Consider the following 144,179-nt stretch of genomic DNA (forward strand, 5'->3'; position numbering starts at 1 on the left):
TAGCGAAAAAAGGATGGAATAGTACGAAATGAAATGTCTAACCAGGACTTCAGGCAGAAGAGGCAATTGAAATTAAAAGTGCTTTGGGTTTAATGTAAGATTAGGCACCGATTGGAAATAAACGTCTGCGTGACATGGCAAACATATACATTATATTTTTTAATTTGTGGACCAGTTTCAATAAATAAACTTATACAATACTTGTTTTTCTTTGTCGGGTTTTTATGAGAAGAAAAAAAAACTGAATTTGAGAGGCTGGTGGTCAAAGTTAAGCGTTTGTTTAGCTAATTGAAAAATATGCTTTCAGACATATTACCTCTCTGTCTCTCCATTCATGCCCGTGAGGTCACTGTTAAGTCAACCGCCTCTCAGTTCAAAGAGGAGAACATTTGTCCTTGAGCTTCTTCAAGAATATTTATTTGACTTTCTTGCCTTTTTAGACGAAAGCTGTACACTAAACTTTGTGTCTTAGTCATGTTTTTACAAGAAAAAATATTAGGCCTGTGTGTTTATTGTCAATGTGCTCTTGAATGTCATATTATCATGTTGCGCTCATTTAGCACTTGTTCACGTCTATGAATATCACTCACCGCAGCACTAAGGAAGTTAAAAGAAGGGTTTGTGTTCTGTCTCCAAGAAGCTGTAGTGGGAAGAAGCTGAGCCTAATCGAAAGGTGTTTGCCTTTTTTTTGAGCCTTTTAATTTGAATGATGAAGTAAATGCTCACTTCATGCTGCGAAGGGGCACGCATCTTTATACACAATTATAGAAATGATAGATTTTGAGATTCGAGATGTCTTTTTGTTTCCTTTTTTCTTTTCTTTTGAGAGCAGTGGACATTTATGCTGTCAAACCAAACCAAAATGTCACTATAAAACCTGCCTTGTCATTAGATGTACCCATGGAAAAGAAAAAAAAATCCCCTGTATTTCTGTGCAATACCAAGGACTTTTGTTGACCCGTAAAGAAATATATTTGACTTGAGTGTTAAAGATGTGTGAACTGCAATGGGATAGTGTGTTACACGATATTAGCCTTTGCATTGAGTACTTCAAATTTCCCGCTATGAGAAGGTGAGCTTAGCCTCTCCTGGTTGTACTGAGAGATTGAAACAGTATGGAGGGTGGTGTTTTGCCAAGCTTTTGAGTGTTTTTAATCAATATTTAAAATGTGGTATTGACGTGAATTTCTACGGTGGCGCTGAGCATACACCAAATAAAAAAAAGTTTCACAGCTAATGTAGCCGTTAGCACACTCAGTATCTCGTAATTACGAGAAAATATCTCGTAATTACGATTGGATGAGGCAACACAGTACGGTGGCTCCGGTGGCTCATAATGAACAAACTGCATATAATTTAACCAAATGCTAAGTAGTCGTTAGCACACTCAGGATCTCGTAATTACGAGATCCTTATCTCGTAATTACGAGATACTTATCTCGTAATTACATTATTTATATCAAAGCCAAACTAGTAACTCGCTCTTATTTATAAAAAATGTAGCAAACCTCAAAGCTAATCTACAAAAAAAAATATTCAAATGTTGTTTTTGCAAACCATTATAGAATGTGCTTATGGACTGGTAGCTCGCAGTGTTTTTTAAAGTAGTGCACCGAGTTTGATATGCATTATGGGTTTGTCCATAAGTATACCTTTATCAGGGTGCATACATACATTTCTTCGGTTTTGTTAGTTATTTGAGTCAAAGCGTAAAATGTGTGCAGATTATTTGATCTGCTGGCCTTCAGGAGGGTCAACCAATATAAAATTCAACAGTCAGGAGATGGCTTGTCTTGAGCATTTCTCTCTTTCAATGTGTACTTTTCAGGATATTTATGTCCTTTAGTCAACTGTTGTAATTAAGTAGTTTTACCTTAAGCTTCCTTTTTGTTCTTAAGTAAGAGAACAAGGCTTAAGATTGTGAGTTGACAGCTACATTCTCAGCAATATATTTTTTGTGGTACATTCATTCTAACCCACGTCCAAAGTATTGTTCCTCTACTATCCCAACTTCCAATAAAAATCATTATTATATATCATAAGAACGTTTATTTAACAGGACTTTTGAGAGAGAAAAATCACACCACAAAATCATTTATTTTTATTATTTTTATTATCTAGTCCATGTTTTAAACAGCAGTTAATAGAGGTACATTTCACTACACTTTGATTTAAAACAGTATCCAATCAGAATCATCGGTAACACTCTACGAAAAGGTTATTCAGATACTATTGACACTCAATTCAGCAGTTTATCAGCTGAACAGACAGTGTGGAGTCAATGGGAAACTCAAAGAGTGATGGACTCAATCAGATGATTTGGTCACACTTCATAATAAGGGTACATTATTAACTGTTAGTTAATGCTATTAACGGTAAGTAGGTGCATAGTTTTATTTTTTTTATTATTTTGCTTTATTAGACGGGTTTGTAGAGTTGCATAGTTAGTGGTTATTAATTATTGTTGACTAACCGTTAATAATGGCTTAGTTAATGCTTATAACTAAGCATTAGTTAACTGGGGTCTGTATAGGTAATTGCATTAACTATGCTTGATTAACTAATACGTGGCTATAAGCATTGATTAACTGTTAATAACTACTCAGCATACTACAAATTAATATTACCTAAAACCTAAATATCCATTCAACTGCACGCTAAACTGAGAACTGTTTCCACAGATCTAGGTTTCTGCCTGACAGCATTTTATTTTGGTATCATTCCACCAATGAGCTGCTAGACAACTGAGCTACTGTGGACTATTAAAGAGACACTAGAAAACCAAATTTTAATGGCTGTCAACTAAAGCTGTGGTAAGAAATCTCAGTTAAGCATAGAAAATAAATTATATTTTGGTTTTAGGTTCTCATTTATATGTGGAGACATTATTTTTTTATTTTGGCGTGTCTGCCACAGTACAAGGCTGGCTTCTGCTACAGCAACATCTCCCCTAAACTCCTTCGTCATCTCCATAACGTAACACACTAACTCTGCCTAAGTAACCCATACTACCCTACTTCAGAAATACTGAACTATCCCTTTAACTTTCAACTAACCTTTAATAGCGTTAACTAAGCATTAACCAACAGTTCATTAATGTAGCCTATATGTTATAGTGTAACCAAATCATCTGAAGGAGTCCATCACTCTTTTAGTGTCCCATTGAGCCCACACTCTGTCTCTGAAGCTGATAAACTGGTGAATGAGTGTTTTAAATATCTGATTTCAGTCATCCCATCACCTTGAACGTTAAGAACGTTCAGGTTCACGTTACTGTTAACCGAGGTGGACTGACTACTGGTCGGGTGTCCCCTTTAGCGTAGCAGAGCCTCTTGTATTTGATCTGGAGGGCGCTGTGAGATTTGAACAGCTCACCATAGTCACTGTTATTGTCACTGTGCCTCTACCTTAGATCAGTGTATTCCCGCTGTAGGTGGTGGAGAGCCCGTTGTTGTTTCTGAAGCACGTAGAACCGGTCCTCGGCTTTCTGCAGAGCCACGGACAGTTTTCGCCTTTCCTCCGATTCCTCTATCTGCCTGGTCACAGATTGCTGTAGCTCAAGTTTGTGCTTAAAACACGTGGTCCTTTCTTTTTCAAGAGCAGAGGCGATTTGTTCAGCTCTCTCCTGCAACTTGGAGCTTCTGGTTTTCTCTCTTTTTAGGGCATATTCCAGCTCGGTCTCTCTTTCCTGGTCTTCTGACTGTAATGCTTTCAGCTTATATACCATTCGTTGGAGTTTATTAATTTCAGACTCATTCTCAAAGATGATGTTATCTTTCCACAAAATCATTTCTTCGTGGTGGCGCTCGGAGGAAGAACTTTGTCGAGACAGTATTCTACCATGTTCTCTCTCTGCAGACTGAAGTTGGGCCTTGAGATCAGCATTCTCCCTCCTTATTGCCGTCAAGTCGTACCTCAGACGCTCTGAGGAAGCATTTGAATGTGAAGCATGTAAAGACCTGAAGCGTTTCTCAGCAGCCAGGCTCTTTTCCAAAGCCAGAGTCTTCTTAGAGAGCTCTTTTTCTTGGATCTGTATCTTCAGATGTGCTTTTGAGAGACTATCCTCCTTCTCAATGGCCTCATTGCTTTGAAGAGACAAATTGATCTGCATGTTTCCAATTGTCTCGTCTCTTTTCAGAATTTCCTCCCGCTGCTGAGTGAGGCACTCCCTCAACTCTTTTATTTCAGCGTCTCCGTCCATCTGGAGCCGCAGCGATGACACAATGTCATCCTTGGCTTCAGAATCTCTTTGAAGAGTCTGAATATTTAGGTGCAGGGCTTGCATTGTATTGTCTTTTTCCAGACATTCTTGATGCTCTTTTATGAGAAGCTCCTTTAGCGCCTTGTTTTCAGCTTCTACCTCCTTCTGGAGCCGCATCTGATTGAGCCGCTGCACGTTTAAAGCAGCCTCAAATTCATCAAGTTGACTGTTGGTAAAAGTGTGAGTCTGGTTATTGGATTCTTCTGGTTGCTTCTGCTGCTGGGAGACAGCGGCCTCGTAGTCCCTCTGGAGTTGACCGTTTTTTGTTTGTTCCTCTTGGAGATCTGAGGCACACTGGTTCAATTCCTCCTGCAGCGATGACACAATGGTATCCTTGGCTTCAGAATCTCTTTGAAGAGTCTGAATATTAAAATGCAGGGCTTGCATTGCATTGTCTACTTCCAGACATTCTTCCTGCTGCTCAGTGAGGCGCTCCTTTAGTGCCTTGTTTTCAGCACAATTCAGTCTTTCCCGCTGACTAGACGTCTTCAGGTCATTGTTGAGCTTTTCAATGACCTTCTCGTCCTCTTCAAGAGCAGCTGTCATTTCAGCGATTGTGCATTTCAGCGTGGCTTTTTTCCGCTGGTGCTCAATCTGTGACTTCTTCAGACCTGTCACTTGCAACTCCATGTTCTCCATTTGAACACGAAGGCTGACTTTTTCAGCTCGCTCGTTCTTCAGAGCCTTTGCAAGAGCGTATTTTTCTTTTTGCACCTGCTGCAGAGCTCCTTTGTATTGAACTTCAAAGGCCTTTTCAAGATCGGCTCTGGTTCTACTCTCCTCCTCCAGGGCTTCTTGAAGAACCGCTCTGGCTCTTCTCTCCTCCTCGAGCTCTTCTTGAAGAGCAGCAGATCTGTCTGACTCCAAAGCACTTTTAATTTGCTCATGCTCCTCAGCTTTCTCAGATCGCTCTGATCGTTCAGACGCCTCTGTCTGTGAAACATATAACAATTATTAATTTGTTTTCCATCGGCAGTGTTTTAAATGTACAGTTGAACATTGTATGAAACATGTAAATTATGAGATTCATCCATAAACATTTATTTTTCTCTGATTTTTCTGCATCAGTTCAAAACTCAAATTGTGGTATAAAACTCATAAACAGCTCAGAATCCTTTAAATGCACTTAATAATATATGGTTACCACCACCAATGATCAAATGCATTAGGGTAGAAACCTTGATAACTTAACAAGTGTAGACTGGGTCACACTCTTTAACAATATTTTTTAGTGAAAATACATTCAGTATAAAGTAATAGTGGGTAAGTATAAAGGAAAGTAATATATCACTAGTGTGCTCTTGTTTGGACGATGTGGTTGGAGATGACTATGACTAAATGTCATTTAAATCAGATTATCACCTGCATTCATATTTCTTACTGTTCTTATTTGTGAGCACACATGTGCCTCTAATCTTACCTCATCGCAGGGAGTGTGGCGGTTTTCTCTGCCTGACAAAGGGCGCTGCTCCTGAACGCCCTCAAGAGACTCCATCACATCCTCTTCAAAGGGAGTGTAGCAGTCTTCTCTGATGGAGGGAGAGTTCTGCTCCTGAAAGTCCTCAACAAACCCTTCCTCATCCTCTTCAAAGGGAGTGTAGCAGTCTTCTCTTGTAGATTCAGGGCTCTGCTCCAGAGCATCATCAACAAAATGTTCCTCCTCTGAAATCTTCTCAACAACTTGAATCATGTCAACATCTATTGAGAAGGCAATATCCTGCTGTCCCAGTGTGACATTTTGCTCATTCTCCTCTCTAATCTCCTCTCCAGTCTCCTCTCCAATCTCCTCTTCAATCTCCTCTTCAATCTCCCCTTCTTCAGAAATGTCCTCAGCAAGTTGCTGCTTTGAGGACCATGGAGATTGGTACTGGAGTTCACTTTCCACTTTCATGGCGAAGGAGAAATCCTGCTGCCCCTGTAAAGGTTTCTCCTCAATCTTCTCTTCAACAGAGAAGTTCTCAGGGGTTTTGCACTTTGGGGACAATGGAGCTAGTAGTCTGTCCATTTCCAAGTCGAAGTCAAAATCCTGCCGCCCCTGTACGGTTTCATCCTGAATCTTTGTTTTCTTTTCTTTCTTCTTTTTCTTTTTCAAGATGATTGCCTCCTCAATTTTCTCTTCAACAACAATGCACCCAGGGGGTACCCACTTTGAGTTCCACCTGTCCATGTTCCTATCCTGAAGAGACAACTGTAGTTTACTGGAACAAACCTGGCTATTGATTTTCCAACAGTAACTGTAACACGTTCACTCTGTTAATGCCAACACAACTATGATGCCCCAAGTGTGTCCTTTCATGGTTCCAACAAGTGCCCTGTGACAACATCAAAGCACCATGATGCAGTGTTCTGATTCTATTCACCTCATGTAGCCCCGCCCCCTAAGATCCTCTGATGATTCTACGTTCCACCTCAAAAGGAGCAGTTCACCAATTTGTGTTTTATCACAATACATCATTACAGACAATCGGAATGTCTGAATAATAAATTAAAACTTTTAGAAGGTGTATTTTTGCGTGAATGTTTCCTTTAAGTTACTGCTTTACTCTGATTCCTTGAATGCTTTCCCACAGTGCCACTCTTTCACAGATTCCAGGTTTTATATGAGATCATTATATTAATATAAGACATAACAAATGAAAAGATCAATTGAACCAATAAGTAGGCACATTTTCAAAAATAAACAAACAGTTGATTCAGTACATTAAGTCAACAAAACAGATATTTAAATGAAATTAGGGCTGTCACTTTTTCAATGTGTTTTATTCTATTCAAAAGGGATTTTTTATTTACCAAGTACAAATTTTATTGTCATTTAGTAGGCAATTTGTCTTAAAATAATGATTTCTTATGGAATACTTGCAGTTGCTTTATAACTAAAATGTTATTAGAATCTCAATAATCTACATTTTTATTTGTGTAACCGTTGAAAGGCTTAATATCTTAAGAAAGACTGGGATGTGTAGTGATAACTGCAAGAAAAAACAAAATAGTTATTCATCAAAATTCTTCATACATGAATATATTCTATTGAAATTAGACAACTGTTTAAAAAGTGATCATAATACATCGGAGGCCTGGTGTTCTTACATTTATTACAGTCTGGTTCCCTACAAAAGTTTCGCCAGGCCAAACTTAAATTTAAATTTTCAGCTTTGTAATGTTGTTTTAGTGAAATACTTTTTTCATGTGCTCATTAGAATACCAAAATCTATTTTGACTGCATACAGAGTTGACAGACAGTCATGCTGATTTACAAAATCGCCTAAATGCTTTAAATTATTATACCACATTCCACCACTAGATGACATGGTCGGTCAAGTCTAGTGGTTACAACAAGTGAAGATGAATCGAACACAAGGAAATTCTTTAAAAACAAACAAGCAAATTCAGAAATTGAGCCAAGGGCAGTATTTAGGATTACAAAACTTTATTTGCCACATACACATGCATTCAAGGAAATGAGAAGTGTCAATGTATACAGAGTTGACCAGTGAAACCATATACAAATAATGTAGGTACAAAGAAACATATAACAGTATCACATAAAGTTCAAAAATAAATGTCTCTTACTTTATTTACTGTCATTCCTTTGTACCACCATGAAAGCATTCCCATGTAGAAAATAGAATAAAATAAATGTGATCAGCATTCAAAAAAATGTATGACAATCTCAAGTGTTGCAATTAGATGTAGTACTTGGCAGTTTGGCGCTATTGTAAGCACATTATACTTCTGGGTTTGTACCCTCATGGTTGAACACAGATACATGAACTGTAAGTGTCATGTGTGTATTTGATCAGCGTTTACATTTTGAAAGAACGTTTTAAATGCAACAAATTAATGTAATATATCTGTACTACTAAGTAGGAGAATGAGTTACTGTCGGTGTGTTATTATTACCAGCATTACAGTCTGGAAGGCAATCACGCATGCGCAGTCGTTGTCTTTCCTAACGCTGGGAAGATAATTATATTTCTTTGGGCAGAGCGCGAATACACCACCGGGTTTCGCTGCACAGCCCGAACCACTGGGATATGTGTTTATGTCTTTTGTTAACTAACATGAAGCCGCTAGTACAGTGGTAGATTTTTCCTCTGTACGTCGTGTTTCTTCATTGGAGAAGAGTCCTCCCTTTTTTCCTGACTGGCGTTGGTTTCATCTGAAAGACTGCCGTGGAGCGGTTGTCACGCAGGCCGCGAATCGGGTCTCGTTGCTGGGAGGAGACCATTCAACACTCCTTGCCTCCTTGCTAGCATTATTAGCTGGCTACGATGCGTCGCTGCTGCTGGTGTATATACCACACTGCAGGCCACTGTAAAGCGAGGCAGGTCCTTGGTTAGTTAGTTCGTTGTTTACCCCGACGGAGCTGAAGGCTGACTTGGGGAAAAACACCACACCTTTCAAGGTAATGTCTTGCCAGCGAGCTAACGTCATTCACGGGACCGATGAATGCAGAGCTAACGGTTAGCCTGGTAGTTAGCTGCTTTAAATTTGCATGCATAGCCGCTTAGCTGACCCAATGTTAGGCAAATGTGAAGCATGTCACTTAACGGTGACTATCCCCCTTTGCTGAGATTTGTGGTAAGCATAACATCAGGATACGAACACCATAAGAGTAGCTAAATGTATTTAATTAGCAATTACCTAGCTCGTGCAACAAGCCAGCATTGGGGCGTATATAGTAAAGTAACGTTGAGTTAATGCTAGATGGAATATAACATTAACTTCACCAAGGTTTACTTATGTATTCTGATTAGATAAAACACACACTAGGATCATAGTAGGCTACATGTGCCCAGGCAGGTGAATGTCTTTTTCAAAATAACGCCTAGTTATAAATGAATTTGAAATGTTGTGATGTGAATGTAAATTATAATAAGAAATTATGTCCAGCATGGTGAAAACTATCGAAAAAAGGATAGAAAAGTAAGATGGAAATGTCTAACCAGGACTTCAGGCTGAGGAGGCAATTGAAAGTGAAAGTGCTTTGGGTTTAATGTAAGGTTAGGCACTGATTGGAAACAAACGTCTGCATGACATAGCCTACTGCAGCAGACGCTTTCTAATCGCAAGCATACACAGAATATTTTTTAAATTGTGGACCACTTTCAATAATTAAACTTACAAAATACTTAAAAAGAGAATCTACAAAAATAACAATTCAGATGAAGATGAACCAATAAATCTGAAGAGTTAGTTGTCAGAAACAATGCTCTAAAGATTAGTGTAGCCTTTATGCTTGCCACAATGTACATTATGACTAGTATGTTTCCTGATTTTTTTTTTTTTACTGTTTCATACTTGTATTCAACACTTTAGTTACCGGCGCCTCACTCAACTCTGTTATAAAGCATTTGTGTACTAATGAATGTGATCATTCTGTGATGAAGATACTTTGGTACTAACTGCATGTCTAAGCCACAGACGTAAGCATTATTGACCACTAAAGGGACGATTAACAGCTGCACCCTAAACACTGTTTTCCATAACAATCAAAAATCACCAGAAGAGGATTTTATGAAATAATTTATTCAAGAATCACTCAAACAAAAAAGTTTCCAGTTACTCACACAAGACATGCCGGTGATGACATCTGCACTTCTGGCAACTTGTGGTTATTTGTCCAGGACATATTGTGACTGTAACATTATTTTTTTATTTTTAAAGATGGATGTTGATTTGTGTGCTGGCGGGGACAGTACCAGGAGAAGAGTGGATTTAACCGGGGTTGCAGAAGGGCCAATGGACGTCGTACCACTGGAAATGTATGACTCCGCCAGAGCAAAAATAGCTGCCAACCTGCGGTGGCTGTTTGCCAAAGCCTATGGCATTGGTAAGGCACTTAATTCACATTCACACTACACAAAAGCTAGCACATACTTTTTTTTTAGATTGATTTACTTACCTATAATGTCCATTTCCTACTTTTACTGACTTAATGGGTAAAAAATGTCACCACAGTGAGTTTATTAGCACCTTTAAATATTGCTATCTTTGGCATAATAACCAAATATTCAAATATCAAATGCTATTGTTGGAACAATGTGCTTGGTCTTATCCACATACTGACGGTCAGCAGATTGTCTAGAGTGTAAGTGGTGAAACATTGACAGCAAAAGGTAAAGAGAGAGAAATATTTGTGTTATGTGTGCACTCAAGCCAACACTAATTCCCTCATGACACTTGGCAACTGAAGCCGCCCTCACTGACTCACCAGATCCTTCCATTCTTGTAGAGTGAGATTTAACCCAAATGAGACTGAGTGAGGATCAGGCATATACTGTATGTTAGACTGTACTAAGAGCTTGGAAAACACTGATCTGCACTGCAGTGCCACTCATTCTCTCCCTGTTGAGATGGTATCAGCACAAATCAGTGAGCCTTAAGCAACATTTTCCTGTATCATCTGTGCTATTAACAGCCAAGAGTTGAAAACATTTCTGGACTGAGTTGAGTTTTATGAACCCTAGGCCAACCTATTTATTATGATCCATTTCCTTGTGGATATTCACTAGGTGCTCAGCTGTGAGAGAGCTTTTAATATTTTTTAAAAAAATTCTAAAGTGTAGATAATTTACTGTTGGGGAGTATTTAAAAGGCATGTCCTCTCAGTTGTAGCTAAATGTACTGAATAAACTGGCTACTAAATAAGGAAAATATTCACACTTTTTCAAACCTTCTCTCTCAAACAGTAAACGATGATGGAGATCTTGATTGCTGTAGTCATTCTACCTGTTCATAGGGGCCATTTAAAATATCTCTTCTTAGTTCTTAATGTGTTATCGGTAGAACGATAAGCCAAAGTCCTCGCTCTGGGCAAAAAGTATAGATAAGTTTATCTGAAGCTTTAATGATGATTCATTAGTCTGGGGTTAGCCAAATCAATATCCTCCAAGGTTTGTGTGTTCTGTGTTGTTAATGTAAATCTTGAAACATATCCTGTAAGATTAATATAGCACCCTTACAATATCATCCTGAATGGTCAATATGTTTGTTTCTTATTAAATTGCTTTAGAGAGATATTGGAATTGTATTGTGTTATATTGAGAGCTGTGCCTCAAATTGAGTCTACCCTGATTTGACATGGGGTGGACAACATATAGCTTTTTACCACGCAGTTGCCGAACACTGCCAATTCATTGTATAAAGAATGTCCTGTGGCAAATGGCTGCAACACAGTAAGTGCAGCGATCTCTATCTGGCTGGCACATAATGGTTCTTCCCATTATTAAAGAAAATAAAAATAAATATGGAGAAAGGTATTGGTACTGGTGGAAGTTGCCTGTTGTGTTGTTCTAGCCAGTGAGACAACATTTTACCCTTTTATCAGCAGTTGGTAGTAAATTGCAATTAACAGTCAAATGTGGAGGATATTCTTTCTCTTGCAAACACATGTCCTTGTTTGTGTAGCAGGTGGCCAGACATAATTAGGAGTTCCAGTTGACAATAATATGCATTCCTCTGTAATATTATGAGTGTGGCTGGCGAAAACAGTTGAGACTCCCGCCCTTCATATCTCCAACCAGTAAACTCTTGGCATGTCTCCACATTAGATACAATATGCATATTTATGGCCGTGCAGTCTAGTGTTTGTTTGTGCATGCATACCTATAAAGTAACCATGAGTCAAAAGGTTAACCTAATTTTCTTGGAGTGCCATCTCGTTATACATTTTTAGCCTCTAAATCATAGCAACCGAGGACAACCTAACTGATTGGCAAGTTTTTAATCATGGTGTTGCAGGATTAACATCACATCATGCTTCCACTGTTTTACTGCATTGCTTTGCTGCTGTTTACCTTTCTATTTGCTTCACAGCGTCTCCTTATCGTAGCTGTTTAGCTTAGTCAGCGTCAGCTATCTTGGTAAACAAGTCCCATCATTCACTGCTTTGCATGTCTGTTACAGCAGTGTAGTCTCTGGTCAAATCACCCATCATTATTTCAGAGGCTCATACAAGCTTTGCTCCATATTCCGCCGTCTCTGATATATCTGTGGTCATTACAAAGATTTCCTAATGCCACTGAAGCCTTCAGTTAAACAAATGACAGTGAGATTGAAGTTTGGTAATCTAGTTTGTGGATGGAGCGCTATTGTCTCTTTTGGCTCCCTGTGTTTAGCTCTAAACCCATTTGCTCTTAAGGTTCATTACTTGGGCTTTATATTTTCTAAGAGGTTATTCCAAGGCTTGTAGACATATACTTGTTCAGTTTGCAGCCTGTCATTATAGGCCTGGATTATAGGCCCTGACTAACGATACATGCTGAAACTTGGAGCATAACCAAGATCTCTGCACAAACAAAAACAATGCATCACAGACGAGCTTGGGCGGAGTCGCAGTTCAGTTATAATATAAACCACACAGTTGCTCAGCTGTCTGTTTGGCTCATGAATTGACTGACAGACACCAACCGTGCCGTGTAAACAGTGATGTGTTGTTGATTTTAAACGTGTGTGGCCATGTCACTGTCAGGGATTCAGGTGAATCTGCTGCGTATTAATCGGTGTGGCTCCACTGTTAACCACTAACTATACTAGGCTATAGTGTATGACTTCTGTTGCCCCCATGAGGAATTCTGAGTAATTTCAATAACTCTGTCTGCACATCTACACGAGGCTAATCGGTGATCGCGCATTGAATTGACTACTTCTGCTGTACGTCCAGGTTATTTGTTTTAGCAGTAGAATCAACAACCGAAACATTCCGGGGGAGCTTTTTGAGCTCCTGCACCAGTGTCGAGGGGTGACACCAGTATGTAAACACTGCCATACTGAGAAAAACAGAGAGAGTTTTGTGGAGCTGATAGGCTTAATCAACTTTGTCAACTCATTTGGCAATTGCTTGAATGTAACTAACATTAATTCATATGAAAACACTAAGTCTTTCTTCATATTTGTCTCTGTTTGTTTACATGCCCTTTTGCATGTGCCACAGCTGCTCCCAGGCAGAGCGTCAGACACAACGCCGGCCAGAGTGAGCACTTGTCATGGTTACAGACTGATTGCAGGTCCTAACCCCACTCTCTCCTGCTTGTGTTGTTCCCTGTGTGGCGCTGATCATGGTTGGCTGACTATGATGTCACATGTCCTGGGTCTCTCTCTGCCAGAGCCTCTCCTCATGCTCCATCCCATCCCAGTTAGTTAATGTTTCAGCCAGGAGGGGGGGGGGGGGGGCAGCTGCCACACAACATCAGTGTCTTTGGAATGAATTCAAACGTGAAGTCTCACCCCAGCCAGACCCCTTTTGTTTTCATACACAATCATCCCCACTGTTCTAAAGCCTTAATAGACTCAGACACAGCTCTCCAGTAATGACCCGCACTGCTGGGTGTTGTTATGGGTAATAGGTTACTGCTGTTGGACAATGACATCCTCATTTGCACTTTATGTATTGTAGCAGACAGAGAGAGACAGAGTTCAACCTTTAATCATATCAATAACTGAAGATTTGGAACAAGGACCTCTATCATTTGGATGAAGTACCTTCTAAAAAAAAACATATTTTTTAAGATTTAATTGTCCATAGCTGTTGGTTTTAATGTTTTTAGGTGAGATGCATATTTAATGAACAAAATTAGGTCAATATACAGTAAATATTGCATAGGACTCTGTATCCACAGATACCAAATATTTATTAAAGGACATCGATGGAGAGCAGGGCCAAAAAAAGATTTGTTCGGGACTTCCCTATTTCCTTAGTTGCATCAGCAAATGAAAAGGCAGAAGGAGATTTCAGGCGAGAAGCTCCCTTTATTCTGTCAGTCAGAGCAGACACTAAGAACACATCACATACACACACACATACGGCTTATGCTGTGTTACTGGAACTCTGGCACAATTCAAAACAGATTGAACAGAACAGTGTTATTTCTATCATTTCTATAAATGTAGTGCAGGGTGTTTTGTGCATCATTCAAGACCTATTTTAAGCCTCAATGTGGGGTTTATTATACAGTATATATTTGGTTTGTGCATACCAGAAGTCAAGAGCTTCATCCCTTGTCCTTATATGGCTTTGGTTTTGAGTTTTCAGTGTGACTTCAAATCCAAAACGGCAGAATTTCATGTGCAGGTCATTGTTATCGTTTTATTTTTTTATTTTTTTTTGTAGCTGAAGTATTGTTGAATGAGTGCTGGCAAGGCCCACCGTGTCAGCTGAGAAGCCTGTTCTCACCAAGGACCCGGGCTTAACACGGACCTGCTCCCCGGTGTATAAGCAGTGACTTACATTTACAAATAGCCATGTTTGCTCTGAGTAAACTGAAGCAGACATAGAGCAAATATTACATGGCAAGTGCTGTGCTTTGTCACATTCCTTTTAGCTTCTTGACGCTATTTAGGTTTGAGGTGTGTAAACTTATACGGATGGGAATGTTGGCGGTAATGGTGCTTGCCCCAGGCACTATCATTTATCATTATTTCTTGCTACATCATACACTATATTACTATGTTGTTATTTTAGGTATATTACCCATCTGTCAGTCTTCAAACCAGGTCACAATATGAAAGCTAAACCACACATGCTACTTTAAGAGCATATGGCAATGCAACATGGTTCACCTAACCTAACCACTGTCTTCATTGTGTGCAGATCATATTCCAGAGGACTTGAGGGACCCGTTCTACACAGACCAGTACGACCAGGAACACATCAAGCCGCCTGTCATCCACCTGCTGCTGTCCTGTGAACTCTACTGTCGCGTCTGTGCCCTCATCCTCAAGACGGAGCAGGCCGCGTCTCTTCAGTCACACCAGTCTGTCATCCAGGCCATGTCCAGAAAGGGAATATATGTTGTTGAAAGTGACGACACACCCGTCACAGATGGGGACCTGGCCAGTATGCCCATCAAAATGGTGAGTGGGTTACACTTACACTTTGGTAAGATATGTTGTTCCCCTGGAAAAAAAAACATAAATTATATTTTTTTATCCCCCTCAGTATACGGTGTAAAACTGTTTTCAACTTCAGCTTCTTTTGGAAAAAACTCAATAATAGTGATATGTTTATTCTCTTATAAACTTCCACATGCATCAAGCTTCAGACAGGCCATGATTTTGCGGTAGCTTTTGCAAAATGTAACTTGTAGCACGGATTGCCTGTCAGAGAAGCAGGAAACTAGGCCAGAAACTAGAACAACTTTGCAGATTCCCTGTAACATTCCCCAACGCTTCCTGCTTCTGATGTCTTATCTCACCACAGTGAAATCAGTGGAAGAGAGTATTGCTTTAACCCTTATCTAACAGTGCAATCAACCCAAGCCACAGGCATTTGAAACACTGGGTAGTGTATATCTACTGTTTGGAGTGACTTTAAGACCGTGTCAATTGGCATGACATTTCTGTTGTTTTACATCATAGGTATAAGTGAGTTTCAGACATGTTTTGCAGATTGACACAGAGGAACAATTTCCACTTGATTTGATGAACATGCACCCTTATCGTTTTTTTATTCAAATTAAGAAGTGGAATTTGACTGTTACTCATACCGGTAGTGTGAAGCGTTTCATGCAAGATAGGACTGTGATGAGAGTTTGTGGGCAGTTTGTATTTTGCTATGGCAATGTTGTTCAGTACTATTTTTACTCCTGAAAATAATGTGTAGTTTTCCACTTCTGTTCTCTCTCCTGACAGTTTTAGTTAACCTGGTTTAACAGTTAACCCTTGTTTTACACTATTCTTTGCATTGTCAAACATTTATGTTCATTTCTTTGTTTTTATCATGGTGTAATAAGCATCTTCTCTGTTGAGGTTTTCACATGTGAAACTGTGATAACAGCTAAAACCTTGTTGAAGAAAACAACTTTTCTAGTTTATGAGCAAAGGAATGTACAAATCCTAAAAGAAAATGAGGCATGTGCTTTCCACAGGCAGTTTAATCTGTTGCATCAGTGTTAAGAGGGTTACCATCGTGTTAATACATGTGAGAATGGATTTTATTGTTGGTGATTATTTTTTCACCTACAATTTGCCAATCTTTTAAGAGCATTTTCTGGATCCTGCTACTTGGAAACGTTCCCCCTTTGTCCCTGAATGCCCAGATTAAATGCTTTTTTACAAGTGCATTTGTCTACCTGACTGAAATAAAATATTCATGTGTTGACCAAAGTTACACCAGTTTATTAGGAAAATGGTGGCTTGGAGTCATTCTACAAGTGCAAAGCTCATACTGTTTTCACAGAGCAGCTTTTCACCAGGTTAAATGTCATCTGTGTGTAGGACATCACCTGAATCAACAGCAAGACGTCACAGCATAGTAAAGAGCAAGTGTGAGATCTAATCTCTCACACTCCACACAGGTTACAATGAACTCCAACTAGCTGACTTGCTCTCAGCCATCTTCCTACCATTTTAATAACCATAGAAAAGCAGTAGCGGTGTGTTGAGCTTGCCGGCTAGGGATGATGTGTGTCGTCTGCTTTCCCTGCTCGTGGCCTGACAGAATAATCCACGCAGCCAGACACAAAGCCTGCTGCTGAGGAGAGGGAAAATCCTGGGCAGGACGCCGCTTATCTCTAATAGACTGTTGGAACCCTCCTCCCAGCTTGCTGACTTGACACTGCGTTTCTATAGCAACACACATTTTTCTACCTTTTGTGTGAATGAAACAAATTCTGTAGCCGCAGACGGTCCCTTTGCACCTTGTCTGACTCTTGTTGGGGCAACAGCTGGGGGGGCTTGTATAACCTTGAGAAGCTAACCCACCCTCTGGAGTCCACTTAATTGTGTGTGTGTGTGTGTGTGTGTGTGTGTGTGTGTGTGTGTGTGTGTGTGTGTGTGTGTGTGTGTGTGTGTGTGTGTGTGTGTGTGTGTGTGTGTGTGTGTGTGTGTGTGTGTGTGTGTGTGTGTGTGTGTGTGTGTGTGTGTGTGTGTGTGTGTGTGCGACTGTCTGTTGGGGCACACACATTTATATTATAGCTCAGGGCAACCTGCTCCTCATGGGGCTCCACGCTGCTGTGATGATGAAGGGCAGATGATGTTTGAGGAGAACAAAAGATTGAAGAGCACATCTTGCTGTTGTATTTGCCCCCTTGTTTATTTATTGATATCACCTATTGACATTGTGTGGATAAAGCAGTGCCTTTCTTCTTGAATATATGTCATTCAATATTTTCTATTTCTGGATGATCAGTATTTGGCCAAACATTGGGCTTGTTGTGACTATTTTGATCATTTGAATTATCAAGTTTCATGTCCTTTTGGATAAGCAATGTCACAATGTTCCCCTTTGACGAGTATAGTTCACACAAACAGATAGAAACAATGGCCTGAACTTAAAAATCAGTGTTTTAATTAACTAGATTTATGCATTAAATGTAATAAGCCTTTAGCCTCCTTTATGCACACAGTCTCCATCCTGTCTTTATATTTAGTTTTCCCGGTCCAACATGAGATTGTAGGTATGTCAGGGAGTAGATTCTCTGTTGTTGTGTAGGTGCTGCTGTGGTGACGCTCTGATTAGCTCTCATTCTTCATGTAAACAAGGCTAATTTCTGTGCACTTCCATCAGCAATTGGATTAGGCTAGCCTGTAGTACAGTATACAGAGCACCGACTGAAACAGTGGCAAAGATACAGTACTAGTTGTGTAAGGTATTGAGTTGCTGCATTATTGGCGGTGAGGTTTAGAACAAGGAATCGCCCTTAGTAACAGACTTTAACATTGTGCTGAATGAGAGGTGTCACCACAAATTAAACCTTTGTAAGTTATTTAAAGCAACACAATAGTTTAGGAACCTTAGGAATGTCCCACTTGAGCTCTGGAATAGAAAGTACCATTCTCCATTAATCTAATCCATTTATCCACACCCCAAAGTGGCTGTTACCTCCCAAAAACCACAGACTCACTCTTTGCATACCTGAATATGTCCTTCAAATTAATAAGTTTTGTTGTAACATGTTTGAATGATGTTCATAACAAGCTGTTTGAAGGTCTTGGGGAGTGCTATTGTATACATGGAACATGTTGCAGGGAGCCTTTCTTAGGCTGCAGAGGGATCAGTGTGAAATATATGTGATAAATGATCTCAAGTGACATCTGTGATCATTTCAAACTTTTCATAAAATGGTATACACAATGAGTACTTATTCAAATTAGTATGTACTATACTATATTTAGCATTGTTCTTGTTGCTTTTTGGAATTACAAAGTAAACTTATAAATATGCATTAGTTTGCCTCCAGCTTTGATCTTAATTGCGCTGGGAAAGTGAAGGAAAATCCAATGAAATTGAGTTGTCCTCTGTGTGTCCGCCTCCCTCACCCAGAGTGCTCACATGCCCATGATCGATGCCCTGATGATGGCTTACACAGTGGAGATGATCAGCATCGAAAAGGTGGTGGCTTCTGTCAAGCGCTTCTCCACCTTCAGTGCCTCCAAGGAGCTGCCCTTTGACATGGAGGACGCCATGGTCTTCTGGATCAACAAGGTACACACGCACACAACAGACGCACACACAGGCACATACAGACAGTATGGACATAAGCAGAGCAGAGCAAAGCAAGAAAAGCAACACAGTAGCACGTCTTCCATACATCTTGCACATCTTGAGTCCAGCCTTTTATTCCCTTAATGACTGCCTAAGTAGGATTCTAAACTGCCACTCAGCACTATGTGGGAGGAATAATCTGAAAGCAGAGTGTGGATCTGGTGCAAGAGGCTCAGGCTCATGTTGCACTCATCTTTCAGTGTGTTGGAGGCCCTGAGGCACAGAGCCTTGACTCTGTGTTTCCATTCATCATTATATTGTCCCAATTATTGCTTTCATCTTGGTTAAGGGTAAACGTTTGGTTAAAGATGGTTTGCTCTGTTGGACCAACACTTTAAAGCTCAAATATATTCATTTCTCAGATTATAATATAAATCTGAGAAAGGCAGCACATTGGAAATAGAATCAACAAATGTTTGTGATCTTTGATTGATAAATGAGGGATTTGTACGTTTTCAAACTTGTTCTCACAGCCAAATAGTTGACTAGACACAAACACATTTGTGTTATGAGGAAGAGCTGTGCTGTCTCTCTATCAGTCCTTTACTCAGTTGTCAGTCTGCCAACACACACACACACACACACACACACACACCAAAGGAAAATGGTTTAAACAAGTATGCCAATCTTTCAAAATAAGGTTGAGCGTAAGGGAGAACTCCAATTACTGACCAGATGCGTATATGCAGATAATACAAAAATGGGGTCACTCACTACAGAGCATGTAAACACATTCCTAAATTATCTGCATAACCCGGCCTCTCTGGGTGACCTGGTTTCTCTCGTGCATGTATCTATAACCCCTTTTACACAGCCAGTGAAAGCCGGGAATATGCCGGAATTTCGGCCCTCCGCCCTGCTGTATAAATGCGACCGTTGCGGAACGAGGGAAGAAAGGTGCGAGAGATTGTACTGGGAATTTTACTACCTCGGGGGGTAGTAAGCTTGCCGACACAATCAGTTCCGCCTCTCTGTATAAATGCGGCCAGCTTGTTGTTGCGGAACAGGGGGGCGTTTGACGTTCCATAGCCTACGTTCTAAACATGCGACCATGTTAGCAGTTGAAGGACATGTGTTAAACAATAACGACGGCGGCCTGATGTCCAGTAAAAATCACCAAATAAAAGGAACGGTGTATAAGTGTATGAGTCTATTTCTGCCCGGGGGAAGTTGTACAGTGAATGGGAAAGCTAGGCTAGGCTAAGCTAGGCTGCGACCGGATCGCCACCGCTATTATTATCCTAAATCTGAGCGTATATCCACACTATATTTCTGTCTACAGTAACGTGACTTCACACACTGTGTGTATGTGTATGTCTGAATGGCAGAGCATTGCTCTCAAAGAGACTTGCTCACAGCCAACCTGTCACACAGACACACACACACACACACACACACACACACACACACACACAGGTGACGCAGTGAGCAGAGTGATGTTGTCAGTTTGGTTAACTGTCCCAGAGATGTTGGACTCAGCGCGTAGCGAGATCAACCGGCATATCACGGGGACAGTAAAATACGGCCCTCTTAGTGCAAGCCCCAGCACTTCAGCTCTCAATTCACCGGCCAGTGTTGTTGTTGTAAAGCAGCTGACCGGCGCGGCGCTAAATGTTTACGTCACACCTGACGCTGCTTACAAGCACCTCTTTCATTCCGGAACGCTGTGTAAAAGGGGCTACTGATGCGCCAATATGCCGGCGTTGCTTGGTTCTGTGTAAATAACACCTAACCAAGCAGAGCCGGCAAATTGCCGCTCTTCGTTCCGTCAATATGCCGCAATCTCTGTGTAAAAGGGGCTTATACTGACTGTTTCCATTCCTCCTGCAGGTAAACATGAAGATGAGGGAGATAGCAGAAATGGAGCACAAGGTGAAGCACCACCCTCTGGAGTCGCCCAGCCACCAAAAGGTAAAAAAAAAACATTTAAGTTTATTCCAGCTGCTTCTTTTACAGGAGAGGAATCAAATCTACACCTTAAAACGACACATTTCTTGGTATCGAACAAGTTTCTGCCAGTAGCTCCAGACAAGATACAGCAGGATGTATCCCGTTGGTTTGATAAGGAATGTTTCTCCCCAATGGCATTTTGGACTTGTTCTGACCCTGCTCTTCTTTTCCTTTTCTAACCGGAAGCAGATCCAAATCCTTCTGTCTGTGACCTCTGACCTGTTAATCTCTCTCCTCTTGCTCCTCTTCCTCATCTGTCCCTTCTCTTGTCCCTGCAAACTGGATAGTCTCCCTCCAAATGGTATTGGAAGCTAGTCCCTGTAAGTTGGATGCCAGTTCCTCCCACCCTCCCATGACCCCATTTATTACCCCGCTCGCACGTATAGTTCTGTGTTGACTCCACCATGGCTCATTCAAGCTCATGCTCGGCTGCTTATTGTAGCCAGTGTGTCAGCAAGGGAAGCTAACAATTGTATTTTTATATGTGGCAAACATGTCACCCAGGTGTAAGGTATTTCTGACCTTTTGTGAATTGATCAAAGGATTTTCTTCCAGCTGCGTAATGTGTGCTATCTCATTTCAAGCTCAAGTAGGCCATGTGGATCCGCTTTGTGTGTGCGTGTGGTATTTGCTTGTCCAGTGGTAATAAAAAGCAAATCCATGCCTACACCTCCTCTTTGCTTTGCTGTCCCACCCCTTGGCTCTCACTCCTCTCCCTGATCTGCTTTGTCATTCCCCCTCTGGTCTCTCTCTTCTGCTCTCTCACACACACTCTCACACACACACACACACACACACTGTTTCCCTCACAGTCTCCTCCGATCCGACAGTAAATCTCTGCTCTCTCTGTGTGTGTGTCAGCCTGATGTCATGCACGAGCTGGCCCACTGCATGCTGGAGCCAGAGGAGCTGTCCAACGCGGTACAGTCAGTGTTCCCTCTCAGTGAGGAAATCCCCGTATGTAGATAGAACTCCTTTTGTAGTGGAGCTCCCTAAGTTTGTTTTGGTAGTTTCACCTGTGTCTTATGACAAAAGCAACCTCAGTGAAGTAGGTTCATTTTTTGGAATGGCCACTGAATGCACTGCATAGATGTATATGTGTTAGATGTATGTTGTTCATGTAGCAAGTGATTAATATACATAGATTTTGTGCTGTGCTTTGTATGAACCTTTTTAAATGTGTGTGGATTATCTCATAGGGTCTCTAAACTTGTGCCAGGGTTTGGTCAGTTTGAGTTTAATATAAAGCTTTGATCTTTTTTATTTGGGTTTATTTTGATTCCTATGAATACGTTTTCTTGTTTGTCTGTAGCCCGAACAATACTGACATTTTTAGCCTGACAGACATATGAAAGTTTAAATTATCAATGATATATTGACTGATGTTTTTTTTTACATTGATGCAATGCATGCCCACACCTGCATTGGATTAGAGATGTGTCTTTTTTAACGAATAGTGACATAGATACTTACTCAGTTTTACATTTTGACATTTGTTTTGCTCTCTGGCGTTTGAATCATAAAACCTAATATTGGCTTTATTAGTTATTTCCGTGTTTGCATCTTGCGATGCAAACATCTTGTATAGAGTGCTTATCTAAAACTAATGCACATTGGGTGAGTGAGTTTCTCATGTCCCATTAGTAGGCCAGTGATTACCCCAGTTTCTCTGTCCGTCTGCTGGCTCTTGGTGCCTAGTTTGACTGGGCTCCACTGCTAGCTGCCTTCCTACGAAGGTCTGAGGAAGGCTGACCATCCGCTTTGTGTTGTTCATAACACCTCCATATCCATCTCCTCATACTAAACCAGGTCTGGAGGGTTCTCCCTTACCTGCGTCATCATGGTGCCACAATATTTTGGCATCATTTTATTCCAAACCTTTTACACCAAAAGCTGCTGTTAATCAGTTGAAGAAGAGTAGCATTTCATTTATGAAATAAAAAAACAACTTGAGGGAATAAGCGTGATGTGATGCTCAAATCGATGGCCTTCATCATTACCTGGAGCCAAAACATTGGTGATTTATACATGACATGAAAGGCATTTTAACCTATTTAGGATGTGTTATGGTATAAATACCATGTTCTTGTGTGCTAGTTCTATGGCTTTTCCTCGCATATAAACCTTACCCTATCTCCCTGGTTGTTAGGTACGGTATCGTCGGGAGCACGCTTCAGGCCGACAGCTGCCCTTCTTCCCACTGCTTGAAGACCTGATGAGGGATGTTTGTGACGGGGCTGCACTGCTCACCCTGGTGCACTACTACTGCCCCGACACCATGAAGCTGGAGGGTAGGCTGCTGTGCTAGTATACATGCACTTTCACCAACTTGCACGCCCACGTTCAATAGCTACATCCCACTCATTATCAGATGACCTCAAAGAATGTTTCCATAAAGAGCATCGAGGCTCCTATGCTAACACATTGAATTTAATAGCCAAGTGTGATACTATGTTTAGCACTTGCACATAGCTTACTGTTCCAAGTCTAGTCGGTGTGACATTTATAGCCTTCAGGTCATAGAGTTGTCTCCTGACCTGATCTGCTCGCTGCCTGTCTGATCAGATGTTTGCCTGAAGGAAGTTCCCTCCATCGCTGATAGCCTGTACAACATCCAGTTACTCAGAGAGTTCGCCAACGAGTATCTGAACAAGAGTTTCTATCTGACCATGGAGGACATGCTCTACTCACCGCTTGTGCTGAAGGTACAAAAACTGTTGAACTGTTTTCATAAATATTTCCAATAAAAATCAAAAACTTAAGAAGCCAACAATTATATTAGGCAGCAACAGACACTGACACTGCTGATATTTTACCTTCTAAACGGATTATAATTAAATTATTTTTTCAAACCAAACCAAACTTGTAAAATTTGCAGTTAACCATGATATTTTTTTTGTACGCTTTATGATATTCATCAGTCTATATTTACATGTTTCTTGTTCTCTCTATGTAGCACAATGTGATGGTGTTCATTGCTGAACTCTTCTGGTGGTTTGAAACCGTCAAGCCAGAGTTTGTCCAGCCGAGAGATCTCCAAGAGTTCAAAGATGGTAAGCACCACAGTGAGATTACAACTCACCTCATCTACCCCCCTCCCCCCCACTCTCTGATCACTAGTTCGGTCCTGACAGTGCAGAAACAATATAATTTTTATTTTTTTAATTTACTTTATTCATAAGCAAGATTTTTGGCCAATATATTATGTACAGTACATCATAATAAGTTTTATCTCTAATATCAACCACTGTTTTATGTCTTATGTTTTTATTTATTTAATAATAATTATCCATTTTATTTATAGGTACAAATAATAAAAACAAATACACAACAAGAAAAACAGACCAAGCATAAATACAGCACAAGAAAGAGTAAATCTCAGCCCTCCCCATGACAGCCAGCATCAGTCACTAAATCTATTCACCTGATCAACACCTCTTTCCTCAGCTCGATCTCTAGCTCAGCCCAAGAGTGCCCGCCCCTCAGTGCCTATCTCCAACGCCACCAAGCGCAGCTTCCTGGCCAGCCCTGGTGCTGCCGATAACCAGAGCAGCCCTGAAGTCTGTAACAGGTACTTCCTGCACCCTGAAGACACTGACCCCCTGTAAGTCTTCTCTCACTTTCCTTCTCTTTCCTCCCCATCATGACCCTGTCTCCTAACCCATTACAGTAGCCCGACAAGGACGGGTAGATACCAGCTATGTCTGAGCTTCATCTTCACGTGCCCTACGCCTCTAAACCTAAGCTTTCTCCCTCACAAATTGAATAATGACGCACAGAGTTAAGGCCTTTGCACACCGGGCGTGACGCGAATAAACGCAACGTAAAAGCGAATGTTTTGAAATGTGAATTTTGTCGCGTCTCACTTTAGAAGCGACGTCCCAGAAAAATCGAACTCAGTTCGAAAAAATAAAAAACGCAAATTCGCGATGCGAAATGACGGCGCTGGTGTGAAAGCTTGTATTGACTCTGTATACGTTTGTTAATTAACGGATTAATCGCACGAATAAAACGCGCCCGGTGTGCAAAGGCCTTTAAGCTGATTATTGCATTGTGTTTCAATCTACGTGTGAATTGTAATTGCTTGTGGGAGAATTTTAGATTGGCTATCTTTTTAAGAAAAATGTTTCTTACCACTTGCTCGTCTGGTGTATGGAAATAATTGGCTTTCACTGTCGGTGCTGGAAGATAACTGAATGCGTTTGTTTGGGGAGAAATGTCTTGGGCATGGCGTGTGTGGCTATCTTTTTTTTAGGGAAGAATTTCTGCTTATTTGCTCTGCCAGTAGTGTTTGACTGACGGTTATGATTTTGCAAACTTGCTTGAAAAAATTAATTCTTGTCTTTTAGTAAAGGGGGTCCGACCTTCAGTCCTTCCCACCCGCTCCTGCCCCTCAGACAGAGGCAACAGAAGCAAGGAGATGACGGTGCAGGTAAGAACAACAGTCTTCACACCCATAAATCCCAATGAATGAGAGAGTTTATGTTTGACTTCTCATTATATGATGGTGACCAGCAGCTGTTTTTATGCTTATTCTTTACTTTTGTTTGTTTCTGGTTAGGTCTCAGAAACCGCTCAAACTCGCTGACTCAGATGGACGGACAACCCCGAGGCTCTGTTGTAGCATGGCCCGACAAGAGGCAGAGGTATTAAATGTATTAAAAAGCCTGGACACAGTTTGTCTTAGTATTCTGGTTCTGTACCTGTATCCGGTTGGATTTCGATGCGATTCACCTACTTTGCGTCACAGTTCTTTTCTTTCAGGGAATACTGAACAAATTGATACACAAAAGAAAGGTTTTTCATTGACCCTGTTTGATCAGTATGCTTAAGAATAGAAATACTGCAGAAGTTAAAGTTATGTTTATGAAAGTGTAGAAATTGTATATATTATAAGCTGTATAATGCACTGACTTTGCAAGTGAGACTTTCCTCTGCTCTCTCTCTGCAGACCAATGTCAACTCTGGGCCCCTACATGTTTCATTCGGCCACAGACAGCGATGCAGACGTTGCTTCTGGCGACAGTGTGAGTCTGGCTCGCTCCATCAGTAAGGACAGCCTGGCGTCCAACGTCCTCAACACACCCAAACACCAGACCGCTGCCCACCTGCCTTCACAGGCTGCAATGCGCAGAGTCAACGGCCACAGCCTCCTGGCCAATGTCAACCTGCAGGGAGAGGGAGAGGAAGAAACTCTAGTGGCAGTGTCCAGGACAGATGGTCCCGTCATCCCAACACGGGTCGATGGGACGCAAGCAACTGCCCCGGTCGGACCCAAACCTTCCACTGAGTCCAAACCGACACCAGACGATAGCTTTTACCTAGAACCACTGATGCCTGCCAAGCTCAAAACAGCTAAAGAGAAGTCTGTTTGCCTAAACAAGGAGGAGGAGTATGGAGAGGGGCCGCGCTCTTTAGGACGGGGCTCCATACGCAAAGGAGATGGATCTACAGCGGCCGTTCGTAGGAAAAGTCCCCGCAGCCTGAACCAAACCTTTACTCCATCGGGTGAGGAGGAAGACCTGACAGAGGAACCTCCACAAGGTCAAAGACCTTCAAGAACCTTTGTAACCAGCAGTGTGGACTCCTCTTCCAGCCAACCAGCCGGGGTGTTTTACCTGCATTCAGACTCTGAAGAACCAAAGCCTGCCCCAGTCCCAGACGCTGAGCTGGAAGACCTAGACGAAGAGGAAGAGGACCTGGATGAAGCCATCACCACTAAAGACCCCAACTGGCCCAGGAAAGCCTTTAATGGAGACGACAATGACGAAGAAGAAGAATCAGCCAAACTCAAAGAAGACATGAATGTGAAAGAGCATGAAGACAAAGACTTGAATGGTGGTAGCGGTCGCTCCAGCCCGTGTCTGAGCGGCCACTCCCAGGCTAGCAGCTTGGCTAGTGGCAGTGTACGCATGACCTCCTTCGCTGAGCGCAAAGCCCAGCAGCAGCGCTTTGGCAGCAACCACGACCTCCGCTCCAGTGCCTCCAGCTCCCAGAGAACCACTCCAGACGGGTCAGAGAGCAGCGGGCCCCTGCCCTCCTCCTGGAGGCTGAAGAGAGACCAGAGCCCCTCTTCTCCCATGGGAGGAAGCAGTCGTACAGGCGATGGCGGCGGTGTCAATGTTCTAAATTCTGAACTGGTCCAGCTTCATATGCAGCTGGAGGAGAAGAGACGCGCCATCGAGCACCAGAAGAAGAAGATGGAGGTTCTGTCTGCGCGGCAGAGGCAGAAACTGGGAAAGGCCGCATTCCTGCACATAGTCAAGAAAGGTGGAGGCAAGAGTGACACACTACCCAACCCAGTTAAAGCTGATATCTCTAAAGACGAGCTCAGTGTGGACAAAACACCGAGTAGAGACGATATGTTTGTGGATACCCTGAGGGGGGCCAAAGAGACGGCGGTTACCACCCCACCAGGTGCCTTAGACGCAGACAAGAAAGGAACCAGCGGAAGCTTCTACCCAGAGGAGGAGCTGGACCTGAACGAGTGCAGCCGCTCCATCGAGCTGTTGAACGACGCCATCGGCAGCATCCAGCAACAGATGATGCAGCTGTCGGTGCAGCAGGATATGTTGATGAAACAGAATGTACAAACCCCGCCCGGTGCTTCTCCGCCTCAACCCACCAGTGATAAAAACAATGACTCTAAGAATGGGACAAGCTTCCACTTTGTTGAGCACCTCCCAGGCGCTGCCACCACCCCCACCAGGAAACCCCCCAAGCTGAGTTCAGGCCGCAGCTCCAGATCCAAACCATCGGAGCTAAAGATAGCCAAGACCTCCAGGACTCTCACCCCCTCCCAGAGCAGCTCAGAGACCTTACCCAGCCCGAGGCAGTTAGCAGGGGGCCGGTCCCCCAGGGCAGAGCAGCCCAGCAGCCCCAGGAACCCCACAGCAGCAGAGACAATGGACAGGCCGGGCTTGGGCCACGTTAGGAGCGCCACCTTCCGGCTCCGCGACGAGGCCAACCTGCGCCTTCCCACCCGAGTGGACCTGTCGACGCTGCCAGAAGTCTCCTCTGACGAGTGCCCAATGAGAGGGTCTGAGCTAAACTCTTCAGACGGTTCTGGGAAAGAGAATATTCCATCAGACGAACTGCAGCGCAACAAATCCATCCTGATCGAGGTGGATCTGTCCGATCTGAAAGACCCAGATGAGGCTGAAGAGAACAAAACAATAGACGGATCGGATGGAGAGCAGAAGTCAGGCTTAGGCTTTTTCTTCAAGGTAATGTCTGTTTAATCTATGAAGTTTTTTTTTAGTCGAGCTGATTTCACTTATTGCAGTGGCGCATTTTGTGGTAACTAATGTTGACATACTGATTATTTTCATCATGATATTGATGATAACTTATGACCATTTCTTTGATGAATTTAATTTTTCATTTTTTTTTTTCATTCTTTCATTCCGCATGGCTAGACAAAATAAATATAAAGCCATCTTTGGAAAATTGTAATTCATTCTGTTTTGTGATGATGAACCTCCGCCATTATTCCTTTTGTAGGATGAGCAGAAGGCAGAGGACGAGCTCGCTAAGAAGAGAGCTGCGTTCCTGCTGAAGCAACAGAAGAAAGCCGAAGAGGCTCGTCTTCGTAAACAGCAACTAGAAGTAGAATCTGAGCTCAAACGAGATGAAGTCAGGTAACTAGTTTTTACCAACAGTAGTGTCAGATGTTGTTATTCCAGAAAAACAGCAACAAATGAACTTAAAAATGTAATTTGGTCTCTTTAGACGGAAGGCCGAGGAGGATCGCTTGCGTAAAGAAGAGGAGAAGACGCGGCGGGAGCTGATCAAGCAGGAGTATCTGCGCAGGAAGCAGCAGGAGGCTTTGGAGGAACAAGGCATGGTGAAGCCCAAAACACCCAAACCCAAACAGAAGCACAGGCCCAAGGCTGTGTTCAGAGAGGAATCCTCCAGTGAAAGCTTCTCAAAGTGCTCTTCCACACGTAAGATTGTTAGAAAATTAGTTTGACATTTAGCTCTTACATTTTTCTTGACGTGTCTCATCACATCATTTCGCTGACTGCCAGTTATGTCTTACAGTTATTAATCCCACATTAATACTTACATTGGATTCATGTCTGTCTTTTGCACTGCTTTGAAAATAGAGTTTAAATTTAAAATTGGGTTCCTGTCGATGTTGAGCTGCTTTGAAGTGGCATTTATATAGTCTCTTTTTGTGCTCGTGTTTTGTGGATAAAGTCTTGACTGTGTATTTAGCAGATGCTTCTTAACGAAACACTGTTACTTCCACACAAATGACTTAAAGGTGTCCCCTTTGTTTCAAACAGCAGACAACCTGAGCAACGCCCAGTCAGGCTCCAGTCTGTCCCTGGCCTCTGCGGCCACCAATGAGGCTGACAGCGTCAACTCCGGAGGGGCTGGCTCCCAGCGGTAAATTAGTTTTATATGTTTAATATGTGTGTGTCAAAGTGTGCGTAAGGATATTTAGTTAATTGTTTATATTATAAGTTGTATCATCCCTATTGTTCAACCTGTCCTTCCTTTCATTAAATCTCCCAGCTGTGACTCTGTGGAGTCGTTCGGCAGTCGGAACAACAGTCGAACTGCAGAAAGAGACTGGGACAACGGCTCCACTGCATCCTCCATCAATTCCATGGCTGAATATACCGGTAAGGACATATAGTTCAGAAAAGTTTATTCAGATGTATAACTATAACAGACCTGCGCTTGTTTATAAGTTATCCATTGAAAACTGACAATAAGATCCAATGCATCACTTACACTGTTTTACTGTCATATTTTCAGGAGTCTTTACCCCTGCCAAAATCGCTGTTGCATGACTTAAACTCATTAACCACATCTATCATCATCTGACAGTCTGATTGTTTTCTCTCCTGTGACGTGTTACACAATTGTCATGTGGTCTAACTGGCTTTTCTCCTTCAGGTCCTAAACTATTCAAGGAGCCCAGCTCCAAGTCAAATAAACCAATCATCCACAACGCAATCTCCCACTGCTGTCTGGCTGGTAAAGTCAACGAGCCGCAGAAGAACCAGATGCTAGAGGTCAGTTCTCTGCCAGACCTACACCATCTTATTATCTGCTTAGTGGGTTTTACAGAGAAGTTAGATTGGCCTGTTTATATAAAGTTACTGTTGTCAAAAATCTGTGTAAATGAGCTCTTGAAGAGTCTTTGAGATCTGCTTTTGTGAACATGTAAATGTCTTGTCTTCAAATATAAGAAGAGAAAGCCAAAAAGGGTCTTATTTTCTTTCTTCCCTTCTTCCAGGATTTAAAACAGCAGCCTTGCACCGATACGTTACTACAGTAATATAATTCACTGTTAATGTCATATCTTTCTTCTGACACCTAGGAGTTGGAGAAGTGCGAGTCCAACCACATGATGATCCTGTTCCGTGACGGCGGTTGTCAGTTCCGGGCGCTCTACACGTACTTCCCCGACACGGAGGAGATCCTGAAGCTGACGGGAACCGGCCCCAAGGCAATAAGCAAGAAGATGATCGACAAGCTGTACAAGTACAGCTCGGACCGCAAGCAGTTCACCGTCATCCCCGCTAAGACTGTGTCTGTCAGTGTGGACGCCATCACCATCCACAACACCCTGTGGCAGACCAAGAGAGGCGTTGTGCCAAAGAAGAGCGGGAAATAGCAGGGCCGGCTTTGTCACCTTCCTATTATCCAAATCATCTTATCCCCATCTAGCTTGTTTCCTGAATAGACTGCATTGATGCCCACAGCGCCGCGCCCAGTCTAGAAACCTGCTACGAACATGTGGTCACCCGTAGGTGGCCCAAAGGCAGAAACAAGGGAAAACGTGCGTGAGAGAGTGTGTGTGTGTGTGTGTGCGTGTGTCTAAAGGTGGTCCAAGGGAGTGGTGCTTGCAACGAAAAGAGGAATGCCGGCTGAATTTGCTTCGTCTGCCTGTGATGTCAGCGCAATCTGTTTCGGGTTTCTTTTGGTCCGGTTTCGTTTTTCTACGACGACCACGACTCGATCATGTGGCATTATTTTTCTCTCTCCGTGTCTCTCATGTGGTGGATGTTCATTTTTACATGAAGTATTTATTAGTTCATCACTGTCATGGTGGAGAGCTCAGCTGCAGCACTAAAGTCTCACCTCTCCTATGGAGGAATTTGTACTAAAAGGAGCTCTCTTCTGAAAGATCCAAATGCAATGGACCTTTGTATGATCTTTTAGGACTTTTGGACTGCTCTGCTGTCCCAACAAAAACAATCTCTTCCTGCGGGGACAGTCCAATCAGTAGAATCAGGCTGGCATTGCCGAGTTTGCCTCACCAGGGATCTCCAAAAAAAAAAAAAAGACTGCTGCTCTGAACTGTCCTCTTCTTTTTGTCCCGGGGGAGACTCTCCCTCAGACATCTGTTGGCCTTTCACGCATCGTGGTACTATCGTCTATTTATTCAACCGCTTTTTAAACTAGACGCTGATCGTGTAGCACTGGATATGTGTAAAGCAAAAAAATTAAATGTTCACGGTCATTTTAAGTACTCTTATCTGTTGAGACATCCTTTTTCTTAAGGGTGTCAGAAGAGGTGGAATGATAGGTTTTGGTACAAAAACGATGCTTTCTTTCTTTTAGCTTTTTTTTTTTTTAATCATTATTAAAGCAATGTGGTATAGAGTTTGAGCTAATCAGTTATGTCTTTTTATCATAACGGGAATTCTCTGATGTTTAGAGCTTTAGTTGTGTTTTCTCTTTCCACTGGGCACTTCTTGAATTGTCCTGTATAAAGGTGCACTCATGAACACACGTCGACGGCTTCTGTCATGCAATGTAACCCCCCCCCCACCCCACCCTTTTAATCTCCCCCTCCCTGAGTGTGTTTGTCGGCCTGTCCCATCTTTAACCACAAGAGTGGTACACACACACACACACACACACACACACACACACACACACACACTCTTGTTGTGAAGAGTGTTTGGGTGCTGCTGCGTAACCGTTTCAAAATGACAGTATTTGATATATTCACAAAGGGGTGTCTGTCTGTCTGTTTGTCTGTCTGTGTGGGCGGGTTGGGGACTGTGGTTCTGTACCAACATTAAAGAACATTCCTCCAAGGTGTTGACAAACACTACCACGTCGTCTCTCTCTTCTCTCTGACTTTTCAGAGGAATCAAAGTGCTTTTTTTCTTTTCTTTATGAAACCGTTTGTTGGCCTCGAGAACAACCAGAAGTGTTGCACGAGCACTTTATTTTCTGTTTGTTGTGGGATATTAGTTTATTGAATGGGCATAATAACTAAGAACTTATTAATAATTAATACTGCTGTTGTGCGTCCATACATTGTGTAATCTAAACCAAACACTAAGATTCAATACTGACATGTTAAAAGGGCCTCAGCTGATATACTACTGCTGTCTCCAAAAAACAACAGAATACTTGATTTCTCATTTGCTGCATTTGATTTGTTTGTTATTTTGGGGCGGGGAAGGTGGTAGATCTTTAAGTGTATGTAAGTGTACTTTTTATGTTAACTAAAAAGATTGTATTGGCATTTGGTCACCATTTTTGTTACACTACTTTTCATCCTTGTTGATTTTATCTTTGATCCCATGCCATCTATTTATTTTAAAAAATGGAAGCACTGAAACCGAATAAATTTTCAAGTCAATAAAAGTCACAATTCTTTCATTTTTATTCTTTTCTCATTGCTTGTTCATTCGTGAGCCTCACTTTTTACTTTCTTTTGCAAGTTTTAGAGCACCACACTGATTTTAATCTTTACACAACAACTCACCAACTAAAATCATTTACTTTTCTTCTTTTTCACAAGAGGCAATGCTGCATATTTTCACTGGAAATACTTTTTGTTCTACTTCCCACTTGGGAGTCTCATTTTTTGGGGGGATCTTAATTCAAAGAAACAAAAATGTGTCATAACGTAACACTGGGTTTTCAATTGAAGCTGTCCAAACATCTTCAGGCCTCCCCTGCTGCTAACTGCCTCACACTCTACCAGCCAACCAGAACAGCGGCTCTACTGCCTTTTAATAACCATGGAAAATTCTGATCTGCTATGGCAACAGTGTTTCCTTTTCACACCTGTTAGTTCAGGTCATCACAACTCAGTAAACCGTCACTCCAGGTAAAGTCCGAGTGGTACTCCTGCATCCTGCGTCCATAATGAAGGGTGAGTTCACCTCATTTTCGCTTAAAACAATTTATGGGAAATTATTAACCATTGGAGTCGAAGTTAAACTGATTAATTTTAATATATTTATCTCAACAGTTGTTGCTGGTCTCGCTTTGTTGTTTGTAAATGTTCGTATGAGCCAGTCTTGTCTCGGAGATGGACCAGTTTTATTCTGCCCTGATATACCACCAGGTAAGGTCATGAAACACTGTAAAATTGTTAATAATCCACTATAAAAAGACAGAATATTGAGTTGGTGTTGGCCTTTAATTAAACCTCAAATCCGATATAACTGTCCTTAGCAAAGCTGTAAATGAAGTCGTTTTTTTTTTGCATTTCCCAGGACATACAGTTATGTGTGGTCATACAGCTGTGTCAGGGTGCAATTTATGCCATATAAATAGCATTTTTCTCACTTCTGTTTAAAAATACTTCCAGTAAGAGTTGGAGAATTTACATAAAAGCATAGTTGTTTTCAGCTGTAAAGTGCTGTTAACCAGTCCAAGGAGAATGTCATAATTATTGTGATCTGCTGATGATCCACATTCTGGGTATAATACCATTGAACACAAACTCTTAGGTCAGAAAAACGTTGTCATATTGACCTCCATTGATTTGAAGTTGGTTGATGATCTGAACACAATAGGTTTGGTCCGGGGATGTTGCATTGCACAGAACTACCGATAGCACAGACTGGACTTTGAATTTGCCCAGAAATTGAATAAATAAAGCGGCAAACATTTTTTTACTGTTCATTTAGGTCACTCAATTACAGTGAGAAATCGAGGTTCATCGTAATTGTGATATCATACTGTGCTTTTAGCTTTCAGCCCGGGGTTTTCGTCCTTGGTGATGGGTCTGAAGGATGTGGGGGAGATAAACTCCACCGTGTTCCTCAGCGACAGCCTAGCTTCTGTAACCAGGCTCAAGATGGAGAACGCTGGTGTGACGGTCATCGCTGAAGGGGCCTTCAGTTCTTTCCTGAACCTCGCAAATCTCATTTTGAACCAGAACCTCCTCACTGAGATCAACCCAAACTGGTTCAGTCGGCCTGATGTCCTCCGTGAGCTCAGCCTCACAGGAAACCAGATTGAAGTTGTGAGCGAGTCCACGCTTAACGGACTCGTCAACCTCACCAGGCTCAGTCTGAATAAGAACAGGATCAGAACCATTGATCCCAATAGCTTCAGCTCCCAAACCATCTTGGCTGAGTTGGACTTGTCTGAGAATAACATGGCTAGAGTCTCACCTCAGGCCTTCAGCTATCTCCGGTCCACCAGGATCAGACTAGGTGGGAACCCCTGGGACTGTTCTTGTGGGGCTGAAGACTTTGTTGACTTCCTGAAAGGTTTGTCAATGATTAGACAAATAGCAAAAAAGTCATGTGTTTTTGGAGAGCTTTTCATAACTTGAAGCTGCTTCCTTCTTCTCAGATCTCCAGAGCAGATCTCTGCTGGACAAACCGACGGAGGTGACCTGTGAGAGTCCTCCGTCCCTGAGAGGTCAACCCGTGTGGAATGTGTCTGTGTGTGGGGCGTCACCTCCAACTACACCGCCGTCAGTGACTCAATCTGTCCACCCCAAACCCACTGATGTCCTCACAACATCTACTGGTATATGTGGTTCTCTTTCTAAGTTTGTTTCTGACCATTGAAGTTCTTCACCATCACAGTTAGGGTTGGCATAAATATGATTTTAAATAGTTTTTTATGGCAGGATCACATTCTCGAATTTATCACAATTCTTTCGTTTTTCATATTGGTTACAGTAGCAATGGAGAGCTTTCAGTTTTTGTTGATTCACCTAGTAAATGTGCTCTCAATTCAGACTATGCCGTAATCAGAATCATTGGTGCCTAGTACCTCTGTTGTTTCCTCTAGCAGGAGTTGTGACAACACCTCCACCATATACAGAGACCTCTGTCCAGTCCAAACCCACTGATAAACCCATGATGTTCTCCTCACACTCCGGTACATGTGGTTCTTCTTGTCCCAGCTTCTGTTTTAATTTCCAAAATTATTTACTATTAGAGTTATATCTGATTTGTGCTCAGTATCTCGTGGTTTCGTTGTCTCTAGCAGTGCCGTCAACACAACCGACATCAGAGACAAAAACCTCTGTCCCACCTACTGACGTCCTCACTTCGCACACTAATCCTACTTTGAATGCTGGTACAATTGGTTAGTTTTGGTCACATTTGAATTTCCTAAGAGAATCAGACTTTTATGAGGGAAAAAAGTATTGTCTTATGCTCACATATGATGTAATTGATTTAATTTTAATAACAAGTTGCTTGTTTATGAATCGTAAGTTCATCAACATCCCATTCCCCATTGGACACAACAAAAACTGATAGACTAATCTCACCTGTTCACCTCCGTAGTCATAAATTAAACATAATAGCATGACTATTCCTTTAAAATCTATTTTTCCTTCCTAAAACTATCTTATTTGATAACTGATTACTTAGTTAATGTAGTTTTAATTTCCTGTCTCACAGAAAGCAGGCTATGAACAAAAGGTTACACATTGTATGTTGGTGTATAGCACCACCATGTGGTCAAGAATAGGCTGTGTTATATTTGCACAAACCATTTCTGAACTTTGGCCCAGAAGCCACATTTAGTGTTTATTTTGAATTCCTTTCTTTAAAAAAAATCCATTATTATAAACCCTGCACATTTCCGCATTTCCACTGTTTAAAACTCTGTGCAAAACCCAATTTATTTATGTAATTTTACAACTCCCATATATTTAATTTAGTCTTCATAAAAACAAAACATCTAGTAAAAGACCCAGTGTTTCATAAAACATGTTGTTTCTGATCATAGAAGTTCTTCACCATCACAGTTAGGGGTGGCATAAATATGATTTAAATTGTTTTTTATGGCAGGATCACAATCTTGATTTTATCACAATTCTTTTGTTTTTCATATTGGTTACAGTAGCAATGGAGAGCTTTCAGTTTTTGTTGATTCACCTAGTAAATGTGCTCTCAATTCAGACTATGCCGTAATCAGAATCATTGGTGCCTAGTACCTCTGTTGTTTCCTCTAGCAGGAGTTGTGACAACACCTCCACCATATACAGAGACCTCTGTCCAGTCCAAACCCACTGATAAACCCATGATGTTCTCCTCACACTCCGGTACATGTGGTTCTTCTTGTCCCAGCTTCTGTTTTAATTTCCAAAATTATTTACTATTAGAGTTATATCTGATTTGTGCTCAGTATCTCGTGGTTTCGTTGTCTCTAGCAGTGCCGTCAACACAACCGACATCAGAGACAAAAACCTCTGTCCCACCTACTGACGTCCTCACTTCGCACACTAATCCTACTTTGAATGCTGGTACAATTGGTTAGTTTTGGTCACATTTGAATTTCCTAAGAGAATCAGACTTTTATGAGGGAAAAAAGTATTGTCTTATGCTCACATATGATGTAATTGATTTAATTTTAATAACAAATTGCTTGTTTATGAATCGTAAGTTCATCAACATCCCATTCCCCATTGGACACAACAAAAACTGATAGACTAATCTCACCTGTTCACCTCCGTAGAGTCATAAGTTAAACAGAATAGCATGACTATTCCTTTAAAATCTATTTTTCCTTCCTAAAACTATCTTATTTGATAACTGATTACTTAGTTAATGTAGTTTTAATTTCCTGTCTCACAGAAAGCAGGCTATGAACAAAAGGGTACACATTGTATGTTGGTGTATAGCACCACCATGTGGTCAAGAATAGGCTGTGTTATATTTGCACAAACCATTTCTGAACTTTGGCCCAGAAGCCACATTTAGTGTTTATTTTGAATTCCTTTCTTTAAAAAAAATACATTATTATAAACCCTGCTCATTTCCGCATTTCCACTGTTTAAAACTCTGTGCAAAACCCAATTTATTTATGTACTTTTACAACTCCCATATATTTAATTTAGTCTTCATAAAAACAAAACATCTAGTAAAAGACCCAGTGTTTCATAAAACATGTTGTTTCTGATCATAGAAGTTCTTCACCATCCAGTTCTTCACCAGTGTTTCATAAAACATAAGTACATTCCTGTCTTTTTTGTTTACACATTTGTACTTAGGCAATACATCTGGAAAAGCTTGTGCTTGGAAAATAATAGTTTTAGAAGAAATGTAGCAAAAGATCTAACATATTTCTTTCTTTCTAGAGATGACGTCTTTGTTCTGGTTCTGGACAATTTTGCTGTGATTGGTTGTCATATTCTTATAGCCCCAGCATGTTTGACAGACATTCCCATAACTCCTGAACACTGTCACTAAATTGAGTTGACTGGGGGACACACTCACACTTATTTTGAGTCATCCTGAAGTAAGTGATGATATTTCACCCACAGATGGCGCCATAGCATCACAATTCATTTAACCATAACTCCGTGGTCATGAGTCTGGCCTGACTCTATTGAAATGTTGCTTTATCCATCTGTTTACAAAGCTGTACATTTGCTTTTGTTTTTCAACTGTCTCATTTATTGATATTTATTCATCTCTCTCTTTTATTTTCTGATTGGTGGAACACTGAACCGCTATTTTATCTTTTTTGGGCGGGACCTAATTTGTGTCGTTTTATTTTTGTTTTGTGATTGGATGCTACAATGTAATCATCCTTTTGCAAAACAGATCTACCCAAAGGTATGCATGAAGTTACCTTAATAGACAGCATTTAGGCAGCAAATTTGCATGATTGTCTATAGGGGAGAGTGGCCTAAGTTGTGCCACTTTTTACTCAAAGTGACTTTAAAGTGAGGCTTTGACAGTAAAGTCTCCAACTCAAATATGTACATATATTTCAGGGTGTTGTGCATCCCTGGCAATAAAAACTTTGGATCTGGAATAAACTGTTGAAGAAATATAGCTTTCGGAAAAAAAGTTGTCTTGTGGCACAACTTGACCCCGGTGTGGTGTAAGTTGTGCCGTTGGAGAGAATACCATAGGGTGAATTGTGCCATTGATATATATCTCATAAACTGTAATGCAAGACAAATCCATTAGACAATCACTTATTTAAGGTGTATTTAAAGTAAATAAAGTAAATATTTTACGAAGATTGAAGGACAATTTTCTTAAACAAGGCCTAGCAGATCTAATGGTTTTACCTGCAAAGCTCACAATGACAAAGTCACCATCATCATCTTTCTGGCCATCTGAACTCTCATCAGTGGTGTCGTTAAGTGGAATGGAGATGTCCGTCTCTTCTGAGCTACTGTAGACAATAACTTTCTTTTGGTGACCAGCGTAAACAGCCATGCCAATGGCACAACTCTCAGAAATGTACTTTGCACTAGCTGCTCCGCCCTTGTAGAACCAACTGCCACCTGGCATATGCGATTCCCCCTACATGTCTGCCTTTAAATCAAGGCTCAAAACCCATCTGTACACCCTGGTTTTTCCTCCCCATTAACTATCTTACCTCTGCACTACTATCTTTGTTTATATGTGGATGTATGGGCTTTATGTCTTTTATTTTTGTTATTGTTATTTCATTGTTTACCTACTGAATGCACTATGTACAGCACTTTGGACAGTGCAAACTGTTATACATGTGCTTTTATAAATACATGTTACTTACTTACTTACTTATAACTCACCCAGGCCCTCTGGCACAAATGACCCCAACCCCAGAATTTTGGATAATAAGCATGATGCAGCAGTTTAGGGCTGACATTGTGCTAACTATATAGACACAAAGTGTAGCATACTGAAGCACTAAAACATGTGTCAAATGTTTTCAAACGTGTCTATAATTGTTCAGACACAATAATCAAAAAACCTTGATCATGGAAATTTTACTTTTAGAGGCAAAAAACAGTTTTTTGAGCTTAAATGTGCTTACATCTTATTCCATGTTTCTCACTTCTTTACAGGATGAGTCAAATGGATGGCTCTTCTTAAATATGTGGTCACATTTCCAATTTCTTCTATGGTTTTCTAGAAACAAGGGGTGGCACAACTTCCCCACTGGCACAACTTAGGCCACTCTCCCCTACTATATGTACTTTGATTCTGATCTGTATTAGATGTGCAGATAGAAAATTTGCAAACATTTTCTTTTATTAAAGTACATTTAAATACTGATCATCTCTTTTGTTTGTCCCTTTAGTAACTACTGTGACATGGCCTTCATTGGTGACAGAGACCTATGTCCATCCTAATCCCTCTGGTCTGCCCATTACTGCATCTGAACCCATGGGAATGACACGTACGTACGCATTGTTTTTCATATTTGAACCTTGTGTAATTCTTGCTTCACATGTCATGTTTTTCCCTCTAGAAACTTGTGCAACATCAAGACCTTCATCAGATACAAATACTGTCTGCACCCTCGTCACCGTGATAGGTTTGTTTAAGTCTGCTTGGTTGTACCGGAAAATACATGTTTAAATATATTAATCTATTTTAAATACATTTTCTCCCATTACTAACTGACACCTCTACAGTGGTGCTGTCTTTGCTGCTGTTTGCGGTGTGTTTCCTGGTGGCGTTGCATAGGAGGAAACGCAACCACAAAACAGTGACGCCCGGATGTCCACAAAGAGACAGAAATGAGTTGAAAGAAGAAGACAGCAGCAGCAGATCCACTCAGACTCAGTCTCCATCACACTCTGAGGGAAGAGAGAACAATCACTTTGACTCAGAGATGGGAGGGAGAAGATCCTTCACTGGAGTCAGAGCTAAGTCAGCACATGCCATTCTTTTTACATCTCCTTCCAGCACACATGTGAAAGATCAAGTGACTCTGGAAACTGAAACGGAAGCTCCATCGAAAAACACAGAAAAACTGGCGAACGAAAGTGAGTTAGAGGAAGGAAAAGTGATGGAAAATCTATCGAACACCACTGATTTAAATGCCAAACAGGCTGCCGATGGTATACATCTGGATGAAAACAAGCTCTCTGTTTCTGTCAACACTGACGCGGTGCCTTATCTGAGCATCGGCACAAACCAGAATGAACCCAGTCCTGACAAACAGTCCTCTAAGGGTCAGTGTCAAAGTGTTATGGGGAGGATCTCCACCTGGCCTTCAACTGCAGCTCAATGGCAGGCAAGATGTAGAATGAAGGAGGAAGAGGAGAAGGATGAGTGTTGTGTTTGGACACTAAAGTTTCCAAGTGAGGTGAAGAAAGTGGAGCGTTCCTCTGGTTCTGATAAGGAAAGAAAGGCAGAGGAGAATGAAATAGAAGATCCTTTAGAAGTCAATGTACACCACATGCATTTGGGACACTTTCAGACCTCAGAACCAAATGAGAGCGAGGCAGAAACCCACACTGACACCAACGAAGAAGAAGAAGACTGCAATGCCAATGTGAGGCAGACAGTCAGAGAAACCCGACAAAGTCTGAATCAGATTCAGGACCAACTAGGTCACGATCCAGAACTGAAAGCAGCAGAAGAAGATCCCACGTATAATAAGAGCACTGATCAGAGCAGCACTGCTACACATCTGAGCAGCACTGCTACACATCAGAGCAGTGAACCAAAGCCAGACGTGAGCAGCAGAAAGAGGAGCACCGGCTCAAAGGCGCCCTCCTCTGGTGGTGGTGGTGCCTCTCCTGATGATGAAACCCTGCTGTCCGGTAACGAGTACGCCTTCATGGACCTGCTGCATGAAGTGGTGCAGAACAACGGCCGCTGGACCAGAGAGAGGTGGAAGCAGACACACGTCAACAAGCAGCGGCGGTAGAGCTATATAGGGATTCACTCAGGGTTTAAGAGTTACATGTAATGCTCATTTTTATTTTCAAAATTGTAATTTGCATTTCTACTAGAAAACTTTTTCATGGTGTGGTGTCCAAAAAAATAACTTTATATTTCTCACAGTGCCATTGCTAAATCTAGTCTTTTCAGACTCTGTCTGAAACGCTCAAGATTAGAGTCTCTTTAAGCCCCGCCTTCCAAAAAGCCTAATGGTCTAATTGGCAATTAATCTAACAGCCGGTTTCAATTGAACAGACAATAAGATTCAGGGGTTTCTGGGGGTGTGCTAATCACAACAATTTATATTATGTCTAATCGTGAAATAGTCAACATGTTACTGTGTGAATAGAAACATGAATGAAATTAAAAGTGATTACCATTTGACATGTGATTGGGTTCAGATCTGAGCTGAAATAAAAACATATATTCGTCCATTTTCACTGGCTGCATGCAGCATTTATTTGTTCGTATTTTATATGTCCAAGTACACTCGTTTCTCATAAGAAATAGTACAAAATGGATTGACCCCTTTCTGATTAACGACTTTAAAAACATAAAGTGGAGGTAAACATTATACGTAGGCTTTTGATAACACCCAGACAACATGCATGTTCCATTCATATAAATACACAGTATCAAATAATGGCTCCAAGTTGCAAGCAGTTTGACTTGATTATGAGTTTCTCTAGCCGTGGGACATCACACTAAATGTAGAAAATTACTGTTGGCAAGCTTGTATATCAAAACATGCTTTGATTTAGAGTTTGCATGCCCTATTGTGGTATTTGTAAGTAGGAGATCTGTAGTGGAGTGTTAAGATTAATCAGAAGTGAGGACCTGGGAAGATGCTTAAGAATGAATTGATGTGAACACTGATCGTATCCACCGTCAGGGTGGCACACGCTCTCACTCCACAGCTCTCCAGCCCTGTAAACTGGCCCTTCTGAGGGGCCACTAAGCAAAAAACTACAATACATTTCAATGGGACACTTGGCAAAATTGGAACAGTTAAGCATTAGAAAGCTTATTTTAACAAAAAATAAACAAGTTGGCAACTTACAAAGAGAAAACAATCCATCTGAGATCACGTCATCACTTTTACTTCCACTGCATACTTCTTTGACAAGTCACCAAAACAAGCTTTTTTCAGACTAATCAAAACAACAAAATGCATGGTATGTTTTTGCGTCACAGGAATGGTTTGAATAGTGTCCACCGTGTTTTACAAATGCAGATTAAAGGGTCATGCTCTTTCGCTCTAGACATCCTTCGCAGAGCTTAGTGCAACAATATTTCAAGTCCTTTTTCACTTTTCTTCACACAGAAGAGACTCAAAACAAAAGAACCAAGTGGCAAATGATGAATATATATATATAAATAAAGTTACTATTTACAGTGATTGAACAAAACAGCAGAGGAATGATAAAAATCAGGATTAAATACTGCACTCTGACTCTGCCTTAAACAAGGTGTGGCCTAAACACTTTGGAGAGAGAACTTCATTTTGAACAGCGCCTGTCGCTGTCTGTGCAAAACCATTCTGCTACCAGTCGGACAGAAACCGGATGATCACAGTACGTAAATATTTATCAACTTCAAATGATTTAACGTAACCTGATGTTTTATGCCCGAACAGATGCTGATAACTGATTTAAAGCAATTTGAGTATGATAGAGTTATTGGCCAATATTTGTTATTTAACAAATATTTCTGATAAGGATACCTTAAAGTAATAATTCCACAATGTGGAATGTTATACTTTGTCACTTTCTTGCTGAGAGTCACATGAGAAGATTGACACCACTCTACTACGAACCTGTTAGTTTAACAAAACCTCTGGAAGAGTTGGTAAATGGTTAGCTTTCAGCTTGGTTTGGGCAAAAATTTACTTTACATTTTTTTTAAACTTCTTCTTTAATCCATACAAAAAGCGCAAGTGTGAAATGTTTTTTTTTGTACAGATTAAATAAACAAGATTGAACATCTTAATTATCTGTACAGGTAATTAATTCTACCACCTGCTTCCATAACATACGGATAATAACATACTATTGTGTCAAGCCTGTCATGTAACTCTCTGCAAAAGAGCAAAACACTTTTCATTTGAATTGTGACAAAGATATTTACTTAGTGAGACATTTTGCATTTGTAATATAAATAAACATTACACAGCAATTTGTAAATAGAAAAGGTAGATCAGACAAATTAAACAAGGATATGCTTATGTTTAGCTTAGAAAAGATAGGATAAAAATGAAGCTTACAACACTCAAAAACTCTAATTTAAAATCAACTCTGCTGAATTATGATATACATTAAAGCTGGGGTGGAGGATTTGGGGAGAAAATGGCAGTTGGGAAAGAGATTCAAATCCAAATACCTCAACCGCTCCACTTGTTCTCTTTGGTCACTCCCCTATGGTCCCTCCCTGACACACTCTACAGTCTACACCAACAAAGTCGTGCCAAAGTGAATGGACAGTCCCAACAGCCAATAAGAACAGATAATCGGAGCCTCGCTCTGATTGGTCAAAATGTCAGCTCATGTTAACTTTGACCTATCAGAAATCATATACCCCAGCTTTAATGAAGTAGAGCTTGTTTTGGGCACATTGTATGCACATTCATTTGTTAGTGATAGCCACCATGACAACTGAATATTTTGTATTAATTTAGACACTCTTTTAGCTTTTCTGAACAGGAATATCATGTTGGCAGATACATCTTTGATAAGCTGAAAATCAGCTGATGGCAACATATTGGTAAGGCTCTAAAATAAATATAATAACACTGATATCACACTGATAAACCGATGCTAATTGGCACCAAATGTACAAATCATTGCAAGATATTTACAAAGAAAAAGTTGGCACATACAGCACAACAGACATGATTTGGGGGACACTTAAAATAGTGAAATAAAGGATCAGTAATCACTCTTTAACAATAGCCACAACAGAAAAATCAGCATCGCATGTCACAATTCTAATATGGCCGATCAAAGTGCCACTACAGTGTGTATATTCACAGATGACAGTCTGTCGTATAAAAGTTTGTGCTCGTAAAGAAAATGAAACTCTTGTCGGATTAGAAAGAGACGAAAAAGAAGTAGACGTTTGTAATAAATTAAGAAAAGTGGTCATTTATGAGTTGAACGGGCGAAGAGGAAGTCGGCGCGAAGGGCAACCTCACCCCTGAGTTAAATGATTCGGATGTCCTGTACAGTATGCACACAAGCACCTCTCTTTCAGTCCTTTGGGTGGAAGGAAGGTGCCGTTTCCATGGTTGCCTTGTTCTTTAGCGAACGTTATTTTGGTGTGTGTTAGTACAGTGTGTGTGTGTGTGTGTGTGTGTGTGTTTGTGTAGGGGGGGAAGTCGGGGTCGATGACGAGGCACTCTTCATGCATCTTCCTGTAGCAGCTCAGTGGGAAACAGCAGCTCTCTTTTTAAACTTTGATTATTTCTGGTCTGAGAGACACATAAAGCACATTCACTAGGAGCTGCTGTTGTAGGCCCGGGGCCAGCCTTCATCTGTGTGGGCCAGGCCAGCTCATTGGGCTCTGTAGAGGTTAAGGGTCAGGGTGTGGAAGACTCAGGAGGCTTTCAGAGGTGAGTCTCGTCCCTCGTCTCTGTGCCAAAGTCCTGCTGGTTCCTGGGGCACTGGGCCTGGCCCCCTGTTCCCGTCGAGTCGTCTGGCATGTGTGCCAGCGGATCAGACCGGATAATGTACCTGGAAACACAACATCAACATCATCTGCCAGCATGGAGTAGGGCTGTGCAACTCATTTCATTTGAATCGCAAATACATAAAACTAAAAAAATTAAATTGTGTCAGTTTAGGCTGAACACGAGTGAAAAATGTAAGGTGGAATCAGTGATTCTGCTGAACCCTTGCTGAAAAAAACATTAATTTTTTTTCAAAATCAATGACTCCTCACACTCCGCTACCGGTCCATACTGTGTGCGCTGAAAATAATCTGGTGTTAATACACAGCCTAGGCTTTGTAAACTGACATGTAAACAAAGGGTCCATCGTAGCTAGCAACATGGCCTTTAAATAGGCTGTGTATTAACACTGGATTTCTTTTTCAGCGCACACAAAGTACATACAGGTAGCAGATTGTAAGGAGATATTCACAGATTTTGACAGAAAGTGATTTTGACAACAAGCGTTCTCCAGAATCGCTGACTCCATCTTTACCTTTCAGCTGAGAAAAAAAAAAGGTAATTTACTGTTTTTGAATTATACAGTATACATACATACTAAATTCCCATGTTATTTCACTATTTAAAATACCAGAATGACAATGCTGTTGTTAGTAAAGTAAAGTCTACTAGACACAAGGGACAAAGGAAAAGGTTCTTACACGACGTCGTTGAGCTCCAGCATGGTGTCTGGAGGAGGATTGATGAGGACGTAGGACAGCGTGTTCTGGTGGTCGTTCATCTCGTCTGGAAACAGAGACAGAAGAGACCTTGAGAGCTGATCTCCTCGTCCTCCTCCATTAAACAGTAAGACAGCCAGGAAATTAGACTTCTAACCACTGAAAATATGACACTCCCTCGTTTTCAACCTCTCACTGAGGACAAGGGCAAAGTAAACCCTCGTACAGTATCGGAGCATGTGTTGGCAAAATCTGAGACTAGTTTTGTGGATGCTCTGTTAATAGAAGATCTGCTTGTTACAACTGTTAATGATTACAGTTTAAAAAGCTACTGTAAACTAAACCATTAGAGGGATTTATGAACCAGGCTGACAATAGTGTTTACATTTACATATAACTTATATGGCTATTTGGTGAAATAACTACATGATGTTATGTGGTCACTGTAACCCCACACCAAATTGATTTAAACTGTTTCTATTATTGTTAAAGTGGGACTATTACTAATTAATATAATCAATGGATTACTTTAGTTGATACATAAAATGTATTTATGATTTTATTTGTATAATACACAATAAACTGATGAAATGTTTAACTTTTACTCTTTGCAAAACTATTTCTATACATAGGTAGCTGTAAACACTTACTGCGTTAAATGTTTGTTAATGTTAATCAGTAAACATTAACAGTTGTAACAACATTATTTTATTGCGTCCACAATACATTTAAGGTAGCCATTGGAACCGTTTAGCAAGAATCAATAGGAGGAAACTTACTTTAACATTTATTCCCCAGATGGATTACATTACTGTGTGTGTGTTTGTGTGTGTCCGTGTGTGTGTGTGTCTGTGTGTGTGTGTGTGTGTGTGTGTGTTACTTATGTCAGCATACAGTATGTGTGTCTGTGTGTTGTCTGGCGGTGTCTCCTACTTGCGTGTCGGACAGAGGAAGGGGAAAGGGGGGCACATGTGTCTTCCATGACAACCCACCTGCTTGTGGCCCTTTATAAAGCCAGGCGGGGTGGAAGAGAGAGAAGGGCTAACCGTTACTGACACTTTGTATGAACAAGGGGAGGCCCATGCTGCCGCATGCGTAGCGCCAGGACGGTGCCAACATGCAGACAGCGTCCGCGGCTACGCTACAAACCCATCTTTTTTTTCGGCACATTCAACACTGGACCAACAGGCTTGGTTGCCATGCCAACGGACAACACTTAGCCCCCACAAACCCAGAGTGACAATGAGACACACAGACACAGAGGACATGCTCCAGCATCCACCAGACTGGACCAAACGCAGAGCGACTCAGACCAAACCGAGTGAAGCAGAACACATTGGGAGTGTGAGAGTGGAAGAGGCTCAAACATCTGGTTACAAGTTACATTAAGTCTAAACTGTAATGCTAAAAAAGAACAATAAATATACTACCATAAAGATCAGCCTCCCTACTATTTGTATGTCTCTCCCGGTGGGACCAAAACATGCATTAAAACTAACTGCAAACACTGCTTGTCCTTTTTGCCTGTGGTTAAGTGGCAACGGTATACGTGTGAACATACACCTTGAGGGGTCCTGATACAACACAGTGGAAGAAGCTGAATAACACTGGGATGCAGAGAAAGGATAGCCTCCAATGATTTCTTCACTTTCTGTTGAAGACACCTCTGATACACACTATTCTGCATATTGTTCACAAGGTACACATTGTGATTCTACATCTAACCTTCCATCCACAGACATAATGCGTTCCGCTCCACTCTTGAAGCCATACTCCGATGCCCTGCAGGACTCAAAGCCATATGGGACGTCACCTCACAGGCACACAATGCAGGAAAGAGAGAGTGATAGATACAGAGAGAGATAGCCAGATATAGAGAGATAGAGTGTGATAGCTGAAGAGATACAGTAGATGGATAGTGGAGTGAAGAGAGACAGAGAGATTGGCTGCTGATCTACCACTCACTCATTCTAGCCGGAAACGCGCACATTTGCACACTTACATCCACACACACACACACACATTCATGCAGTAAAGTTGCATTACTGCGATCGACCGGCTAACCTGATGGCTTGGTCCCCTCTGTAAACTTGTGCTCTGAAATGTCCTGCAACTCTAAGCAACGGCATTCACTGTTAATGGCCTAGTTTGGTCAATTAAAATTAACTAAATTTTGCGTGTCAACCAAAGAAAAGATCAAGCAAAAATTGGGGGAAAAAAACAAAACAAAACTTCTTCAAATTGATACATCTAGCTCTGTTGATAGATTCATGGATGCCGGTGAAAGGACAAATTCCTTTCTCCACAAAATAGGACGTGACCACTCACATGAGGTTTATGTAAACGGCACACCAATTACCTTGCAAATATCCTAGATTTACTCGATTCATGACATCGCTCGCAGTGAGATTAGACACATCCTCTACAAGCCAAGACAGAAGGGTCAGAGAGAGAGAGAAAGGAGGAGAGGAACAGAGGACAGATAGGGGGGGAAAAATACAAGAAAAAGAAACAAATCAGGCAAGGGCAGCGAACGCATTTTTGCAGTTTAAAAAAAATAACTTTCCAAAAAAAAAAGAGGGGGGGGGGGGGGTGAGAGCAATGCAGAGAAGCCATGCGTCAAAGAGTTTGTGCACAGAATCATTTCCAAATGAATTAGTCTGTCACAAGTTATGATCCTGTCGCAGTAATCCTCACTGACATTCAGGGCTCATAAGACGATCTCGAGCTTTTGGGGTTCTTCCTGAAACGTATTTAATTGACACACGTTACATAATGTTTAGCGAACACATCTGGGTCATGATTCTGTTCTGCTTGAGGCGTGAAGCTGGGGAGCAGAGAGAGAACTTAAAAAGGAAGAAAAAAACAGTAGAGAAGTGAGCAGAAAAGAATGCAGGCAATTGCAGTCTGAGATTTTTTTTAAGAAAAATGCAATTGAGGCGAGGTTCAGTGCTCCTGCATCTTCATGCATGATGTGTTCAAATCCACATGATGGTATGATCATGGCCATGTAGTAGTGGTGTGTGTGTGTGTGTGTGTGTGTGTGTGTGTGTGAGATGAGTGTTGAAATAGATGGGAGAAAATGAGGTTGTCTGAAGGTTAATGCAGATGTAGTGATGTAATGATGAGGACTATGACCTACAGTGCCACATCTTAACAGGTAATGAGATGAAATAAAATGGCTGGAACACAGACTTTGGGATTTTCAAATACAGCTTTTTCTTTGCGACTGAAATAATTCAATTGGTTGAGAGTGGGAGGAGCAAAAGAATCGCCTGAACGACTTGCTTTTTGTCTTATGTAAAAAAGTACAACGATCTCAATGACAATTTCCCGTTTTTTGATTATTAGGCTCTACCCACAGAGGTTTAACTCAACCACTTCCATTATTTCTGGCTCAAAAGCTTCTGTGGCCTTGTAAAGAAATGTTTATAGAAATGAGAATCCAATCTGCAAAACACATTATAATTTGCATTATTATTAATTTCCATTCAACGAAATTAAATAAAAATCCTAGATTGAATTGGAATTGTCTATAACCACCTTATACTGTGAGTGTGTCCAGTCTTGCTATACACTAGGTAACTTATCGTTAACTTCTACTGGACTGAATTACAAGATAACTTCCAAAAGTTCTACATACAGTCCCCTCCATAAGTATTGGAACAGTTAGGCCAATTCCTTTATTTTTGCTGTAGACTGGAAACATTTGGGTTTGACACCAAAAGATATGAATATGAGACAATAGATCAACATTTCCGCTTTCATTTCCAGGTATTTACATCCGGATCTGATACACAACTGTGACAAAAGCATTATTTGTAAAGGAACACCACATATTTAGGTGTGAAATGAAAGCTGAAATGTTGATCTATTGTCTCATATTCATATGTTGGTGTCAAACCCAAATGTTTCCAGTCTACAGTAAAAATAAAGGAATTGGCCTAACTGTTCCAATGCTTTTGGAGGGGACTGTAAATCAAATCCACTGTCTACCTTTCTCTCTCTCTCTCTCTCTCTCTCTCTCTCTCTGGCTCTCCATCAGCGGCTCCACTCACCGTATCCCCCGGTGGGCAGGCCCAGGTGTTTCATGCGGTTCTTGACCAGCTCAGACAGCTCCTGCCTCTCAGAGCGTCTGTACAGGTTGAGTCTTTGCTGGGAGATGCGCTCGGCCCTGGAGGGTTTGGTGTTGGCCTTCCTGCTCAGCCTGCGCGCCCACTGCATGCTCTTCTTCCTCAGCAGCGGATGCTCTGATTGGTCGCTGGTGGTGGAGCCCCTGTGGGCCGTCTTCTTCTCCTTCCAGGGCTCACGCTGCTTCACGCCCGGCTCCACGTTGACGGACACCTGAGACTGGGAGGAGCAAGGGAGAGGCAGTGTTAATGTGGGATACTGTGTGTGTGTGTGTGGGGGGGGGGGGGGGGGGGGGGGCTCGACTGTGTCATCATGTTTTGTTCCATTTACCGGCCTATATGGCATTTAAAGTGAGACACTACAAGCAACATTTTTTTTGCTCCGACAACACGTCTTCTTTAATACGAGTATATATAAAAAGGCCCAAAATGTACATTTAGGTGTTTATTTGACTAATCCTTGTCTGTTTGCATCTCTATACTCCTCCTATATAACCATGGTTATCATCTCAACATTAGTTTCTGTCAATACTATCAACTTCTAGAACCCTTACATCAACTAAACTGATTTATAAAAAAAAAAATGTTATAATAATTTTTTTTATATGCAAATATGCATATGTATTAACTTATGGACACTGATATGTTGTAAAAATAACTAAAATAAAGATTGTTTTTTAAAAAGATGCAAATGTATGGATATTTGGTAAGAAATAGCCAAATGTGCATGTTTATCAAAATATCAAATCTTCAATGCCTTCTTACGTGTTATTTACAGAAGTTTCCTTTATGGTTGTGAGCTTTACATATTGATAAATGCCAGAAACGTGGCAGTAAGAACATTTTATTTTTTGCTAAAAAGGTGACAGCGGATTTTAATATCCACAATAAAAACAAGCACATTTGGATCTTACCCGTGAACGACTGTCCTTGCCCTGAAACAAGAGAAGCACACACAGACATCCAAACAAAAAGAGATGCAATGAAAGACGGTGGCATCCAAAGCAAACAAAATCATCCAAAGTCTCAAAGGCAGCACATAAAATAGTAAATATGGTGTATTTACTATTTCTTATTATTCACTATTAAAATGGCGAGAAATCAACATTGAACAGCATTAGAAGCAGCCAGTTAAGAAGAGAGGCAGGGAGAAAGCTCTTGCATTTAGAATAGAAACAAATAACAAAGAAAAATACATTTTGGGAGCAGAAAAAAAAATGAAAAAGGAAGAAATTCAAAGAAAGAAAATATTTTCATGAAGAATTGAAGAAGACAGTAGCTGAGAAAAGAAAATGATTTAAGGAAAAACAATAAAAGGGAATGGATAATGGTAGGAAGCTAAAGTCAAACCTCAGATATTATGCATCTGATCAAAGTGAACTTGCCTCTGCGGTTGAGAACATGTGTGACTCTGTGCGGTAGATCCCGATGGGGATGTCAGCGCTGGAGGAGCAAAGCTTCTGGAAGAGTCTACCGTACGTCCTGATCCACAGGTCTTCTTCTGTGATCTTCATCTGAGGAGGGAGGGACATGTACTGATGTATATAAGTGTATGTGTGTAAGTATGTGTGTCTAGGTATCTGTATATGTATTAACAATACCACACTAGATTACTTAAATATTTTTGTGCACAATAACATTGTTAGATGATAACCAAATGTTGCTCCTACAATTCATTATTTAAAAAAAAAGCAGACGCCATCACGTGATGGTTTTCTCAGACTTACACATCCCTCACTAAGCAGTATGAACAGTGCATACTTACAGCACACAGGTAGCCAGAGCCCGGCGTGGTGTCCAGACCAAGAAGAAGCCTCGCAATGGCGATCATGTAATCCTTAACAAACGACTGTCGGAGCAGAGAGAAGGACTCGGTGAAAAACAAGCCAAGCAAGCCGCAAAACAACTTGTACAGCAATTACTGTCTGAAGTAACTGTGCTTCCAGACATATTGAGCAAATCAATCCTATTTAATTATTCAAATAACAGTACAACCCCACACTGCTTCAAACATAAATCTGCTTCGTTCATTGCAGGCTTAGGAAATAACTTTTTGACGATCACAATTTCCCGTTTATGTGTATCCATTTTTCCTTTTAATATCAGATACGACTCAAGAAGCTAATACACATTTTATTTACTCATCTTAATAGATCTGTGGGACTTTGAATGTTGCTGTATGATTCTTACTTCAGAGAACACCCAACTGCTTTAACTTGCTCTGTGGTGATGTAGCAGCACATTTTAAAAAGGCGTGCATGAAATATACACCTATACTTTATCTTCACATTGAATTGAATGAAAATCTTGGGATTCATGCATCCCCTAAATCTCAGTCCTTTGTTTATCCCACCTGGTAAAGCAGCGTATCCAACATGCTGATGCTGAACACTCTGCCTGCAGCAAACGGCAGGCGGAACATGAAGGCCAAGTTGGAGCCCTTATCTCGCTCTATCTGAAGAGAGAGAGAGAGAACATAATATTAAAATCTCACACTTTCCTCATGGCGTTGCTGAACTATCGCTCTTTTGTACTATCTACAACAATACTTGTGAGAATGAAAAGGTCTGTCGGGCGTACCGAAAAAGCAATTACACAGTAGAAAAATAACAAGTTCTGTTACTAAAGGGGAAGTTGAAATAGCTCCATTTGTATTAAACTAACGGATCAATTTCGCTCTCCCCTCCTGCTGAAAGTAACACGGAGAGGGGGAGAGAGGGAAATTGCATGTTTACTGCTAAATATACAAAACATAAAAATCACCATTTAAACAAGAATTTGCTTCCGTTCATTTTTTATTTAAATGTGATTTTGTGGCATGTTTCCACATTGCAGTACGAGTTCTGAGTGAGCGGAAAAATAAACATATTTTTTTTCCTCCACAGAGCAGCTGGTAAAGACAAACTAATGTGCATGTTTGTAGACTGTATCTTCTATTGTCAAGCTCTGATCGGCCATTTTAAAACACGAGGGACGCACCGACTTTCAGACAGAAAAGAAGACACATTCACAGGAAGTCCTAACATGCCTTCACCTTCTCCAGTTTGGAGAGAGCGAGGGAGTAGCAGTCCTTGGCCCTGAACTGCATGAACCTCATGTTGGACGGGTGTGTGAGCTCTGTGATGATGCTGAGGCTGGGGAACAACCTGCGCAGAAGGAGGAGAAGAGAGAGGGATGTTAGAAGAGAGATTAAATACTGTGTGCTGAGGGGGCAGACACAGTGTGGCACTGACAAATGCTTTTCATTTTAGTTGTTTAAATAAAACAGTTGTGCTTTTGTGATGGCAACTGTATAGCTTGAACTCAATCATCATTCTGGGCACACTCTCTAGCACTTCATGAGGAGATATTTTGGTGCTGTCTGGTGCACATTTGATCCACAACTTCAAAGTTGCATAAACAGCCACTGACAAGTACAAGCTGTTTACTGTATGTCCTTACCCAGCCAAATACTGTGTGTGTGTGTGTGTGTGTGTGTGTGTGTGTGTGTGTGTGTGTGTGTTACCTGAACATAGTCTGGACGTTGACGATGGTCTTGGCGTCGGCCATGTAGTCCTCCTCAGCGCTCATGGTGCTCTCTTTGTCCACAACCACCAAGTTGTCTGCGTATATGATCCCACACTGTAGCAGGTTGTCCAAGCTGGCACATTCACAAAACACATGTGTGTTTATTACCTTCTATTCACATTCTGATATTATATCAATGGTAACAAATCAATCTGTAATGTTCAATGCATTCCGATAATCAGTCTAGTGTACAAACTTTTCCCAAACCTGGACCATACTCAGGAGCATGTTGTATTAGCTTAGCCTAGCTAGACTATATAGAGTGTTTTTACTACTTTTACTGATGTTTTAAAGTGAATGTCTGCTTTAGTAAAGCCTTAAAACTATCTTTAATTTTTCTAATTTTCAACAACCAATATAGTTCATAGTGCATCTTATTCATAATACATGTAGGTTGGATTGTTGCTGTATTGCTGGTATCTCCAATACAAAAATAAATAAATGAGCAGTTAAAATAAACTTGATTATTAAATGAGTAGGTTTATATAATCCAAACGCATACTTATCGATGGTGCCAGCCATGAAGTACACCATTGGAAAGCAGCAAATGGCTTCTAAGAAGTGGTTGTCTGGCCTGCGGGAAACAGGAAACATCAAAAATTATCAAATTATCTTCATAAAACCCCAGTGACATATTGTTTCACTGATGCTGTAATTTCTTGGAATTCGCTTGTTGATCAGAGCAAGGCAGACCCAGTTTGAAGTGTAATACTTGATGGTTTATTAAGCCACAAGAGAGGGACATATACAGTATGTTTCATTCTTCGATGCAGTGGGCTGATGTAACGGGTTGCTATGGAAACCCCCCTGACTGTGTCACTTAGCCAGAGCTGTTTGCCTGAATAGTTTATATGTTACAGCATCCGCAGAGATTTGGCCGAGGTTAATGAAACCAACAGTGAGTTAAAGCAGAAACGCACACACACACACACAAACTAATACAGTTCATGCCCTTACAGACAAATAGCCTTTCTTTAGCAGACAGAACTGCTGTTTATGAATAATGCAGAATCATTTTTCTTCTCTTATCTTGAAGCACAACTAACCCATAGCTCCAGCTGTCGCTACTGAATCTCTACTGGAAGCAATTTGGTTGTTTTAAATTGCAAACATATAAAACATAAAAAAAAAATCCATTTCAAGCCTGCATGTGGCAACACACACATGTATACATGAAGATATAACACATATGTGTGGATTGTTTGGATGACAGAGTGTATTTATAAGACCTCGGTTAAATGCACAAAGAACTGTTTTTGATGGATAACGATTAACAATTTCTCCTATATCTTGAGACAATGTTTACTTCATATACTTCAAGCTATAATGAGAATTCCTACTACAGGCAATTCTTGCTCTCTGAAAAAAAAACTTAAATAAAGAATTAATACACAAGACTTGAGTCAAAAAAGTTATATTACTACTCAACCTTTATCAGCGTAAAAATATATAATTCTGTTGACATCTATGTCGCAAAGGAAGACCCGTTATAAGCTTACTTTTTTTTCTGCTATGCCAACCCATTTAGTATCCTGTCAGTCAGTATACAATATACAATCTCATCTATATTGTGCAATATATTATTAGAGGTGTAGGCAGTACATATGTAACCTCTATATAAAGTAAGAAGCAACAAACACTAGGTTAAAGTACTGCTGTGAGTCTTACGGGTAGTCCAGTAGCAGCACTATGGGGTTGAGCTCCTTCCTGGGCCGGTAGTACGCACGCAGAGGGACGATGAAGTTGTATAGGCCGTTTCCCGCCGTCTCTGCAGACACTATGATCAGCTTGTTCTTGAAGCCATACGCCTTGGCATCCTCAAAGCTGTTATGTGTACAGCCCTGGATGGAGACGGACAAATCAGGAATTATTATTAGGATTTTTTTCTGGTTTAGTTCCGTGCTGTTGTCTGTCCTTCTCTTGCACGTGAACTGACCTTGTCGAGACGAAGGCAGCAGAATGAAGCTTTCTGCGGTAGGAGGTGGCACAGAGTTGGAGAGCTGCCGATGTAGGGCGAGTTGGGAGGGTAGCCCTTCACAAAACTGATGGAAAAAAAAAAACACAAAACGTCTCAAAAAAGTCTGATCATTGCATGGAATTTAATGAAGGATTTATCCATTCATGATGGTATAAATGTCTCACCAAGAATTATGGGGTTATCACTGAATTCTTACCAATCTTTTCCACAGGATTATTTCATCATATCAACTAACATGAATGGCTGCCAAAATTAACATGGCACTGATTTACAGTTTATTATTGAATTTAGCAGCTGCTCAAATTATTTACAAGTTGTTTACAAGCTTGAAGGACTCATTTCTGCTCAATAGCAAACTAAATAAGCAATTACAAGGTTTGTTGCAGCCTGATTTTAGGCCGGGCTCATTTGTTTGTTTTGCAACAAGTGCCACAATTTGGTTCCGTTTCCCCTAATTTGTAATGTGCCAACTGCAATTACCCTAATCAGTTTCACAGTGCCACTTACGGTTTGCCAATAAGAGCAAATTCTGACTTTGTTTATGGATGCATCTACAGCCTGGTCACCACATGATGGCACTGTGGGTCCTTGGGGCTAGGCAGATTGCTTCCTGCGGACAATGCAGTTGCCTCAGTCTCTCAACTCAACTCATAAAGGTTAAAGGACTACTCAAATGTCATTGGGTGCAGTAATAGAGGTGTAGAGGTTAAGAGGACCATGTTATATCCATATCCATACGAGACCCACTGATGTCTGGGTCTAAAGGTGGCTGGTCAAAATGACTTGTATGGACAGTGGTTATAGACATCTATCCTAAACTAATTAAACCATGCACGCACGCGCGCACGCACGCACGCACGCACGCACGCACACACACACCTATGGCACAAACACACACACGCACACACACACACACAGGGAGAGGAAAGATAAGAAAAAAGCTGCTGAGGTAAACAGGTCCCTCCTCAAATGTCTGGCCGACTGATGGATGAGCGTTGAGCGGATGAGGATCCAGGTACGGACACACAACATGAGCTTCACTCAGGAGGGAAAGTGCTGACCCTCCCTGTCATGGCACACACATTCATCATCGCCATTTCCGCACCTTATACCATCATGACACACAGATTACACATCTATTCCAAACCTATCCATCTCCCAGCCTACAGCCACTGAGACGTGAAGAGGAAAGGGGGCAGGTGACATCAATCAAGTGTAGGGTTCAAGAAACGTGCCCTTAATAGGACATTTCACCATTTTACTGCCACATGACAAGACATACTGCACACTACGAAACCATCAAATTTTATTCCGTCAATAAACGTCTAAGCCCCCCAGCCCATCTGTTCTGACATCTTAACCACAGCCACTTACTCTGACCCCACGGAGCCCTCTTCGTCCGATTGGTTGGTCTCGTCCTCCGATTGGTCGCTGAGGAGGTCGCAGGGCAAGATGGCGGATGAGTCTGCGATCTCCAAGACGGGCGCAATGCTGGGCCTGCGACTCCCGGCACCGTTCTCCGTGGGCAGGGACAGTTTGCTGCTTTCCTCTGGAGGATCGGGGTTCTGGAGATCTATGGCTACAGTGCCTGGAAATGTACACAATGTTACTGTGTGATCAGAAAGATATACCCCTGTTTAGAAAATAGCATGTGCATCACTTTAACTGTAATGTGTTGTGACATCAACGGTGAATGTTTGAACAATAATACCACAGTGAACCCATTTAAATGTTATCTGGGAAAACACCTTTTCATATCTGATTTATTGAGGTCGATGTTTAGCTTGTTCAGCATCTTAGCCACCCACTATCCTTTCACCATCTTTAGCTCTGCATAGTTTGACCTTCTTTTGCTTTCTGAATGTATACCATTAAGCTACCCTCAAGCTACCACAAATGTAATGCATACGTTCAATATGTTCTTAACATACATCATATTAGCTCTATTTAATATGATGTATTATATATGCACAATACACATATTGGGCATATGATAAACATGATATAGGTACATTACATAAATCATCCTACATGTATAAACGTGATGGATGTGAAGTTAAAATCAATTCTGAATTAAGATGTTAATGTGTTAGGTAAACAATAATGAAATAGCACTATGTCTTTTACAGTACGGTTTAAAAACACTATCATTTGTTAATATTGTATCATTACAAACAAATCACAGGACCAGTAAATAAGTGTAAAAACAAAAAGGGATGGATCGTGCACAAACTTACCATATGAAGTGGCTTGATCAACTTTTACAGGTGAAGAAAAAGCACAACACAATAATGTCAGCCAATAAATAAATAAAATGCATGTACAAAAAAAAACATGCGTAGCAGTCAGCTGAAAGCGCATACAATAGCATCACCAAAGCAGCCACCATTCAAAAATGTTCAGTGTGAATGCAATATGGAGTGCATAAACATGAACATCGGTGCACCCATTTTCTCTCATTGCATGGAAACTCTACCAACCCCCAAAATGTCACTTGTTGCACTACAAACGTCATCCATTTTCCTTTATTTACTGATAAAGGACATGGGACAGGTTTACTTACAGTCCCAAGAGTTAGGACTAAACGAGGAGAAGCAGCTTTTAGTTTTTATGCACCAAATATCTGGAACAAACTCCCAGAAAACTTGAGGTCTGCTGCAACCCTCAGTTCTTTTAAATCGAGTCTGAAGACTTTTCTCTTTCCATTTTAACCTGTACTTTTAATTTAATTTAAATGTTTTACTTCTTTTCATTCGCTTTTAAATGTCTTCTAATGTGTTTTATGTATTTTAATCTTGCCCCTGTAAAGCACTTTGAGTGGCCTTGTGTTTGAATTGTGCTATACAAATAAACTTGCCTGCCTTGCCTTGACTTAAAAAAATGTATGATTATTTTTTACCCTGGCTGTTGAGACTCACTCATGCTTGCGATGATGTTGTGTACTGGCAGCCTGGAGGGGGCGTCATAGAGGCCGCTGACAGTCAAGCCCTTGTTGTGCTTCTCTTCCTGTTTGAAGATGAAGGCAGAGTTCTCCTCTTTGGTGATGTTGATGTAGTAACAGGTGTCAGGGGCGGCCATTATGTGTCTAGGGCCGGGGTTCAGCAGGATGCTCTTGTTGTCCTCCCTCTTCACTCCGATCAAACACACACCATACCTGGCAGGTAAAGAGGGGCACACTCACCACGTTAAAAACTGGCCCTGAGTAACTTATTACAGTGTGTAGAAGTTAAGCTAGTGGACGTTTTTTTTTTACTAACTTCTTATGAGCGTGGAAGGAGGCGTAAGTGAAACTCTTTCCATCATACTCCCCGAAAAACTTGCTGTCACACAAGCGGATATGGTAGACCTCGTTTCCAGAGCAGCGTCCGTACGTTCTCTGCCACTGCTCCGGTGACAACTGTCCCTCCCTGGAAAAGCATTATGGGAATAGTTATTACATATATTACAGTAACATGAAGTTCAAGACGTTAACAATGGCCTGATGGAAACTGCAGCCTTGCAACTAAATGTCACAATAAATCTTTGTAGCCATTTATTTCGCGCTCTTTTTTCTTCTAAACTTTAACATACGAGTTATTTCAATTCATAAAAAATGCACTGTTAAATTAAATGTGACATTTTACAACTGAAAAGCTCTCATTTCCCCATCAACTCATCTATATGCGTGACCTGTCTTGACCCTTAACAATACTATACTCCCCGGTGTCTTGAAATATGGTCACAATTTCAAACAAAAGAGAAAAAGGCTAGGTGGTACATTACAGCTTTTAATCAATATGGTGATGTTTGAATTTAAAACCTGCCACAAAGAAAAAGTATTCCCATTCCTGTCACTTAGACCGCCCCAAGGCAGTACAAGCGCCTGTAATGGAAATTAAAATGAATGTGGTGTGTCCCTGCTCTGGATTGCAGTAAAGATATATGTACTGTTGGTCACCTTGTAGAGAAAAAAAACAGAGAAGATTTATTGCCTAGAGAGAAAGAGGGTAATGAATGCTTAGTGACTTGACAGTGACACGCTTCTGCACTGTGTTCTGCAGACAAAAAAAGAACGTGTGTATAACAGTTAAAAAACTTGGCAGCAGGAGCATCATTAATCTTCGTCTTAAATTACTCCTCAACTGCTGGGGTTGAGAGCTGTCCAAATAAAAAATTACACATATCCACTGTCAGTGTGTCCTTTTATCATTGTAGACTTATCATTATGATGGTGCACCTTTCTCACCAAAGCACAAACATATATATATATATATCAGGGCTGTACGCTTATTTTTTTAGGTGGTAGCACTGGTGCTAGCAAGCAAAAAAATTCAGTAGCACAAAAATAAATTTGGTAGCACACAAAGTATAAAACTTGCATAACCTTAACCCTTGCATTTCGCTCTAATTACCTTTGAGCATGTTATCTTGGTCTCATTTGAGATTCTCAATTAATATTATATCCTAGTGTGTGCAGTAATAATTATGGAAAAATTAATAGGGGTGCACTGATTGCAATTTAGACAAAATAATCTAACCTTTGCAATTTTTTGCTGATTCAGAATTATTATTATTATGTCCTTCTGTTAATTAAAACCAAACTTTAAAACATTAAACATAGCCTATTAAATAAATAAGTATACATATTGGTACAATTTAGGATAAATTAGGCCAAATAGGTTGTTGTGAATGTGTTGGGAGTAGCTTTTCAGTGGCTTATTTAAAACTGTTTAAATAGACTAGGCTACTGTTGACTGCCCGCTGCAGCTGAAGGAGTTGCCTTTCAAGCTAGAAAAAAGCGCTATCTTCCTGTTCTTACCGGCTTCAAAATAAAAGTCAACTCACGTTTGGCTAGTAACAGGCTTTTAATGTGAAGGCGCACAGGAAATGTTCTGTTTGTACACGCGCTAACTTAACTGCGGTAATGTGCCGTCTCCTTCCGGTAATTACCGTTGGTGAAGTTTGTTAGAGGCTTGCATCGCCGCACGAGCACAGATCCCGAGGTCACATATCTTTCACCAGCCAAAGTGGAGGGTGGACTCAATAACTTACTCGCTTAAGTCTACATTTACCCCCATTTGGAGTATTAATGTAGAGCCCTCTAAGCAGTGTTGTGCAGCGCTCCTCTGTGTTTCAAAGACAGCCTCTCCTCATAAGCTACCTGTCGCACGAGTGCGAGTGGACTTGTATTCATCATCGCACGTGATCAATTTCAGTAGCAAATGCGATCAAAACTGTCGCACTGTACAGCCCTGTATATATATATATATATATATATATATATATATATATATATATATATATATATATATATATATATATATATATATATATATATATAATGAGATGATACTTTTGTGCATTAAAATTCTAGTACAGGGGTGGTAGGATAGCCTAGAGGAAAGAGGGGTGGACAAGTGACCATGAGGTCATTCACACCCTCTCTACCATTATGTCCTTGAGTAAGGCACTTAACCCCAAACTGCTCCGGGGGCTCTGTACTATGGCTGACCCTGCGCGACCACCCCCTCTGGAGTGTGGTGTCTCGACAGGGGATATGCCAAAAGACACATTTCACAGTAGCCTTGTGACGCCTACTAACTAACTTTAAGTTACAATACAATGTTAACTAAATATATCAAGTCAAGCCCTTTTCAATGATACATATCGATGTGTATCTATTCAAAAACGTTCAAAGCCTCAAGTGTTACGGTATATAATTTTATTCCCAAACGTTCAAAGAGCTGTGGGAACCCTGTATATTAATATGTTAATTGTAGATATGGTGAAATAGCAGCGTGTACTCACTGTCCTCGGGAGGTGTGAACCAGAAGAGTGACTAAAGTAGACGTCGCCGGACACACACAGTTCAGCGCCAACATGGCATACTTGAACTCCTCTTCACATACCACATGATCTGAGCGAGGTGGATAAATTGCAACAACATTAGTAGGTTAGTCTTTAAAGTGCACACGTAAGAAAACAAAGACTTTAAATAACAGTGCTTCTTCTGGGTAGTTTTACTCTTGCAGCACTTACCTGCAAACTTAACGTGGAATTTATTTTCTGGTTTGAGAATTTGTACGTAAAGGGGGCAATTTGGAGCAAAGTCTTTGGCAGCCCAAGCCCTCAAAATAGTCTGGTGATCCTGTGGGAGGAGAATATTTTTACTCATGCAGTGCACTCAATTTTGAATTTTATAGACCTTGAAGTCAGCCACTCGATTTCTCAATAGCTGTGCCTTCTGAATCACACAACACCATTTGAATAACTCCAACCTCTCCTGTCTAATTTATGAAGGAAGTACAGTCAGTGTGAAGGGGAAGTTGCTCCAACGTATTGCTACTGTGAGAGTGTTTATAACGGAGACTATGACTCACGGCTGCAGTTCGATCGACCTCGTTCCTGCTGCTGAGGATGAAGCAGGCCTCGGCATCGTCCATCCTGACATTGACAGACAGACAGACAAAGAAAGACAGGCAAGTTCACAGACTGGTGACAAGGATATTCAACCAATCGTAAAATCAATGGTTTAAGGAGATGAATTTATAGAAAAAGCGGGGTAGGGAATAGGGATGGGGGTTAATGTTCCGTGACGGTGACTGAAATGTTTTACAGGCCCGTTCTAGCATGAAAACAATCCGCTGTTGTTTGCCTTTAAAATGCAGTGCTAGCAGGAGAGGCAGGGTCCACATGTGAACTTAAAGAGAGCAACACTATGTAAATCTTTCAGCATTACCCGGCTGGGTGATTCTATCTATAACACATCAGTGCGTGAAATTGCCAAAGCCTCTAAGCTGCTTCACAAGTTTGCACATTGATGGACAAACATATGACTTTAGAAGGTGGAGTCAGCAATTCGGGGGCAAATGATTGTTGTCAAAATCAGTGAATATCTCCTCACGATCTACCACCTGTTTACACTATGTGATCGCAAAAAAAAAAAATTGTGTTAACACACAGCCTAGGTTCTGTGAATTGGGCATGTAAACAAATGACATACCATAGCTAGCTAGCAACATGCATGTTTACAGAGCCTAGGCGCACACTCAGTACGGATGAAGTGGATCGTGATATTCGCTGATTTTGACTAAAAGTGATTTTGATAAAGAGCATTCTCCAGAATCGCTGACTAATAATTTCACACCATGATGTAACTAGTGAGAAGTACTTGGACTCCATTTTACTGGTATCACATCATATTGACATGAAAAATGAGCAATAAAAAGAAGCAAAGTCTCCTACAGCAACAGTAAAAGCACTGAAGGCAGACTGGTGCTGCAATATTTTGTAGAGGCCGAGGCCGAATGAATAGCTCAAACACATATTCCAACGCGAGCTTTCCCAGTTTCTATTGCTGCGGATGCATGTGGCCGTTGATATGAGCAGGTGATCAATGCACCGTGGAGTGAAATCTCATTACACCGATGTTATAAGCAGAAGGAAGCTAAGTGGTAAGTATCTCATCCTCTGAGCACACTTCAAGGACTCTGATTTGCCAGTGGTGGATTTATACCTCACTCTATCTCTATTTTAAGTAATTTAATTTCTATCCGGGACTTAAAATTAATAAAAGATACATTATGTGCTGGACTGAAACTCTGCCTTAGACTTTAACACAGAGGGCCTGCTTTAATGCAGCCTGGTGATCACATTTCATTACAATAAAAGTTACAACATACTTTCACATGCAGTCAGAGTGTGAGCAGGCATGCCTCGCTATCACTCACTTGGCCCTCATCAGGTCCTGGTCTTTGAGGGCCGATCCCTGAAGGTAGATGACCCTCTGGGACCACAGAGGGATTTGGAGGATACGGCGGACCTGAATGTCTATCTCGGTTGGACAAAGGATCACCACATAGTAGTCCTGCAAAACAAGGGGTATGAATGCATTTATTAAACAGTGCTTTGGTTTTATATACTTGGGTGCATGGATAAAAAACTAAAATACCAAACATGTTTTTTAGAGCTGGAATACTTTAAAAAAGTAGCATCTATTCTGCATTTAATTAATAGGAGTACAGCATGAGTTGAAATGTCTGTTGCATAAGAGTAAGTAAGACCAAGGACAATGATGTAGTCTCTTCTTTGTCAGGGAACCAAGACCCAGTCTGTAGCTGCTGTTGAAACAAAAGCTTGGCTTTAGCTTTTGCTGAAGTAAATTTAAAAAAAAGCCTGCTTCAGAGGCTAGATGAAAACGGCTTTTCCCCTTGTCCAAACATGTCTCAAAGCTGGCGGAATATTGAAATCCCTAATTCTACGTTGTAGCTTTTTAATACTGTCTTTAGGATTAGACACAGACGGATATTCTTCTAATTCTAGCATTCAAAGTTTCCCATTATTCACTTAAGTCAACAACAAGGGAGAGCTCATAGGCAGCTTCAGAAAAGCATTGTGTGCATAGCTATGATAAAGGAGGGGTCCTGGGCCGAGCTGGCATTAAAACACCAGGTGCCACCTCGTCTAACAGCTGGATTGTTTGCTGAGCTAAAACAAAAATGAGAGTGATCACTCCGAGAGTTTGTGTTGTACTCTGCGGACATGCTGGGACTTTGGTGGAGCGAATGGTCTAAGGGCAGAGTTGGGTACGAACTGTGAAGCCCACTGAGGAAAATGGCCAGTGTGATATTGGGCTACATAAATAAAATGTTATAAATTGGAAAATGATTTGCGCTAGATTAATGTGGTAAAATAATAAAAAATAAAAATAGATTAATGTGAAAAAGTAAAGAAAAAATATAGTGAGAAATCTAAACAATTTTATTCTCAAAGTAACAAGTGAAGCACCCATTGAACCATAAGGCATTTATACTGAATACTGTAGTACACAAACTTGTCTTTTCTGATAACGCAGCATTAAGAAATTCCACTGTTTTAGCTGTTTGGTACCTGCAGTCTGGGATGAGCGTAGAACTCGTTGAGGAAATCCATCAGCAGGTCGATCTTGAGCGAGCTGACACACAGCACCACATGCTTCTCCGTCTGCGCCCGGTGCCGGCTGTAGTTCCCTCCCAACTTCTGGCTCTCCATCCACAGGTACGCTAGTTCTTCAAACTGACACACGGTGACAACAAACGACAGGGGCGCGACGTCAGACGCGACAAGAATGAAATAAATAATGAACGAGATAGATTTTGCCGTCAGGACACAGATGGGCGAAAGCACTGGAGTGAAAATTTGCTGATGCATGGGCTTGCCAGCAGTCCCATCTCCAGTCTATTCCTCATCCACTTTGCTCCGCGAGGACAGTAAACACCCCAGAACTTTTGGAATTGATGAACATGTCTGATCCTTCAACATAAATGACAGCAAACAAGTGTATTTGTCAGTGAGTTTGAGCCAGCATGACTTGGCTTGAGTTTTGAGTGAGACTTGCGAGGCAAAAATGTCCGAAGTATGCACCTTATTACTTTTTTATTCACCATCACCCTGCGATGTCTGCACCAAAAAATGTCCTTTAATATTTGATGATAACCCCACAAAAAAAAGGTCAGCACTCGATGCGGAATGCGGAACATCAAATAATGTATGATCATAAGACCTTATACAAAGTTTACTCGAGCTTTAAAACCGCTGACATAATAACTTAGGAAAAACCAAAAGAACTGATTGGCTAACACTTTAGCCGTTACCTGCAGTGGGAGCACCACCAGGGCAACACAGATGAGAATGACCACCAGCAGCTGTGAGGGCCAGATCTGTGGCGTGACGTCCCCATAGCCCACGGTGGAGAAAGTTACGATGCAGAAATAGAACGAGTCGAACAGTGTCAGGTGCTTCCCCGCTCTCTCTAAGTGCTGGATCCCACAAGCTCTGCACAAAAGATGAGGAATAAAAAATAGTTGAGACAAGTCTTGATGGTTATGACATCAGATGGGTAAGATAATTGAAATAAAACCTGTGAATAGATACGTAACTGTGCTGTAATCTGCTTTTCAGGGCTGTTGAGAGTGGATATCAAATCCAATTTACCACCAAATCAAAGGGCACCTAGAGTCAATACAGATTAGGCTCCTGTTCTGTATATAATTTAGAGTGACACCATTGATTGCTCTGTCAGTTCCACCTCACTGCTTGTCCTAATGCAGTTGTGTCGTTGATATGTTGGGAGATTTAATGAAACCCTACAGTAGAGGGGGAATAAAGTGGCCCAATTGGAGAGAGTGGAGTGGAGGAGGCAGGTGCTGGGTGGTGGCCAAGGCTCAAGGCAGCTGCCAGAAGAGCTAAGGTCCTAAAGTAGACAGCCTTGATTAAAATAAGTTGGTGTAATTAAAGAGGAAATCAATGAGACAAAGGCAGCGTATAAAGGTGGGTGTTTCAAAGACATTTGCAAGTTTTTTTCCCCATCAATATTTTTTTTTTACATGCTACGTTTTCTTGCTGCTAACTCTCTCACTGCCTGGATTTTTAGAGCGTGTCACTCCATATCCAAAAGTGTTTCAAACCAGCTTCCCTGCGTCAAACTTCAAGATAACAAATGCCAGGGTCTTAAAAAAATATAAAAAGATAATTAGTTCAAATTACATTGTTCAGTACAATAGTTTGCTCTTGCTCGTGACAGTAGCAAACTGGTTTTATAACATTAGCTAACTACTCTACATTTATTAGCTTTTTCTTAGATGGTACCTTCGGTCAAATTGTTCAAAAAAGTGCACTGCCACACCACTGTGCCCATAACCGTTTACTGTGTCTGCCGCAAGAAATGTTTGAATCAATTTACTTTCAAACTCTCTCTATATATACTCTACATAGTTTAGTTCAGATGCTTTGTTGTGACAGCAGAGGTTCCTCTCACCCAGTAAAAACCAGACAGAGTAAGGTGCAGATCAGGATGAAGACCTGGTTGAACATGGCAGAGTGGGTCCTCTGGATGGCACGATGGAAGTCATTCTGGACACAAGAAAATAGATTACATATATTGTGTATAAACTGTAATTGGGATTTGAAATACATTTTCCACAGTGCATTACCAAGACCAAGAGCAACATTTGTAAGTTCTTAATTAAAACGGCATGAAAATTATTTGTTAAACAGTGCTACAAAAAGCCAATAAGTCTTTTCATTGATCAACTTATCCTTAATGTGTACATATTCTTTCTTAATGCAAATATTGGTGGCTAAAACAAACATGGTGCAGAGATAAATGTATACTATGTCCTCTCCTCTTTGGTGCGAGTACAATATTGTGCTCTTTCCAACCTTAGTTTGCTGTCTGTCTTTGCAAAGTAAAGTAGGAGTAGTACGACTGACTCATCTACGGTGGCACCTAGTTAGCATGTCCTGCATGCCATTGCCTCTCCAAACTGTCACTGCTCTCTCTCCCTGTGCTGATCTGCTTGGTCACACATTCTGCCATCTGCCCAACTACCGCATGAGGCTCTTTCTCTGTAATGGAATCATCTGAATCACAATGAAAGCCCATCATTACACCAATTGGATATCATATAATTGCTTTGAATTTCATGTCACTTTGCACCCATGGTAAATTCATACTACAACACCAGAGTTCTTTTCAGCAGGCATTTTTTATCCTTTTTATTTTCTCTATTTATGTTGCATCTTCCGTATTTGTTTTGCCTGCACTTGCATTTATTTTTGGCTCTGGCTAAGCTAAATGATTTTTCTGCTTCTGTTGAAAATTTACTCTGGTCTGCCAATAACTGTAGTGAATTATTTCTATTATTTTATCTATTATTATTTCTAGAGTAAACGGGTCTCCATAATACACTATTAAGTATTTGCATATGTTGCAGCTGGATCACCAAACCCCAGAGACAACAGCTGGGGGGATAATGACGATCAACTAATGTGAGAATGATTTATAGCTAGAAGCCTACTTTATGGAAAAATCCATTTAAGATACATACCATAAGAAACTTAAGTATGGATGTGGGTCTGTTCAGTCTTAAGCTAAGAGTGAGCGGTCCGAGTCAGATTCAACGCATTTTGTCAGATAACCTGCAGTCTAATTCATAAGTAAATTGTGCTAACAGTGTTGCACAAATCAATGTAGCTTATAACACTAGCTTAACAAAGACACAATGGCTAGTGCACAAAGCAAATGTGTTGGACTCATGAGCTCAGGACCTCCAATATGCCACAGGATGGATGAAGTACCTTCAAAGCCCCTAGTGGTACAAAAAAGTACAGTGAACAGTTAAAAAAAAAAAAAAAAAAAAAAAAACTTACAATCATGTTCTCTAGGGCCCCTTTGGCAAGCCAGCAGTTAAGAAATACAGGGACGAAGATGTTTCTCAAAGGATGCCAGAAGATCTTAAGAAAGAAAGGAAAGAGAGGCATACAAGAGAAACATATCAGTATCACATATCAGTGACATACAATGCAGTTAACATACCCAAGATATGACAGGACATGTTTAGACTACTAGCATGATATATACAGGACATTGGGACCATAATATTAGATTGTTAGATTGCTCAGAGCATCCAATACAAGAAAAGCTGATAATAACAGTTATTTTTACATTTATTTACAGTTTAACTCATCAGTAGATTAAGTTAATTACTCACTGTGATTACAAACGGCACTGTATTGATCATCTCCAATATGAAGGATATCTGGAATATCTGCTCCCAAATGTTCCCCTGGAAAAGGAAATGAATGGGAAAAAATTCAATGAAGTGAGAATTGAACGCACATATAGTTTTAGAGAGAACGGCAATTTCATTAATCCTAACCATTGCAGGAAGTCAGCTGTGACAAGTGCATAAAGAGGCAATAGGGAACGTGATTTGCATATTGTGAGTCCATGTTACACTCTAATAAGAGAGAGACACACGCTTCTTTATGTGGAATAAGCAACATCAGTATTTGATCTAAGCTGTTCAAAGCTAGACAGCAGTGGTGAAGTAATTAATGTCGGGTCAGGAAACAACATTCCTCATTGACCTGTTTTTGCTCTTAAGGCGTTCAAAGCAAGTGGTATGTGGAGCCTGTTAATATATTACGATTATTATGATGATTTTCACTGTGTAAAAGCTTATATATACATTAAAAAAAAATTACAAGCTATATCCTTTGTAGTGTAATCTATCTTTACCCGAACTAGGTTATATGACTTTTTGAAGAGTTTACTTTGTGAACTAGTGCATTCTGTTCTCTTTGCTATTCCTTTTACACATAATGTAAATTAGGTTTATTAGCATCCAAAGTGTTTTACATGCTGAATTATGCATTCCATAATGCTTTGAAAGAAGGAGAGCAAAGCTACTTCCAAAGAAACAGAAGCAATGTTTTATTTCTTTACACTATGCAGTACACAGGGTAAAAGTAATGTGCAAAATCAGCGAGTCTGACTGTTAACAAGGAGAAATGCAGTGCTGATGGAGCTATCAAAAAGCTAATTACGAATTTAATCACCAAGTGAAAAAAATATTGTTAACATGCTCATCAAAAAATAAATGAACTAGGAATCCCTGTGCAACCCTTTAGAGAAAAGCATATGATCAGCATAAAGGTTCTTAGTAATAAACCCCAGATGAAACTGAAAGAGGATTGCCAAAGTGGAATGATCTGAAACCTGTAAGCACACTAATAGTATATGACCTACAAGAGTAAAGCTAATATCTCCAGGCACAGACACTCTTCTCCTGAGACTGGCTGTACTTTGAGGCCTCTATGCTGTTAGTAGGACAGTTCTCTCTGCATAGTTGGTCCATTTATCCCTAATTCTCAAGGTAATTTAGCCATTTTGCATACAGATGCAAACCGGGTGAGTTTATTTTTGTTATGTTCTTTCAGTGTTTTAATTAAAGATGTCATTAAAAAAAAAAAATCTGATACTTTTTCCCGTACTTTTGAGAAAATTGAAATATGTAATTGCTGCTGACTTTGTATGTGTCTGTGTCCGGTCTGTGTGAATCTATGGCAATATTTCAGGTTGTATATCAATTACACTGTGAGTTTAATATGTCTGCAACCTCATTTACATACTGTATATTTAGAAAAAAATCCCTCTGCTTATACCGGCTTAGTAGTGGAGGATTCTAACACAAAGACTTGCCTTTTTCTTTTGGGGGGGAACATAAGTTATTTCCATAGAATACATAATGCTGATATCTACACGCACCACTTGCATAATCCTCTCTTTAAGTGGATAAGAACTGAGCACCCAAGTGAACCTTTAGAAGACTCGCACAGAATACATTTAAAAAAGCACTTCCTGCCCTGCACACCTGTTCATGTCACTTGTTTATGAGGCAGAGCGCTCCATTTCTAAAGTCTAAAATTGGTGACAAAAGTCTTGTCATCGGGTCGCCCGGCCTTCGAGAGAAAACAAATGGGCAGTTTTGGACTTTTATCAGACAGCAGTGAGACATCAGCACGGATTAAAAATAGAAAGGGTGCTCTTTGTACCAGCTCTTACCTTGTAGCTGAGATATGTGATAAGTATGGTCTCCAAGAAACTGATTAAGGCCACTGTCACCTGGAGCAGAGCAGGGAAGAAGAAGATTAATGAACCCAGCAACTGCAAACTCATCTCTCCCAGCTGCTCAACCTCCACTGCTGCGCTCTGCAATGCTTTTTATCTAAGAAATCGGCTGCTACTGATTTTGGCATTGAGATTCTGTTCACTTTTGATTCATGTGCACTTTCATATGAGTGTTATTTCTCTCACCTGTATCGCCCATACAGGTTCCTTTCTGTGAACCCAGAAAATCAAGTTCCTGTTGGAAACCATAAGAAAGTTTTCCTTACACTTCATTGCACCTCAATATATATATCTGCAACACAGAAAATCGATGCGCATATTCTACGAATCAAAGGGCATTTTTGATTGAAACATACCAGTCGATTTCTGAAGACGATGTGTTGGTTGTAGAACTGTTGTTCCGACAGCTTGAACCGAGGAGAGAAAGAGCAAAACAAAACGATAGTGTGAGCATGAGTGTACACATATCCACTGGGAAACATGTCCATCAGTTGCTATGTTGCCATAAAGAACAAATGGGGTGACAACTGGGACTCTCACCATTGGTTGTCGTTTAAATCCGAGGGATTATCCAGGCTGACTCTCACTATGTAGAGGACACAGGTGAGGATCTTCAGAGAGAAATTGAAGAGGCGGATTCTCAGGCCTGTGAAGCAACAAAGAGATATCATTTGAGTTGTCTCAAAAGAGTGTGTTTAGGTGTCTAGTACTTTGGTCATAGGTCATAGCTTTGCATCCTCACACTTTTTAACACTGGTCTACCATATAAAGTTGGACCTTCCAGTCTTATGACAACCTCTGTGCTTGTAGGTCACTGCTTTATATGAATGCAGCTAGATCTCCCATAAACATAAACGCTCAAACAGCTGAACACCAGTTGTTTATGTGCATACTAACAAAGCCATTCGTAAAAGGCCTAAAGAGATTTAATCTGTGGAAGCCCTGTAGCATGGCTGATGTAGTATCAGGCTGCCCTTGTGCCCTGTCACAACAGATTCCTTCTGATGAGTAACTTTCAAATCCTCCAAGAAAATCACCCGTACTTTAGTGGGCTTGTAATATGACGAGGGGACTACGCAGCAGGATACAAAACTGGAATGCACAGAAATAGCAGTGAGGGATAACATTTTTTTGTAGAATCACAATTTCATTTTACAATTAGCTTAGGCACATGATGTGTGCATCACTGCCAATTAAAGAGAAGAAACTTTGCTCCAGACGTGTTGGCTAGCCAGAGGGTGTTTTGCTAGTTGGACAACCCCTTTCAAATCAGTCTCTGCAGCTACCTAATCTGTGGTGACACGACCTCCTCAGAAGAAGGCACCGTCAATGTTAAAATGATTTGAGAGTGGACAAACAAACAGAGCTGCAATGCCATGGAACAAGAGAACCCCACAGCCAAGTACAACATTTTCATTAGACTCTGTCCATTCGTGTCAAAGAAAAGACTGCGGGGTGTTCGTGACAAGTTGAGCGAATGACAGCAGAGCCATGTCAAGGGTCGATGAATAAGTGGATATGAAAGCCACCGGTTCTGTCAGAGTTCACATAGCGTACAGGTTTTTATACCTAGCTGCAAGTGAATGGCTTTTAGACACAATGCACCAAAAGGGGCAGCCATGTTGTGGAATTGCCAGTCTTATCTCCTAATGAGGGAAACACTGCAGCGCTGCCTCGTTTTTCAACAAATGAGCCATTCTCTTCTGTGCTCGCTCAACCACAATCTGCACAACCCAAAAATACTGTGTTTCACTATGAGGAATCTGATGTAATAACACAACCCTAATGGAGACAGAAATTGGATATGCGTCATCCCTAATAAGTTATGTCCTACATTATGCTTTTATACATTCATATCCTGGGCAAATCTAGTAGCAGGTCTCTTACCACTTTGCATTACGAGAAGTGAGGAGAATGGTGTTGTGTTCAGCTGTACTTACTTGACCTTTGGTTTTTGATAAAGAAAAGCTTCAGCCTCTCCTTGAAGGTGTTTTCGTTGACATAGAACTCAACCTGCACCCTGTGGGGGAAACAGTGGCATAATGTTAGTTTAATATTATACAGACGAGCATGCACACTGCGCCTGCCGCAAACGTATTCATGCACAGAAATAACCCAAAAATATTTGACCAAACAGTGGAATTCTCTTAATTTTATTATATAATCAGTTGTGATTTTTTTTAGAACACAAACACACAATTGCAAAAGCAATTTGTAGTGATAATATTGGTTTGTTGTTTGGTGAAATTCTATATTTTTTTCTGATTGTCAACAAATGGCATTATAAGTCCAAAACCAACAATTAATTTATCCTACTAAAAATACTTTTATCGGGGCGCCCTTAGCTCAGTTGGTAGGGCGTCCCCCCCATGGGCCTCGGCCAGCAGCGGACCCGGGTTCGATTTCAGCCCGCGGTCGTTCTCTGCATGTCACTCCCCTCTCTGCCCCGTTTCAACTCTGTCTCTACACTGTCAATAAAGCATAAAAATGCCAAAAAAAAAAAAAAAAAAAATTGTAAAAATACTTTTATGTGTAACCAAGCTGTTGAACTAAGGAAAGAAAATCTGCAGCTGAAAATACTCCCAAATAAATATTCTATTTTCAACTGTTAGAGAAGAGCTTGCTTAAAAGTACCATGCCAAGTTGTTTTTTTCGAGAAACCGTGAATCCGTAACCCTTTTTAAAGCATCAAAGTACGTGAAGAACAAAAACATAAAATATAATTATTTAACTTTCAAATAACTGTACCTTAAATAGAATGAGTGAGAAAAGTTTGGATTTAGACCAAGAAAAAGAAGGAAAAAAAGGTTGACACAAAAAGACTTTGAATTTGACCAAGTATTTCAATAGCAACTTTTAACATGACACGGTTTAATGCTTCATGCAAAGGATATGTTTTATACGTCAGAACACAAATAGTATTGAGGTCCGATACCCAGCCTTAGTTTGCACTCTGCTAGTGCACAGAGATATTCCTTGCAATGCCACAACCTGGCAACTGCAAAACATTGTTGGTAATGCTCATTGTGCCATAATTGTTTTTGATGGAGGTTCTCATTAAAACAAATTGCTATAAACCATGTGCAGTGTGAACATGTAGTGCAGGATAGGCTGTTTAAGTCTCCCAGCTGACTAATTCTGTTACCCTCCATTTACTGCCATTGTGTTCAGTTCCACCTCACAATGCAACAAATGAACATGAATTCTAATGTGCATCACTGGTACTTGTTTAATCATGTAGTTAATCGAAAAAAAAAACAGTCCTTGTTTCCCATACACCGACACTATTAATGATGCACCTGCTTTAAAGCTATAGTGCATAACTTCTTCATGTAAATGGATGTCTGTTCAATTAAAGCCATCACCAAACGAGTTGACATAAAGTTGATTATGCCTATCAGCTCCACAAAACCCTCTGTATTTCTCAGTATGGTAGTGTTTACAAACGGGAGGTCGCCCCACAACACTGACCCAGGAGCTCAATAAATGATTCAGTTGATGATTTTACAGCTAAGAAAAAACCTAGATGTACAGCAAAAGGAATAAAACCCATGCGCGATCGATCACTGAAGGCTTACCTCATGAAGTTGTGCCGACAATATATTTTTGTAATCACTCAGAATTCTTCACGGGGGAAACAGAAGTTACGCACTATAGCTTTAAGGTAAGATCAACTGAGACAATAATCCAAATTGTACAATTTGTGCACGAATCAAGCAGTAAGGAGGATTTAATCAATGCTATTGGCTCTTAACATTTGCATACACATGTAGTACGATACCACACACTCGGTAATATTTTTTCAAAGTTCTACAGTATTTCGAATCCACTCATGACACAATACAATTACAAACCTGAAACTTTTATAATGTTTGAGGAGGAGACAAGAAGGACTTTAATTGGCTTTGGGCTTGTCTGAAACGATCGCTGAAGCATTAGTGGTGATGTAGCTGTAGGTTGGTAGGTTAGATGAATGCAGATAGTGAGACAGACCTATTAACATTGTCTGTATGTAGAGAGCTTGTTGTCACTAATGAGCATGGAGGGGGAGTAATAGTGGCCTTGATCCAGAAATGAAGCCATAGGAGTGCTGTCTGACAAAATGAGTACAGGGTGCAAAAAGACAAGGGGAAGAGAGAGCGCGAGGGCAATTACAGCATCCACGTCCTGAGGGAGGTATATGCATGTGTATAAAGATAATGCACCATCCTACAGCCATTCCCCTCTCTCCATCTCCCAGCTGTATCCCCATGGAAACAGCTTCCACGGCAGGAAATGTTCATCACATGTCTGTCTGTTGTTTGTTTCCAGTACAAGGCATTAGCTGCAGCTACACGCACACACCCACCTTCCCACACACACATGAATTACATGCGTTTTGTCTACAGGCAAAGAGCACAGACTCCCAGACCTACCCAAACACACAGCTATATGTAATCCTTGTAGACCAAGCCAATCGATTGCTCTTCAACCTGAGAAGAAAGTAAAGGGCTATCATAAAGACTAATGGTGGCAAATCAGGTGATCAATAATGCATGTTGGAATTACTATCGCAATTGACACAGCTGATGTGGACAGCCGCCACATAGGCTTCATGTTTACCCAGCTTGCCTAATGGTTCGTGCAATTACACTTCAAATAGGAACACATGAACACAGCACAACCTGAAAGGTGACTCCAAAATAAACTCAGTGATACAATGCTTATTGTGAACATTGACATGAACATTGCAGTTTCTGAGGGAAAAGCGAGAGGAATAAAAGATAAAACCAACTAATCCTGGTGTATCTTCTTAAGGGTAGGGGTGACAACAATGTAGTACCATGTCCCATCTTCTAACACTATTTTAAAGTGAGGGTTTCCCTGCTTATGCAAGGTGAGACACCTGCAGTGCACTCTGTAAGGATTTGACAGACACATTTTTCTGCTGTTGTATGTACTAAATCACGCTCAAAATAGACAGTTCACGTGGATCCAATCTTTTCTTGACACGTCAGTTCCACTGTCTATCTTTATAAAAAGTCTTTGCAATTACAGCTAGATTTACATGCATATTAATACGTTTGGAGTACAGAACCAAAACAATGTTTTCCTGTAAAATATTTCAATGCCAGAGGTATTGTGTTAGACCACCTGGGCAAAGCGATTTGGTTATATGTATGTTCACATAGTTAACAAGCTGTAGACTAAAGCATAAACAGTGATAAACACCTCTGCCAAGTATTGTTTCTAAGTTGTCTGCCGGAGGCTACAAATAGCACTTCTTCCATATTGACTGCCAGTAACTGCAGGCCCGCAGCAATACCTTTTAAGTACCTACGGTGCTCTCTTTGGCATCTTCACAGTCTGCAAACCATCTCCACTACACTACGGACATTGGCAGGACTGTCGAATGTAAACATAAGCAGTTAGAATATCCAAGGAGCCAGACAGCTTCTACAACAAGTTGGTACCTCTTCTGCTTAGGAGCAGACACTTCAATTACTTCAATTAATTAAAGATGGAAGGCAAGGCATAAGCCAGGAATCTTTTTCACTTAGTCACTATAGATGGAGCATGCCCTTAAGTCCCCAACTAACAAGTCTACATGGTAGAACCTCAAGTATATATAGCAACCATTAAGGATAGGTGAAAGATTGTCATTAAGAAGTTCACGATTATAATGAAAGTGATTAGGGGCAAATGTGTAAACTGGGAGAATTGAGTCAGGTGGGAATGGCTTGCGATGATTGTTTCAGTTTAGCAAGTGGCACACAGCAGCATACACAGCAGCACAAAGCCACACACACAGCCACACACACCCACCCACCCACACACACACATACATACACACACACACACACACACCATGACTAATACCAGTAACAAGATTAAAATGTGATGCACCCTTGCCTGAAACACAGAGACTTCAACTGCTGTTTAGTCACTGTAAATAAACATCAAACAGTCTGTTGACCTCGGGATAATCTGGTTGAAAGAAGAGGGCTGTTCAAACGCCCGCATTAATTCTGGTAATGGAAAGAAAAAAGTGTATAGTCAAACAGCTGCCAGACGCTTTGTGCCATATGGAATATATGTCAGAGTGTTGCAGAATGGAGAATATGAACAGCAATGCCAGTTATCCCGGGCTAACATCACCTGAGGGCTCAAACGAATGTGGGAAATCTGGTAAGAAGCTTGAACACGTCTTAATCAGGAGATGGCGCGCTAAAGCTTCTGCATGCTTTGATCAAAGGCAGCAATCATTTCCTATAGCATCTTGAAGGCATTATATAACTTAATCTCAAGGGTTGACATAGCTATGAAGGCGGAAATTATCAGTCCAGTTATCTCTGACCAATCAGATGGTGTGCATTATGTATGATAAAATTCAGGCTTTGGGGGCACAGAATCAGCACACACACATACATTGTGATACTGAATCTATTCTAGTGAAAAGTGCAACCACAGACCTTCCCATCACAGCCTGCATTACAGATTTATTTTATTTTCAGATCTCAGGTTTGCTTTGCCACGCCAAACCGATCTGACAAAGCCAACAGATAATTTATCATGCACCGACCTGAGACAAGCGTCGTATATAAAAGCTGAAGGAATTCTAAAAATCCGTGGCATCTTTGTTTTTTTCTCTGCTTCCCTTCCACCGAGCTGAATCTACAACTTCCCATGGTGAATATTTTTGTCCAATTGCAATGCAAAGGCAGTAATATGGTTTTCAGGCCAGACATGGACCGTGGCATGGGAACTTACTTTGTCAAATGATTACTGGGCTTAGAAAGATCAACATTAAAGAGGAGGCACAGGTCATTTCTGGTCCTCTGAAGTATCCATATAGTCTACGAGCTGCTTAGCATGTGAGAGGGAACTATAGCTACTCTGAATGAATACATGATGCGTTCAAGGACTTAGAAAACCCTGAAGCTTTTTTGCTTGTACTAAAGCTCTAGTGTAAGTGCACTGCCGTGGAATTTATTAGAATTTAGCTTTGAATAAGTATCTCAAAGATGCTGATTCAAAGCATTTGTCTCATGTCTTTAAAGGTCTACAGGGGATACAGTATCTGACAGTGTACTTTGCAGGTATAATAAGAGGCCTGCTCACTGTATTGTTGACTATACTGTTTGTGTACAATTTTCCAGTTGACAGAAGTTAAGACTTCGAGAGCGCTGTAGGTAAATTCCTGATGTGTTGAAAAACATTCTAATACTAATAAAAATATGTTCCTTATTCCTCAAAATGCCAAAAGCCACAGCATGTCCAACACAGAAAAACTTAGGGGCTATGCAAGATGGATCAGCTTCTGAAATTCTTTTTGTATGGTAAATGGGTCCACTTTTATGGCGCTTTTCTCTGGTTTTTCACAGACTCAAAGCGCTTTACATTGTTTCGTACACATTCACCCTATCTCACACAGATTCATACACCAATAGCAGCAGCTACCACACAGGGTGCAAGCTAACTATCGGGAGCGATTCTGGCTTCAATGTCTTGCCCAGGGACACTTAGACATGTGGCAGGTAGGCAGGGGATCGAACCGCCGACCCTGCACACCAGAGGCGACTTCCCTACCCACTTCACCACTGCCGCCCCTGATAAAATCCGAATTTTTATCAGAAGCAGCAATAAAGACCAAAATCATTGTGTACAGTCTTCTTAAAAGATTAAGACTCGGGACTGTAAAAAGTACTAAGACCTCAAAGAGAGTCTAAAAGAACAAAGCTTTCAGATTGGACGACCACATATTTAGGGTCTTTGCTAAATGTATGAGATCTGATTTGCATAGCATTAGTCTCTCAGAAACTCCTATCAAAGACAAATCCCAACATCTTGGGACTAAAAAAAATAGCAAGGCGCAGTTATTGGCTAATTAAATATAACTTCCTCGGCCTTGAGGAATTAGACAAGAATAAAAACTAAAATGATGATGGCAGTGATTCTCTGTCAAAAGTGAAATTATTTCAGAACCAAAGGAAAGCACAGTTAATGCAATTTCATTCAATTAACATACTAAAAGGAATAAGGCAGACATCCTCTCTCTTTGACACCTTGCAAGAAGCTCTGTGTGATATATATGAAGCTTTTGTAGTGAGACTAAAGGGACACGAAAAATAAATTTTACCCTTCATAAAAGAACACACTTGACTGTGAAAATGTGAAAATTTTCTACAACTGCTGAATTGACTTCAGTTTTCAATGAACTTTAAATAATATTTTTTTCTTCTTCATAACACATTTCAGTAATGAAGGATAAGTGCTCCTATAACATCACTGTCCATACTAAAGTAGCTTAACCCAGAGAGTATGCTATTTGAAAAGACTAGGAGCAGGCAGCAGTATTACAAATCTAGGTCATGCAGTGAAACATAACCCTATCAAAGATGAAGGCAACAATTGTTTCCCATTGTCTTACATAAAGGGCCCAGCTTTAGATACCTTGTACACAGCCCTGATGTGTTCTGTTATAAACCTGCTATACCTACCATGTGCAGCTACTCAGTGATGTCTTGGTAACAAGCTCCTCCATACCGTGAGGAACATGTTGAGATGGTTCAAGCACCCACTAAGAGTGCACTTCGAGCATCCTTGACTCTGCTGATGAGCTGAAAACCACACAATGTGGTTCTGAGTGAAGCCATCTCATTTCCTGACATATAGCAAGACAGGTTGACCTTTTCTTATTTCATGTTTTGCAGCCACAGGAAATACCAAATGTTATGTCAGGTATTTTTTGTTTGTTTGGATCTGTAGTTTTTCATGGGTGCTAAAATGTTTATGATCTTTACAACGTGTCAACATGCAGAAGAAGTTTAGTTTGACGCATTGCACTGTTAAATGAAGAGGAAGACCTTTTGTGTGAGTATGTGCAGGAATTACATCATGCACGACACAGAACGCAATATGCTCCGTCAGCCTGCATTTCTAGAATTGGACCACAAAAGATGATTACAGCCGTGAAGGGAACACTTGCATGTAAAGCTTTCCACTTAGCACATCCCCATGGATCGCAATCCATTTTCCAACAGTAGCTCAGCCCCAACAAACACAACACTCGGGCTGCAACCCACCACATCCGAGTGGTGAAACCTCTACAGAAGGTCTGCTATTGACATGATGCTGTAGAGTATCCAAAAAGGTCCCAACAATCATTTTAGAAATACAGTGAGGACCTTGATAGTTAATTTGAGTTTTTTAATACAGTAGATGTCCTGGTAGTTATCATAAAGATGAATGTTCCATAAGGATACATTGCAGGTTAAGAAGGTATGTTTTGGGACATGTTTGCTCAGGTGTCTCAGCATCTATGTGTGGTTGCTTGTTTTCTGCCAATTATTCAAGTTGTGCGTCATAAATATAACAGTTTTTTCGTACTGAAACCAAGATGCCCCCTGCAACAATGATTAAGGTTGGTGTTACATAGTTGGTTATATTCTTTTACAAATCAAGCATCACAGACCTGTTTACTGCAGCGGCCTCAAACAAGATAACACACATTAGCCAGGTAGCAAAGCAACACGTGTCAGCCAAAAAGTATCCAGGGATTTCAATTTGATTGTTTTTTTTGTTTTACTGTGAATGACTGATCACCCCTTTTGTCACCACATCTTGGCAGCTTGGGTAATGCAGAGGATTTGTAATCTCCTAAAGTGAATGTAAAAAACCTGACACACCGGCCAAAACTGCATTAGAAACATTAAGATGATGTCAGCAGCATGCACGGTACACAATAACAACATCAATTCACCTATATAACCTGCAGATTTGAGTTTGGCTAGAAACTCTCTTATCGCTACTCACATGATTAATGCTTCAAACCTGATCTTACATTGACAGCACTGACAGAGTGAAGACTGCTTTGCCCTCTAGTCAAAGGACAGATAACACACCTGGCACAAGTTGATAAAAACACACAAGCTGCTGCCTTTTCACCATTTCCTGTGATGTGTGACAAAATGTGACATGTGTTGATCTTGAGCTAAAGGTTTCCTTTGCGTTTTTGGCACAACAATTGTTGAAAAGGCAGCCAAAAACGAACATGGTATTCTCAGCATTCTGCACCATTACCACAACAATCATTGCACCAGTTATACATCCAATGCAAATGTAACCTTTCAAGGTATTATGTCCACATCGAGTCTATGCTAAATCCAAAGTGAACATTGCTACGTATGGTATGTGCTCGCAAAAAACTTTTTAAAATCAATCAGTCCTGTGTATAGTAACCAATGCAGACATAATCCATGCCATGCAAGCATGATGCCGCCAGGAACTTACTGGGCATTGGTTGAGTCCATACTGTACTCCTCTTGATACCTGGACGCAGCACACATGGACACAGATAGGAATAGGTTAGGAGAGAATGGGGTTGAGAACGCAGGAAAGGGAAGGGGGAGAGGGGTAAGAGCAAGAAAAGGGATGCTACTCAGGATGCCACTGCAATTACTTTGCATTTCCTTGCATCTTGAGTCAGAAATGCAACAATTGTATAACCTTGAGGGACATTTTGAACACGGTGTATGCAATAAGAAGGCCCAAGATGGGATCTGATGCTATGTTAGAACAGGTGTCATTCTAGTTGCATCAGATCCGGTTTTTGAGCAGCTGCTTCTTCTTACTGCATAGTCAAGACTTTTTCCACCAAGTCACCTTCAAACTCCTCATACATGTAAAAAAGAAACATTTACCTGTACATAGAGAATTGATTGCATCTCAGCTTAACAGGAAATACAAACAAATGTATTTCTGGGATTTTACTTCAGAGGGCACATGCAAGCCACGTTAAGTTAATGGTAAAACAACACGTAGGCTGACTAAAGGGACACTTAATGCAAACCACAGGGAATCGGTGGACAGACACAGCCTCTTGGTCATTCTCATAGAGAGCCATATTGAGATGACCACAATGGAGGGACTGAATCACTGTAACACTGAGGGAGCTGACAGACAGAGACATGTACGTACGTAAGATATATTGATTTTAATGACACATTGGACAAAGGTTAATCACACAGCTGGATTTGATGCAGAACAAATTGAACTTGTGGACACCATGGCAACAGCTTCACTTGGAAAGCAATTACTGAGAGTGAACCAGTGAGTCATTTGTTCTGTGACGAGGAAACAAATGGCATTTTTTTTTTTTTTTACATTTCAATTTAAAATATTCAAAGTTTCAAATAAAATGAACCCAGCGATAACACAGATGAAGGTGACACAGCACAACAAGGACATCTTAGAATGGTCACCATCAGATCCCATTCAATTGCAAGTATCATCTTCTTTTGCCATTCAGAAATTACATTCTTTGAGATTCATTGTAATGATCAAGAAGGTTTTATAACTAGTTGCCGTTACATTTAGGTTTGGCATTATTAACAGCATTCATTCAGATTCATATACATTTCCTGATTGAATAGTAGATTAAACTTCATTTTGATACAACAATCATGTATATACTCTATACTATAATAACTAAATACTAGTATGTCAAAAATACACATTTACTGTAATTGGCTTTGATCTTTATTGTCCCACAGCTATTCAACTAATTTCGCACACTATCTGCTCAGCCTATAAAGTTGAGTTGTTCAGTTAAATGAACTGTGTTGAATGTTTAATAAAGCAAAGATATTACTGACACAATTAGCCCCTCATCTTACAGAAGGCACCTGCTGTAATAGCTTTCACAATTGTGAACTGAATTATTAATCCATTTAGTATTAGGTCTGTAGTTGTTGGAAGTGTTCTGGTCATTTATTAACAGTGAGTATTTTGTAAGTCTAGACAGACTTACAAAAAACCTTCATTGCAAATCACATTTAAGAATATAAATTTCAAGAACAGCCTATTATTTGCATTGTTTTTTTAGCAGTGCGTGCATAGTTGAAACTTTCTGACATGCACTAAATGTCGTCACCGCGTTTACACCTTTCAAAATGGACTAATGGATTGTCCATTAGGTCCAGGATGTAGCCAGGTCACAAGAGAGGATCAGTTATATGCTAGTAATTAATAAAGAACCTTTTGCCCTCACAACAACAAAGCCCGGTCAATTATTATGATCATATTAAATCAGGAGCTGTAGGATTCCACTACACTCAGATTGCTTTTAGTGTCCAACTAAAGGAGAAATTTCCACAAGGATTATTAGGCTGCAACTTTTCTCATAATTCTACCATGGAAGTGAACAAGATTTCAATACGCTCTGTTTTAGAAAAATAATTATTACTTGGTGATTTACTAAGGTTCTAGTCAGTAAGTAAGCCAGTAAGTAAAAAATCAATAAAAAATGGATAATTGATATTTTAGACCTGTAGTGCACAGAACAGAGCACATAGAAGATGGATTGATCTGATAGGAGCAACATTGAACTGCATTGAAGAATCTGCAACAGAGATGTGACAGTTTGTGGCAGAGTAAGAGTTATTTGGCTAGCCTAGAGGTCACATAAAAATGATTTTATGCTTCTCATCTACACTGCACATAAAAACATCATCTACTCCTCTGCTGTTTGCTCGCTGTCCATATGTTGGCAATTTCACAACTCTTTAATGAGCAATAAAGATGCTATCAGAATGCTAAGAGCTTTAGCTGTATAGGCAGGATGAAGAGACACTGCCTTTCACTCCATTAACTTAAAACTGATAGACCCAATAGACTGTTTGACTCCTTCCTCTGTATTTTCATCATAAACTAGAGCAATTATAAAATCATAATATCATGCAGATAGCATCATTGCTGCCCTTCAAGTCTCCCGATTATGATAGAATACATACAATGAAGAACCAAATGTAAGTCTCACCTCTGCAGCAGGTCTGGGATCACACTTGAGAGCTGATCTCCTTATGACATAGGTGCTAAATGAGCATCACTCTCAAAGTATTGCTTTCAGTCATATTCACTGAGAACTGCTTCAAGGACTGACCAAAATAAAGCATTGTACGCATGTCCCATCGCTGCAGCAGTTTCAAGGACAAATGGGATTTGTAGTTCCAATCTGCTGAACTGCATCCAGAAAGCCTGTCAGACTACAGCTCCCATACTGTTCCTCATACGTCACAGAGGCAGCTCAAGCTTTCCCCCACGAAGAAACATCACTAGCAGGTTCTAGCCCAGTAACTTTGTCCCTGAAGGACTTCTAACAGCAGCATTTCCATTGCATTCACCAAGAACGAGAATGCAGCAAAATAAGACTCTCCTCTTCAGCTTAATTGTTCTGGCCATAACCTTTATGTATTGATCTGTATAAATATATAGCTGTGGGTAGAAAATCATCAACACCTACATACTTTATATTGTGTACAGAAAATACCTGTTTCTGGCTGGCTGGCAAGTGTCCTCTCAATCTTATAATAGAAACACCTCACACATATTTCTGGTCAATAGCTTAAATTCTACAACCGTCTGCAGGTATTTTAAACTGCATGTATGTAACCTAGACAACTTATCTAACCAGGTGTTAAAATGACTATCTAAAAATGGAAAGATGGAAAAATAATTGGAAAAACATTGATTATGATAGTGAATATGAAAGATGCGCTGGATCCTGCATCATCTATTATTTACATCAGGACATGTCATCTTGCATCATCCCTCACTTACAAGATCAGTTCTAAATCAAGAAGTATGGCAGTCTCAACCAAAATGTAATATTATAAAGCTTTGACAAGACAATACCAAACTACAAAACTCAGCTACAGTATATAAGCCAATTCTGGATAATGTTGCAAAATAAATGAGCGGAATTGTATTGATTAGACAGGTTCACTTTATGGACAATGCACAAATTGTGTATAAGAGATATGGTCTATTTACATCTCTGCATTTAACCTTTTTTGCGTTTTTTTATTTCTATTATCCATAAACTGTTACTCAATTGAATATATGTAAATATCTCTTGATAGCAAGTTATGTTATGTGTTAATACGTAGTTTATTAGAGAAACAATGGACTCAATGATAACAGCGTTCTGGAGAGCTCTTTACCAAGCATATGATCCAATCAGAGTGCTTCCCTCCTTTCCCTTATACAAACAACTCATATGCAGATGGTTTGAGCTGGTGCTATACCAGGTAGTAAGCTTTTTCCGGAGCCTGGCTTGGATTAAGTCCAGAGCCGAATTGATTTTGACAACTTTTGCTCAAATGATTCCACATTCTCACTTTCAGGCCTTTTTAATTGATTCTCCGCTAACTAATGCTGTCGAGAAGAAGCAGGAGAAGGCATGTGATCGATGACAAGTGAAACCGTACGTACATAAACACAGCGCAGTATGCAGTTCAGAGAGGCAGACTTTGTATCCAACAGATCATCATTACCATCATGCAAAGCAACTAGGGTACTCGTTATTTTCCATTTTTAAGCTCTCAAGTCAAGGGATGAGAGATTGCATTGTCCCGGTTTAATGAACAACAATGATGGACAACATGTAATTAAGCCCACCGGACGGCATTAAAAACCCCTCATTAGACCACGCGTACTCCAATCAAAATGAAAGCATACTTGCTCCGTGAAAGCAGGGCACTATATTTATAAACCTAACACAAAGGGAAGGAGGACACATCTCTGCAATAAAAAACAATTGCTAAATGTACCACTGACAAAGTACTAATGGTTAAACCATGAAACATAATAAAACAATATGAATGATATGAACAATGAAATATATGAGATTGTAAACAAGCCGAGGACAAGTTTGCTAGATGATATACTGTACCATTCAGTTACATGATTTCAGTAAGGTGCCCTTTTTACTACATCTACATTCATCTTAGTATGTAATGAAACTGTGTACACGGCCATTACCTTTCTGCAATTTTCCGACTGAATACTGCTCACAGCCAAAGAAATTCTCATTAAGCTATTGCAACTTTAATGGAGATCTATAACCCCAGGCAGCTTGTACTTTACCATGTTGCTAGGAACCTTTACTTGTGGGATAAAGACCGAACAGGATATGTATACTTAATCTTTCATCCTTAATGCATCTAAATGATTTTGTATAAAATATGAAATATATACTGAAGAGAATAACTGCCTCAAGGAGTATGCAGTGGCGTAGCAAAAAGGAACCTAAATTAGAAAAAAGTTTGCTTTAATGTAGAAATGTATTCACCTTTAAATTGAGTCAAGGCTATATTTTTTTAATATCCAGAAATTCACCAAAATAGATTATAGTTACCAATAATTGGCATCCTGTGCTGACAATAAATGCCTTTTAAATATGGACATTTTTAATCTAGACTGTCCTCAATCCTTCAGAACACCCCCACACTAATCCATTCTTCTGCTTGATGTACTATAATCGGCTAAAGCACACACACTATCATGTATCCGTTAAAGCTTTGCTGCGTATCCTTCATAAGGACTTTGTCGCATGGTATTTCCCTCTGTGTCCTAGATTTTCTTAATCCTTTTAACTGTCGATTGAAGGAAATGCAAAAACCCAAAAAAAGACCAACACGAGTGGCTGAATTCAGCAACCTGTCAAGGCATCAATATCAGTGACAACAACATGCATATAAAAGTCTGCTGTGTAGCTTTGATGTTTGAGGAGTTGCTGACTAAAAAGGACTTTACAATAAAAACACTGAATAAGCATCAACTATTGCAACTTCATGAAAAGCTGAAGTGCAAAGTGTTAACTCTACAGTCAGTGTTTCTGAAATGCCAGGAACAGGTATGAAGTGTATGCTGCAGATCAGTCAATCAGCTGCTACTTTTTCACTGAACTGGCTACTCTGTTGGCCTATATCCAGCAAAACACACTCAAATCATGCTGTGTAAATATACTGGTGAAGCCTTAAGGAAAGTACAGTTTACATTCCCTACTGGGCTGTAAAATCAAAATATATCTCACACCAACATGCCAAAGCAAATGACCATTTTCCATTTTTGTCACGGAGGCAATGTGGTGGTGCAGTTGGATTATGTCAATATAGAATATGTGGGAATCCCCGTTTTGACCACATCCAGTGTTTGGTGACTCTTTTCTTCTTGAGCATCCAAGTCTCATTAAGTCTCTTCATTTAGATGTCAATACTGTATAGACAGTCTCTTATACACTCATTAAAGGGATTCCCAGGCGCTGTAAGAAATGCAGAAATAAATACATTTGTAAATAGGATTTGGTGTACTGTGAGCCGAGGCTATTGATTGTGTCACTTCTGTCTCCACAGCCTTTCTTTCTGAACCAGCTGGACACGAATCCTAGGGCTGATCACATTTCACAACCTTTTGATTCCTGACTACACCCTCTGAAGTCTGCAGGGGACATCCAGGGACATAAAGGGTGGGGGTTTGGACTTTAGAAATAAAGTAATCCATTTGTCCATTTTAGCATTTTTGGAAGTGCAAAGTAATGTGACAGCAGAACTATCCAAGCCAAGCATTTATGCATTCCTTTAAGGTATAAGAACTTAACCACAATGAATGATTGACAGTGGTTCATATGCGGTTTCCAAGGGCAGCTGGCCAGCAGATGCATTATATTTCACGGCTTCAGCCATTTCCAGTTATTGTGTATTGGATGCCTATACAAACAAACAGTCTGGCATTGCAATTTAGCCACAATCAATATTGCTCAACTTCTCAAAGCTGATTGGCAGCCCATCTGTTCTTCTTACATCTTTTGATCGCTCTAATGGCTCTGCAATCACCGCCAAAAGCACCTATAGTACACCAGCAACTCAACAAGCTCCCTCACTTCCATATAATTCATCATTGCACTTATCAAAGTGCATGCTCATTATTGCTTGTTTTTTTAAATGACATCATTGCAGCCGCAGCTATATGTCACTGCTGTTTGCCAGCTTCATTGTTTTCATCTGGTGCATTAATGTATCATCCCTATACACTGTTTTCATAATGTCTGAGTTCCTGATAGCATTGAAGACCAGCGGTACCTTCACAGATATCAACCTTTAAACCTCTTTGCCATCACCACATCCATTGAAATTAATGGTAATAATGTGCATTTTTTTCTGCTCTATTATTATGCTCCCCATATGTTCCACACATCAATCTATACATCCCACTAATAGTTCATAGCGAAAAATAGCTTTAGATGACGGAGCAGTCAGGTTTCTGTTGGCTGAAACCTATTCCTCTTTAGTGTTGACAAACATTAAAATCAAGTAATCAAGGAGAGGCAATCAATATTGTCTTCACTGTAGGCTACTTATCATCACTTTAGGCCTCCTTAGCCGTCTAACAGTGTTTGCGGTTCTTGTTAGTAGTATTATGAAAGCACAGGGCCGAAGGCTCGGAGCTATATGCTGTAATTTCAAAGTTATGATCATCATAAAACATCGAAAAAGGTTACAAGGACGGACAACATTTGGAGTGCCACACTTTGCCCACTCTAAGGTGCTATTGAAGATGGAATAGATGGTTGAAAATTTAGTGAAACTTTGCTCACACTATTGCAATTGCAAAATTGTCATCTATTGGCCAACAAAATATTTATTTCAGGCAGGACCATTAAAAACCTCCACAATGTATTCACTGAAAGAAAAGAAAAATGAATCAGTCTTGTCATAATAACCCATAAGTATTCCTGACCCATCTTTAAAAGCCAGTCCAATTTCATTCTCTTAGTATGGGAAAACACTGCCAACTCTGTAACACATTGTGACATCCTTCCAGGTCTGTCGTCCAAAATATATCAGCTAAGCCGGAGACATTTTAACCCCAGGGGAAAAGGCTTTGTGGAGGTGTATGTATTCTGCTCACTGGATGATTGGATGGCTTATTTACTTATTTCTCAATGGGCATTGGGATATTAATGTTGTTTAGTGAAGGAGGGGTATCCCGATTGTATGAATATTAAAATAGAGTAGAGCCTAGAGCGTAATAGGTATCGCTGGGAGGACAAAACACCAAACACCCACTGTGAAAGGAATAGCATAATTATGCCACTGTTATTGCTTTTATTATCAAATGAAAAAAAATGACATTGCAGAATAAATGCTACAGCAAATGTTCCATGTTTCAGTTGATGAGGTTCTTGTAAAATGTCACTGCCCTCACATGGGTATTGACAACAAAAATATTTGCTGTAAAGACAGAGAGCACTGCGCCACCAGCATACTGGCTGTGCAGTGCTGTCTGAACCAATGCCAAACAAGCACACGCTTTTTTGTTTTGGGCCAAAACAACCTCACATAACCCTTTGGTTGAGAGTGCCAATGTGAGCGCTAATGGTAGCATCTCTGCAGGTTTCAAGTTATTTTGTCTGTCAGAAGGGGGAAAAAAAAGACATTTAGTCTCCCTCAGTCATTATGGATTCAGCCCATCTCACACCAACCACAATCTAATTTGTCAACCAAATGCTAGGAGAGTGTCCTGACGGTGGAGGTCTGCATGCACAGTCAATTGACTGGTGCTGAAATATAACATGTAGTCTTTTTTATCAATGACGAAGCATGTCAATATGATTCCCCCATGGTTTGCATTAATATTTCATCTATACATTGGGTTCTATAATATCCGAAATAACTTCTGCTTTTAATGCAACGGTGTAATTAACCACCTTCCATACTGTAACCATGAATCATACAATTGTAATGGGAATGCAGCATCCACTGAATTATGTAATCAATCACTGCAGCCAGCAGTAACTGAATCCTATAGTGATGCTTATAGAAGAGCAATTGACGGTAGAAGCCTTTGCAAACGTTCAGGAATCTGTCATGAGGTCTTTGCAAAATGTCTCATAAAGAGGCTCACTGTAGCCCAAGATATCACCTGGTGCTTAACGATAATGAAACAATTTACGGGTGAATGGATTTCATCATGGTAATGGCATATTGATAAAGGCGCAACTTTTGCCTAAGGCTGATAACGAGCTAAGTTATTAGACTGTCACTGTGTGCACCATGCGCTCGCGGCATCATGTTATTTCGTGGATGCTGCATGTGTGTGCAGTGCAAGCGACTTGCATTCAGAAGCATGCGGGCTTTGGCGCGCGGATCTGCAACAGCTACCTTTGGCCGGCATCGCTCCCAAAGGAGCCCATGCTCCGGAGAGGGTGGACCCAGGTGGGCTCCGGGGTTTTCTGCACCTCGGTCTTGACGTCCGGGTCGATCTCCTCGGAGGGCGAGGGCGTCAGCTTTGCGCCCGCCATGGCTGTCAGCCTACCGGGTGAGCTGCTATACCTCCAGCAGAGAGCGACCAATATGTTTATTTCCTCCTGCTGTGAGAACAGAACGGGCAGGCTCACTCACTCAGCGGCGCCGGAAAACCGCATCCCCCGTCTATAGTCTCACTGGTGCTGCACGAAGGTGGAGAGAGCGCGTCTCCCTGCCTGCTGCATCAAAGGCTTCTCACTCACACTGAGGCGAGCATCAGCTGGTCTGCAGGTTATCGAGCGCTCCTCCATTCCTGGTGGAGATGATGCGAGGTCTATCGAGACGTCGTCACGTTGTAACGTCAACCGCTCGGCCAACCCCAACGGGCTATACCCAACGCATTACATAACCGGGGATGTTTTAAATGTAGATTATTGATCCATGATTCCTTGGGATCAGTTCAACACTGCCATTCAATCAACTGCATCGCCCGATCTTCCTTTTCTGAAGAAATCGATGTTTTTCTTTCTTCCAATTAAACTATTTTCATTAAATCACATTTATATTATTCATAATTTAAATGGTTCTCAATAGAAATTGGAAAATGACATTAAAGCCATCCTCATGGTGTAAGTAGGCTATTAATCAATTTGTCGTTTTGCCCACACACACAGGAGTCACCAGACTAATTAGATTACTACAAATGAGCAGGTGGCCCTATACAAACAACATGGTATGTTCAAACCGGTTTGCATTGACACATACACGTGACACAGAGTACAACCTACATAAGACACAACCTAATATTGCTGCACCTCACCTTCACGTGTTGTTTTTAAGTCACACTGATGAAAATAAATAGAAATTAACAATAGGCCAAATGGTAGATCCATTACAGTTAAACTTATTGAGCAGCAAAATTGAAAATATGCAGGAGAATAAATAAAAACAAGGATACACATTGAAACATACAGGTACAGTTAAATCTGACAGCCCACAGATATTGGATTGAACATGAATGGGTTTCAACTGAATAAGGACCCAACTTGTTGCTCAAATGCCCCTCTGATGTAGCCTGGAAATCCACACCCATATCTAGAATTATCAGATGGATTATCTAGAACTATTCAGATGGAAAAAAAAGTGAGGGGTTTGTGTGCCATATGTTGCCAAAAGGCTTATGTTTTGTCCCTAAGGTCTCACTAGAGTGGCACCTGTGCAGCTCAAATGTCCCTAATGACCCAATGGCAAGTGGGGACGTCCTATACACCATAAGCCAACAGGTGAAAGGTTTGAACCAAGATCATTACAAGGGCACTTAGACACTCTGAACATTAAAGTGCATGCTTAGTTGCTACCTCTGCACCACCACGTCACATCAATTAGCCCGGTCAACAATACCTCTCCAGTTTGAGATGACAGAGGTAACTAAGATGCCATTGTGCCTGTGGGATGGGTGAGGGTTTTGTCTTTTTCAGAAGCTTTGCAGGTGATTTTAACATTATCGGCTAAGAAGCTTGTTGTGCAGCAGACCAGGTCTACAATACAATGCATAGATGATACTGTTGTTGAACTTACACATTTTCAGTTTTGGTACAAATTGCCAGCTTATATCATTTTGGGCCAGGCATAAATTCATAGCAGCTTTTTGTAAAGGTCATATGTCTTATCTCCTGGTATTGATCATGATCCACAGGCCTGTTGACCATCATGTGTTTTATAGAATACAGTTGATGTTTCTATTATGAAGCCAGAGCAGCCACATGAGCTGTGCTCCCATTAGTAATTAAGTTAGGATTGTATTATGAGTTAAGGGAACTCATAATACAATCCACATTCATGGCACTCTGCATTTTCCGTTCAGCCTTCAGGAAACACATTCAATTATCTTTTTATAGTAGCCTTGGGATATGAGAGGTGGACATTTGAAGGGAAGCTAGTTAACGCCCGCCTGTAGGGAAATTTGGGAAGGTGAGAGAACACACAAAACAGTCCTTAACAATTCATATAAATTGACGCAAATTTGAGCAAGAAACTTAACCCCGGTCAAGAAAACAGACAGAAAACTCTATAGGTTTTATTTAATGATCTGCACTCGAGTAATGTGCCTGTACTGTTATTACTTGTGGGTATTTGAATTGGTTCCGGTCAAGTGCATCTATAAATGAAAAGGAGAAAACTTGGAGGCATTTGAGGGAGAAAGATAATAACAGAGGTTCACCATTAGCAGGAACTGGTGTAGAGGCACAGATAAGAGCACAGGGACACTTAGTGGCAAAGTAGAGAACTGCAGCTTGTGCAAATTATAACATGAATACATTACAGCAGCAGGGCGAAAAACACACAGGTTTAACAGAAACAAGCATCATCTAGTGTCGAATTAATGTACTGTACATATAACGACACAGATGGGAGGTTCGGCCCTGGGTTTTTATCTACAGTGAGGTTGTAATGATGCATCGTCCTTGAACAAGCTGCTCAACCTTTTTGCTTAATGCTCCAGGTACATCACATTAGCTGTAGGAAGCTGCATCCCCGGACGGAGAAACTAATTATGCTCCAATGAAGCAAAAAATGTGATCAGAAAACCCCAAACCAGAAGCACTGGTGATTCTCTCTATCTATCCATTTTTCAATTACAAAAAAAAGACTGAATTAAAGATTCACATGATTTTCACATTTTAAACATGATTCAAATGCACACCTATTGAAGCCTGCACAGTTTTTAGTTGCCAGCTTGTAGTCCTTTGTGTCAGATACTAATTCAGAATAAAGTAGCCATATGCAGTTTAATATGAATATTTTATATTATTATTTTTCTCATCATCATCATTCTACACTTCACTATTATGATCCTATTGACAGGCATGAGCTTTCAAAATGCAGTTTATTTATAATGTAGCCAGAGCTCTGAAACAATAGCAGCATGATTTGCCACCTGAATGGCTTCAGATTCAACACTGCATACTGAATTTACATACATCATTTGAGGTTGAGGCTGGATTTTGAGGGGGCAGCAAAACGCAGGGGATAGAAAACCCAGAGGGGAGAGCTACAGTGAAGCCCATTAGCTGAGGACTGGCTGGGTATAGCTGGTGAAGCATTCCCCTCTCTGAAATGCTTGGCAACTTAAAATTGGACGGATTCCAGATTCTGCCAGATCAGTTACTTCTATCTACTGAGATATATAGGGGAAAAAATGAAAGCAGGAGAAAAAGAATGGAAACTGAAATCTGGGGACAGAGCTGATGAATGCAACCCCCACGCTGTGTCAAAGTGCCACCGCTGTCACATTTAAAATCTTATAATTGCAGAAAGAAATGTAGTGGATGGTACACGGCTATTGTCGGGCAAAAAAATTCATTAAATAATAAGGAGGGAAAAAGATTTACGTACATTTATCATTAAGGGAATTTGCATAGAGAACTTCACAGGAAATTAAAATATTTCCTTTAATCTGTGCCTGATAAAAAGACATGATTCATTAAGAGTCCTGGTGAGCCATCAGGCCCCTGTCTTTAGCTCCGTAATGATCGGGGATGCCTCAGCTTCATGCTACAGATGGGCGCAGAGAGCTGTGACACAACGCTTCCTCTGTCAAAACACATTAGAGCAGTGAGCTGGCGCTGCTGTGGGCGAGCTGTCTGTCTGCACACAGCATAGCCAGATAGGAGGAAGAACAGGTCTAGCCATAGCCACTGGCAGGCTCACACAAAGCAATGTACAACCACATGCACTTGAGCACCACACACACACACACACACACACACACACACACACACACACACACACACACACACACACACACACACACACACACACACACACACACACACACACACACACACACACACACACACACACACACACACACACACACACACACACACACACACACACACACACACACACACACACACACACACACACACACACACACACACACACACAGCACTGCTTTGTGTGAGCCGACCTGCCGTTTTGCCGAAAGGCTGTTTTGTGCAAAGAGGTTCAATTGCACATTTACTGGTTATAAGCTTTTTCTTTCTTCTGAATTGAAGCTCTCTGGGAGCATGTTCCCTTGTGTAAAGTGATTTTTGGTCCAAAATAACAAGAAATGCCATCAAATTCTCTGTGGGACCACATAATATATTTATATCTTTTTTATGTTCCCTGAAAACAGACAAAGTCCCTGCTTAAAGCGCCAAGATATACTACTTCAGCTTGTGCAGGAACATGCGCAGCATTAACCATGGCTCAAAACAAAGTCCTTTATAGAGGTTTTGAGATTCTACGACCATTTCCCTTTGAAAATTATCTGAAAATATGCAGGCACTTTTATCAGGCCACATAACAGAAAAAGCAGGCCATGTTCAACCATTCTATGAATAAAACAACTGCTCCCAGCATAATGCTGCGCCAATAAGAAGTGGTGGTGTTGTTCTAATTTGCATAAAAATAGGAGAAAAAAAAAATCAAGCTTTCCTTTGCCAGCTCAAGTACATAGAAATGTAGTGTTTTCAGTTGAACAGCTGCATAATTTAATAGTTGGATTGGACAGTATCACATCTTCTTCAGTAATAACTCAACATTCCAGTCCACACAGCATTGATCCTTGTACCTGAACAGTTTGAATAATGACCTGCTTTCTCAGTATCTCCCTCAAAAAGTTAAGATGAATTTTTCTTTCCTACATCAGGAATGCCCACAGTCACCCGGACCTAATTCAACGGTTTATGCCAACACATTTATCATTGACAATTTACCACTTGATTTACAGTCTTGTTTTGACAAGAAGCTCTATCAGACCAATGAATGTCAGTGTTACATTATTAGAGGTCCAGATTCAGGGCCATGGATTTTTTATTTTAGTTTTTTTATCTTTGGGGCACAAAAATATTGACACACAAGAAAAGTTTAAGAAATAAAAGTAAAGTAAGCAAAGTTGTTAGGTGAAAATATACTTTCCATACATCTTTTCATTCAACTAATACCGCAGGGTGAGCTGTTAGTAAGTAAGTAAGTAAGTAATACAATTAAGGACAAGGAAAACAAAATATTATGTCATGATATAAAGTATACAAAAAGGCATATAAACACATCATTTACAGTAGAAATTACACAAATTATGTGTTTTTTTATAGCATATATTATACTGAAAGCACAAATGACAATAAATGTATGTGATGATAAGACAGATGGTTGCTGCTGGACAGTGAAAGTAGACAGGCTGTACGTGTAAAAAACACAAAAACAAAAAAAAAACACAGAAAAACATCACTTGACTGGCAGTGTAGTCAGCTGTGTAATTTGAAAAGGCTGCCACTGGGCTCTCACTTAAATAATGCTGTGAATCCATAATCAGTGAACCACAGCTTCTATACTGATTATGAAACATTGTTTTTACTGATTATCTGAGGCTGGGTAAAAAATTAAACAGGCAAATCATTACAGCACCACATATCAAATCATCGCACAGCTTTTCACGACGAGAGTGAGAGATAATTACTTGGCATTTAAGCAGATTGTAATCAGTGTGAAAAAATTTGAATATGTGAATCTTTTACAATTCACATACGGGCTCATGAGTTAAGCCATATCGTAGATCTGTGGAAACTGTATTCTGTGATTCTTGAATAATCCCCTATGTGACGCTAAACATCTCACACTCACCCACATTGCTGAAACCCCCTAACGCCGACAACCTCATTCAAATGCCTCCATCATCATCTCTCCTGACAATTCCACCGATGCTAATTAAATTGGCAGGACGCAGCACGGGGGCTAAACGGCAAACGCAACCAGAGACTTCCAGGCACAAAGATGCAATGGCACAGAAGAGAAATACAATTCTTAAGGGTGAAAGAAATCTTATTTCTCTCTTAGCAACCACATCATTCTCTCCCTGAAGCCCAATTTTAATTGTCTGTACCTGGGCTTTCCCTCCGAGACTGTGCACTGTAATGTTGCAAAATTATTTCATATTGCAGACCAATAAAAGCGCTTAGGAGAGGCTACGTGGTCATTCTTTTCAGCTTAGGACAAGCTGTGCCACTTTCACTAATACCTCTGCTGTGTAAAGGGGAAATAAATCTCAGCGGAAATTGCTGGAACGGAGCCCTGTCCAAATTGAGCTTTTTCATGGGATGCAATGCCTCATCTCTCTCTCTCATTTTCCCCCCTTAAACTTGTTCCACATTTCAGTTCTCGCTCACTGGCTGCACAAATCCATAGAGAAAAACTGGCCCCCATGGGACGTGACAGATTACACAGCAGGTAGAAAACATGTCCGGGGCCCCTGCTTCCTTGTGCACATAACAATAGCCCTTAAACCGACAGCCCTCTCAGAGACACGAGTAGCGGCCCTATCATTTGTTGCCCATCCACTATGTGCTGATGGCGGCCGGTGACTAATGGCACCTATGGTCTACTGTAGATTGCAAGCTCCTGTTGCCTAGTGGAATCGTGCGCCATGTCACCATCTACAACACCATTCGAGCTCGTCAGATCTTTAGGTGAAAGGACATGGGGGGGAAGTAAAAGGTCACAGCTTGAAATGAAAAATGTCTCATAGTGTCCAAGTGGTTTTTCTCCCCTAAAGTGAGATGGTTGGTGTTATTACTACAAGCTTTAACTACATGGAAATTTGGTACAGATAGATCCTCCATGCAACCCATCAAAGCTAAGCAACCATAATTAGCAGTCCTGGCTAGCTATCAGTTGCATACGACATATAGTCGTTCTTAAGGAAAAGGAAAGGAGTAAATGATAATTAACCAACTACATTAGTTTGTGCAGGGTTAGAGATAACATAGAACCCCTATGCTCAGTCATTTTTTGAATTGGATTTAATTCATTTTGCAATGAAGACACACCAGCCAATGTGACCTGAGATATTACTCCATTTGCAGAAGACATTGGTTAGTCCCTTATCCTAAATGCCTTCCCTGGAAACATTAAAAAGTGTAATGGTAAGGAAAGTAGAGAAAGTCTATGAGCAAACAACATAAACAGGGGTACATTAGAACAGTATGACACCAATCTCAGATGTTTCATTATTGTGCTCGTAAATCTAGGGCTAACCAGCTACACATTACATTTTGGCCTGGGACATACAGTTTCAGCTTCAGACTTTTGGCACAAAATAATATGTGCATCAAGTGCATATTTCAGACTACCGCCTACAAGATTATGTCCTTAAAATGTATGTATTTGATGCAACCTACAGCAACACATATTTGTAGAGGAATTTCATAAACAAATTGCAACTTATGTTCAACCAGCCCTATAAGAAATCATATAAAGATATAATATGCACTATCTTTAGTTGTTGCAACAAAAACAACTGTATACATGCAGCTTTTTGACACTGAATTGCCACCTTATAATGAGCAGGAATTTAGAATTGAACCTGCAGAGTGAACACAGCCTGAGGGCTTCCTCTGTGACTTATTGGAACAAATGATCCTTCCCTTGTGCCTCTGTTCTCTTATCTATGTAGCTCTCTCGCTTCCAGTGTTTTCATGTTGCTACTGCTGTTGCTCCCCATCTCCCTCTTGATCTTATTTTATTGCTATCTCTTATTATCAGTCTACTAAACTCGCTCAGATGGAAATCCTGCAGGAATCAAATCCCAGCGGTCGATTCTGATGGAGGATTAGTGCAAAAAAACAGCTGCTGTTAGTATCAGTGTACAATAATTGTGTCAGGACGCTTTCATTCCACTTTGAGTGGGTTCTGTCAACTCAGAAATAGATGATTCCCAAGATAAAGGCCACTGTAAGGCTGTAATAATGGAGATGTTCACATTAATATGAGTGAGTGATTCATTTCTGAGACTAGCTGTTGCTCGACAGCAGAACATGCATTAGTTCTTCCGTTCCAATTGCCACCGTTAGAGGTACAAGTGGTGCTAAAGACCCTGTCAACGCAAACCCACACAAGCCTGCTAACTATGTCATTTGAGAGGTTAGTTGCATGATATTATTAAGCATCTGAAAATAGTTAGGCATATTTATATATCCAAATGAAATATATTGTCATGTAAGCCCGATACATTTCACAGAAATTCGGTTCAGTTGAGGCCGGCTATGCTTAATTTATTATTGCACAATACTAATCTTATACCAATTATGACAGTTCTCTACCGGGATGTGTCAATGGAGACCGTTTGATACGGCCACACCCACACAGTCCTGTCAAACTGTAGACAGTGAAAAATATGCATTCTTAAATTGTGTTTTATAATATTTAAGAACATTTATTTTCGTAAAAGCTAATTGAAACACCTAACTTTAATATCATATATAGATTTTTACTATTAAGGACCAGGTTTCCAAAGGCTTTAAGAGATAATTTAGTTACCTAATACTGCTGCTCACGCTGTCTTTATTATTCCAATCAGCCTCCTGCCTTGATTGTATGAGGGAAAAACCCTGACAAGATTAGACACAGAGGAAAGATGGATGGAACCAATTTCCTCCCAGCTGTGCTCTCTGTTTTCAACCTTGTCAATATACATAAAAGTGTTTGGTGGCTTGTTGTTTTTTATTTCCGACGCAGACTGTGGCTGGCGCCGCTCAGCTGGCTGACAGACAGAGAAATAAACCCACGTAAAAACACTCAGGATGTATAATGAGACACTCACAGGAGCGCACACACGGTCTGTACACACTCTGTCTGAGCACATACACAAACATCTGCAGCGAAGGTCCTCACACACACAGACCATTGGCCTGTCACAATGATAACTTCAGAGTGATTGCTCCTCTTCAGCACCCACACAGCCAAGCAGTCATTAGGGCTCTCTGACACCCAAACCAAAAGATAAGGACAGCCCCCCCCCCCCCTTCCCCCACTTCCACACTGCACGCCCACATCCACATCCACACAGACACCAAGAGATGAACGGAAATACAAGGACACACCTAATCTATCAACACAGAAGGCCTTATTCCCTTTATACTGTCAGCGGTGGCACACATTGAGAAACGTGCATTTGCCCTTGAATATATTTGACATTGTTGTAAAGGAACAAGACATCGTAATATTCTACAATGTGTGTGCTAGTTTTGTTGAGATGTGGGGACATTACATCACTACAATGAAACATGGTTACAGTGGCTTCACAAAGTATCCACACCCTTTTATTTTTCTCAAACTTTATTTAGTTGTACAATTTTAAATTGGATGAAAGTTGTCTGCCAATCCATCTACACTAAGTAACCCATTACGACAGAGTGAAAACATGGTATGCTAAACACGCTAAGCCCTCATTTACATAAGTATTCTGATCCTTTGCGTTGGCACTCCAAATTGTAGTCAGGTGCATCCTGTTAGCTTTAATAATCCTAGAAATGTGTCTAGAAGTTGACCACCTGTGGAAATATAATTGAATGGAGATGTTTAGCAAGACACACTCCTGTGTAGCTAAGAAAATGTCCCACAATTCACACTACTTCCAAAAAGTCCAAGGAACTCCCTGTAGACCTCTGCGATGAAATTGTGGGAAGACAGATCAGTTCATGGATAGCTAGCAAGCCATTTAAATGTTCATATTGTCAGTGTTCATAGGATCACTGTAACCTCATTTAAAAAAAGGAAGAAGTCTGGATAAAAACTCTTCCTTAAGTCGGCCGTCCACGCAAACAAAGTAACGGGACAAGAAGAGCCACAGATGACATAGAACCAAGTGGATACTGTAAAAACCTTTGGAATATCTCTTCAAATGGGGAAAAAAACGCCGGAATCCTTTATGGTAGAGGGGCTAGAAGAAGGCCAATCTTGAGTTCACTTTCAGCATGACACAAATGAGGCTTCGGGGCAAATCTCAAACGGCCCAGCTAAAGCCAGACTTAAACCCCATAGAGCATGTATGTGGAGAGACTTCAAAAGGTGCTTCCTATCCAATCTCATTGCAAGTGCCAGGATCTGTCAGAAAGAATGGCAACAACTTTCAAAATCCACTGCTTGACTGTAGAGCTTGCAGCCTAGCCAAGAAGACTTGAAGCTTTAATTGCTGCCAAAGAGGCTTCTAACAAAGAACTGAGTGAAGGGTCTGAAGTACTTATGTAAATGACAGATATCAGTATTTGTTTTTAAATACATTTACAAAAATGTCACTGTCAGTATGGGTTACCTAGTGTTTTGATGACCGACATAATACTCTTCCTCTGGTTGAGACTTTACACGCATCAGCATAGGAAATAATCAGATCATAATCAATGAGCATGCAAATGATCATCAACCAAGAAATAGAGCGTCTCCAAAGCCCAGTGACACAGTCGTCTGCTTCCGTTTCCACTCAAGAGAGCCCGGTAAACATAGCAATTACAGAGCCGCAGTATAAGATGCTGTAAATAATGGCGTTTCCCTTTTTCATAACACTCATTGCGCAGAGGTGTTTGCTAGCAGCTGCAGTTTATAGCCCTTATTCGTTTTGAAAACAAAAACAAATGCATTGTGTTTTTGATGGCAGGATCCGTAAATAAATGAAATCAGTTCTGTGATAAGACTTAGCATGCACATACAAATAGCCACAGCCATACATTGTGTTGGTAGCCCAGCAACAAACCCTAATTACCCTTTACAATAGAGTAGTGATCAGGTAAACAATTCACAGGGGAATTGTTGGATAAAACACGCGCACACACATACATAACTACTTACATGTTCTTACATGCTAATCATGAAATACTACACAGGCAATATCGGCCTAGCAGCCTAATTGCCTGATTAATTCTGGCATCTCAAGGTCTACCTGACACATGCATGTGATAGTCTCTTAAAAGATTAACCTAATGGGACTGTGTTTCCATGTAATCAATCCAGAGTATAATCTATAATGTAAGTCATTTATCTTTTATGTAAACCATATTGATTAAACAAAACAAAAACACAAAGCCATAAAGCATTCGTTGTCAATACAGATAAATCACAGCATCCCTTGGGGAAAGCACAGAGACCAATGTGTAGGGGGGAAATGGTACACCGCTGCTCTGAATGTTATGTGTAGAAAAAAGGCCTTGTGTTTATATAATCCATGCTGACAGCAATGTATTCCAGGGAGCCCCAGAGAGAGAGAGACAGGGCACGCGGAAAGACCGTAAGAAAGAGAGAGAAAGAGTGAAATTTCACAAAAGATAATCACGGTCCAATCCATACAGATCAAGGAACTAATTGCAAAACACAAAAGCCTTAAATATATCAATTCAATCAATTTGCCTTTCTCTTTGCACGGTTCCTTTAAAAAGAAGCTCGCTAACCTTGTTCTCAAAGGCAACAGCCATCCATAATTATAAAATCAACCGTGTCTGATTTGCAAAACACACTCAGGCCACAGGCGCTGAAGATATTAATGGACCACAACAGCTGACAGCAGGCTTAAGAAGATCCTTTGACAGGCATAGTGAAGTGGAGGAGTAGACAGTGTGATAAAGTTTGAGTATTGAATCATATGTTAACTGCAGATTTGAAGTTAGTGACAAAGAACAGGTAAAACTGAAGCAGTGCTCTGCATTTTCTCTTTTGCAAGCCAATACTGAAGTGACTGCCGATGCCTGTAGTGAGATGGCTTCATTTCAGGACCATGGAGAGCTCTGCAGTACTCAGCCGTGCTTGATGCGCTGCTAAATTATTCCCCTATTGGGCAGCGAACAGCATCTGTTGGTCTGCCTCTCCAACCGAAGCAATAATTGAACTCTTAGGAGACTTCACAACACTCCAGCGCTCTAGTGACTGTATCACCAGTCAAGGGCAATGGGACGGGCAATCTCACACACTGTTAATCGCATCGACGACTAACACAACTTCTATCTAATTAAAACAGAAACATAGTGAGCAATAGAGTTTTATTTTATTTCCGTGGATAACTGGACAAGCACAGCATCAGTTTTGGTGTCAATCCAAATACTTATTTTCAAAATTGCCCTGTTGTGACAATTAAACAAGGTCAAATTCATCATTGAAGAGGCCGCCATACAGGAGTCCAGACAGTCCACAGTGCAGCACAGCCACATGGTCTGACCAAAAGACTCTTGGTTTTTCCAGTACAAAGCCTCTCAATCCGCTGTTTCTATTTCAGTTGCTGTATCCACCTACACATCAAAACAACAGCTTGACAAAAACCCTGCTGCATCTCTAGGGGGATGCCACAAATAGTCATTATGGGTAATGTAGGAAAACAGTATGTGAGGTAGAAGTGAAGTAAAGCGGATACAGAAATATAAAGTGCAACACTCAGCACAAAGGAACTCCTGGAACGTGTGGGATAGCATATGCTGTTGAAAAGTGTCCAGGGAGATTTGAACATAAATTAGATGACTGCACACACACAAACACAAACAAAGGGCCCCAACAGGAATATCTCTTGGTAGGCTCTCATATACAGTAGGACAAAAACAAGAAATATGTTTTTCATGCTACCTGTCGTCATTCTGAAATGTCTGGTCCCCCAGCAGCAAGTCCCTGAAGCGATATCGAGGTGGAAGAGGAGGCACCTCCGTTTCCACCTCCGCCATCTTGAGAGCCGAGATGTCCAGAATCACGCCGGAGTTGCTGCTGTTGTTCTTGTGCAGGGTCTCCATGGAGGACCTGCCGTGGATAGGAGGATAGCAACAGTCGCTCATCAACATGCCAGCGTTTGCACTGTTCTGCTGAGAGCCTGTCTCATTACAATGGTTATATTTCATCAAATTTTTTGCAACAACAACACGGCGCCAGAGAATGCTTGTCTATGCGGTTAATATGAGGCATTTAATGGAAAGTCCATTACTGGGGAGGAGATTTGATGTTCTAGGAAATTTGAGGATACAGTCCGGGTTATGTAATGAGTAACAAAAGAGTGTTTGCAATCAAACAGGGGAGGATATGTATCCAGATTTCAATCTATTCATCTGTGACAAAATTGAAATAAGGCCCTTGTTTAAAATCATTTCCAATAATACTGCAATTACTTGCAAACTTGGCATGACTCACTGAGACCAATTGCTAAGGTTTTCATCAGGGTTCATCTGAGTGCTACACACATTTGAGTGAAGTTTCTAGTCGAACTCTGAAGCTGTTCTATGTACATTGTCAAACATACTGTGTAAACAGACTAAACATAAATTATTTGATTTGTTAAAAAAAATGCTATGGACCCAATTTTCTGATCAAATTGAGCCATGCTTGAAAGACTGAAGCAGATGATTTGATGTTCTAGCATAACAACTCATGTATCATTAAACTACATCAAATAAACATATGCAAATCGCGTACATTATTCAGAAAAGAACATTTCCACCATCAAATTGGCCACTTAAGGAATAAGTTACTGCAGAGACAGATTTTTAAAATACAACACACATACTTGAACATACAGTGTGAGTGCTTGTCTAGTGCATAAAGAATTGGCAACAGAGTGGTGTGTGCGTGTGTGTGTATGTTCCCACAATGTCACAAAGTAGTGGAATTAAGTGTTTTAGGAAATTACCTGTCACCATGGGAACTCGATGATCGGCGTGGAGGACTCATGGCTGCCTCTTGAGGAGGGGGAACTTGAGTGACGGAGGGCAAGAGGGAGAGAGACGGGAAAATAGAGAGAGAGAGAAGAAAGACAAGGAGTTAAAAAATGTGCTTAGGCTACCTCTTTAAAGAGGTTCCTTTATGATTACATTCAGCAACTGTTTCGCAGCTTAACTCCGCTCAGAGTCGAGCAAGACCTCTGAAATGCGCTTCCCTTTAAAGAGGGATTACACTGACACACTGTATGCAACTGTGCAGTTTAATATTAATGTGTTCACCCCGTCTCACACATGCCCAATTGATGGCGATTTATTATTCATAGTGTTTATTCTGTCATTGGAAGTGGAACATAGCCTTAGAGTTGAGTGAGTAAATCTTGTGTTTACAGAAGGCACCCTAGAGTGTTTTAATGTTTGCAGGCATGGGAAGATTAAAAATCCCCTTATCAAGATGGTGTTAAGCCCATTTTTGCCCATGGAGCAACACAGGGAAAGTAAAAAATATTATTTCAGAAATAAGACGCTGACATTTTCTATAACACCTACTACAGATGCACAATATGTATATTCCTTCTGGCTGGACATGATTGGCATCCTGTGTTCATGTTTCTGCATGGGTGAATCAACGTTTGGCCAATTTCACAGATGGCTTTACATGTCCAATCACATGATTTATCCGTGTGTTGTGTGTCGAGATTGCATTGATGATTTCCCTCTTAAATCAATACAGAGGAGGGAACAATAAGTGGGTAAAGAGGGTTGTTGTGCATTTGTGTGCTCATCATACAGTGTGTGGGCAGCCTTGAATGGGCTAATAGCGCCCAGAGACATGCTCTCAGTGATCAACAGTGAAAGCACAAACCCTCAAATACACCAGGGGAAAGAAAGTGGGGTGAAATGGTGGAGCAATGGAAAGGAAAGGAAAAGAGTGCAACAGTATAAAGAAGAAATTCTCCTTGAAGTCCTTTACTTCAGGGGAAAAGTGAAGGGGATTAAAGATTAAAAATAAGATCTTCCATGAGAGTGAAATGCTCCTTGTCCTATATTAGAATACAGATGTTGGCAATCTTTTTACAGCCGCAATAATGGATGAGGCAAAGTGATCACAAAAAATAAGAAAAATAGTTGCTCCCGGTTGCTCCACTTCATCAAGAGAATGCAAATGGAGCGAGGAAATGCATGCAGCGCAGAGATAAAAATGGTCTAAAAAAATAAAGGCTGCCTAGAGTGGAATAAAAAAACTGAATAAAGAGTGTCTTATAAAAAGGTCTTTCGCCACAAGGCTCAAGGCAGACGTTGCACTTAACTGTAGATAAGATTACAATGCAGATAATAAGACTTTCCTTATGAACCCATGACAGTGGTAAGTGTCCTTTACATTACACAAACAATGCCATTTGGACACACGTTCAGCCGTGACACTCTCAGTAATCATGTTAGAAGACACGTTTGTTAGTGGCAAGTTGCAACACAAAGTCTGAAAAACTACTTGCATGCTTTAGGCAATTCACTCTTGGTCTGTATGAAACATTCTCATGAGTGTTTTCTGTATTGCTGATGAAAACATCTTCAAAAAAACAACAATAACTCCACCAGTAAGCCTTTGATACTTAACAAAGCTGGCTAATGATAATGATAATTATTTTTATAGGAGCAAAGGCTATTGCAACACTGCAAAAAGGAAAACTGTTGGTCAATTACAAGTTTATTATAAATTAAATTATTAAGTCAGTAAGAGCAATTTCTTCTAGCAGCTTGAACTGTAAGCTAATGCCATGGCCTAGAGTCTAGACTAAAGATACAGTAATAGACAGTATAGGCTACACAAGTGAACTTACAGATTGAACGCCACAGTCACTGGGAGTGAAAGTCAGGCATCCTGAAGGAAAAAAATAGGCTGCATGGGTTGACCTCTCGCTATCCTCGTTTAGCAGGCTGTGTTTCCGATTCTGACCGAAGTCCCATCATCGTAAACATGTAGGCCTACGCTTGGTTTAGAATAAATAATAACCTCCATACACTGTAAATGCAGCATAGCCTGTGTGAGAGAGGACGCTTCAAGGCGCCTCAGCGAGAGCCCTGTCATCATTGGGAAATGGCACAGAAGGGGGTGGGTGCAGAGTATACTCCAGCGGTTATGGGACTATTGGAATTAGCAAGAGAATCTCGGTAAATTAGCCTATAAAGACACTGTAGTCTGTATATCAGCTTGGCGACAAACAGTTGGCTAGTTTTGTACAAGATACATTCGAAAATAACTACAAATTAGCTGCCTGTATGCTTGCTCGCGTGCCTGTGATGTTTAGGTTTATGAAAGTAAGTAGTCCCGGTCCTCAGCGCTGATTGGCTGACACGCCTTTGAAACGTAGTAATTTATTGCACACCTGACAGTTAATTTATATATCAATGCGCGAGCCCAAACAAAGGCATCCACTGACATCCACAAGGGGATGGACTTCATTGTCGCTTAGCAACAACTTTGTTTCGCCAGTGTTGGCGATCTACATTGCTCTGCGGAAGGAGAATGAACAGTTATTTGTATTCCAATGCCGTGGATTATTAAACTTTGATGTTTTGACTTGCCTTTTTTTCTTTCTTTCTTTCTTTCTTCTTCTAATAAGCTTGAAATCCCGTGAAACAATCCCGTGTTGTCAGCCTCTCACCCCATGGTCTAAAATCACTGTAAGTATCCGCTTCTCGTGGCTTTCTCCGTTTATGTCTTCTGCCTTCTATAGCATTGTCTCATCCTATTAAGCGCGCTGTAGTGGGGTAGTAGTCCCTGGTGGTTTCTATGCACTCCTGCCAGCATCAGCATCCTTTCCTCCCTGCGGGCCAGAGCAGCAGGAGCAGACAGGGCGCTCATATCCAGACCTGGAGACACCCACGGTACCGGGTGCCTCGCCATCTACCGGGCAACTTTGAAAGGAATCGCTGTCGACTGAGGACGCTGCGTTTTGATGCTGACAGCAAACCTAACATTTAGCCTACTTACAAAAGACAAGAGGCTAATGCAATTCTGCGTCGTGATGATTGTGTAACGACATTGTGTTTGAAAGATACTGAATAGCCTAGTTCTTTTTATTATTTTTTTATTTATGTAGGCTAAGCAATGCCATGGTGTGCAATGCTGGTGTTCATCACTTTGTCCTCATAAGTCAGAGTCATCTGCTGGTAAAAGGTAGAAAGTGCAGCTCTATAGTAAACATACATGCGAATGATGAAATAAACCACTGTTACATTGACATACCAGTCAGTAAAACATAATAAAGTGCATGCCACTTAATGTCTTACTTTAATGACATGTAGGCTGCAGACATTTACCAAAGAAAAGACTGCATTGGAATTAGACCACATCTTTCCCCAAATGATGTATTTATTCCTTTCCTCATCATTTCCCAATATCGAACATCCTTCACAGTGCATGCAAAGTCTTGGCAAACTTCTAGAAATTCACTATCTCTTATTAGGCTTCATGTTGTATTTTTATTTTATTTAAATTTTTTTCTGTTAAAACATACCTGGAACAGCTCTTTCCTCTGCCACTTGCCTCACAACGGAGCCCCTCACATTGAAAAAAAAATTCATTCTTTGTGCCAAGCTGAGGGATGAGTTGGGAGATGGAGCCTATACCGCTGGCTTGTGATGCGTCTCCGTAGAAAGACGTGTTGCTCTCTCTATCTCTGCGTCCCTTCAGCACAGCCGCTCCACGTTTCAGACCATTATCCTCCAGGGGAAAGAGCTCTCAGCGTCATCATGTAAAAGCCCACACAGCCACTTACGCTTTCCCATGCCAGCAGTCAGAAGTCGCTCGCTCCTTTATCTCACTCAGGATCTGGATTCCCACAGATTTTTTTTCTCCATAACTTCATCCAGATGATTTTGCTATTTTTTACAACCCCCCCACTCCTATCACCGTTTGTTTGACCGTTTTACCCAAGCTGAATGCTGAAATGTGACACAGTCTTTTGTGTACAGTCAATGCCAAAGGGTCATTTGCAATATGATAGCATGGCAGATACATTCATTACTCATATATGGATTTAACATATTGAAGAAAAAGGGATTTTGATGTCTAAAATTTACTGAAGGAATTCAGAAAGGCTCATAACATATGAAACACACAATTACTCAAAATAGTTTTTGCTCTTTTACTAAGCCATATTGGCATATCTGGAAAACATTCAAAACATTGTACAGTACACTTCACATTCGACTATTCTCACCTTTAAACACATCCTTGTAGAACACATCGCTTTCTTACCAATCGTGCACATTCTTTTACCAAACACCTGCATCATTTCCATACATCTCCATCGTTGTTGCCTTCTATATCTGTTACTTTACATCAATAATTAATCAGTTCACAAATCACAATATTGGTTCAGTGGTACCAATGAACTGTTTTGGAAAAACACAATATATCTACGTATATATTGTAATATTTTTTGTCTAGCATAATAGTTACAGTGACAACAATAATTGGCCAGGCCTGTATGTTTACCTATTATAGAAATAAATTATTGGATCAATATCAAGATTGTTTCTTTATGTTATTTGTTAATGTAAAAAAAGACTATAATATAACATATCTAGACAAAATCTAACAACGTTAATGGATTTTTAAAACTCTCAAATATTAATGTCATCATTAGACCTCAAAAATCCAGTGTATCTGTTTTTGGGGGAAAATACAACTTGAATGCATTTGTCGCTGATTCATCTATAAAATAGGTCTGTTTTGTAAGCTATAGAAAGACCATCTATAACGTACTTTCATTTAGTGCCCCACAGTCATTTCTCAATAGCCGTTGTCAGCTTCAACTAATGGAGAAATGCCACATCTTTAGAGTAAACCTTTCAATTATTCATCCATTATGCTGCCTTACTTGAACCATTTCACAATCCCTCATGAATGGCATTACGTACTATACATGCATTAGACTATTTCTCTCAAACACCACTGTCCCCTTCTGTTCGTATATTGTTAGCGTGGTCAAGGCTCAGCACAGCACAGCCACTCTTCCTCCTGGATGTTTGCTCTTCATGCTTCCAAAGTGTCTAAAAACAGATGGAGATACATAGGTTAGTCAAACTCAGACGACAAAGCACTCGGATTCAATGAATAGCCTGAAGGTATATATAGGAGCCTTACATGGTGCGTGAATCACAAAGGGACTCCATGTATATTTGTTGGACCGTATGCGGCCAACTGTCTGGATGTATGTCGTAAACTCGTCATTTATTGGACTACTAATGGCAAGATAGACCCTAATCTGCATTAACTAATGTCATTTTTTATTTTTTTTTAAATTTTAGTGAGTCGAAATAATTACTTAGCATGATGAGGCTATTTCTTTTTGCTCATTCATCATTTACTCTAGTAAATGTGTTACATGACTTAGGCCAAATTCAACATTACTATGTCTGTTTCTGTAATTTCACACAAAGTACAATTGTATATAATTTAAAATGTTCTTCCTCGTAAGTGTGTAATACCATTACACTTGAAATTATTTATGTTATACAGTAACTAACTCTTACTTAGTAAACCCCTCTCTGTGGGTAAAAACACAGCATTGCCCTACTCTATTTGATGAGTGGTTATGCCTGCACCTTGTTGTGACAATAATTCAAATACAAGTTGTTTTCCATGTCAATACATTTCCACATTGTAGCTCTCTCCTGCAAATTGATGCGGAAGAATAGCAAACCGCTTAAACAGGGATTGGAAATAAAAACATGTCAGAGGAGCTTTGGGCATTTGTTGAATGATGAGTCATCGTCTCTGGAAAGCCCAGTTATAAAACACCACAGCAATAATAACTTAGCAGCATCAAGGATGTCACAGGATTGGTTTTACCCCTTACCTCCATGTGTTTGTTTCATGACTGTACGCTTCTATTGTTTTCAGATTGGTGACACCATCAGAACCTCCCACAGCCAGCAAGGTACCATTAAAGATAGCAAGGGACATCTAAGGCACAATATACAAGAGTATGAGAAAATCACATTAGAATACAATCAACAAATACGTTTTGACAGTTTTTTTTTCAATAATGCAAATGGTTTCCTTAAACCTTTCAGTTGGTCCACCATTTTATGTCGAAACTGAAAGGTCTGTACTGTCGTAAAAACAGATTGCTATAACATGTACATATATTCACGCTTCCAAGATAATTAATCCTCAAGACTTTGGTGCTCTCCTACGTTTAAACTAGAATCTCAAAGTTCTCAATCATATGTGAAACATATAGATAGATTGGAACTAAATATTGTACAATCCTGATGCCCAGGCAATGATTTTGGTGATCCCCTGGCTTGAATAAATCTAAAGGGCCACCATAAGGTTGACATTGGTGGTTTAAGTAAAATGGATGATCATAACATAACCTGTCCCAATTAGGAAGAATTCTAATTTTGGTAGTCCCTTAACGTTCCATATATTGTCATCGGGTCAAAGTTTTGCATTATAAAAAACACTTCTTTCCATCTGTCCTGGATGTAAACATAAACTGGACCTTATATCAGCGGGGACGCCTGAAATATTGTTGTGCTATAATGAACTTTTACTTACGTTGTCCCTCTTGCTCCTCATGCGTTTGACAGGAGTCCACCTCATGTTATCTGGGGCAAACCTCTCGGCAGCAGAGAGCTCCAGGTTGAGCTCGTCTTTGCCCCCGGCTACATAGATGTGTCCCAGGTACACGGTGCAGCCAGCATTCTCCCTGGGATTCAGCATGTGGGCGCATACCGACCAGGTACCGTCTACAGGGCTGTATCGCTCCACTGGGAGACAGTTAGAGAATAGCAGGAGTCAGGTGAGGCCATTAATACACACCTACATGTAGGGCATGAGTAACACTACCTTACAGACAGGCAGTGTTTATATACACAAATATTACAGCTTACATTGCACTATAACAATTTTAGAAGTACAACATGTCTCACAGGAAGCAATAAACAATTAAATATATATTTTTTTTTTTATAAAAGTTTATTTCAATTTATTATTATTATTATTAATGTTATTTTCATGTATATTCGGCAAACAATGAGCGTGACTTGATGGGAACCAAAAAAAGGTTGTGGGAATTTTACTGACATTAACTTCTCACAGACCAAAATAGTACGTGAATAGTGGCAGCACAACATAACCCTGGCTTATCTTTGGCAAGGTCAGAGGGCTTAAGAATGTGTGTGTGTGTGTGTGTGTGTGTGTGTGTGTGTGTGTGTGTGTGTGTGTGTGTGTGTGTGTGTGTGTGTGTGTGCGCGCGCGCGCACGTGTGTTCCAGTGTGTGTGTGTGTGTGTGTGTGTGTGTGTGGGGGGGGACTAGAAGAAAGGGTCAAGCTGGTCCTTATGTGGGACTTAAGTCCTGCCACACGTCAAAAAGCTGTCAAAGAAAGCTGTGCACTGCTTGAAATGTCAATTCGCAAAACTGCCCTTTAAGCACAAAATAACAGTTAACTACTTGTAAATAGTAGTACTGTACAAATACATGGTCAGTGTCACTTTAAACTTGTACTACCTGTATTATCATTCTTTTGTGCTACTTTTTATAATTTACCGAAGCTGGAACAGGCCACACTAACAAATAAAATGGCAAAAGTCGCTGGCAAGCATGAAAGTGTATCTAGTACAAATTGTAGTTAATTTTTATAATGGGAATTTGAATCTGTGAGTTTGGAATGCCTGAGGTTGGATTTCAAGCTCTCACCAGTGTTCAAAGCCATGTCACCGTCATTCCCTCCGATCACGTAGAGGTGACCGTCCAGCACAGCAGCCACCGCTCTGGTGCGTCTGGTCGGCATCGCGGCCTGCTTGCTCCACGAGTTCATTTGTGGATCATACCTAGAACCACCAAATAAAAAGTTAGACCAAGACCAAAGGAACAAATGGTCTGTCAATTATTAATGCTGTTCATGCGTCACTTTGGCATTCTTTTGTTCCTTTCTCTGAGTCAGCCACTTCAGATTGTAATGTTAGATGTCGTGAAATTAGCATAATTATTGCTTTCAGTCTAGATATATGTAGAGAGAGAGATATGTTTTTTTCTTTTGTTGGAAGGAAACTAAGCTAAAGCTTTTCACCTAGATGGTTTTAGGAATGATGAAAAAAAAATTAAAACATTTCTCCAAACTTCTTTATTTTTCTTATAATAGTCAAACCCTTTTTCTGCTGGATTTACAGAGTAAATAGTAAACAACAGGACAAATTAATGTCAATTAATGTCATTGTGATGTCTTCCTAGCAGTCGTTTTTTGACAGTTTGCAATAAAAAGGATTTACCTTTACTCTGTACCATTCACGCTACAGTACCTTTCCACGGTATTTATTGCAGCAATGCCGTCGTGTCCTCCGATAGCGTACAGGTATCCGTCCATCGCCACCACACACACTCCGCTGCGTGGGCTGCTCAAGGGGGCTACATCTGCACTCCAGCTGTCTGTGTCTGGACTGTACCTGCCATGATGAGGGTCAACCATGTCAAAGTGAGAAGTAAAATTAGAGCCAACACAGACACAAGCTAGCCTGGAACCGACCGCCTATGTACTTCTGCTCAATTGTCATTTTCCTTCAGTAGTCATGAAGTATGATGGTCTGGTAGGACCAGGCTAGACACAAGCTTTCATAGAAACATTTTGTTTTAAATGTTCTGTGTGCTAGCAAAGTATTTGAGTTGGGTGGGCATCTGAATAAATATCTGTCAAAGTCTTCACTCCATTGGAAGCTATTACGATTCTTCTTCTTTTTTCAGCATTAAAAGCCATTAGATAAAAAGCCACATCACCCCAACACAACACTTCTTTCTAATTGGCAAATCTTTGCTCATCTGGTATGTGAGAAATCCCCCCCCCCCCCCCCCAAATGTCATAACAACGCTGACATTGCCTCTCAGAGATGAAGTAACCCCACTGAGAGCTATAGGCATTAACAGCTGATCAGTCTCTCTGGAGCAGGGTTTTCCCTGTTGGTCTGCAGCCAGCTGAGGACAATCATTGTGGGGTCAGCTGGCTGGCATTCAGTTAAGGAGTGGCTGACTGTGGGAATTGGGAACAGGGCCAGCTCCTTAAGAATTCTGATACAGTACGAGGAGAGGAGGCAGGAGAGCAGAGTATGTGTGTATGCGTATAAAAGAGAGTTTATTTTGACTTTCTCTGTCTGTTATGAACAGAAACAAAGGCAGCATGGGAATATGACAAAAATACAGTAGAATTAAGGATTGTGGGTGGTCCATGACTCGGAAGAAAATATGATTTATGGCTACAGTTTGGGTTATAAAAAGGCAGTACTCTTAATGTTGCCTTATTGCTGACCTCTGCTGTTCAGTGATAGAAACAACATCAACAAACATAGATTGAGACCCATTTTCCACTCAACAAATCTAGAGATCAAGCATGCAAGCATGGAGTTCAAAGGAATCCCTTTTTGCATCAATTCCTTATTGTAGTTACATAGCACGCCTCAAGTTATATTTTCAGCATATTTTTAAAAATAGGGCAGAGAGTGAAAGTAAAATGTTTTTTTTTGCCCATGTCTTTCTCTGTCATGAGGAATTCAGACATTAGAATCACAATATCAAGAGAAAGAGAGCGAACAAACGACTGAAGATTCAGTTGAAAATGCAGTGTTTTTACAGCAAGAAGTGTATTTCATGTGTTTTAACAATGGGAGACTATTTGAAGTTATTCTATTTTGTGACTTTTCGAGATATTTTTTTTTTGCCAATGTAAGACTTTTAACTGTTAAGTATAAGACATTTTGAAACGGCACTCTCTCTCACCTCTCCACACTGCTGTGACATCGGATCTTGTCTTCCCCGCCCACTGTGTAGATCATGCCATCCAGCGTGCCCACAGCCACACTGCCACGGTTGTTGAGCATGCGTGCCGCCGTTCTCCACTCGTTGTAATCGGCACAGAACTGCTCCACTAAACAGGATGGGTCGTCCTGGGTCCATCCCCCGACTACCAAATAAAAACAGAATTGTATATTTTCACATATGCATATATATATATTTATAATACAATTGCATATCTTGTTCAAAAACATATGCTGTACTGTCTCCTCCCTGCTAGTGACGACCTGGCTTGCCTATGTTGTTGCCGTAAAAGTAAATTCATCGCTTATTTTGCACCGTAATGATTATCCTACAAAGAATTGACCTAAAATAGAATATGTATACTGTAATTATATGTTTCCCTGATGCCAATCCACAACAAAGAGTTAAGTAGAAAATAAGAAGTTATGTTTTATGAAAAATGTGACAGTAAATTATCTTTCTTGTTACATATCCATTCTCATCTTGTAATCGTGCCTCACTGTTTGCGTCTCTCTACGTGCAGTAGAAGTAGTAAACAGTAACAGGCTGAGTAAGCATGTATTTAATGGTGTAGTTATGGGTCATTTATGATTAATTAGTCGTTAGTAAATGCACAGATGTGTGACAGAGTAGATTAGGGAGGTTTTGAGCCACTACTTCCCTCCAAAATAGCTTGCTTCAATGCACACTACACGTCTCTGGATTAGCACCATCCATCCAAAACCTGCCAAATGCCTCATGTTTAAAAGATGGTGGTAGAGGGCGCTGTCTGATAGGTTGGACCAGACTTTTCTGGGCTATAGCATTTGAATCACCTCATCATCTACTCATGTAGGGTGTTTCTACATTCACCTTTTCATTTGAGTCCCAAACAGCCCCCAAACTAGCCTGGTCCAACCAGACCATATTACTTAATGAAAATTGAGCGGAAGTAGGTAGGCGGGCGGTGCCAGGCTACCCCCAAACACACAATATGATCAGCAGTCTCCATGCTATCTTTGCATAGCAGCTCTTTATGCCCAGCTTATTGTTCCTATAGCTTGACTCTTGCCCCCCCGTCTCTTGTACATCAGGGATTGTACAATTGTTTTGTGGAACTTAGACAGGGGACTGGATCTGCATGAGATTGTTATGTTATATAGCCAGACATCCATTAAATATTAACAGAATAACCTCATTAGCACTTCCTGTTGCCTGGAACAGACCGGAGCAATTACAGTAAAAGGTGACCTCAGTGGTCTCCAGATGGAATAAGGTATTCATACAAAGGCAAGATCCAGCACAAATTGGCCTTTTAAGACCACAATGCGAAGGGATGAATCAGAGGCAAAAAGAAAATAGGCCTTTTGTCATAGAAAACTATTTAGCCTCCTAATTTTCTGTGGTTTCCGATACTGCGCATGCTGGCTAACTGTCACGCTGTTCTGAATTAATGGGACTCAGGAAAAGAACAGAGCCATGGTCCATGCAAATGTTATTAGCGACAACTGTACTGCTCCTCAAAGATTTGTAGCGAATCCACTCATATTAAACCACTTGGTCATCATAGCTGTTTTAAAGGTAAAGTCCAACAATTTAGTAATGGACTTTCAGAAAATTGTAAAGACTTTAAAAGACACATTAGATAAAGCATGATCAAACTTTATGCAACATAGGCTGAAATATGTCTCCCATAAGCTCCAAAAACAGTAGATACAGAGATAAATTTCCCATAATGCAACTCAGTAAGATATTTTGTAAGATTTCTCATGCCTGGTAATTTTCCATTTCTTATTTCACCTCAAGTGCTTAATGGTAGTCCCCATTCAAGTAAACTGAACTCTACATGTGAAATTAGTGAAATACCTTTGTAAAATCTCAGGATTTCTAAACAATACTCTTCATGATGAAATAGACGTGTTGGTCTTATTCTGTCCTCCAGCCTGAACATATAACTAAAACACTGCTTAAACAGCAGTAAAAAAGTAAAGGTGAAGTACTCAAGATTCAAACCAATGTAGCGACTGACCCACAAACATCATTTCATTGAAGATGTTTTTGACCGGATGTTTGCTGAGCCCACTGCGATGGGAGACTCCTTTGTTGTCTTTAATCTGTGTATGGCGGGTCTCTGGTTCCTCGAGGTCCGCCCTATGACATAAAGTGATAGGACATGGACAGAAATAGGGATTATGAGGTTACAACAGGGCTCTTCAAAAAGATTAACATTTTTGTATTATTTTGTTATTCACTAAATCCATTCATTTGTACATCTCATGTAACATTAACTATGAACTTGAAATAGGATTTACAGGATTTATTAAATATGCACAGTCATGATATCACCTCCCCTCCCACTCTTCCCCACCAAGCGCCAATTTTATTGCAGCAGTTACAGAGGATGATAAATTAATTTAAATTATGAAAAAAAATGCCTCAAAGTCTAATTTTCTAACTCTGGAATGTAATCAGGCTGAATATTCTTACCCTTGGTCATTGTAAATTCCCATATTTGTGTCTCCTCAGTACTTTTGCTCAGGGACTGCAGTCAAGATTATTGGGTTTTTCTCAAAGCAAAGCCTTGATGTCTGTCGAGTAAAACCTAATTCCCTTAGCAACACCACCAACCCCCAGACGACATCACCAAGTGATTCATCCCACCATCCATGCAGCTTGAAACCCAAGACTCTTCTTACACACCCCAGTATGAGCTTCCTTTGGACAACTGTCATTCCAAAAGGGTTGGCATGATCTTAATTTTAGGTTCAGATGAGACTCTATCCGTTTCCTATAAATTTAGACCATGGAAAGGCAGCCATGTGTTGTGACTCGTGTGGATGGTCAAAAGATTAAGTTCTGAACCAGGAGTAACCAACGCTAGACTTGTGCTAGTCACGGTAGGTGATTTTGATGCACAGTAAGTGATGTCAGGAACATAGTCCCCCTCATATACTACCACAGTTTGACCTGAAGCTGTCGGCTCCTGCCTGCAAATCTCTCAGCCATTACATTGCTTCTTTCATATCTCTGAAGTGCGCGTGACTACCTATGCTCCAGAATGCTTTATATTTATAACACCTCAGATGGTACAATGATTCATCTCCCGTAGGTCAAGGAAGATAGGTCAAAATGCAAATGATCTGAAGCCACTGCTGTGCTGTCAGTACATGGCTTCCAGAAGAATAATTTGCATCAGCATTATGCGAATGAATCAGATTGATGGATAGATAGATAGATAGATAGATAGATAGATAGATAGATAGATAGATAGATAGATAGATAGATAGATAGATAGATAGATAGATAGATAGATAGATAGATAGATAGATAGATAGATAGATAGATAGATAGATAGATGGATACATAGATCTTTTTTTAGATAGATAGTATTTTTAAAGTGTGGTGTTGATTATTTTATTCAAGAAATTATTTGAATACTTCTTCAAACACCAGTTAAAGCTGTTTCAAGCTTGCAATTAAAACTAGGAATTTATCACGTGCCCTTTTCTTACTTTTTATTTTGATGTTTTTTGGGGGATGTTTCACATCTGTGTCCTTTATTTCTGTTTCTAATAATATGTGTCCCGATGTGAAGATTGGTACAGTAATAAACCTTTGTAACTTTTATTCTGAGCAGTAACAGGAATGTAAGGGATTAAATAGTTGATAGATCGGTCTACATTGGGTTTGTCAGTAAGATATCTATGTAGACAGAAAGAGGACCAGACGGACAAAAGATAGATAGATGGATAGATGGATAGATAGATAGATAGATAGATAGATAGATAGATAGATAGATAGATAGATAGATAGATAGATAGATAGATAGATAGATAGATAGATAGATAGACAGACAGACAGACAGACACACCTGGCAATGCAGCTGCTGTGCTCCTGTCCACAAGGCCTTCAGAGTTAATCCAGCAGGAGATGAGTCTGAGGTCTTCAGGTATAAAAACAGACAATAGATCCTGGTAATAATCCAGATATAAGTAGCTTTCTTCCTCTGATAATTTCCTCCCGGATTCAAGGATGCGACCCAAACACTTGGCTAGCAGCTATGATATGCTGACTTTATAACCTTGGCAGCTTGGTGACCCCCTGCCCGCCGGTGTGGTGCCGCGGAGTCGTTCGGTTGTAAAATCCCAAATTTTTAGGAGGTCAACAGTTTATAGAGGTGTGTAAAAAACACTGCTGACAGGCTAACTTCTGGACCATAAACAAGCTCCTTTATATTACGTTTCTGCATTTTCATCAAATGAAAGTGACAAAAGTAGATGACTGGAGGTCAACCTTAACTGTTTATTATGGCCAGGACTGATGGACATTTCACAGAGGAACAGGTGGTGTCCTTCCTCAACCTTCTCAGTATCTATGTCATAGTAGTGATGAGATAACGTCTCAAGGCTTTGATTTGATGGATGAGGATTAAACAGAAGGTCATTAGGCAAGTGTTGACTCATCTTACTTACAAACTATTTTAATGAACACAACCCCTTAGTTTATGCTTACCAACACCTCCAACTGTCTCTTTCATTTGTTCTATGTATTATGAAACGCAAGGAAACCGAGGACGGGGTGTTATTTTGAAGCAGTTATGTAGCCAAGGCATAAGAGCCATTTTTGACCAACAGCTGGGACAAGTGAATGCACGCAGCATTTCAAAAGTCCTCTATACTCACACTCATACATCTGAAACAAAGCAATGTGACTCCTGGATGCTTTGGTGACAAGATTCTACTGTCTTTCAACCTTGCTATGCAAACACATCATGGACATTACTGGATGCAGACAAATTACAGTTTCTTTATTGATGGGACACAATCGTAATATCCCAGGATGTGTGAGTGTTCCTCAAAGTCAGCTTCAGAAAGTTGGTCAATACACATGTACTGTATATATATATATAATCATTAGCTTTGGACTTGAATGCAACAAATGTCCTCACCGACCTCAGAAAAGTTCCGAACAGTGTGTGTAAAACATAGCCCATTCATCATATGAATTGTGCATTGAGGAAGGTGACCCCCATCATGAGTGACGTAGTTTACAGTACAGTGTGCTACTCATACTTGAGGGTAAAGCTTCAGGCAGCTGACTGTCCTGAGTCTTTGGACCTATGCCATGCCAGGGAGCCTGTCTGCCACTCAGCAGGCCGGTGACACATTAGCCCTCCTGCAGCTGTCTCTGAAGACTTCCTGCCAATCACATGACATAACAATAAGGTGCCTAAATGATCCTCAACCTTAACACGTCATCCCGCCTCACACTGGGAGGATTTATACCCAGGGATGTGTCTGAGGTGTTCCTGTTGGAGCATGAACACTGGTTGGGTCTTTGTGTTGCTAGGAAGGCCTTTTCTCATTGCGAAATGTTTAATAGAAAGAAGAATGAATGATGAATCACAGAAAAAGAGGATCAGATCAGATCCATGGATTTACCTTTTCTTTTCATGTGGACAGAATGTGGGTGCTTTAGTATCAAAGGGAAGGGGAAGTGTGGAGCTGACTTTGCATGGTAAATTCAGTTGCATCCTAATAACCCTAGCCTGAACCCCCCATGTAACACAATGTGCGTTTTTTAAAAGCAAGACTAAGTGCAGAGAAGCCATGTTTGGGAACTAAAAATATCTTCTCTGATGTAACTTCACATTTAGAGCTGCGGGAGAGGAAAACAAAACTGGCATTCCAGACACGCGAGGTTAGAAAGAAGTGAAGTGAAAATGACCACGCTATCATTGCATAATCACATTCATGCGACACAATGCTTACTAATGGAAAATAATTAACTGTTGCCATATTTCATAAAATACAATTATTGTGATCTGTGGTCCAAAATGGAGTATGAATGAGTTATCCTCAGTCAAGTTAAATGAACACAAACAGAGCAAGGGGTGGGGCGGCCTTGACCCTTCGTGCCTAGAAGGAATTTAAAGGTTGTGGAGAGACTCCACGTGTCTTTTGCAGTTGTAAAAAAGTGCTGCAACGGACATAAAGTCCCGATTGAGGGGAAAGTGATACACCAGGTCATGAAATGGACCTCAGGAAGAGGAGCCCACACACAATAAAGTTTACAGCTGTCAGGCTTCCCTTGGTGACATGTTTAACGGATGATCTGATGAGTTGGATATTTGATAGGGGTTACACTAAAGGGAATACAGATCATCTTAAAACATATTTGGAAGACCTTTTGAAACTCCATCATTTTGAAACTGTTCAAAGTAAAGTTGCTCACAGGTCAAGATGTTCCAGTGTCTAAATGTATCTAATTCTTGTTTTTTTATGGTGACAACGTACAAGATTAGAAGAAAAATACAAATACAAATTAGGAAATAAAAGTTACATTGAATTAATGTTTGCTGCAAAAGAGAACCTACATTAAAATGCTGATGCACACAGTATCTGTCTTCTTTCGTCTGTCTTTCTTTCTGACCCATTTAGATAATTGGGCATACAGTACATACTCTCAGGATGATGGTGCATTGTTATTTCTAGCAACATTTTTGGGTCAAATTAGAGGAAAACACTTCCATGCAGTGTAGCCACACCATACGGTATGTTGCCTTTGGAAAATTAGTTGCAGACAAAGCCGTAAACAGTCCTTTGTTTTCTCAAAACTAGTTGAGGAATGAGAACATCACTAATTAGGTAGAAGCAAGTGAGGTAGGTTTAAGTGGTGCAATGTGTCCTAGGACATCTTCATTTGCACTGACATCTCCTTGGCAGCAGTTGTTGCATTCCTCCAAATAGCAGGAACATTATAACCTACAAACTTCCTCCCCAATCACAGAAGGGTAATCAGAGATAACTCCACTGGTACAAGAATAAGTTATTGTCTCAGCAAAAAAAACTTAAAGCAGTCCATATATCACTATCTGCATTGTCACAGGCAGAGAGGAACATGGAAAGCATGTCTGTTGTACACTGGCAATTAATAAGGAGACCTAAAATTTTCTGTGTATTGGACTGCATCTTCTTAAAAAATATATATATATATATATGTTTTATCTGTATCAGTAGCTGTGTATCTGTGTATCTGAATCTTATGGCAGTGGGGGCGGGACCTGATAAGCCTTTGGCTTCTCCTGCCACCCTTCGGACGATAACACAAAGTAATATGTGTCAATATGCAAAGAGAAATTGTGTATTGTGTGTAATTGTCCGGAAGAATAATAATAAATAAATAAATAAATATCGTTGACCTATCTCCTAGGCTTGTGCAAAATCCCACAGTATTTTTAAGTGAAACATAAACTCAAGCCCTGACGTCCCGAAAGTAACTTCCTCATTTGAATATAATACATGACCTGAATGCTGTTGTGTATATGTGCACATTGATTGCTATTATTAACATTGATTTATTATTGTTATGGTTTTAATCGCATCATTCCAAATCCGGCAACAAACAGCCATCAACAGAAAACCATTACAGACATTTTACAGCCGAGCGTGGGCAGCTCTGACGCTGGACAGCAAACCAGAATCAGCAGTGCATTAGCGTGTGTCTGAAAAACAGGGGCTGAGTAATCAGATTTCCAGCTTTATTGACTTCCTAGAAGGGCTTTATATGCCACCCACACACTACTACAGTACACCTGCACAAGTCTCTATGCAAGTGTTACCTTTAGCTCCCATTATGCAGGGAAATGATGGGGCGTTAAAGGACAAATAACTAAAATATGATAAACTGTATCATTATCAAATGAAGAAAAATGTTAATGTTGAATGCAAAGCTTGGTCATCAAGGGAAGGCTTCGGTCACCTGACACTTGGATTCGATTGCTTGAGATTTGACTGCCCATAACTTGAAAAGGGAAACCCTTTGGTCTGGTTTGTCTGTATATATTAAATATTCAATCTACATAGCTTAGTTTATTAATTCATCATTATTAGCTGTATATTGGAAGAACTAAGTCTCACTTACTGTATGAATAAAACACTATTCTCACAGCTTAAAAAGAAAATGTTCCAATTGTGTGTCTTGTTAGCCAGCATTCAGACACCTGAATGACTTGCAATTTGTTTGATCAACTGTGACCTGACTTGGTCTCGCTCTGACAGACTTGAGATTAACGACACCGTGTTCTCTTCAATGACTTGATATTTGTCAAAGGTCATTCAATCCAATCGATGGGGCACTTAATTGAGTTGCGGAGCTTTCAGGCATATCACCCAATCTTATCTGCAGTTGAAATGCAAGCTAAGTAGCGAATGCAAGCTGTTACCACAACACTCGCATATCATAGTATCACCTTTGTTAGCAAGCAGTGGCTTACTTAGTAACATTAGCTTTTGTTTAGAGTCATGTTTCTTGCGAATTACTGCTATTTCCTTTTAATTTCTGTTTTGGTCTGCACCAACTACGGTATGAAATGTGTGGCTCTTTCGCAGCTACATGCTCTACTTTTTCTTTTACAGAAAAAAAGCTGACTGCCGCTGCTGGTGACATGGGAGTGAAGCAAAAGCCAGAAAAGCCGCAGGCCATGAAGCCAAACAAAATAAATCAAGTGGAGGCTAGCATTGCTGAGGGGAACTTCAGAGTCAGATGATACTCCTCTGTGGGTATGTCACTACAAGGGACACCTTTCACATTACACATCGTCATTTGATCATTGTTTACATAAAAATATTTATAGGCACTTTTAATGTTCTGCCTCGGGAGACATGAAATACTAGCATCTCGGTCTTCAATCTGCTCACGAGGACTTGCCATTAAGGATGTGATACGTGACTTGGTTGTCTTGCATGATGGCACTAATAGGGGTTTGACATTGCTTCTGTTAATTACTATACTTAAACGTATTTACTATATTTTAATAGGGGGGACGTTTAACATATCAATTATACCATTTGGCAATAAAAAGGATATGAAAAGAAGGATTTGACTGTCCAGATTTAATTCTCCGATTCTTCTTGAGTTCACAACTTAGTAAGCGTAAATACTGGTTAGGAAAATGTATATTTTAACACTTAAAGGTGCAGTTTTTAACATGGGAATATTTAGAGGCTTCTAGTGGTGCATATTCCATTCCTACCAAGTCTGTTCTTAAAAATGCCAATCAACTCTATACACACTGCACCTTTAAATGTCATAATTGAATAACTTTGTATATAGTATTTATAAAAACCAAAAACTTCACAGCTAACAGCTACTTTTATTGTGTAAGTATGTATTATTGTTATTATTAAAATAGATTTTTCTTATGTCCCTGATAGCCAGAAATGTCTCTTCCACTCAAGCCGGTTTGGAAAAGGAAGGAAGGAAGTTGTTTGCTCGGTGACACCGCTGTGTGATAAATGGAGATACAGAGCCACGGAGGGCCGTCTTCATGTCAGCTACACTAATCTCCCATCTTTACACACTCCAGCAGGGATTTACCAATGACTCCGCATCACCTTCCATCTGGAAGGAATCAACGAGAGATGATACACTTTAAAGGGTGGAATGTCCTGGCTTTACCCGTCTTACGGCTTATGTGCCACTATATCCATCTTATTTTGGGTTTCGATGCTGACGTGAGGATTTAATCTTGAGGTTCAGAGCGTAATATTACAAAAAAATACTAGTATGTATCTTTTATTGACACGTCTTTTGGGGGGGATAGATGTGTAGCGATCAATGCCAAAAGTCAATGCGTTTATAGCCCAAGCTAATTAGCAACACTAGTCAGCTTATACACCGAAAACGCTTATTTAATCATTAACTTGATGTCCCTCTGGGGACTCTTTGTTAACTTGTAATTTGTTCTCTCATTATTGTCCTGTCTAATCGGCCAGTGGATGGTAAGTTACACTATTACCGTGGTGGTTTCTCAGGTGTCATGGAAACTAAGGTCAAAACTACACCAGTAACATAATCGCCGTTCTGCTCTGCTTGCACCTTGGACAACATTCATTCATAACGGTTCTGTACAGTATAGTGTTGCTAAATCCAGCCCAGATTTAAAATAATGAGATCCCTTAAAGTAATTTTGACAACCGTGCATAAGCTTATGAGGATAATAAAATGAGCTAAAAATAGAAGAAAAAATGCAAATGAAGAGAAATATGATTACAGAAAATATTTAAATATACCGTACCACAAAATACAGTATCCCTGAATAACCTCCCGAGTCTCATTATATAAGACCACACAGCAAGTTTAATTAATCCACATACATAATTATTTCCTATTCGGGCTCATGGGGGCAGTAAGGATCCTATCTCAACATGCAAAAAGTTAATAGCACACAAACACACTGGGCTACCTGCATGTGCAGGGCCAACACAGTCACACAGATACATTCACACCTAGGAAAATGACATGATGTATTCACTTTAACTGTGGAGAGTGAATCAGAGCGAACCATTTACACACAATAACTACGGTGACTGAGAAACCCATCAAGAGCCTCGGAAAGACCTTTGATTGCACCCTGAAAGACGCTGCATCCATCAAGGCCACAAATCGGGAGCTGGAAGCGTGGCTGACAGCAGTGGACAAGTCGGGTCTGCCTGGTAAATTCAAGGCCTGGATTTACCAGCACGGTGTTCTCCCCAGGATTCTGTGGCCCCTGCTGGTGTACGAGTTCCCTATAACAACGGTACAGGGCTTCGAGAGGAGGATCAGCTGTTATCTCCGTAGATGGCTGGGCCTGCCACGAAGCCTGAGTAGCATCGCTCTGTACGGGCACAACAACAAACTGAAGCTCCCCATTAGCAGCCTGAATGAGGAGTTTATGGTTACCCGTGCAAGAGAGGTGCTGCAGTACAGGGAATCCAGTGATCCGAAGGTCTCCAAAGCTGGCATCGTAGTCAGGACTGGGAGGAAGTGGAGGGCGCAGGAAGCAGTCGAGCAGGCGGAGTCACGCTTGCGTCACAGCGTGCTGGTCGGCCCAGTGGCATCTGGACGAGCAGGGCTTGGCAGCGTTGCAACCACGCGCTACGACAAAGTTCTGGGCAAAGACAGACGCCGATTGGTCCAAGAGGAAGTGAGAGCTGGCGTGGAGGAACTGCGTGCTAGCCAGATGGTGGGGATGAAACAGCAAGGCGCATGGACGAGATGGGAACAGGCAGTGGACCGCAAGATCTCCTGGTCTGAGCTTTGGCAAGCTGAGCCTTACCGGATCAAGTTCCTGATTGCGTCCGTCTATGACGTCTTACCCAGCCCATCCAACCTCTTCTGCTGGGGCAAGGTTGACGCACCATCATGTCCTTTGTGCCTCAGGAGAGGAACCCTAGAGCATATCCTCAGCTGTTGCCCAAAAGCCCTGGGAGAAGGACGCTACACTTGGCGCCATGACCAGGTGTTGAAGGCGATAGCAGAAACCATCTTCACCAGCATCACTCAGAACAAGCCTCTCCGACCAGCAAGACAGGCGATTGTTTTCATTCGTGCAGGGGAGAAGCCTAAGCCCCAACCAAGGGGGGCAGCAGGACTCCTTGGAACCGCACCGGACTGGCAGATGAAGGCCGACCTGGGAAAGCAGCTCAGATTCCCAGAGCACATCGTGGAAACCACCCTGAGACCAGACCTAGTTCTGTTCTCAGATTCAACAAAACAGGTGGTCCTTCTGGAGCTGACAGTTCCCTGGGAAGAGCGCATGGAAGAGGCCAATGAGAGGAAGCGTGCCAAGTACGCCAACTTAGTGGAGGAGTGCCGCAGTCGGGGGTGGCGTGCCCGGTGTGTGCCAATAGAGGTGGGCTGTAGAGGCTTTGCAGCGCGATCTCTCTGCAAAGCATACAGCATGTTTGGAATCGCAGGTGCACGCCAGAGAAAGGCCATCAAGACCACCACAGAGGCAGCTGAGAAGGCCTCTAGATGGCTGTGGATCAAAAGGGGTGATCCGTGGGTACATGCTACTTAGACACAAGTTGGGACTTGATCAATCCCGGCTGGGTCGCCTGGGTGAGGGTGTATGATGTTGCGAGACCCGAAACACCCAATGACCCCAGGTTCCATCACTGATGATGTGTCTAAGTGCATCAATAGATGTATACTAAACTATTTTACCCTGGCCTGGCCAGTGACGTTCAGGAACAGACTGGATGACAACCATGAATAGTGTGGCGACAACTGGAGAGACAGTGGACAGCTCGGAGAGACGGCAACCGGGGTAGGAAGGGCCAGCAACCCAACCTGCAACTTCTGTGAGGAAGTACCCAAATCAGCTACGGAAAACCTTAATGAAATATACCCCCAGGGGCGCCCGAGAGGGGGGGAGAATGAGCACCCCAATAGGACGGACCTACAGTTATCGACCAACGCAAACGGATTATCGACAACGATTGCAGAATGTGTCTGCGGCAAAGTATGCAAAAACCCGCGTGGCCTGAAGATCCACCAGACCAAGATGAAATGCTTGTTGAAGGAGCAACTGATACAGCGCACAGGGATAACCCCTGGTGAGACGCAGGAGGAGCCAAGCCCGGAGTCACCCCACAGTGCTCGGAGCCTCCACGTACCAGTAGCCCCAGACCCAGGCAGAGTAACCGAACATCGTCGGGTCAAGTGGCCTCCGGCCAGTAAGGAGAAACAGTGGCTCCAGTTCGATGATGATGTGGATACGATCCTAGAATCAGCAGCCAAGGGCGACGCAGACAGGAAGCTCAAAACCATGGCAACCATCATCATCAGCCTTGCTGTCGAGAGGTTTGGTACAGTGGAGAAGTTGGGTACCAAGACCCCCTACATGAACAACCGTAGGGCAGAGAAGATCAGCCAGTTAAGGCAGGAGCTGCGGGTCCTGAAGCGGCAGTACAAGGTAGCGCGAGAAGAGGAAAGGGATGCCTTATTAGAACTTCGCGGCATCCTCAGGAAGAAGCTCACCACTCTTCGAAGGGCAGAATGGCACAGACGGCGGGGGAAAGAGAGGGCCAAGAGGCGGTCTGCCTTCATCGCAAACCCCTTTGGAGTCACCAAGCAGTTACTTGGGCAAAAACGAAGCGGCAACCTCGTTTGTCCCAAAGAGGAGATCGACAACCATCTCTGCAACACATACAGTGATGCTGCTTGGGAGGAAGACCTAGGTCCCTACAGATCTTTGATAGACCCCCCTGGACCCACCACAGACTTCAACAGCAAGGAGCCCAGTTGGAAGGAGGTTCAGGAGGTTGTCAAGGCAGCCAGAGCCAGCTCAGCCCCTGGACCAAGCGGAGTGCCATACAAGCTATATAAGAGGTGTCCCAGACTCCTTCACCGGCTGTGGAAGATCCTGAGGGTTATCTGGAGGAGGGGAAAGGTAGCCCAACAATGGAGATTTGCTGAAGGTGTCTGGATTCCCAAGGAGGAGAATGCTAAGAACATCGAGCAGTTTCGAACCATCTCGCTGCTCAGCGTTGAGGGGAAGATATTCTTCGCCATCCTATCCCGTCGGTTGACGGAGTTTCTCCTGAAGAACGAATACATCGACACCTCTGTGCAGAAGGGTGGAATCCCAAAGGTGCCAGGATGCCTCGAACATACAGGTGTGGTCACGCAGTTGATCAGAGAGGCAAGAGAAGGCAAAGGAGACCTAGCAGTGCTGTGGCTCGATCTCACCAATGCTTATGGATCCATTCCTCATAAGCTGGTGGAAACAGCACTGGACCGGCACCATGTCCCAGGTAAAATCAGGGACCTTATCTTGGACTATTACAAGAGTTTCAAGCTGAGAGTCACCTCTGGGACAGTTACATCTGAGTGGCATCGGCTGGAGAAAGGGATCATCACTGGATGCACCATTTCAGTGATCCTCTTTGCCTTGGCCATGAACATGCTGGTCAAGTCAGCCGAAGTCGAGTGCAGAGGTCCGCTCACCAAGTCTGGAGTCCGCCAGCCCCCCATCAGAGCCTTTATGGACGACCTGACAGTAACCACAACGTCAGTGCCGGGGTGCCGATGGATCCTTCAGGGCTTGGAGAAGATCATCACCTGGGCTCGGATGTGTTTCAAGCCTGCAAAATCTAGGTCCCTGGTGCTGAAGAGAGGGAAAGTGACTGACAAGTTCCGCTTCTCTCTGGACGGCACCCAGATTCCATCGGTGACTGAGAAACCCATCAAGAGCCTCGGAAAGACCTTTGATTGCACCCTGAAAGACGCTGCATCCATCAAGGCCACAAATCGGGAGCTGGAAGCGTGGCTGACAGCAGTGGACAAGTCGGGTCTGCCTGGTAAATTCAAGGCCTGGATTTACCAGCACGGTGTTCTCCCCAGGATTCTGTGGCCCCTGCTGGTGTACGAGTTCCCTATAACAACGGTACAGGGCTTCGAGAGGAGGATCAGCTGTTATCTCCGTAGATGGCTGGGCCTGCCACGAAGCCTGAGTAGCATCGCTCTGTACGGGCACAACAACAAACTGAAGCTCCCCATTAGCAGCCTGAATGAGGAGTTTATGGTTACCCGTGCAAGAGAGGTGCTGCAGTACAGGGAATCCAGTGATCCGAAGGTCTCCAAAGCTGGCATCGTAGTCAGGACTGGGAGGAAGTGGAGGGCGCAGGAAGCAGTCGAGCAGGCGGAGTCACGCTTGCGTCACAGCGTGCTGGTCGGCCCAGTGGCATCTGGACGAGCAGGGCTTGGCAGCGTTGCAACCACGCGCTACGACAAAGTTCTGGGCAAAGACAGACGCCGATTGGTCCAAGAGGAAGTGAGAGCTGGCGTGGAGGAACTGCGTGCTAGCCAGATGGTGGGGATGAAACAGCAAGGCGCATGGACGAGATGGGAACAGGCAGTGGACCGCAAGATCTCCTGGTCTGAGCTTTGGCAAGCTGAGCCTTACCGGATCAAGTTCCTGATTGCGTCCGTCTATGACGTCTTACCCAGCCCATCCAACCTCTTCTGCTGGGGCAAGGTTGACGCACCATCATGTCCTTTGTGCCTCAGGAGAGGAACCCTAGAGCATATCCTCAGCTGTTGCCCAAAAGCCCTGGGAGAAGGACGCTACACTTGGCGCCATGACCAGGTGTTGAAGGCGATAGCAGAAACCATCTTCACCAGCATCACTCAGAACAAGCCTCTCCGACCAGCAAGACAGGCGATTGTTTTCATTCGTGCAGGGGAGAAGCCTAAGCCCCAACCAAGGGGGGCAGCAGGACTCCTTGGAACCGCACCGGACTGGCAGATGAAGGCCGACCTGGGAAAGCAGCTCAGATTCCCAGAGCACATCGTGGAAACCACCCTGAGACCAGACCTAGTTCTGTTCTCAGATTCAACAAAACAGGTGGTCCTTCTGGAGCTGACAGTTCCCTGGGAAGAGCGCATGGAAGAGGCCAATGAGAGGAAGCGTGCCAAGTACGCCAACTTAGTGGAGGAGTGCCGCAGTCGGGGGTGGCGTGCCCGGTGTGTGCCAATAGAGGTGGGCTGTAGAGGCTTTGCAGCGCGATCTCTCTGCAAAGCATACAGCATGTTTGGAATCGCAGGTGCACGCCAGAGAAAGGCCATCAAGACCACCACAGAGGCAGCTGAGAAGGCCTCTAGATGGCTGTGGATCAAAAGGGGTGATCCGTGGGTACATGCTACTTAGACACAAGTTGGGACTTGATCAATCCCGGCTGGGTCGCCTGGGTGAGGGTGTATGATGTTGCGAGACCCGAAACACCCAATGACCCCAGGTTCCATCACTGATGATGTGTCTAAGTGCATCAATAGATGTATACTAAACTACAGTGTGCACTGTAAAATACACAAAAATCTCAGCAAAGAAAACATGACAAATAATAAACACACAATATCAAAACAAGAATCAGTGCCTGCATGTGACAACTACGGAACATGAGGTCCAGTATTTCTGTGAATATGAGGCTTCAGTTATTAGACACAACTTCAGAAGACATAACTAGACTAACTTCACTTTGATAAAAAAATAACGTTTTGTTTATGTCTAATGAAGAAAAACACAATTATTTGGCAACAATCAGGCCGCATTACTTCTCTTTTTTAGTTGGTCCCTCACATGCATCCTGCTTTACGTCCCGGTAAAGGAGTTGCCAACTTGCCACATGGCTTTGCCAGTCTCCAGCTGGGACCAGCTCCGGCACCCCTGCAGTGCTGCACAGATGGATCATGCTACTCATGCCATCCGCAGACACAGTATGTTGTTTAAACTTAAAACCCCTAACAGGTGGTATGACATAAGTTGGATTGTAATTGTATCTAAATGTGTGATGGGCCCAATCACTATTGTTATTTAAGCAAAAGAAAGTTACTTAAAGTAACTATTTCCAGTTGTTAATTCCTGGGTTGATATGAATCCTATCTATAAATCTTTGAATAAATGAACCTCACAAAGTGAGACACTGAAAAGTCGTTGAAAGCGTATTTGTACATTTGTGTTTGTGTGTGTGTGTGTGTGTGTGTTTCTGTGTGTTGGCATGCTAGAATTAATTCCTAATGCGTGAAATAAGTGTTCAAAATGAGCCGCCTCACCCATTTGCCAATAAAATTCCCCCTGTGTGATGTGCTGGCACTTGTCGGCATTAAATTAATTGAACCAAACCATTAAATTTGATACAGTGTTGCAAACAGACGGCAACACTGCTCCATCCCAGACAGAATGCTTGGCTCAAACAGTACTGTGTGCTGCAGGCCCATTTTTGTTTTTGTGGAAACTCAACTACACTTGCCAGTTAGAAGTCTGAATGGCCACAATAAGCAGCCTTGAGTTAGTATGTGTGTTTTTTTTGACAGCAGGAAGAACAGATGATGCAGCACTTCGGACAGAGCGGTAATTAGCCACAGGGGGAAAACCACAGACCAGCAGGAGAGCGTCAAGGAGCTCAGCCGGCCCCATTCTCTCTCTTTCTCTCTCTCTCAATGTGCAGTGGAGCATATAAACAAAAGAGAAGGATGATGTGATGGTCTGATTGGTCTTCTTGCACCCTCAAGTGGCCAAATGCTGAGATGACAGGATAAGAGAGAAGACATGGCAGCTGATGGTTGTTCATTATGGCAATTAGCAGGCAGGGTTTCTGCTGTGCAATCACTATGACTTTTTTTTTCATATACCCGACAGTAGTATACAGAAATTCACTTTTGGAAAATAACACCCCATGACAAGAAATAATTGAAAGCTGTGACTTTAAGTCTTAGACCTTGCAATGAATTACCTAATGCTGCTTCATAAAAAAAGTAACCGAATAGCGCATTGGTCATGATGAACAGTGTTGTAATATTAGCATAATCCCTCTACTGTTATGTGTTCTAACCACCAACATATTTTTAAGGGTTTTGTTAAGCCATTTCAGTGAAAATTGACTCTCCAAAAAATATTATAGTATGAAAGAAAATAGGACATCTGGCACAATCTGCATTTCTGAATCTGCCAACCATAACAATTTTCACTGCCACTAAAGATAATTGGCTCTCCATAATCATATGTACCTATATGTTTCAGGGCTTTTGTTTGGTTTATAGTACGTATGTAATATTTCTGTTGTATTGGTCCATTTCCATCTTGATATTTTTATTCACTTATTCGTTTACTCAGGGTTGGTTCACTGATACTCATGCTCTTTTTTCAGTAAAGTTCATTCACACAGTTACACACATTTGTACATGGTAGCTAGCTACCCAGTAAAACTACTGGCCACTGAGGGGCTCCACTGGGGCTTAAAGGCCCTGGAAGGCACCCCAGTGATGGTAATGAGGCAAAAGTATCGCTGCTCTTTACTTTCCTTACACATATTTGTCTTGCTGCTCAAGACAATGAACTGGCAACTTGCTGCTTAACCAACCTTTCGTAAAAATCAACATGCTGAAAAGATTACACTTGGGTTTGAGTCTTATCTTTGATCAATTAATTGTCACTAAAGCCATTGAAGTACTATTGATTGATGATAGGCTGACTGCACAGGACAGTAGTCTGAGTCAGTTGAACAACCTGTGTTGCAATGCAACTGACCCGTTCAGAACCAAATTAGGATCCAGACACATACAACACATTGTAATAGTGGGTCTCTACTCTAACCACACTCGTAGATCATATGCAATAATACAAATAAGATACTTCATCATGATTATTCTATTATTATCAGTTTATTGGCTTTTCACAGCAGTAAAACTTGTTGAATTTGTTTAAGGTCCACACAATGTCACTTTTGGGTTTAATGTTGCAATATCTAATTACAAACTCTTGAATGTCCTGCTTTTACTCTGTCTAAGCACCCTGGACAAATAATGTATATTGGAATGGAAAGGGGATCTGAATGGGTAAGGGTCTAGATTGGAAAAACAAGTTGGCAATGTAGCAGAAGAAAAAAAAACGAAAAAAAAACTAAAAGTAACAGATAAATGGTTTAAATGTCTAGCTTCTGCCACTCCTAGTGATCATGGTCCAAATGCAATTCAGCCACGCTGGAAAAGATACCTTACATACTTGGATGAAATCAAGCATCACACATAGTCATGTATTCACACAGAACATTGGCCACTTCAATCCCAACTATTAAAGGGGCAGAGTAAAGGGGTCCTGGAGTTCATCTGATCCATTAACCAAAAAAGTTTGGGAACCATTGCTTTAGGCCACTTCTGCTTCATATTGGTTGCAAATTATACAATAGGAAGAATGGGAGGAAATTAAATATATCATGGTTCTCACAATGAGAGGGAGAACAAATGGTCAGTAATCCAAACTGTCCCCTGGGGGCAGGCTATTACATAAGCTGCCAATAAAAGTCAGTGATACATTGCTTTAACGCAGCCTATAAACTCTGACATCGCCAATCAATCCAGCCATTCACTGCAGCAACTTATATTCCAACATTGATCACCGATGACTTTTACAAATCTTGGCCACTCAAAAAACTGCTGAGCAAAGGAAAATGACGAATCACCCCACATCATGGACACTGGAGCGCGGAGGTGAGCCTATAATAAACTGACACATCGCTTCAGTGAACATGGCAGGAAGCAAATGCAGGACTGCCAAGCCAAATACACTCAGACCCCCCATGAGTTTATGGATGTAATGGATCCAGCAGGCACACATACACGGAGAGCCCGCTGGCATTTTCGAAGTGCCATGACACATAAGCTCACAGAGGGGAGATAAATAGAGAGTGAGCAAGTCTTCATGTATGTTAAGTAATGATAATAACACCATATGAATGATGGCAAGAAGTGTGAAGTCTTGGTATGAATGATTATAAGAAATGCACAGTCATAGTCCCCATTAGTAATAGGAAATGCACAGTCATAGTCCCCATTAATAGGACAAATTAAAATAATAAAATCACAATTATCTCATTTGTTTTAAATCCACTGGTGGAAATACCTATGATGGCAATGGCATGTCCAACTTTCCATAATCCCTTGCATAAATGAGATGATTTCCTGTGTATTTTTTCCTAAGTACTGTATGTCCGTCAACCAGCCTTGTACAGAAAAAAACTTGTATGGTAATAATTATCACAAACATCTGCCAATATATCTGACCACTAGATTTGGATTTTACCCACTTCAAATCATTCAACAGTTTTATGAATGGCTACTTCAATTGACCACTTTTCTTTTCCATTACAGTTCATGAAGGTGAATTTATTACATAAATGTCATCCGCATCCACCACTCATTTGATCGAGGCATACATTTTGGTTCTTGACTTTAGAAACATTTGTTTGACAAAACAATCCCAACTTAAGGGTCCACTTACTACAGTAACTGTTTCCAGAGCTTTCAATCATACCATAAGTTAGAAGACAGAGTTTTGCCAATAGCACTTTACTTGTGCTCAATTTTGAGCCAACAGGGATGAGAAGCCTTGCAAATTTACATAAATAATAACAGCTGCTAAACCAAGTATGGCAGGGAAATCTGCTGATGAGGAGCATGTGATAAATGTCTTTCTTTCTTTCTTTCTTTTTAAATGACCTATTCAAATGGAGTAATATATTCCACACTTTTCCCCATTGTTGTATCGGGCTTGCCTCGTTTAATAGACGAATAGTCCAGATAAAGAGCAGAATTTAATTAGTCTTGATAGGTTTGGGATTGCCCTGGTGATCTAAATGCTGCTTCAAAAGGCTTTTACATCATTTAAAAAGCTCAAACTGAACCCTAATTTAATATTTGGCATGGCAGTGGACGCATATTAAACTGGCACAGTGTATCAGCTTTTGGCAGCTATATCTTTATGATAATTCAATTATTTAAAATATTGCCATCAGCATCAGCCACAAAAAAAATACATTTAAACTCTACTTTGAAGAGTAATAAAGAAGTTGAAATCGGTATTTCAAAAGGTTCTATATGAATCCCTATCAATCAATTAATATATCTTTATTGTGGTTAAGAAAAAAAGCATCGTAACTTACACCTCATGTATTTGGTGAATACCAAGGCCCATTAGAGATGTATGAGGAACCAGTGTCACCATTGGGGCCCTGGTGTCAAAGGTGTCGCCTGCTCAGGTGTCACCGGCTGGCCGTGCGAAAAGAGAGCAGAGAACAGGAGATCAGCAGCTGTGGAGGGATCAAATCACCTGCTGGAAAGACACTTCCACCCAGACAAGACAACAGGTAAGATCGCTGTCCTGTGAGGGGGGTTCGAATCGAAAAAAATATATTTTCTATTTACCTCTGTTCAATGGAACCGTTCGATTGAACAGAGGTAAATACAAAATATATATTTTTAAGCACTGTTTAAGCAGTAAGGGACAAGTTGACTGCTGAAGATGGCTAAGAAATCTACATTGTAGGAAAGTAACTGACTATATTTGCTGTAATATAGGACAATAATGAGGTATGTTTACTTGGATATTTTCAATGTTCTGCTATTTTGTACTTGTAGCCCACTGCATTTCATTATGAAATACTTTACTTAATACTCCACTCCAATTGATAGTTATGCGCAGATTAAGATATTAAAATATTTGATCTACCATGAATTATGAAACAGTTTTAAAGCAGTTCAAAATAGCTAATTTTGGTCAAACTACAGCCTTTCGATTCTGCATTTGATTTAACATTATATCAATTGAAGGACTTTAAATACATGTACTTTAAACATATTGAAATTATGAAGTTTATTAATACACTTGATATACAGTATATTTTGACAACAGGCACTGAGGAATGACATTTAGTTACTGCTAAAAAAAGTTTAAAGTTTAATAAACAGCCTAAAAAGTAAAAATAAATTAGAACTCAGTCACTTATCCTATGCTATGAGTTTGTTCTCTTTCCAGACACTAAAGTGTGCAAAAAAGGGTTACGATAGCTCCAGTTAAGTGCTTAAAATTAACATTTGCGGGACGTTGCGACAACCTTTCAGAGAATAATTGGCTATACAGAAGCCTACACTTCTTTACCGTACTAGTCCTGTATTTCTTGCCATTTTCCATGTGGAGCTGAAGCTGAAGGTGCAATCATGCATACATTGGCTGCTAATCTCAGGACATGGCTGTCTGCCTGCTGCCTCCTGTCTCAGAGGCACTCAGCCCAGCAGACATGGCGGCGGATGCAGCGATTAGGTTACAGATACTGTAAGTCGCTGACAAACAATGGTGGCTTGTTTGCTTAAAGGTGAAAAGATCGGTGTCATCTTAACTCAGTTTCAGATAGGTTAGAATTCATTTTGTTTTGAGCACATGGAAAGATATGTGTGCCTTACTTTATTCATTGACCACAGTGACCTTCTGATGAATAGTCCAAGACACAATCCATTTTCACTCTCATCTCAGTGCTTTATATAATCCTATCCAGGCTCAATAATTATATATCATCTCCTCTATTCACTCTGATAAAAAAATCTGTTCTTTTTCTCCCACTTACTGTTCATTTAATTGCTTCACACCTCTGTTATATAATCAATGGGTATCACTTTACATTACAGTTCAGCTGATAATTGGGTAATATTAACCTGGGTTCTCAGATTTCTTCTTCATTATCAGGCTGGGGTATTATCTTGGTAATTACACATGTAAAAGAATATATTCTAAAAAGTATAATTGTAGCCTGTTGTTACTAATTTAATACCAAGCCATTGCAAATGTTTTCTCCTGAACAACTAAATATCCATGAAACCAAAATAATTTCATTATTATTACTAGAATGGTGTTACGAGAGAAGGCAGGAGATAATTAGCCTAGCTTAGCATCCAGATGATCACACAAAAAAACATCAGATGAGCCGTTTACTCCAGTTTCTTATAATTTTGTCATATATGACTGTATGTAAAAATCTATGTGCTACTGTCTCTGTCTGGCCAGATGTATCCTGTGGTAAATCAGAAGGAATCAATGAGAAGAATCAGGAGAAACAGCAAGACCCTCCAGGAACTTTTTTACAGGGGGGTCCAGGGAGGAGACAGAGACACTCCTGTAAGTGTCCCACGTTTATCATCCATGTCCGAGTGTCAGCTTCACTGCTAACATTGATGTTTAACTGCTCTACTCTTCTAAGCTCATCATTGCTAATATTTTTGGGTATGTAACTTTTTTAGGATTAAAGAACTAAGAAACTTTGTATTCTGTTCTAAAGGTCCCAGCTCAACCTGGTAGAGATTCTAAGATGATCCACTCCATTGCCAGTCTGATCAGAGCGAAGAGCAAACTCCTCCTCCTCGAGAATCCTGACACAGTGGAGATCTACAAAGTCAGGGTTCAACTTATTTGTTCAACTTTTTTTCCCCATATTTCTCACCTCGTTCAAACAAATACCTGTTTTTCACCTTATTAATTATTGCATTGAACCCATTACAGCTGGATGATTCAACAGTCCGTTCCAGCAGAACTGGTAAGGACGATCTGTACCTCCCAGCCCTCGCAACAAAGGCGTCAAACCTCAACTCCATGAGAGGGAGTCTGAGTCAGTCCTGCCCTTACCTGTACGACAAGAGAAGAGGATCCTTCTCCTCAGTCACCTCTCAGAGAACCGGAGTTCCACCTAACAAACAGGTGATCTGCTTGGCTTCCTAAGGACCGTTATTGAAAGCCACTGAAGCCAAGAACAGCTGTGCTTACTAATCTATTTTTCATCAAGATAATGATAATAACAGGAAGTTACCTTTGGTGCGTTGATTGTCAAGATAATGCTTGTTATCTTGAGATAAAGCGATATTAATTTTGTAATCTTGAGATAAAGGCTTTTCATATTGTAATTCATAGAGGAAACAACCACATCAATTAATAGTACTAATTAATCATTGCAAGTTCTGCCATTTTCATCTGTCTTCTTTCTTCCTGTCAGAGTAACCTTACAGCACAAAAGGAGGCAAAGAAATCCAACGTCACCGTGACAATGACCTACCTAGGACAAGGTCGTAAGGGCTCAGGGTCGGGGTCAACTCAGGATGAACTGAAGGTCCTCCAGCAAGTCAACGGAGGGGAGAATATCCGTGTCTTCAAAGGCCTGGTGTCGGCAGGAGGTAGGAGCTGTGAAATTTAAAGCAGTTTTGCTAGAATGGCCAAGAATGCATAGAAAAAGGCAGAAAAGCAGTAGCCTGGAAATCCAGACCCACATCTAGAACGATATAGGGTCTGGCCACGATCAATATACCTTCCCAACTCAAGGGCCGGCACCTGCGTGTGCATTTCAAATATCACTGCACGCAATTTGATAGCACTACGACCAATCAGATTAATGAACAATGTGACGTATTAAGCCCCATTTGTTAAGCGAACAGTGGGGCTAACTGGTAAATTAAACGTTTGCCGTGGTCGGTCGGCAAAACAGAAAATGTTTATTTCTTGCCAATGAAAGTTTTGAGTGCCGTCCTCCAAATCGTTAAGTGTCAAAGCCAAAGCCGTTTCAAACTCAAAAACGTATCCGGAGCCATCTTTGTTGTCTACTATCACGGCTTTGACGGCCCATGCACACCACTGTCGTCATCCTGTTGCGTCCGGCCCAGAGCCCCATATCAGATAGAACGATCTGATTGGTAGCTTCGAATGTTCCGACATACTGTAGTTAATAAGCTCCAATGGTTCTTATCCAGACCAACAGGCTGAGCAAATTTTAATTTTCCAGAGTCAGGTCTGGATTTCCAGGCTAGAAGAGCAGTTCAAAATGCACATTTTTGAAAGATCTGTCTTTGAAATGTCTTTGTATTAGGGTCTTTTTTAATCATCCATAGGAAAAATGAAGGTGTTCTGCCTCATTAAACAAGCCTGGTTGATATTAAGAGGTGTCTTTTCACACATTTAATTACTCATCTGTTCTCAAAGCACCATTGTTAAAAAAGGATGATGAGGACATTAGCCTGAGGCAGTAGTTTGAGCTGAACACTAACAGAAAGCGGATGTGTGACCTGATAGATAAGCATCACATAAAAGATAATTAGTATTTATTTCATCTTTGCAGCCGTTACATGTTGATACACGCTGTACAGCCATCGCTGCTGGAGGAAATCATAGCGTCAGGCAGATGTACAAGAGAGAAGTTATGGATTTCTGCTTGTAACTGTGTGTGACCTGTTTACAAAACTGATTTTGCAGTATTAGAAGGAATTAAAAAACAAAAAAGAATATTCCAAAAAGGCTTTAGCCTATAGGAGTTATGCCTATATGTATTGCATCAATTCTACACTGTATACCATATATTAGCTACAGTGATATGTTTCTTGTGGTTGTTGAGATCAATTTAATTGGATTTTTTTAGGACAGGTTTTGAAAACATGCTCTGTGGATCATCCAGAGTATCAGGGGTGCTATTTTCAGGAGGGGATGCTGCAATTCGATTTTTTTAATGTAATTCTTCAATGCTGTGAGAACCACAAACAAAATCCAATTCCCCTTTATTGTATTGGCGTGGAAACTGAAACCTTAGAGATAGATATCTGAAAAACTGGACAATAAATCCAAAGCTATCTGTATGGATTGGTAGTGTGCCACACACTGCAGGTAGGTGAAAAACGTAATTTTGTTGAATGAGCCCTTTAATCTCTGTTTTGATTAACTGCCTTAGAAAATGGTTTTCCAAATAATAAATATTTTGCCCTCCCTCACTCCTTACTCTACTCAATTGTTTCAATATTGGACTTGAGAATGTTTTTTTTCTATACCAGTTGTTAGGACGGGTCACAAAAAAAAAGAAAAAAAAATTCTTACATGTCTTATTTTCTCAAAATATCTGCTTCATTCACCTCTCGGGGCCTCGACAATCTGAGAAAAGAACATCTCTTTCTTGTTTTACTGCTTATAGCTTTTCATTCAGGCTCTCTGTTGAACCATCAGTTGTCTTGAATCCTCTCTCTTTCTCCCCCTGGCTGTCAGCGCCTCATCCAGACGACTGGATCTAGATAACAGAACCCCAAGAGATTAAACCTCTCTTCTTAGATTAAATGATATTCTTTCACCCTCTATGTGAATGCTGTTGCCTCTTCTGTGGTTGCGTGGCCTGTTATTATTATTTATCTTTTAAACAGGTCTTAATGATGGAGAGGTCGTGTTGATCAGGTTCTACCTAAATGGTGACAGTTGACGTTCTACAACGTACTCCTGAATTCACATTATTCAAATGTTTGACAATCTACTGTAATCTACTGTAATGTAGTAATGTTGTCTTCAAAATGTGTTCTTAGAGGAATTCCTCTTCCAGACAGTCAGAGGATGATGTAAGAAAGATCAAACATGATTATTTGCAACAATTAAGCTTTCCGTGTTTAATTGTTTTCTCCTTTGTATCTTTTCAGAGCAGTTCCAGTTTGTCTCTCAGAGACACAGAGGTTTCCCCTTCAGCGCCTCACTATATGTTAACGGCATCATGGTGGCCAGAATCAGCTCCTGCTGCGAGTACCGCTACACTCCTGGCTTCCAGCAGGGCCGGAAGAGCTGCTTCAGGTTGACTTGGCTGGCTGGTGGGATACCGTGTTACAGGTCAGAGGGAGGATGAGAAGTACATGGGTTATATGTGGATGATGGATTGTGATATCAATGTTGCTTCTTGCTTTTGTTGCTTTCTGAATTGGGTTATTGGTTTGATGTCTTAATGTCGGCTTGACACCATCCTTATATACTATCCTGTACATCAAGGTATTACTGGTATTTATGTCTTTTATTTGGAAGATATTGTGTGTAAATCATTATGGTGGAAGCATGGAATTAAATTAAAATAAGTATGTATAAAAATAAACATTGGGTAAACTCATTGCTCTTCAGATATAATGTATTGTGGTTCAACAAAGGAGGAAAATAGACGTGAATTGCATGACATGTAGGAATGCTGCTGATCCTGGTACATGGGAGGAAATACAGTATAAGTCCTGATGAAAGCATATTTTCCTATCATTTTCAGATGTACAAGTCTCAGAAACAAATACAGCTCCTGCCAGCAGCTGAATAACATCACAAAAGAGAACTTAATTCACCCGCTAGAGCAGAACACTGGCAATGGTAAGAAATGAGTCTCAATTTTCCATCACTTCCTAAAGCTTATTCATCAACATCTTTTTGACTTTAGGCCCAGCGCTTGATTTTAATGACAACATTTCCCACAAAGCATTTATAGTTCCTTTAATTTTGTCTCCAACACAGGCACAGCCGACTTCTGTCCATCATCCCCTCTGTTTATCCCAGCCAAGCCAGAGAAGAAATCAGTGCGGAGGGCGAGAAAACACGTCAAGGAAGGCGGCGGAGGGTCTACAGACAGCGAGGACCCAGCCGTAGCCAGGATTAAAGAGACCTCCAAGAGAAAACGACGCAAGGGTCAAACTAATCAGACAGAGAGCAAAGGCAAGACGGCCGGAAATAAGAAGGATGACAGACGAGACAGCAAGGGCTCAGAGGTCCTGCACGGGCTAACAGTGACAGAAAAATGTGAATCATCTCTCAGACAAGAAGCCAAACAGCAGGAAGCATGCAGCAGCAATGTCACAGCATTGCAAACAGAGCAGCCACAACTTAACAAGACAAGCAAAGTTCACAGTAAGCACTGTTTGAGTCATTTAAGCCCTTTGAATGACCTCCAATCCATTTGCATGTGCTGAATCCATTTGATATTCTTTTTTGGGGGGAGAAATGAGAAAAAAACAAGAGAGTTTCTCTTTTAAAGATTCATTGCAGGATGGGGAAGCACTGACTAAGCAGAACGCAGAGAAGCAGAAGGACCTGGGATCAAATGGGAAAAACAGAGATGGGGAAAGACTGAGGGACTTCTATGAAGACTGTGTGGAAATGTGCTCTGCGTTGGAACAGGGCCCAAGCAAACACAACTGGTTCAAGGCAAACAGTGAGTAAAAAAACCCCACAGCACAGTAGGAAAGAACTGGAAACTCCCTGGAGTGCTGTAACTGATTTACATAACACTAGTCTTAGGCAGAAAAGGTGGACATTTTGCAAGAAAGGGATGCAAGGAACAATGTCTGCTTAACGGAAGATGGATGGCGTGTGGGAGACGTTCTGCAGACATTGTTCGCGCAGACACAAACACACGCGCCAGCACGTGTAAATCTCACCATGTCAGATCTGTTCTGTTCTCCGTTGTATACGAAAGCTCAAGCCCAATTTAGATTTCATTACTTTCATTCTCGCTTCAACAGTGGGCATCAATATCACTGTGTGCACTTGGCTTTAGGTGAGACAGTGTTATTGTGCCTGAGTTGTTTGGTTATTTTCTCTCTCTCTCTCTGTACGCCAAGTCCTGGAGAGGTGCCGTCTCCAGAAGAGGCTCTCGTCATGCTCCAAAGCTCCAGGCTCCGATGTGGAGCACAGTGCAGAGAGTGACAGCCTGGTGCAGCCTGATGGAGAGCCAGAGGGAGAAGGGGACGTGGCCAACCAGAGCGCTAGCACAGAAGAGCCTGTGATAGAACAAGACCTGCAGGCCCAGGTGGGTGCACTACACAAATTACTCAGGTGAATCTGTGTTTTTTTTTGCCAGAAAAGCTCTCTGCATTTAAATTTTGGCAAAAGCCTTTGAAATAAACACCTTGCTGCATTATTCAGCAGTGTTCATCAAGTAGTTTAATAACAGGTGATTTAATGGCCGTATACAATAAAAGGGTTTACATATGTTTAAGTTGTCAGCTTTAAAAGCATTTAACACAATGCTGCAGCAGACATGGTATTATAATACCAATTTAAAGTAAACATTTATTTTCTTGGTATACGTTTGTGAAAGTTGTCGTTATGTTTTTGTTCGATATAAATATATAAAATCTACTTAATTAAACAGTAGTAAGGGCTTATTGTCGCCGATATATAACAATTATTCGACAGATGGAGAGATGATTAATTCACAAAAAAAAAATCTAATCGACTTTAATATTATTGGGAGATTAATACCCAAACTGTAGAAACAAATGGCAACTGAGTTTTATCTGGGACAGGCAGGCATTTGGCTCAGTACACTGAAAGAGCTTCCAACGGTACATGACAAATTCCTCAAGGTCTAGCAAAGAAGCACAGCGGTGGCCACCATCCAGACCATATGTCTCTCTGGACTCTCAGCCCGTCTCTGTGTTTAGAAAACCTCCAGCACCTGTCCCGCTCACATCTCATTCCCGGCCAACAACCCAGTTGGAGCTACAGTATGTTGCTCACGCACTCAAACAGTAAACACTTTTGTGTTCACAATACTCTGTAAACACTATATTTTTGTCTGAGTGGGAGGATCTATCTCTGCCACTAAACAGGTTTACTGTCTTTTACAAAAGCTTGCCGTCTGTCTATTGAGGTGAAATAGAGTTTAAATTAGATGCTTCCTTTAGTATAATTTCTTCAAACCGTCTGCAGCCTCATGTGTGAGACCATGTCCCACCAGAATCATAAAATAGGGAAAAGCATTAGAAATAATATTGTTGCTGTCCCAAAATGTTTGTAACTCCCACAAAATTCTTTCAAAGATTTACAACCATTGGCCTTGTAAAATGTTTCCAAAGCCCAGTGGGTACACTCTAAAATGCATACCAGTCATCACTTTATTTCTTTCTTTTTAGTGGTAAGACGTTTTGAAAATATATCTTAACCCTCCTATTGTACTGGGGTCAATTTGACCCCACAAGACATTTCTTTTGAGGGGAAAACATGTTTGTCATTCACCAAATGGTCTGAAAATTTTAGGGGTTGTTCAATACTATGCTTCTGATGATTCCTATACATTTGAAGTGTTTTGATAAAATTATGGGTGTTTTATTGAATTTTATAACACCTGTTGTACTCTGGGGTCAATATGACCCCGCAGCACACAATGGTGCAATGGGGCAAAATGTCACACTATACTGCTTCTAACAGAGGAAATACCCGCCCCCCCTTCTTCTAACGACATCCACACACACACACACACACCTACACACACACACAAACACACACACACACACACACACCCACACACACACACACACCTACACACACACACACACCTACACACTTCACCAGCACACACGCACACACGAGCACACACACGCACGCAAGTACGCACATACACACACACAGACCCACACACACACACACACAACACAGACACACACACACCCACACACACATACACACACACACCCACACACACACACATGCACATACCTGTACATGAGCACACACCCACGAGCGCACACACACACAAACACACACGCACACACACATGCACACATGAGCACTCCCCCCCAAAAAAAACACACACACACAAACAGAACCAACACCTGTGCCTTTGATGTGTGGGGTCAAGCAATGGTTAGGAAAACAAAACACATAAACAGATCGTTTCTGGCAGACTCTGCACCATTTCAAATCTTAGTCTGAGACAGGCAGCATGATCAGTAGGCAGCAGGCTTTACCTTAGAGGTGTGTGAGCTCATTTTGAACCAAGTTCAACAAAATGCAATGAAGTGAATCAGCAAAGATCACTCCATAACTACCGGCCTCGCATGCAACTGAGGGCCAAATCGAGGGTGACTCACTTCTAAAAAGTACATTTTTGCAAAGTTTTACATGTTTTAATGTTGTGTTGTGATGTTTATTATGTCAGGTAAAGAGTGAGGATAAAGTTGAGTATAAAACTGAAAAACTGAGGTTAGTGATTATTTATGCTTTTTGCCTTAGAAACAGTCAAACCAGGCGAGAACTGACCCTGCCTGGTTTGACTGTCTAAATCCAAAAATGCATACTTTTATATAAACAAGGTCTGTTGGCCCTAAATTCAAAAACTAAGGGAAATATTTGTGGTAATGGGTTGGACTCAAGCCAGACTAAAGGTGTAACACAAAATTAATTGATAATTTATACTTTATAGGCTTTAAAAAACAGCCGAACTGGGCGGGGTCAATATGACCCCAGAGGACCATGGGTGTTTGTATTTGCTCCTATTAAAAAAATCTAAGTGATTCAAAAACAGTTTTTTCACTAACCTTTGACATAAGCCACTCTCTAATGAGCCATATAGTCAACATCATGTTAGGGATTTTTTTTTTTTTTTTTTTTTTTTTTCAAATCGAAAAAATTGTATGTTTTTATGTAAACAAGGTCCGTTGGCCTAAAATTCCAAAACTAAGGCAAATATTTGTGGTAATGGGTTGGACTCAAGTCAGAGTAAAGGTGTAACACAAAATGTATTGACAATTTATACTTTAGGCTTTAAAAAAACACCAAACCGTTTGGGGTCAATATGACCCCAGAGGACCATGGGTGTAAGTCTGTCGGGAGTACATTACGAGGGTTAACTTTTGGAAATTAGGGCCTCTACCGTTGTCTTGCACGAAGCCAAACCAAATCCATTATGACAGATTATATGTATTATAAAGACTTTCTCTTGGTATGTTACCGTAGCTCGACGCCATGATGAAGGTGCTCAGCACGTCGGACGAGGTGGAGCAGCTGGTTCTGAGGAACACGGGCCTGACGGACGACTTCCTGCTGAGCCTGGCGGGCGCCCTGAAGAGCAGCCAATCAGAGGTCACGCTGCTCAACCTCAACCTCAACCTCATTGGCCCATATGGTGCTCACATCCTGCTGGACGTTCTCCGAGTCAAGCCTCAGGTCAAAGGCTTACAGTAAGTCCCGGGCTCTACTGGGGCACGTCAAATCAAAATCTGAGTTAGACTAAAGACTAAAGAATCAAATGCTCTGAATAACAAACAGATCCGGAGGCGTCGGCCCTTTAGAGTGTTCTAATATGAATATAAAGAGAACATCATGAAACGGACGACAGTAAAAAGATGCAGAAAGCTAAACCAAGGACAGCCTTGTCCTTGCACTAAAATAGCTTAGCCTTTTACTGGTGAATTACATAATCTGTCATTTTTATATGACAAGAAATGGCTCAAATGCCTTAGATGTCTGAAGTATTTTATTTTTCCCTATAAAAAGGGTACAATAAACTTGCAAGAGCTTGTCTTGTTTCTGTGACATTTGTTCAAAAACCAATTGACAGCAGTGCATGCTGACGTTTGAGATACAGCACAAGTACAGCTGGTCATCACATACAGGAGATTAGAGTAGTGTGGGGCTCAAAGGAGTGGTTCAGCATTTTTTGGTGGGAAATACACACATGAGAAAATTGATACCACTCTCTTATCTTCACATGAAATGTAAAGCTGCAGGCAGAGCTCATTAGCTTGGTTTAACACAACTGCACTGAGCAGTTGCCGGGCAACCAACATAGACTCTAGGAAGACATCGGTTTAAAGCAGATCAAATGTGTCCCGGTAAGAGAAAAATGTATTCACTAAATGGTGATTAAAATGGGTTTCAACAATACCCTCGGATGCATTGTTTCAAACGCTTATGCAATTGTTCACAATATCTCAGATCTTAATTTGGATAAAGATACCAAACATTTCCGACACATGGAAATGTGCACACAAGTCATCCATAATGCAAAAAGACTTTTTTTCATTTGATGTTATGCTCATAAAGTTCCAGAACAAGTAGATAACACATTTATGTGCCGTTGTCATACCGTGAGCATTTTGCAGATTAAAACGGAATATCAGGGTGCATGCAGACCCTATAGGGATAAGTTCATGGAGGAATCAGTCTCCATGGTTACCACTTTTTTTCTCTCTCTCTACAGCTTGTTTGGAAACAAATTGCGTGACCATGGAGTGTTGACCCTGTTAAATGGCATAGCTGAGCTGCAGGAGCAGACGGGGAGAGCTGCTGCTGCCATCCAACAGGCAATGCTTTTCCCATCAAATCAGAATATGCTTCCGCAGCTCCCCACTGGATGGAGCTCTTTCAGGGTTTTTGCACTTCTAGAACTGGATATTGGGGGAAATGTCTTGAGCAGTGATGGGGTGAAGGTGTTAGCATCATATATGAGGCACCACTCGTATCTTCAGTACTTAGGGCTGGCGCAGACCAGCGGCGCTGATCTGGCGGCTTGGAAAGAACTTTTCGACAGCCTCAAAGGAAATAGCTCACTGACTCAGATCATCCTAGATGAGAACAACTTGGGGGACCCCGGGGTGAGGCTGCTGGCCGACATGCTGAGAGAGAACATTAGTCTGCGGGAGGTAGATCTGGACAGGAACGGCATCAGCGATGTGGGAGGAAATGACATCATGGGGGCGTTGCTTTGCAGGACACAGTTCCCACTGAGGCATCTGAGCCTTCAGGAGAACGATATCAGTGCAGGACTAATGAGTAGGATACAGGAGGAGGTCCAATCAGGCCCCCAGGAACAGCGCCACAATCATATTCAACCATGGGCTTAGCGGCAAAGCTTGGTATTGCAAGATATTGCCTGTCTATTGCGGTCGCTTGGCCGTCAATCCCGCCATTCACTCCAACTACGTTGCAGCCTCACCACGGGGTTCCCCCAATCACAGGCTCATAATTATCTTAAAATCATAAATCAAAAAGTGCTGGAACCGATTTTTATTTCAGCGCCACCAATAGTGTTTTATTTGCACAAGTAGGAAACGGTCTGCAGCTATAAG

General features: G+C 41.0%; 3 protein-coding genes across 6 annotated transcripts; 1 reads left to right on the plus strand and 2 right to left on the minus strand.

Annotated features, from left to right (window-relative positions):
• Positions 1-8,335: 8,335 nt before the first annotated feature.
• Positions 8,336-32,259, plus strand: camsap1b (calmodulin regulated spectrin-associated protein 1b). 3 transcript variants are annotated; one of them, XM_080043727.1, is made up of 18 exons: positions 8,336-8,666; positions 9,929-10,094; positions 14,853-15,115; positions 18,525-18,686; positions 20,577-20,657; positions 22,846-22,987; positions 23,262-23,401; positions 23,653-23,749; positions 24,144-24,300; positions 25,046-25,128; positions 25,258-25,342; positions 25,648-27,922; positions 28,200-28,336; positions 28,428-28,642; positions 28,988-29,090; positions 29,220-29,329; positions 29,607-29,725; positions 30,034-32,259. In XM_080043727.1, the coding sequence occupies exons 2-18, from the start codon at positions 9,929-9,931 to the stop codon at positions 30,328-30,330; spliced, it is 4,632 nt and encodes a 1,543-aa protein (XP_079899853.1). In that variant the 5' UTR covers positions 8,336-8,666; the 3' UTR covers positions 30,331-32,259. The 3 variants fall into 3 exon arrangements, with proteins under 3 accessions (XP_079899853.1, XP_079899854.1, XP_079899855.1); XM_080043728.1 differs by having other exon boundaries at positions 28,991-29,090; XM_080043729.1 differs by having other exon boundaries at positions 24,144-24,267.
• Positions 32,260-44,076: 11,817 nt separating this feature from the next.
• kcnt1b (potassium sodium-activated channel subfamily T member 1b) lies at positions 44,077-105,459 on the minus strand. The gene is made up of 31 exons (XM_080048097.1): positions 105,141-105,459; positions 101,592-101,655; positions 100,544-100,711; positions 70,994-71,073; positions 69,594-69,699; positions 69,410-69,460; positions 69,240-69,288; positions 68,988-69,047; positions 67,132-67,206; positions 66,791-66,874; positions 65,397-65,491; positions 64,234-64,414; positions 63,491-63,655; positions 62,332-62,468; positions 60,982-61,045; positions 60,641-60,749; positions 60,410-60,518; positions 57,880-58,029; positions 57,541-57,776; positions 55,997-56,210; positions 54,581-54,686; positions 54,313-54,485; positions 53,147-53,218; positions 52,583-52,717; positions 52,112-52,223; positions 51,431-51,532; positions 50,843-50,926; positions 50,463-50,591; positions 49,006-49,297; positions 44,930-45,014; positions 44,077-44,292 (listed from the first exon to the last, which is right to left on the minus strand). Exons 1-31 carry the CDS (start codon positions 105,205-105,207, stop codon positions 44,166-44,168), a joined length of 3,681 nt encoding a protein of 1,226 aa, XP_079904223.1. The 5' UTR covers positions 105,208-105,459; the 3' UTR covers positions 44,077-44,165.
• Positions 105,460-105,642: 183 nt separating this feature from the next.
• LOC307260970 (uncharacterized protein) lies at positions 105,643-115,447 on the minus strand. Of its 2 annotated transcripts, none has more exons than XM_080041384.1 (8): positions 115,294-115,447; positions 113,452-113,573; positions 111,405-111,588; positions 109,940-110,083; positions 109,338-109,471; positions 108,197-108,408; positions 107,490-107,596; positions 105,643-106,680 (listed from the first exon to the last, which is right to left on the minus strand). In XM_080041384.1, the coding sequence occupies exons 2-8, from the start codon at positions 113,462-113,464 to the stop codon at positions 106,623-106,625; spliced, it is 852 nt and encodes a 283-aa protein (XP_079897510.1). In that variant the 5' UTR covers positions 113,465-113,573; positions 115,294-115,447; the 3' UTR covers positions 105,643-106,622. The 2 variants fall into 2 exon arrangements, with proteins under 2 accessions (XP_079897510.1, XP_079897509.1); XM_080041383.1 differs by lacking the exon at positions 115,294-115,447 and adding an exon at positions 113,910-114,039.
• Positions 115,448-144,179: the final 28,732 nt, after the last annotated feature.

This window comes from Ammodytes marinus (assembly GCF_949987685.1).
Source record: "Ammodytes marinus genome assembly, chromosome: 2".
Lineage (NCBI taxonomy): Eukaryota > Metazoa > Chordata > Actinopteri > Uranoscopiformes > Ammodytidae > Ammodytes > Ammodytes marinus.

What these genes read in the sequence shown, in the direction of transcription:
- camsap1b (XM_080043727.1), top strand. Translation starts at nt 9,929, where the DNA reads ATGGATGTTGATTTGTGTGCTGGCGGGGACAGTACCAGGAGAAGAGTG. An exon ending in GGAGGGGCTGGCTCCCAGCG is followed by an intron (nt 29,091 to 29,219) that starts GTAAATTAGTTT and finishes TAAATCTCCCAG; the next exon opens with CTGTGACTCTGTGGAGTCGT. An exon ending in AGAAGAACCAGATGCTAGAG is followed by an intron (nt 29,726 to 30,033) that starts GTCAGTTCTCTG and finishes TCTGACACCTAG; the next exon opens with GAGTTGGAGAAGTGCGAGTC.
- kcnt1b (XM_080048097.1), bottom strand. Translation starts at nt 105,207, where the DNA reads ATGAATTTTTTTTTCAATGTGAGGGGCTCCGTTGTGAGGCAAGTGGCA. An exon ending in GTTCACACCTCCCGAGGACA is followed by an intron (nt 58,030 to 60,409) that starts GTGAGTACACGC and finishes ATGCTTTTCCAG; the next exon opens with GGAGGGACAGTTGTCACCGG. An exon ending in TCCTTCCACGCTCATAAGAA is followed by an intron (nt 57,777 to 57,879) that starts GTTAGTAAAAAA and finishes TTTACCTGCCAG; the next exon opens with GTATGGTGTGTGTTTGATCG.
- LOC307260970 (XM_080041383.1), bottom strand. Translation starts at nt 113,932, where the DNA reads ATGGGAATTTACAATGACCAAGG. An exon ending in TGTCACAGCAGTGTGGAGAG is followed by an intron (nt 110,084 to 111,404) that starts GTGAGAGAGAGT and finishes TCATCATGGCAG; the next exon opens with GTACAGTCCAGACACAGACA. An exon ending in CATGAAACAAACACATGGAG is followed by an intron (nt 106,681 to 107,489) that starts GTAAGGGGTAAA and finishes ATCTGTTTTTAG; the next exon opens with ACACTTTGGAAGCATGAAGA.